Genomic DNA, 144,179 nt, shown 5'->3' with positions numbered 1-144,179 from the left:
GCTAGACAGCCATTTTAATGTCTTGCCATAGATTTTCAAGCCAATTTAATTCAAAACTGTAACTAGGCCACTTGGTAAGCAACTCCAGTGTATATGGTCTTGTGTTTTAGGTTATTGTCCTGCTGAAAGATTCATTAATCTCCCAGTGTCTGGTGGAAAGCAGACTGAACCAGGTTTTCCTCTAGGATTTTGCCTGTGCTTAATTCCATTCTCTTTCTTTTTAACCCTAAAAAAAACCTGTCCTTAACAATTACAAGCATACACATAATGTGATTCAGCCACCGCTATGCTTGAAAATATGGAGAGTGGTACTGAGTGTTGTATTGGATTTTCCCCAAACATAACACTTTGTATTCAGGACAAAAAGTTAATTGCAGCATTACTTTAGTGCCTTGTTGAAAAAGGATATATGTTTTGGAATATTTTTATTATGTACAGGCTTCTTTCTTTTAACTGTCAATTCGGTTAGTATTGTGGAGTAGCTACAATGTTCTTGATCCATCCTCAGTTTTCTCCGATCACAGTCATTAACCTGCTATGGCTAGGGGGCAGTATTTTCACGGCTGGATAAAAAACGTACCCGATTTAATCTGGTTACTACTCCTGCCCAGTAACTAGAATATGCATATACTTATTGGCTTTGGATAGAAAACACTCCAAAGTTTCTAAAACTGTTTGAATGGTGTCTGTGAGTATAACAGAACTCAAATGGCAGGTCAAAACCTGAGAGATTCCTTTACAGGAAGTGGCCTGTCTGACCATTTATTGTCTTTCTTTGACATCTCATTCAATTACAAAGGATCGCTGCGGTAACGTGACACTTCCCACGGCTCCAATAGGCTCTCAGAGCCCGGGAAAAACCTGAATGTCGTCATTTCAGCCCCAGGCTGAAACACATTATCGCCTTTCTCAAGTGGCCAATCAAGGGACTGTGGGCTTAGGCGCGTGCACTGGTCTCCCCCGTCTTTGTGTTTTTTCCTCTGTTTGCCGAAAAGGAGATTCCCGGTCGGAATATTATCGTTTTTTTACGAGATAAATTGCATAAAAATTGATTTTAAACAGCGGTTGACATGCTTCGAAGTACGGTAATGGAATATTTAGAATTTTTTTGTCACGAAATGCGCAATGCGCGCGACCCTGATTTACCATTTCGGATAGTTTCTGGAACGCACGAACAAAACGCCGCTATTCGGATATAACGATGGATTATTTTGGACCAAACCAACATTTGTTATTGAAGTAGCAGTCCTGGGAGTGCATTCTGACGAAGACAACAAAAGGTAATCAAACTTTTGTAATAGTAAATCTGATTTTGGTGAAGGCTAAACTTGCCGGGTGTCTAAATAGCTAGCCCTGTGATGCCGGGCTATGTACTTAGAATATTGCAAAATGTGCTTTCACCAAAAAGCTATTTTAAAATCGGACATATTGAGTGCATAGAGGAGTTCTGTATCTATAATTCTTAAAATAATTGTTATGCTTTTTGTGAACGTTTATCGTGAGTAATTTAGTAAATTGTTAGTAAATTCCCCGGAAGTTTGCTAGTTCTGAACGTCACATGCTAATGTAAAAAGCTGTTTTTTGATATAAATATGAACTTGATTGAACAAAACATGCATGTATTGTATAACATAATGTCCTAGGTGTGTCATCTGATGAAGATCATCAAAGGTTAGTGCTGCATTTAGCTGTCTTCTGGGTTTTTGTGACATTATATGCTAGCTTGAAAAATGGGTGTCTGATTATTTCTGGCTGGGTACTCTGCTGACATAATCTAATGTTTTGCTTTCGCTGTAAAGCCTTTTTGAAATCGGACAGTGTGGTTAGATAAAGGAGAGTATTGTCTTTAAAATGCTGTGAAATAGTCATATGTTTGAAAAATTGAAGTTTTTGTATTTTTGAGGAATTTGTCATTCGCGCCACGCCTATCATTGGATATTGGAGCAGGTGTTCCGCTAGCGGAACGTCTAGATGTAAGAGGTTAAACTCTGTAACTGTTTTAAAGTCACCATTGGCCTCATGCTGGAATCCCTCAGTGGTTTCCTTCCTCTCCGGCAACTGAGTTAGGAAGGACGCCTGTATCTTTGTAGTGACTGGGTGTATTGATACAACATCCAAAGTGTAATTAATAGCTCAAAGGGATATTCAATGTCTGTTTTTTGTACTTTTACCCAAATACTAATAGGTGCCCTTCTTTGCGAGGCATTGGAAAACTAGTGATCGAACCCGGATCTGCAGTGACTGCTGTGCCACTAGACCGCTAGTGGGAGGCCCTTAAACATTAATCTTTTAACTTGAATAAACAATGAGGAAGTAATGGTGAGCGAGCGTTGTGCCTGTTCTTTTTCAATGATTAGCACATTTTTGCACATCGGCTCATGTTTGTTGAGTGCCCTCTACTTCTTTCCAGACTAGAGGCTTGGACAGAAATCATTCAAAGTGTGTCACAGATAATGTCGTTGTGTTGAAGGGAGGACCAATACGCAGCGGGAATGTGGATACTCATCTTTTTAATAAAACACGAGTAAAGCATCCACAGGAAAAAAACAATACTCACGACAAGACCAGTGTGGCAGGCTAAACAAAAGCAGTGCTCACAAACAACTACCCACAACCACAAAGAAAAACACACACCTGTTTATAGGACTCCCAATCAGAGGCAACTAGAAACACCTGCCTCCAATTGAGAGTCCAGCACCCAACCTACACATAGAAAACCTACCTGGAACCTACACACAACACAAACCCTCTGCCACATCCTGACCAAAACTAATACAATTACTCCCTCTGCTGGTCAGGACGTGACAAAATGTTATTAAAACCCATTTAAAAAATATATATATATATATTTCACCTTTATTTATCCAGGTAAGCTAGTTGAAAACAAGTTCTCATTTACAACTGCGACCTGGCCAAGATAAAGCTGTCAAACGGTGGGTGTAGCTGGTGCATGGGAGTCAGGCGCAGGAGAGCAGAGATGAGTGGACAAAGCACTTTACTGAGGCAATTATTAGAACACATGCAACCGTGTCTCAAAAACAAATGCCCAAAGAACAAGTGAGGCAGCACAAAGTACAACAACCAAGTAGAAAGTACCGGCTGCCACAAAGTGCGGGTACAAAACAAAACCCGGCGCAAACCAGCCCGGAAGAGTGCCAACCTTGACAATAAACAATACCCCACACAGACATGGAGGGAGTAGAGGGCTAAATACACATAGTAATTATGAGGAGATGTAAACCAGGTGTGCAGGAAAACAAGACAAAACAAATGGAAAATGAAAGGTGGAGTGGCTAGAATACCGGTGACGTCAACCGCCGAACGCCGCCCGAACAAGGAGAGGGACCGACTTCGCGGAGTCGTGACAAAAGCAAAGCAGTGCGACAGAAACAACAACACAGAGTTACATGGAATAAACAAGCGTACAGTCAATAACACAATAGAAAAAAAAGAATTTGTATATACAGTGTGTGCAAATGGCATGAGGATGTATAGCAATAAATAGGCCATAGTAGCAAAGTAATTACAATTTAGCAGATTAACACTGGAGTGATAGATGAGCAGATGATGATTGGCAGATGATGGTGTGTAAGTAGTGATACTGGTGTGCAAAAGAGCAGCAAAGTAAATAAAAACAATATGGGGATGAGGTAGGTAGATTGGGTGGGCTATTTACAGATGGACTATGTACAGCTGCAGCGATCGGTTAGCTGCTCAGATAGCTGATGTTTAAAGTTAGTGAGGGAAATGTAAGTCTCCCATGGCATTAGCTTGGGCAGTGGGCACAGAGAACAAACTTCCATCCCCTGGCAGTGACCATGCAAGACTGTACATAGCCACTGGCTGGGTTAATGAGGTGTGCCATGCGTGTGGGCCTACAGTACATTTACTATTGAACGCACTAATACCAGGCGCAACCACACTCTCCGTTTCTGATAATGGTTCTTTAATTAATAGATTGTTAAAACTGTTCATTTATACCGTCAGCGTTTGGGAAGGGGGGTAAGTAGGGTGCGAAGTGTAGCAAAGGGATTGTAATCAGACACAACGCCTGACCAACAGTGTTTTACTACATGCTGTAATTACGGTTGTGAGTGTAAATTTTGCCATAACAAAAGGAACAACTCTTGGGGGGAAGATAAAATGTCTGTTACGGCCCAGGCCTGTTCTAATAGGCCATTAACCACCAGAGCACTCATCCAGTGCTCTGTGCTACCTACTGGCTCAAGGATACAAACATTGAGGATGTATTTCACTGTATTTAATGGATACATCATCTCCCGACTCAATATTATTTCCCTTCTATCTTGCCCTTCACATAAATGGTGAGACAGTATGGTATGGTTGTGGGACTTTTAACTTGTTTTCATTCAGTTCCTCACCCAGAGCTATATGACTTAGTGATTATGTAGTAGGTGCTAAACTTGTATGCGTTTCTGTTTTCTAAACCCACCCACACGGTCACTCTCCCACGTTTCCTCACCTTCAGTAGTGTAAGGCACCACCTAATTATATCTCTGTCCAATTAGACAGGTTATGTGTCTGACTACTTCTGAGTCTGCCATTCTGCCAGTCTGCTAATCCACCGTTGGGGACTGTCAGACCTGCCAATTTAACATGCATTATTGATTTACCCAGAAGTAAGAATACCCTCATTGAGAAATTAAATTGAAATTATGATCATCATCATCTACACCCCCCCCCCAATTCCCTCAGAGGTGGGAAGTCAAATGCTGCGACAACATCACTGGCCCAGCTCAATTTGGCCCACCAGCGGATCCAAATTTACAACCCCAATGTAATTAGCAAGTTTATCATTAGCATGACTGGCTCCTGGCTCCTGTTCAGTCTGTCTCTCGCTCCGCCGGTGGGTGGGGGCTTTGCAATTAGTAATTAGCTGACTGATTAATGCCTGGACTGGATACCCTCCCATGGGTAGGTAAACTGTGTAGTCCAAAAACTATAGAATTACACATGCAAACAGTGCAGGTACTAACAAGTATCACTGGGGAGAGCTCAACATTCTTTAGGTTGTTAATTTCGAAATAGAATGTCTACACTATGGTTGTTCAGAGTGTCAGAGTATTACAGCTGTGGAGTTAGGAAATGAACGATTTACTTAATCTTCTTCATCCGAGGTGGGAAATAAGGCTGCAACAATCTTCTACCAATCTGCCAGTCTGTTTTTGGCCACATCTTGCACTCCCATGAGAGACTCATCTTCTCTTGTCACGAATGTTAAATAGATTCAGAATATTTTTTTTGAATAAAATTACGTTTGAACTTACTCTGAGAAATGTATGTGGGGTTGGTCTTTCAGCTGGTCAAAATCTGAGACAAAATATACACAGGAAAGTATAATTTAACCTCTGTGTGTGGCAAACAAGATGTTTTTTCTCATGACCTAAGGCACATGCACGGAAGTATGTGCCTTAGGTCATGAGGCTAACCAAAGCCTGGCAGTGTGTTTACATGGTTTTAATGTGCCAGGTGATAGAAATGTCAATGGCTCTACCGGCACCCTAAAAGTTGGGTAAATAATACTTGTGGATATTGTCTCAAATTTCAAGCAGCTGAATGACCAACCCCACAGACAATCGGCAGAGTAAATTCAAACATAATTATATTCAACATTCGTGACAGTTAAGCTTTGCGTGGCTATGCCTACACAATGGAAGGCATCACTTCATTCGTGACTACATCCCCTCCAGCTCAGCCACCACTTTCTGTTAGGAAAGAAAGCATGCATGAAAAAGTGTTCAAGAAGTCAAAGAAGAAGTAAATGCAATTTGATTTGAGCATGGAAAGGGTATATTCAGCAGTTTTAGAACACTACACACTGACCTTGTATACGTGATGCTTTGTGTTTGTTTCTCTGTGTTATTTCATTAGTCCTGGCTTTTTCCATGGCAGCACAGCTCAACAATCCTGTCGACTTTGTCCCTTCAAATCAGCCTCATTAAATCCATCATAAATCTCAGCCAACTTTGTCCTTGACTGTGCTGTGCCATTGTGTGTGTGCCTGCACAGATGCCTTATATTCCTTGTATTCACAATACAAGTCATATTATGTCTATTTATTATGTCTTCAAGGTTAACATGAAGTTTATAAGGGCTCTGAATAAGAGCTCTGAATGAACAATGGTATCTGATGAGCATTAAACCTTTCCTTTGAAGTTCTTACAGGCACCAGGGGTACCTTGGCTAGAGTAAGTGCATGGTGAACACAGTCTTCCTTTGTATTTAATCAATAACTCCCTTTATTAGCTGAGCCCTGAGGGGATGGACTAAGGAAGATGAGTAGGAACAAATCCTCAGCATTTACAGTAAACACTCCTGGACTGGAGGGCAGGTATATTTTTTACATTTTAGTAATTTAGCAGACACTCTTATCCAGAGCGACTTACAATAGTGAATGCATACATTTCATACAATTTCATACATTTCTTTTTTTCTGTGCTGGCCCCCCGTGGGAATCGAACCCACAACCCTGGCATTGCAAACACCATGCTCTACCAACTGAGCTTACAGGGGAGGCGTGGTGTGGTGTAAACGCAAATGTTTTCATGGTTGAGTCAAAGAGTTGAGTGCTCTGGAATAGCAGCAGGCACCGCCGTTGTTTATGTGAAAGATTCCTTAGTAAAAACAAATATTAGATGACTATGAATGTTTCTCATGACGTTGTTTGTTTTTTATTACAATATTTTGTAGACAGATGTTAGTCTTTTATCGGCCTTATGGAAAGAAGGCAGCTTTTTCCTCAGTTCTCAGAGAGCAGTTGAGGATACAATTATTTGAGCATGTTCCAAAGGACTAACACATTCATATTAGGCTGCATTTAGAGATTCAGACAAATTCTGATATTTCTTCCACTAATTGGTCTTTTGACCAATCACATCAGATATTTTCTGAATGAAAAGACCCATTTGTGAAAAGAATATCAGAATTGTTTAAACTGAAGGGGTTAAACCAAGTCATCATCCCTTTTAAAGGGTTAATAAATTGTGTTATGAGAAACTGTAAGGTCTCCTCTCTAGGAGTCCTCTGTGTGTGTGTTAACACCTGTTTTGAGTGTTGTGCCCTTCAGACACTATCAGAAGGCGGAAACCGCCTACGCTCAGACTCCTCCTGTCCGGGCCCCACCTGGCTATCTAAGGTTCTGAGAATACGACTGGTTTTCTCAGAACACCAGGCTGCCGCAGGCCTGATGAAAACAGCCAACTGTCAGAAGATGCTTAGACTCGTTCACCTTGTTATGAACTTATACTTGTGATGAAAGGTCAAGTTTCAGTCAAACCCACTTCTGAGCTTTTAATTGCTGACAAGATGGTTTCTGCTGTCATGGGGAGGTTAGATTTATTAAAATGTTGTTGCCAGGGAAAGTCACGCAAGGAGGACTGGGGAGGCTATATGAGTTACAGGATGTCTTAGACATTTTTCAGAACCTGGGGAGAGCTATCATATACTGTACTCTGTACCAACTTCTGCCTACAATTGTATTACTAAAGGAGAATTTTAATACTTAAACAAAGAGTCTTCCTTTCCATTACTAATGTATGTTTGATAATTATATAGACCTGATCATCTGTTAAAGAAATTGACCAACAAAACGCAGCCTAACTGTTTGTAAAGTGGATGATTTTTGGACTTGCAATTGGAAGGGAATGCTGCCGATACGCTCTCCAACCAAGGTGCAGGATTTGAGAAGAAAATTAAGTGAAGAGGAAATTCAGCAACTTTTGCAGACAGTGGAAGTTGGTGCCAACACGTTTCGGTCATAGAAATATAATCCATGGATTCTATATGGTTTCGGCCCCTTCCTTAATAGGGGTTTACGGATTGGATAATGAAGGAGGTTTCAATATATTTCAAAATGCCCTCCAAGGGATCAGGAAGGTCTGACGAATGCCAGATCTTGCAACGCCTGGATAGGTATTTTAATTATTGATAGGTACTGGGTATTGTAACTTCAGTTATATGAGTGGATCTCCGCCCCATAGGGGGGCTTCGCTCCTATTGGTTTACCCTGCTGCTGGGGCCGCTTCATCTGAGAAAATGAATTATGCATGCAACTTCTGCCTATGAGAATACAGGTGCCCCTATATATTAACCCTTGTGTTGTCTTAAGGGTCAAAAATGACCCTCCACTATGATTAACAGCAGAGAAAACCCCCTAAATGACATTTTTTCAACTTGAAATTTGGTCACTTTTCCCCAAAATTAGTGACCCCAAAATTTGAAAAAGTGAAACATTGCCTTTGTTCATATTTCCATGAAAGCCGTACACCACCAGGGTACAAAGATTTTCTTAGGTTCATTTTTGACCCGGCAGTTATGAAATAATTTACATATGAGCTTCAATGCCATACAACACTCCTTCCGTGGCCTCCAACTGCTCTTAAACGCTAGTAAAACTAAATGCATGCTTTTCAACCGTTCGCTACCCGCACCCGCCCGCCCGACTAGCATCACTACTCTGGACGGTTCTGACTTAGAATATGTGGACAACTACAAATACCTAGATGTCTGGCTAGACTGTAAACTCTCCTTCCAGACTCATATTAGATGTCTCCAATCCAAAATTAAATCTAGAATCGGCTTTCTAATCCGCAACAAAGCCTCCTTCACTCACGCCGTCAAACATACCCTAGTAAAACTGACTGTCCTACCGATCCTTGACTTCGGCGATGTCATTTGGCTTCGGCGATGTCCTCTGACAAATCGATTGTATAATTTCGGTGTTCCTCAAGGTTCCGTTTTAGGACCACTATTGTTTTCACTATATATTTTACCTCTTGGGGATGTCATTCGAAAACATAATGTTACATTTCACTGCTATGCGGACGACACACAGCTGTACATTTCAATGAAACATGGTGAAGCCCCAAAATTGCCCTCGCTAGAAGCCTGTGTTTCAGACATAAAGAAGTGGATGGCTGCAAACTTTCTACTTTTAAACTCGGACAAAACAGAGATGCTTGTTCTAGGTCCCAAGAAACAAAGAGATCTTCTGTTGAATCTGACAATTAATCTGGATGGTTGTACAGTCGTCTCAAATAAAACTGTGAAGGACCTCGGCGTTACTCTGGACCCTGATCTCTCTTTTGAAGAACATATCAACACTGTTTCAAGGACAGCTTTTTTCCATCTACGTAACGTTGCAAAAATCAGAAACTTTCTGTCCAAAAATGACGCAGAAAAATTAATCCATGCTTTTGTTACTTCTAGGCTGGACTACTGCAATGCTCTACTTTCCGGCTACCCGGATAAAGCACTAAACAAACTTCAGTTAGTGCTAAATACGGCTGCTAGAATCCTGACTAGAACCAAAAAATTTGATCATATTACTCCAGTGCTAGCCTCTCTACACTGGCTTCCTGTTAAGGCAAGGGCTGATTTCAAGGTTTTACTGCTAACCTACAAAGCATTACATGGGCTTGCTCCTACCTATCTTTCCGATTTGGTCCTGCCGTACATACCTACACGTACGCTACGGTCACAAGACGCAGGCCTCCTAATTGTCCCTAGAATTTCTAAGCAAACGGCTGGAGGTAGGGCTTTCTCCTATAGAGCTCCATTTTTATGAAATGGTCTGCCTACCAATGTGAGAGACGCAGACTCAGTCTCAACCTTTAAGTCTTTACTGAAGACTTATCTCTTCAGTAGGTCCTATGATTAAGTATAGTCTGGCCCAGGAGTGTGAAGGTGAACGGAAAGGCTGGAGCAACGAACCGCCCTTGCTGTCTCTGCCTTGCCGGTTCCCCTCTTTCCACTGGGATTCTCTGCCTCTAACCCTTTTACAGGGGCTGAGTCACTGGCTTACTGGTGTTCTTCCATGCCGTCCATGGGAGGGGTGCGTCACTTGAGTGGGTTGAGTCACTGACGTGGTCTTCCTGTCTGGGTTGGCGCCCCCCCTTGGGTTGTGCCATGGCGGAGATCGTTGTGGGCTATACTCGGGCCTTGTCTTAGGATGGTAAGTTGGTGGTTGGAGACATCCCTCTAGTGGTGTGGGGGCTGTGCTTTGGCAAAGTGGGTGGGGTTATATCCTGCCTGTTTGGCCCTGTCCGGGGGTATCATCGGATGGGGCCACAGTGTCTTCTGATCCCTCCTGTCTCAGCCTCCAGTATTTATGCTGCAGTAGTTTATGTGTCGGGGGGCTAGGGTCAGTCTGTTACATCTGGAGTATTTCTCTTGTCTTATCCGGTGTCCTGTGTGAATTTAAATATGCTCTCTCTAATTCTCTCTTTCTCTCATTCTGTCTTTCTCTTGGAGAACCTGAGCCCTAGGACCATGCCTCAGGACTACCTGGTATGATGACTCCTTGCTGTCCCCAGTCCACCTGGCCGTGCTGCTGCTCCAGTTTCAACTGTTCTGCCTGCGGCTATGGAACCCTGACCTGTTCACCGGATGTGCTTGTTGCACCCTCGACAACTACTATGATTATTATTATTTGACCATGCTGGTCATTTATGAACATTTTAACATCTTGACCATGTTCTGTTATAATCTCCACCCTGCACAGCCAGAAGGGGACTGGCCACCCCTCATAGCCTGGTTCCTCTCTAGGTTTCTTCCTAGGTTTTTGGCCTTTCTAGGGAGTTTTTCCTAGGGAGTATTTCCTAGCCACCGTGCTTCTTTCACATGCATTGCTTGCTGTTTGGGGTTTTAGGCTGGGTTTCTGTACAGCACTTTGAGATATCAGCTGATGTACGAAGGGCTATATAAATAAATTTGATTTGATTTGATTTACAAAATAGCCTCTAACACTTTACTCGGCAAATTGGATGCAGTCTATCACAGTGCCATCCGTTTTGTCACCAAAGCCCCATATACCACCCACCACTGTGACCTGTATGCTCTAATCGGCTGGCCCTCGCTAAATATTCATCGCCAGACCCACTGGCTCCAGGTCATCTATAAGTCTTTGCTAGGTAAAGCTCTCTTATCTCCACTCACTGGTCACGATAACAACACCCACCCATAGCACGCGCTCCAGCAGATATATCTCACTGGTCATCCCCAAAGCACCACCTGCTTTGGCTGCCTTTCCTTCCAGTTCTCTGCTGCCAATGACTGGAACGAATTGCAAAAATTGCTGAAGCTAGAGACTTATATTTCCATCACTAACTTTAAACATCAGCTATCCAAGCAGCTAACTGATCGCTGCAGCTGTACATAGCCCATCTGTAAATAGCCCCTCCAATCTACCTACCTCATACCCATATTGTTTTTATTTACTTTTCTGCTCTTTTGCACACCATTATTTCTACTTGCACATCATCATCTGCAAATCTATTACTCCACTGTTAATTTGCTAAATTGTAATTACTTGCTACTATGGCCTATTTATTGCCTTACCTCCTCACACCATTTGCACACACTGTATATAGACTTTGTTTTTTATATTGTGTTATTGACTGTACGCTTGTTTATTCAATGTGCAACTCATGTTATTGTTTGTGTCGCACTGCTTTGCTTTATCTTGGCCAGGTCGCAGTTGTAAATGAGAACTTGTTCTCAACTAGCCTACCTGGTTAAATAAAGGTGAAATAAAAAATAAAAACATAAAAAAAAAATAGAAATTGAGATTATGTGTGCTACTGATTGAACTCAGCCAGCAGCACCTGAAGAGGAAGATCACCATGGTTGGCACAGTTGGAAAGAACAAGCCTGAGCTCCCCTCTGCACTCCTCGCAACAAGAGGAGAGGCCTTCTCATCAAAGTTTGCCTTCACCCCACCACCACTTTAGTTTCTTACCTCGCAATGAGGAACAAGAATGTGGTCCTCCTGAGCACACTACACAAAACGTCTGAGATCAGTGATAGTGAGGACAGGAAGCCAGCCATCATCCTGGACTATAACCACAACAAAGGAGGCGTGGACAACCTGGACAAGGTGATTGGAATTTACAGCTGCAGGAGGATGACTGCCCGCTGGCCGCTGGTCTTCTTCCATAACATCATTGATGTATCCTCATACAATGCCTTCGTGATATGGAACAAGATCAACCCTACCTAGATGGCTGATAAGCGGAACAAGAGGAGGGTGTTCCTGGAGCAGCTGGGAAAGGCACTTGTAACCCCAAACATTCAAAGAAGTGAGCACCTCCCCCGCACAGCAGCCTCTGCAGCGCTTGTTAAAGCTGTTCACGGGGCTGAATCTTGTCCTGATCCAGCTGAGGCTGCAGCTGGGGCAGGCAAATTCTGCCCCCCAAAGAAGGACTGTAAAACAAATACTATGTGCTGCACAGGTGAGAAATACATCTGCAAAGTCCATGCACACATACTTGCATACTGTCCTGCATGTGCTAAGAGTTGATTGATTTATGTCTTTCATGTTTTTGTTTTGTATCTATTATTTTATTCTTATTTATTGTTGTTGTTTATACACCTTGTGGGTGGGGGCAATGGTTAAAAAAATGGGAGAAGACTAGTATTTTGTAGTTGAATTCCTCATTGTACAGTATATAAGAATGTATCACTAAGTTGCCAAAAAAGTTCAAGACTGTTATTGTTTCCCTTCAATAAAATGCATTCAAAACTACTTTCTGCACAGTTCTGCTACTTTCTTATGCAATACAATCTCTTGCTAAAAAATTGTTGACACCTATTCAGTACCTTTATCAATAATAATGATAATAATAAACCTCTACTTTAGTAAAGTAAACAATTATGACAGGTGTGTTGTAATAAAAACGAGTGGTGTCCACTGATTAAATGCAATCTTTCTGCTTTGTGATGAGGGAAAACCCAAATCTTCACGAAGTTTGTGATGAATGACAGGTTGTTTCTTCATGCATAATAGATTTGGGGTTTAAAATTCAATTAAGCTGATTTATTTTAGGGGTTTAGTAAAGGCGGGTCATTTTTTATCCTTAGGACAAGGGGAGTATAAATAATGTTAAGACTACACAAGGGTTAAGATTACTTCCCTCAATCAGCCTCGCAACATGCTTCCATTCAGCCTGGCTCGCATTCGCGTTCCAATTCATCCCAAAGGTGTTCGATCAGCTTGAGGTCAGGGTTCTGTACAGGCCAGTCCAGTTCTTCCACACTGATCTTGACAAATTACTTCTGTATGGACCTCGCAAATCAAATCAAATTGCATTGGTCACAAACACATGGTTAGCAGATGTTATTGAGAGTGTAGCAAAATGCTTGTGCTTCTAGTTCCTACAGTGCAGAAATATCTAACATCCACAACTACTACCAAATACACACAAATCTATGTAAAGGAATGGAATAAGAATATACAGTTGAAGTCAGAAGTTTACATACACCTTAGCCAAATACATTTGAACTCAGTTTTTCACAATTCCTGTCATTTAATCCTAGTAAAAATTCCCTGTCTTAGGTCAGTTAGGATCACCACTTTATTTTAAGAAATAAAGTGAAATGTCAGAATAATAGTAGAGAGAATGATTTATTTCAGGTTTTATTTCTTTCATCACATTCCAAGTGGGTCAGAAGTTTACATACACTCAATTAGTATTTGGTTGCATCGCCTTTAAATTGTTTAACTTGGGTATAGCATTTCGTGTAGCCTTACACAAGCTTCCCACAATCAGTTGGGTGAATTTTGGCCCATTCCTCCTGACAGAGCTGGTTTAACTCAGTCAGGTTTGTAGGCGTCCTTGCTTTTTCAGTTCTGCCCACATATTTTCTATGGGATTGAGGTCAGGGCTTTGTGATGGCCACTCCAATACCTTGACTTTGGAAGTATGCTTGGGGTCATTGTCCATTTGGAAGACATATTTGTGACCAAGCTTTACTTTCTGACTGATGTCTTGAGATGTTGCTTCAATATTTCCACATAGTTTTCCATCCTCATGAAGCCATCTATTTTGTGAAGTGCACCAGTCCCTCCTGCAGCAAGCACCACGGTTGGGATGGTGTTCTTCGGCTTGCAAGCCTCCCCATTTTTCCTCCAAACATAACGATGGTCATTATGGCCAAACAGTTCAATTTTTGTTTCATCAGACCAGAGCACATTTCTCCAAAAAATACGATCTTTGTCCCCATGTGCAGTTGAAACCGTAGCCTGGCTTTTCTATGGCAGTTTTGGAGCAGTGGCTTCTTCCTTGCTGAGCGGCCTTTCAGGTTATGTCGATGTAGGACTCGTTTTACTGTGGATATAGATGCTTTTGTACCTGTTTCCTCCAGCAACTTTACAAGGTTCTATGCTGTTGTTCTGGGATTGATTTTCACTTTTCGCACCAAAGTATGTTCATTTCTATGAGACAGAACGCATCTCCTTCCTGAGCGGTATGATGGCTGCGTGGTCCCATGGTGCGTATACTTGCGTACTATTGTTTGTACAGATGAATGTGGTACCTTCAGGCATTTGAAAACTGCTCCCAAGGATGAACCAGACTTGTGGAGGTCTACAATTTTGTTTCTGAGGTCTTGGTTAATTTCTTTTGAATTTCCCATGATGTCAAGCAAAGAGGCACTGAGTTTGAAGGTAGGCCTTGAAATACATCCACAGGTACACCTCCAATTGACTCAGATTATGTCAATTAGAATCTTCTAAAGCCATGGCATCATTTTCTGGAATTTTCCGAAGCTGTTTAAAGGCACAGTCAACTTAGTGTATGTAAACCTCTGACCCACTGGACATGTGATACAGTGAATTATGAGTGAAATAATCTGTCTGTAAACAAATTACTTGTGTCATGCACAAAGTAGATGTCCTAACCGACTTGCCAAAACTATAGTTTGTTGACAAGAAATGTTATGGAGTGGTTGAAAAACGAGTTTTAATGAATCCAACCTAAGTGTATGTAAACTTCCTACTGCATACATATAATTATATGGATGAGCAATGGCAGAGCGGCATAGGCAAGATGCAATTGATGACATAAAATACAGTATATACAATACATATGAGATGAGTAATGCAAGATATGTAAATATTATTAAAGTGGCATTATTAAAGTGACTAGTGATCCATTTATTAAAGTAGCTAATGATTTCAAGTCTGTATGTAGGCAGCAGCCTCTCTGTGTTAGTGATGGCTGTTTAACAGTCTGATGGCCCTGAGATAGAGGTTGTTTTTCAGTCTCTCGGTCACAGCTTTGATGCACCTGTAGTGACCTTGCCTTCTGGTTGGTAACGGGGTGAACAGGCAGTGGCTCAGGTGGTTGTTGTTCTTGATGATCTTTTTGGCCTTCCTGTGACATTGGGTGCTATAAGTGTCCTGGAGGGCAGGTAGTTTGCAAGGGGGCATTGTCATGCTGAAACACAAAGTTGGAAGCACAGAATCATCTAGAATGCCATTGTATACTGTAACGTTAAGATTTCCCTTCACTGGAATTAAGGGGCCTAGCCCGAACCATGAAAAACAGCCCCAGACTATTATTCCTCCTCCACCAAACTTTACAGTTGGCACTATGCATTGGGGCAGGAAGAATTCTCCTGCCATTCACCAAACCCAGATTCGGACTGCCAGATGGTGAAGAGTGATTCATCACTCCAGAGAACGCATTTCCACTGCTCCAGACTCCAATGGCGGTGAGCTTTACACCACTCCAGCCGACATTTGGCATGGGTGATCTTAGACTTATGTTTGGCTGCTCAGCCTTGGAAACCCACTTCATGAAGCTCCCGACTAACAGTTCTTGTGCTGACATTGCTTCCAAAAGCAGTTTGGAACTGGGTAGTGAGTGTTGCAACCGAGGACAGATGATTTATATGCGCTACGTGCTTCAGCACTCAGCGGTCCTGTTCCCTGAGCTTGTGTAGCCTACGACTTCGCAGCTGAGCCGTTGTTGCTCCGAAATTTTTCCACTTCATAATAATAGCATTTACAGTTGACTTGGGCAGCTTCAGCAGGGCAGAAATTTGACAAACTGATTTGTTGGACAGTTGTATCTTAACACGGTGCCACATTGACAATGTATGTGTGCTCAAAAAACAAGCCATGAGGTCATATGAGTCAAATGAGGTCTATAGCATAACACAATCATCCAAACCGGAAAAATGTAGGCTACATTTGTCCTAGCGCTAACTGAGGAAAGATTGACGCAACACAAGCGGTCATATTTATATACCTCTCGGCTGACAAACTAAAATATGAATTAGTTAATAGCTATTACGATTTATAATGAATAAATCAAATTTCAATCAAATGTATTTATAAAGCCCTTTTACATCAGCTGATGTCATAAAGTGCTGTACAGAAACCCAGCCAAAAACCCCAAACAGCAAGCAATGCAGGTGTAGAAGCACGTTGGCTAGGAAAAACTCCATAGAAAGACCAGAACCTAGGATTTAACCTAGAGAGGAACCAGGCTATGAGGGGTGGCCAGTCCTCTTCTGGCTGTGCCGGGTGGAGATTATAACAGAACATGGCCAAGATGTTCAAATGTTCATAGATGACCAGCAGGGTCAAATAATAATAATCACAGTGGTGGTCAAGGGCGCGACAGGTCAGCACCTCATAGCCAATCCTTCAGAGTATCTCTAATGCTCCTGCTGCCTCTAGAGAGTTCAAAACAGCAGGTCTGGGACCGGTAGCACATCCGGTGAACAGGTCAGGGTTCCATAGCCGCAGGCAGAACAGTTGAAACTGGAGCAGCAGCACGGCCAGGTGGAATGGGGACTGCAAGGAGTCATCAGGCCAGGTAGTCCTGAGGCATGGTCCTAGGGCTCAGGTCCTCTGAGAGAGAGAAAGAAAGAAAGAGAGACAGAGAGAAAGAGAGAGCGCATACTTAAATTCAGACAGGACACCGGATAAGACAGAAGAAATACTCCAGATATAACAGACTGACCCTAGCCCCCCGACACATAAACTACTGCAGCATAAATACTGGAGGGGTCGGGAGACACCGTGGCCCCATCCGACGATACTCCTGGACAAGGCCAAACAGGCAGGATATAACCCCACCCACTTTACCAAAGCACAGCCCCCACACCAACCACCAACTTACCATCCTGAGACAAGGCTGAGTATAGACCACAAAGATCTCCACCACGGCACAACCCAAGGGGGGGTGCCAACCCGGACAGGAAGATCACGTCAGTGACTCAACCCACTCAAGTGACGCACCCCCCCAGGGACGGCATGGAAGAGCACCAGTAAGCTAGTGACTCAGCCACTGTAATAGGGTTAGAGGCAGAGAATCCCAGTGGAGAGAGGGGAACCGGCCCGGCAGAGACAGCAAGGGCAGTTCTTTGCTCCAGTGCATTTACGTTCACCTTCACACTCATGGGCCAGACTACACTCAATCATAGGACCTACTGAAGAGATGAGACTGAGTCTGCGTCTCTCACATGGATAGGCAGACCATTCCATAAAAATTAAGCCCTGTAGGAAAAAGCCCTGCCTCCAGCTGTTTGCTTAGAAATTCTACGGACAGTAAGGAGGCATGCATCTTGTGACTGTAGCGTACATGTAGGTATGTACGGCAGGACCAAATTGGAAAGATAGGTAGGAGCAAGCCCATGTAATGCTTTGTAGGTTAGCAGTTAAACCTTGAAATCAGCCCTTGCCTTAACAGGAAGCCAGTGTAGAGAGGCTAGCACTGGAGTAATATGATCAAATATTTTGGTTCTAGTCAGGATTCTAGCAGCCGTGTTTAGCACTAACTGGAGTTTATTTAATGCTTTATCCGGAGAGCATTGAAGTGGTGTAGCATAGAAGTAACAAAAGCATGGATTCAATTTTCTGCATTATTTTTGGACAGAAAGTTTCTGATTTTTGCAATGTTACGTAGATGGAAAAAAAGCTGTCCATGAAACAGTCTTGATATGTTCGTCAAAAGAGAGATCAGGGTCCAGAGTAACGCCGAGGTCCTTCACAGTTTTATTTGAGACGACTGTACAACCATCCAGATTAATTGTCAGACTCAACAGAAGATCTCTTTGTTTCTTGGGACCTAGAACAAGCATCTCCGTTTTGTCCGAGTTTAAAAGTAGAACATTTGCAGCCATCCACTTCCTTATATCTGAAACACAGGCTTCCAGGGAGGGCAATTTTGGGGCTTCACCATGTTTCATCAAAATGTACAGCGGTGTGTCATCCGCATAGCAGTGAAAGTTAACATTATGTTTCCCGAATGACATCACCAAGAGGTAAAATATATAGTGAAAACAATAGTGGTCCTAAAACGGAACCTTGAGGAACACTGACATTTACAGTTGATTTGTCAGAGGACAAACCATCCACAGAGATAGTCACATCATGGGTGAGCTCATCATTGATCGAAATAATTGAGTAAAACACTTTCTAGAAATCGAAAGTAATACGACGATTAGTTTCAGCGTGCTGCCATGCTTTTTTTCTCACAGAAACCAAAGATAAGAGAAGACAAGATGAGTTTGGTCTATTTATAGTATGCATTTTGAAGGGGTGTGTTGTCTACCATCGTTCACATCCCACCATTCACTTCCTGAAGTTCTCAAAAAAGGAGTGAACCCTTACTCACCTCATTTTGTTATAGCCCCTTTGGTCAGACAGTCGATTACATGAAACCCAGAATGCATTGTATGTCAACAAACATGGCTCCACACACATAGCTGGAATTAGCTTAGCTCATCCTAATCAGTACAACCTTCAAAACATAATTTTACATACATAATATGTTCCCATTACAATCTATGCAAGAATCGGAATGCATGATTTATCACCGTTAGTTTAAAATGTGAATAAATATATCAATAATTACCACACAACATTTTCTGATAGTGATTTATTGATATAAATGGTGCGTGCCGGCAGTCAATCACATAACCTCTCACTCCCACTCTGAGCCATTCAGTGTTGTTTATGTATGTAGCTAGTGAGCTAAGCTGTAGCATTAGCAATGTCTTTCAAAAAGGAGACAACTCACAAACGCGGAAATTCTGGATATTTTTTTAAATTCTGACAATGAGTCTGAGTATGAAAGTCAGGAATCAGATTCTGACAGTGACAGTGAGAAGCTGCCCCACCGCCATTGAGAACCCTCAATCTGAGGACCCCCTTGTCCACTGACAAAGTCCCAGTTCCATTTGAAGATGCTGGTGGTGATGGAGGCAGACCGACAATGGATGAAGTACAGGAGTTCTGTGGTAGCTGGAAGGCTGCCAGCCATTTTACCCCTCCTAGTCCTGCCATTTGCTTTGATGAGTCCCAGTCTGGAGTGCAACGCCCCTCCCCATTTCCATCTGAGGCAGAGTGCTTCAAGTTGTTTCTGACAGAGGAGCCGCTGGGAGACATAGTAGATACCAATCGCTATGCCTTGGAGCTACAGGAGAAGAGAGCCAGGAGTAGGGGGGACAACCACAATTAGTGAAATGTATACCTTCCTGGTGACAGTCCTCATTGGGATAGTAAAGAAGAACTCCCTAAAATAATACTGGAGCACAGATCCTATGTTTGCAAATCCCTTCTTTGCCACCCTCTTTTCCCAAGACCGCTTCCTAATTCTGCTGCGATGACTGCATTTCATCAACAATACTACTGCCATCCTAAATGACCCCTTATACAAAATAAGAAATGTCAACAGCTGGCAGTAAAGTGGTATGACAAACTAGACATCCATGTACTCTCCACTGCCCATACAGCAACCATGTCGGCCACAGGGAAGGTGGACCACCTGACGGGAGAGAGAAAAATCAAACCTGACTATAACCTCAAAATGGGGGCAGTGGATAAGGCGGACATGATAAACAACTTTGTGGAATGCACTCAGAAAACGACCAATTGGTACAAGAATGTATTTTTCCAGGGTAGCTTCAAATTACAACAAGCCAATACTTCTGATGCAATTAGCATTGTTTTACAGAGCTAATAGAAGAATGTAGCTAGCTACATAAGCACGATTGAATATAACACCATAAAGGTTATGAAATTAGTAACGTTATCTCGCGTGTCCGCGGTTATAAGAAATATACACAAATATATTATGCTCCATTCACAGTGAGCTACAGTAGAAATGGTATAACACGACATACAGAAACTATTATAACGTAATAAGGCACTTACTTTGATAGAAATGCAGATTGGATTTGAGCCTGGGTGTTTGTAGTGACGCCTGTAGCACTTAGACGCTGTGCCTTAGACAGCTGCGCCACTTGGGAGTCATAAGGCCAGGGTAGCTTCAAAATGCAATACATGCTAATACTTCTCTGACGCATTAGCATTGTTTTCCAGAGCTAATAGAAGAATGTAGCTAGCTACCTAAGCACGATTGAATATAACACCATAAAGGTTATGAAATGAGTAACGTTACCTCGCGTGTGCGCGGGTATCAGGAATATACACAAAAATATTATGCTACAGTAGAAACGACGTAACACGAAGTGCAGAAACTATTATAACGTAATAAGGCACTTACTTTGATAGAAACGCACACATTTCCAAAGTTATTATTGGTAACGAAAACAACAGACGGAAAATGTGAACACGTGTGTGCAGGACAGGAGATGAGCAAAAATCTGCAGACTTGAACTGCACAAACAATTGGGAAGTGTTTGGGCAATTTTGTCCGGGTCAGAAATGTCAAAAAAATGAATTGGTCTACAAAATTAAAAATGACTACTCCAATGTGAATGAATGAGGTGGAACACACCTCAATTCAAACTGTTCTTAGAAAATAAAAAACTTGTTAGAAACTAATTTGAAATTGACAAGTTGAAAACAGCCTATAAATAAAAACAGGCTGCGTGCCTTGGTTTGAGGGCAGCGCGGATTAAATGCACTGTTGCGTAACAATCACATTCTGGAATGGAGAGAACGTTCTAACATCACGTGCATAAAAAAACTCACAATGGGGCGACCCTTGGAGATATTCGGAACTCACGCATGAAAGGGCTAGTAGGAAGTCCACTATGTGTAGCTCACCCTGCACTATCAACTCAAAACATGAATAAAAAGGCTGTGTCTAATTTCCCAGAAAAGCAATAAAAACAATCAAGCATCCCAGAAAAGTGCTAAAGATGGCCCACATTAGTATATGTAGCCTAAGAAACAATGTTCATGAAATTAATAACTTGTTAGTAACAGATGACATTCATATCATCTCTGAAACTCACTTAGACAATATTGTACTTTTGATGATACAGTGGTTGCAATACATGGTTATAACATCTACAAAAAAAGACAGACATGCCAATGGTGGCAGTGTTACAGTCTATATTCAGATCTCAGTTAAATACTGTGGGAAGCTGCTATAGACCAAGTGCTAACTGTCGGTATCTGCATAACATATGTGAAATGCTTGATAATGTATGTGATATCAACAAAGAGGTATATTTTCTGGATGACCTTAATATTGACTGGCTTTCATCAAGCTGCCCACTCAAGAAAAACCTTCAAACTGTAACCAGCGCCTGCAACCTGGTTCAGGTTATCATTCAACCTAACAGGGTATTTACAAACAGCACAGAAATGACATCATCAACATGTAGTGATCACATCTTTACTAACGCTGCAGAAATCTGCTTTATAGCAGTATCCAAATCCATTGGATGTAGAGACAGTAATGAATACTATGGGAGACAGAGAGCTGGTTTGAGCGCAGGGCGCAGCAGGGGTTTATTGTAAAGGACCACAGGAGGAGGCAGGTAGCTGGGTCCAGGGGCAGGCAGAAGGTCATACACATGGGTTCCAAAAAGGCAACAGTACAGGCAGTGAAAAGGCTAGTAACGTCGTCCGGGGAGATCAGGCAATAGGTTGATAACAGGAAATCCGATAGGTTAAAGTACAGGCAAGGAATAGGTAAAAGGCATCATTAGTGAGGCAGGCAAAAACTATCATACACAGGCTAGTGTGCCACAAAACAAACAATACCTTGCAATGATGGGGTGCAAAGAACTGAACTAAATAGTGTGTGATAATGACATACAGGTGTGTGAACAGGTGATCAGAATTCAGGTGATTGGGATTTGGAGAGTGAGCTGCATTCAGGGGATCTATGTGTTTAAGAGTGTGGGCTGGAAAGTGAGCTGCGTTCAGGGGATCTACGTGTTTGAGAGTGTGAGTTGGAAGCAGACGTCACAGTGATCAGAATATAGTAGCCATATCTACGAAAACCGAAGTTACGAAGACTGGGCCTAATATAATGTATGAGGTAATACATTACGTTTTGTAGTTATTCCTACAGTATGTTGATGATGTGAAGAATATTTGCTGGTCTGTGGTGTGTACTGAGGAGCAACCAGACGTTGCACTTGACATATTTATGAAATTGTTTATTCCAGTTACTAATAAGCATGCATTAAGAAAATTACTGTAAAACTGTTAAATCCCTGTGGATTGAAGAGGAATTGAAAAATGTTATGGTTGAGAGGGATGAGGCAAAATAAATGGCAAATAAAGTCTAGCTGCACAATCGATTTGCAAACGTACAGTACCAGTCAAAAGTTTGGACAAACCTACTCATTCAAGGAGTTTTCTTAAATTTTTTTTACTGTTTTCTACATTGTAGAATAATAGTGAAGACATCAAAACCATGAAATAACACATATGGAATCATGCAGTAACCAAAAATGTGTTAAACAAATCAAAATATATTTTATTTTTGAGAATCTTAAAAGTAGCCACCCTTTGCCTTGTAGCCTAGTGGTTAGAACATTGGACCAGTAACCGAAAGGTTGCTATATCAAATCCCAAAGCTGACAAGGTAAAAAAATCTGTCATTGTGCCCCTGAATAAGGTAGTTATTAAACCACTGTTCCTAGGCTGTCAATGTAAACTAAAATTTGTTCTTAACTGTTAAATAAATGTTAAAAAAAAATGTATGACAGCTTTGCATCATCGTTTGAATTTCTTTCCTTCTTAATGCATTTGAGCCAATCAGTTGTGTTGTGACAAATAGGGGTGGTATACAGAAGATATACCTATTTGTTAAAAGATCAACACCATATTATGGCAACAACAGCTCAAATAAGCAAAGAGAAACGACAGTTCATCATTACTTTAAGATATGAACGTCAGTCAATCCAGAAGATTTCAAGAACTTTCTTAAAGTGCAGTCGCAAAAACCATTATGCGCAATGATGAAACGTGCTCTCATGAGGACAGCCACAGAAAAAGAATACCCAGTATTACCTCTGCTGCAGAGGATAAGTCCATTAGAGTTCTCAGCCTCATAAATTGCATCCCAAATAAATGCTTCACAGAGGTCAAGCAACAGACACATCTCAACATCAACTGTTCAGAGGAGACTGTGTGTTTCAGGACTTCATGGTCAAATTGCTGCAAAGAAACCACTACTAAAGGACACCAATAAGAAGAAGAGACTTGCTTTGGCCAAGAAACACAAGCAATGGACATGAGACGGGTGTAAATCTGAGTGATGAGTCCAAATTTTATATTTTTGGTTCCAACCATCGTGTCTTTGTGAGACGCACAGTAGGTGAACAGATGATCTCCGCATGTGTGGTTCCTACCGTGAAGCGTGGAGGTGTGATTGTGTGGGGGTGTTTTGCTGGTGACACTGTTGGTGATTTATTTACAATTCAAGGCACACTTAACCATTATGGCTACCACAGCATTCTGCAGCGATGTGCCATTCCATCTGGTTTGGGCTTAATGGGACTATAATTCATTTTTCAACAGGACAATGACCCAACACACCTCCAGGCTGTGTTGGGCTATTTGACCAAGAAGGAGAGTGATGGAGTGCTGCATCAGATGACCTGGCCTCCACAATCACCCGGCCTCAACCCAGTTAAGATGGTTTGGGATGAGTTGGACCGCAGAGTGAAGGAAAAACAGCCAACACGTGCTCAGCATATGTGGAGACTCCTTCAAGACTGTTGGAAAAGCATTCCAGGTGAAGCTGGTTGAAGGAATGCCAAGAGCGTGCATAGCTGTCATCAAGGCAAAGAGTGGTTACTTTGAAGACTCTCGAATATAAAATATTTTGATTTGTTTAACACTTTTTTGGTTACTACATGATTCCATGTGTTATTTCATAGTGTTGATGTCTTCACTATTATTGTACACTGTAGAAAATATGACAAATAAAGCAAAACCCTTGAATGAGTAGGTGTGTCCAAACTTTTGACTGGTAATGTACTGCAATTTGAGAAATCATGTGGCTAAATTGAATAAAAAGAAAAAGAAACTATACTATGAAACAAAGATAAAATATATAAAGAATTTGGGAAAAGAGGCAAAATCAGCTCCATCATTCATTGAACCATATTTAGGAATGACATGCCAGCAACAAACGCAGACACTACAAGTATTATTGACCAAATTATGAAAGACAAGCATTGTGATTCTGAATTCCGTAAAGAGAGTCTGGAAGAGGTGAAAAATGATTGTTGTTTATCAACAATGACAAGCCACCTGGGTCTGACAACTTGGATGGAAAATTACTGAGGATAATAGCAGACAATTTTGCCACTCCTATTTGCCATATCTTCAATCTAAGCCTACAAGAAATGATGTGCCCTCAGGCCTGGAGGGAAGCAAAAATCATTCCGGTTACCAAGAATAGTAAAGCCCCCTTTACTGGCTTAAATAGCCGACCAATCAGCCTGTTACCAACCCTTAGTAAACTTTTGGAGAAAATGTTTTTTTTGACCAGATACAATGCTATTTTACAGTAAACAAATTGATAACAGACTTTCAGCACGCTTATAGGGAAGGACGTTAAACAAGCACGGCACTAACACAAATGACTGATGATTGGCTGAGAGAAATTGATGATAAAAAGATTGTGGGAGCTGTTTTGTTAGACTTCAGTGCGGCTTTTGACATTATCGATCATAGTCTGCTACTGGAAAAACTTGTGTTATGGCTTTACACCCCCTGCTGTATTGTGGATAAAGAGATACCTGTCTAACAAAACACAGAGGGTGTTCTTTAATGGAAGCTTCTCCAACATAATCCAGATAGCTGTCCTGGGGAATGACTGATTCTATCTAGGCCCCTAACTTTTTTCAATCTTTACTAAAGACTACGGCTGTTACGGTGACCAGCGGTCACAAGTCATGGCCACAGTCAAATTCCACGTGACTGTTTAGTCACGGTAACTAGGCTTTTCCAAAACTGCACTCTGATGCTGTTAATGGTCATTAGTAGCCTACAGTACCAAACTTGTCATGATGTGGCCCTTTCTGGGTATAGATTTTGGCTTCCCCCTCTCTCTCTCAGTTTTTATTTTTTTATTTCACCTTTATTTAACCAGGTAGGCTAGTTGAGAACAAGTTCTCATTTACAACTGCGACCTGGCCAAGATAAAGCAAAGCAGTGTGACACAGACAACAACACAGAGTTACACATGGAGTAAACAATAAACAAGCCAATAACACAATAAACAAGTCAATGACACAGCAGAAAAAAGAAAGTCTATATACAGTGTGTGCAAAAAGCATAATTACAATTTAGCAGATCAACACTGAAGTGATAAATGAGCATATGATGATGTGCAAGTAGAAATACTGGTGTGCAAAAGAGCAGAAAAGTAAATAGAGTAAAAACAGTATGGGGATGAGGTAGGAAGATTGGGTGGGCAATTTACAGATGGACTATGTACAGCTGCAGTGATCGGTTACCTGCTGGAACGTGTACTACGGGTGGGTGTTGTTATCGTGACCAGTGAACTGAGATAAGGCGGAGCTTTACCTAGCATAGACTTATAGATGACCTGGAGCCAGTGGGTCTGGCGACGAATATGTAGCGAGGGCCAGCCGACTAGAGCATACAGGTCGCAGTGGTGGGTGGTATAAGGTGATTTGGTGACAAAACTGATGGCACTGTGATAGACTGCATCCAGTTTGCTGAGTAGAGAAATGGAAGCTATTTTGTAGATGACATCACCGAAGTCGAGGATCGGTAGGATAGTCGGTTTTACTAGGGTATGTTTGGCAGCGTGAGTGAAGGAGGCTTTGTTGCAAAATAGAAAGCCGATTCTAGATTTGATTTTGGATTGGAGATGTTTAATATGAGTCTGGAAGGAGAGTTTACAGTCTAACCAGACACCTGGGTATTTATAGTTGTCCACATATTCTAGGTCGGAACCGTCCAGGGTGGTGATGCTAGTCGGGTGGGCAGGTGCGGGCAGCGAATGGTTGAAAAGCATGCATTTGGTTTTTACTAGCATTTAAGAGCAGTTGGAGGCCACGGAAGGAGTGTTGTATGGCATTGAAGCTCGTTTGGAGGTTAGTTAGCACAGTGTCCAAGGAAGGGCCAGAAGTATACAGAATGGTGTCGTCTGCTTAGAGGTGGATCAGGGAATCGCCCGCAGCAAGAGCGAAATCATTGATATATACAGAGAAAAGAGTCGGCCCGAGAATTGAACCCTGTGGTACCCCCATAGAGACTGCCAGAGGTCCGGACAACATGCCCTCCGATTTGACACACTGAACTCTGTCTGCAAAGTAGTTGTTGAACCAGGCGAGGCAGTCATTAGAAAAACCAAGGCTATTGAGTCTGCCGATAAGAATACGGTGATTGACAGAGTCGGAAGCCTTGGCCAGGTCGATGACGACGGCTGCACAGTACTGTCTTTTATCGATGGCGGTTATGATATCGTTTAATACCTTGAGCGTGGCTGAGGTGCACCCGTGACCGGCTCGGAAACCGGATTGCACAGCGGAGAAGGTACGGTGGGATTCGAAATGGTCAGTGATCTGTTTATTAACTTGGCTTTCGAAGACTTTAGATAGGCAGGGCAGGATGGAAATAGGTCTGTAAAAGTTTGGGTCTAGAGTGTCACCCCCTTTGAAGAGGGGGATGACCGTGGCAGCTTTCAATCTTTAGAGATCTCGGACAAAACGAAAGAGAGGTTGAACAGGCTGGTAATAGGGGTTGCAACAATGGCGGCGGATAGTTTTAGAAAGAGAAGGTCCAGATTGTCTAGCCCAGCTGATTTGTACGGGTCCAGGTTTTGCAGCTCTTTCAGAACATCTGCTATCTGGATTTGGGTGAAGGAGAAGCTGGGGAGGCTTGGGCGAGTAGCTGCAGGGGGGCGGAGCTGTTGGCTGGGGTTGGAGTAGCCAGGAGGAAGGCATGGCCAGCCGTTGAGAAATGCTTATTGAAATTTTCGATTATCATGGATTTATCGGTGTTGACCGTGTTACCTAGCCTCAGTGCAGTGGGCAGCTGGGAGGAGGTGCTCTTGTCCTCCAATGGCCCATTACAGTGTCCCAAAACTTTTTGGAGTTAGAGCTAGAGGATGCAAATTTCTGCTTGAAAAAGCTAGCCTTTGCTTTCCTGACTGACTGCGTGTATTGGTTCCTGACTTCCCTGAACAGTTGCATATCGCGGGCACTTTTCGATGCCATTGCAGTCCACCACAGGATGTTTTTGTGCTGGTCAAGGGCAGTCAGGTCTGGAGTGAACCAAGGGCTATATCTGTTCTTAGTCCTGCATTTTTTGAACGGGGCATGCTTATTTAAGATGGTGAGGAAATTACTTTCAAAAAATGACCAGGCATCCTCGACTGACAGCCGCACTGACACTCTCTCCTACACCCAGGTTCTGTTATCTCAGGCCATATATTCCTGGCAGAGACTCACTCCCCCTGGTCATGCAGAGAGAAAGACACCGAGAGATCAAAGGATTTTACGTGGCCGAACTCCTAAATCCCCAAAATGGGACAATGAAACAAAATGTCCACTTGTGAGAAGGTGGGAATGGTCCGTGGACACTTAAGGGACGGGTATGACAAGTGTGTTTCATTTGGTGACCTCAGAGAGGACAGGAAACACACATAACTATATCTCTGAATGTGTACATTTCTCAATTGTGGGGTTTGCATCTAATTCTTGTATAAAATGAATGAGTAAAGATGAAACTATTTGTGAAATGATGTAATGTGATGATAAACTTATAACGTGAGAGAATTGTATTCCCTTTAAAGTTGAACTAAGTCGTTGGCCTGCCCCCGTGAGCACAGACATGATCAGGCGTCATAGAACCGCCTTTTCTACTGTTACGCATAAAACCCCCTCCTGAGGAAATCCTCATCAGACCATGCGTACCTCGTTGTAAACTGAGGTGGCACAGGTTTGAGTACCAAGACTAAGCAAACCCACAGTGTGAGCTGTCATTGCGAATAGTTATTGAATTCCTAACCATACCACGTTGAGCATTGGCTACACGGCTGGAAATGGTTGAACTCTGAGACTATCGATCCCTACAGAATAAGAGCAAATCTTAGATACTAATTACTAGTCTGCAACTAGAAATTATGTAAACCTGAGATGTGAAGACCGACAACCACTGAAACATCTATTCAATGAGAACATTTCTGAATGGTACTCTGAAGTAACCATTCTAACCACGAAAGACTGATTTTCAGGGAAACAGAAAGAGAGAGAGAGAGACTCGGATGAACTCTCCAGCAGACGGACTGACGATTCCAACAGAGATCACGAGAACACATGGGCGTAAATATATATTGATTGCAATTATTCCCGAATGAGTGAGCGTTCATGTGCAAAGGATTAGCATTTCAATTAATATAATTATCAACCGTGTATAGTGATCCGTTTGTCTTTCCCGCTCTCTCTCAGTCCACACCCACTTCCCTTTGTCCACCAAGCCATCATATCAGCTTAGCCCACTAGGTAATCTTCCCTATCATTTGTTAGTAACATATCTACTGTTTGTTTATGCATTTCTGTGATTATTTAGTTAGTTAGTAAATAAATGATTAAGCCAATTGGTCTATGGATGATTTATAGTAAAGGCTGGGTTTTTGCAGATAACCAACCAATTACGACGTTTGGAATGAGACTGACGTGAGGTAAAGAATAATTAATTAATAGAAGACTAATTTGTCAGATATTAACATTTCTGAAGAGTTATATTCGGGAGATTACAACTTTGTAATCTGAAGATTTTCCTTCGTGCCCCACTTCCTAGTTAATTACACTTATCTGATTATTTTAAGAGTTGAAAATAGACCAAATTATTAGGGTGAGGTACATGGGCTACTAACAGCTTACTGCACAACATAAGCTTAGTATTACTTTCTTAGCTACAGTATACATATCTCCCTGGCATATTATGCTGCAGCATTCAAGACATTTTTGCACTCACCTTGTTGTGCTGTGCTAACTTGAAGAGGAAGTTGGTGTGGCGGTCCTTTGTGGGCAAAATTTGTCATCAAAGTTTGTCATTCTCTGGATTTATGGTGCTTTCGAATCATGATGACGTCAGTAATTTTCAGGTCGTAGCTCTAGAAAGCGGCCCGAGTTCCCGATTTACAATTCCGAGTTGGATGAAAATTCTAAACGTATTTTACCAGTCGTTTTTCCAGAGTTCCCAGTTGTCTTGAACTCGCTAAAGTCAGATTTTGCAGTTCCAAGTTAGCAGTTGTTTTAAGCACGGCACAAATCATTCTTCATTAACAGCATGGCCAATGTTGAATGTTTATCTCAGACTTGGGACCACACAGCCACTCCACTGAATAGCAGGCTAATGATTGTTTTGCAATGCTTGCAGTTAGCCACTGATTACTTCCAAACCACAAATTGTTGAATTTGCGATTTCCAACTTGCTGTGTAATGTTTATGTCCAATGGCCAATGAGCACCGATACGTTTTATCTATAATTTCTCTTCATTATTTCTCTTCATATAACAAGGATTAAAAAGCATTTGCCAGTAGATTGTCGGAGTTGATGCATGATGATGACTGCGAGCTAAGATTTTGAAGATATGATGTTGACATGATCAGTCCAATCAAAGCTACTGTAGATATAATGTGATTTGACATCATTATATCTGTTGCCAATGACCTTGAGCCTTGTAATGTAACTCTATGTCAGCACCCAAGGCGCTTGAATTGTTGAGCTCTACCATTAGACTTTGCGATGACGTAGTGTCCCCATGAGTGATAGAACACTGAGCCGATCATGGCGCAACACTACATATTTTCTGCTGGCTTTTTGCGGCTTCATTAACTCAATGATATATATATATATATATATATATATATATATATATAGTGCTAAAAAAAATAAAGGGAACACTTAAACAACACATCCTAGATCTGAATGAAAGTAATAATCTTATTAAATACTTTTTTCTTTACATAGTTGAATGTGATGACAACAAAATCACACAAAAATAATCAATGGAAATCCAATTAATCAACCCATGGAGGTCTGGATTTGGAGTCACACTCAAAATTAAAGTGGAAAACCACACTACAGGCTGATCCAACTTTGATGTAATGTCCTTAAAACAAGTCAAAATGAGGCTCAGTAGTGTGTGTGGCCTCCATGTGCCTGTATGACCTCCCTACAACGCCTGGGCATGCTCCTGATGAGGTGGCAAATGGTCTCCTGAGGGATCTCCTCCCAGACCTGGACTAAAGCATCCGCCAACTCCTGGACAGTCTGTGGTGCAACGTGGCGTTGGTGGATGGAGCGAGACATGATGTCCCAGATGTGCTCAATTGGATTCAGGTCTGGGGAACGGGCGGGCCAGTCCATAGCATCAATGCCTTCCTCTTGCAGGAACTGCTGACACACTCCAGCCACATGAGGTCTAGCATTGTCTTGCATTAGGAGGAACCCAGGGCCAACCGCACCAGCATATGGTCTCACAAGGGGTCTGAGGATCTCATCTCGGTACCTAATGGCAGTCAGGCTACCTCTGGCGAGCACATGGAGGGCTGTGCGGCCCCCCAAAGAAATGCCACCCTACACCATGACTGACCCACCGCCAAACCGGTCATGCTGGAGGATGTTGCAGGCAGCAGAACGTTCTCCACTGCGTCTCCAGACTCTGTCACATCTGTCACGTGCTCAGTGTGAACCTGCTTTCATCTGTGAAGAGCACAGGGCGCCAGTGGCGAATTTGCCAATCTTGCTGTTCTCTGGCAAATGTCAAACGTCCTGCATGGTGTTGGGCTGTAAGCACAACCCCCACCTGTGGACGTTGGGCCCGCATACCACCCTAATGGAGTCTGTTTCTGACCGTTTGAGCAGACACATGCACATTTGTGGCCTGCTGGAGGTCATTTTGCAGGGCTCTGGCAGTGCTTCTCCTGCTCCTCCTTGCACAAAGGCAGAGGTAGCGGTACTGCTGCTGGGTTGTTGCCCTCCTACGGCCTCCTCCACGTCTCCTGATGTACTGGCCTGTCTCCTGGTAGCGCCTCCATGCTCTGGACACTACGCTGACAGACACAGCAAACCTTCTTGCCACAGCTCGCATTGATGTGCCATCCTGGATGAGCTGCACTACCTGAGCCACTTGTGAGGGTTGTAGACTCCGTCTCATGCTACCACTAGAGTGAAAGCACCGCCAGCATTCAAAAGTGACCAAAACATCAGCAGGGAAGCATAGGAAATGAGAAGTGGTCTGTGGTCCCCACCTGGAGAACCACTCCTTTATTGGGGGTGTCTTGCTAATTGCCTATAATTTCCTCCTGTTGTCTATTCCATTTGCACAACAGCATGTGAAATTTATTGTCAATCAGTGTTGCTTCCTAAGTGGAAAGTTTGATTTCACAGAAGTGTGATTGACTTGGAGTTACATTGTGTTGTTTAAGTGTTCCCTTTATTTTTTTGAGCAGTGTATACATATATATATATATATATTTACATTATTTGCAAACTGATATGTGACACGTATTAATGCCAAAATAATACGCAAAACAGGCAAATCCCCACCAAAAATGTGGAGCTCAAAATGACAGGTCGCCTATATCAGATACGTTTCTTCTTTCTTTGCATGGAAAGAATGTACCCTTTTATAAACACATTTCATGCAATTCTACTACATTATATTTATGAATCTTTTTTAATGATAGGACAAATGAAAGGGTAGCCTAGCCTACTCTGCTGACAGTGACAAAAAGATAAATAAAAACGACGTTGTCCATATAATAGGCATGAGAGAAGGGGAGATACAAATATAATATGAAGTACATTTAACCTGGAGGTGGAAATTATAATAAAAAAACTAACTTTTAAGTAACACTGAACTAGCAATGATAAATACTGAGTATGCGCAGTGTGCGCTCACAGGGGATATTTCCGATGCTCTCCACTGGTGTCAATAAGATGGGCTATACTGTTTTTTGCTCGATTAAGTTGATAACTCAAACACAGATTAGTCCTTTCATAGTCTTCTCTTTACAGCATTAACCATTTGCTTTCCAAACTATGTTTTCCCGCAATTGTATTTTGAAATATTTTGCGATATGCCTGGCTTGGCCTCTCTACTTTTCACAGACAGTCGAAGCTCAACAATAATTTGCCCAAATTGCACGCCCTGCCTTTCCTTCCGACTATAGGCAATGTGATTTACAACAATCCACAACTTATATAAAAAAAAGCTAAGTAGGCCTGTCCTCTGTGGCCAAATCATGCTTTTGTAGCCTATTATTTTATTTATTTCTGTATAGACAGGAGTAGGCTATTTAGGCCATTGACATGCGTTTTTCTGGATTTTTTTGTTGTTATTCTGTCTCTCACTATTCAAATAAACCTACCATTAAAATTATAGACTGATCATTTCTTTGTCAGTGGGCAAACGTACAAAATCAGCAGGGGATCAAATACTTTTTTCCCTCACTGTATACCAAAGAAGACTCAATGCTGTAATAGCTGCCAAAGGTGCTTTAACAAAGTACTGAGTAAAGGGTCTGAATACTTATGTAATTGTGTTATTTCAGTTTTTTATTTGTAATAAATTAGCATACATTTATAGAGACCTGTTTTTACTTTGTAATTATGGGGTATTGTGTGTAGATTGATGAGGAAAAAAACAACAGTGTAATACATTGTTGAATAAGGTTGTAAGGTAAAAAAGTGAAGGGGTCTGAATAATTCCATAAGGCACTGTATTTACCATTGGCCTTTTGTTTTTCAAATTGTGGTTTGGACTAGGCCTCTATGTGAAAGCGTGGCAATAACTTATTAACTTTTCTTTATTCACAGATCTATTTCTCTAATGATATGGCAGGCAGGCAGACTCTGATGACAGGCAGGCAGGCAGCACTCTCTTGAAAACGAACTGCTCAGCAAAGCAAAGGCTCTTTTGAGAGCTTCCAGATATATTTAAAAAGCATGTTTTCATTGTCTCTGTCCAGTGTGTATGTTTGTATATTAAGGGGGTGTTACTTTGGCAGATAATGTTATGCGTATTGCCCGTCAGTTTCATTATTATGCTATAAATGGTTATTTTATGGTTGTAAGTGATAAAATGAACTAGCATATATGTTATATTTTGCAATTCTGAGTGATTAATACCTCAGTAAGGATAAATACTTTATTCAGTGACCTTGGGTATAGAAACTTTTTTGATCTGATCAACACATTGTTTAAATAAATGTATAACAGCAATTGATAAATAATTCAAATAGATGGAAGCATAAGACCATGAATGAAATTTCAGAAGTTTAGTTTTCTCCCTTAATACACCACTCCCTCTTACCAGCAGCTAGCTTGCCGTCACAGGAAAACACCCACACACACTTCTTTCTGTGTCTTTCCACACTACTAACACAAGAGGAAGGACAAAACAAGTGTAACAGATTACTGTGACTGGTCAGCCGGCCGGTTCCTTTTACGGCCAGGTAACTTAGCTATCTGTCCGTCTGGCCGGACCTAGGTATCTGGCCAGCCGGACGGACTCAGCTGTCTGGCTGTCTAGGCGGACCTAATTATCTGGCTTGCCGGCCAGACCTAGCTATCTAGCCGGTCGGCCGGACTCAGCTATCTGGCCGGCCGAACGGACCTAGCTATCTGTTAACATGTTAAGAGCGTTGGAAATAAATATTACTTGCAATTAAAATAGAACATGATTTGAATATGTTTTAGTAATGCATGTTTGGCCTAGTGCACTAGACTATTTTGTATTTACCATCCGTTTGCCTCCAAATCAACCCTAACATTGTGCTGTTTGTTGTTTGTTCTGGCAGAAGTATGCCATGATTGCCATAGCCGTGCTGATCCTGCTTGCTGTTATTGCACTTATTGTTGGTTTGTGTCTGGGTCTAAAACTGCCCACAACCTCACGGCCTTAGGTAATTACTACTGCTCTACATAGACAAAGACTGTCTGTCATCGTCAAACACACACCCAGACAAATACTGTCATATCCTATAGCAGTTTGCATTTAACTCTCTAAATAAAGTCCCTTTAGCCAACTGAAGCAAAAAGCAAATACTGACAGGTTTCTCACTATGGGGTGAGAGGAGAACTTATTCATTCATTTATTTTATTTATTTATTTAACTTTTATTTAACTAGTCAAGTCAGTTAAGAACAAATTCTTATTTACAATGAAGGCCTACACTTAGGGAGACTGTCCACCCCTGGCCTGTGGGCTGTAGGTAGGGCCCTGGATTTTTCCTAGCCAGGAAAAAAAGTAATTTTTAAAATCATTTTTCATGTTCTTAATTCATGACTTTATGAAAGACCATACAGTATGGTTTTGGGCAATGGGCTGATTCAATTTCCCTTTTTTCTTTTTGTTTCCCACTCTTTTCCTAGTCCGTTCTTCTTTTTCACAGAAAACGCTTTATCTTGCTGTCGGTGTGGTTGTTGGTGTCATTGTTTAAGCCATTATTGTGGGGTTGACTGTCTCATAGTTATTGTTCAACCCCAGTCATCAAGTAATTGTCAGCATTGAGTAATTGTCTCTGGCCCCCTCCCAGTTAGGGGGGAGTGATGAGTCTCACAACTCAATCGCTGGTTGAAAACTGTTTTCTGCCACTCCCAAAAGATAGAATTTGTAGATAATTGGCCCTCTTTCTGGGACTCACCCACAAACAGGACCAAGCCTGGCCTGCTGAGGAGTGACGGACTCCATCCTAGCAGGAGAGGTACTCTCATCTGATATATGAACATAGACAGGGCTCTAACTCCTCTAGCTCCACAATGAGATAGGGTGCAGGCCAGGCAGCAGGTTGCCAGCTTACTGGAGTCTGCCACTAGCACAGTCAGTGTAGTCAGCTCAGCTATCTCCATTGAGACCGTGTCTCTCTTTTGACTAACCCGTCAAGCATATTTCAAGGACAGCTTTTTTCAATCTTCATAACATTGCAAAAATGATGCAGAAAAGCTAATCTATTCTTTTGTCACCTCTAGATTAGACTACTGCAATGCTCTACTCTCCAGCTATCCGGATAAAGCACTAAATAAGCTCAAGTTAGTGCTAAACACAGCTTCTAGAATCCTGACTAGAACCAACAAATTTGATCATATTATTCCAGTGCTAGCCTCTCTACACTGGCTTCCTGTAAAGACTAGGGCTGATATCAAGGTTTTACTGCTAACCTACAAAGCATTACATGGGCTTGCTCCTACCTATCTCTCTGATTTGGTCCTGCCGTACAGACCTACACATATGCTATGGTCACAAGACGCAGGCCTCCTTATTGTCCCTAGAATTTCTAAGCAAACAGCTGGAGGCAGGGCTTTCTCCTATAGAGCTCAATTTTTATGGAATGATCTGCCTATCCATGTGAGAGACTCGGTCTCGACCTTCAAGTCTTCACTGAAGACTCATCTCTTCAGTAGGTCCTATGATTGAGTGTAGTCTGGCCCAGGGGTGCGAAGGTGAACGGAAAGGCACTGGAGCGACGAACTGCCCTTGCTGTCTCTGCCTCTCTCCACTGGGATTCTCTGCTTCTGACCATATTACGGGGGCTGAGTCACTGGCTTACTAGTGCTCTTCCATGCCGTTACTAGGAAGAGTGTGTCTCTTGAGTGGGTTGAGTCACAGGTGTGATCTTCCTGTCCGGTTTTGCGCCCCCTCAGGCTCGTGCGGTGGAGGAGATCTTCCTGGGCTACACTCAGCCTTGTCTCAGGGTAGTAAGTTGGTGGTCTGTTGATATCCCTCTAGTAGTGTAGAGGCTGTGCTTTGGCAAAGTGGGTGGGGTTATATCCTGCCTGGTTGGCCCTGTCCGGGGGTATCGCCGGACGGGGCCACAGTGTCAGCCGAACCACCCCTGTCTCAGTCTTCAGTATCTATGCTGCAATAGTCTATATGCCAGGGGGCTTGGGTGAGTCTGTTATATCTGGTGTAATTCTCCTGTCTTATCTGGTGTCCTGTGTGAATTTAAGTATGCTCCCTCTAATTCTCTCTCTCCCTCCCCTCCCAGAGGACCTGAGCCCTAGGATCATGCCTCAGTACAACCTTGCCTTATGACTCCTGGCTGTCCCCAGTCCACCTTGTTGTGCTTCTGCTCCAGTTTCAAGTGGTCTGACTGCGTCTAGGGAATCCTGACCTGTTCACCGGATGTGCTACCTTGTCCCGGACCTGCTGTTTTCGACTCTCTCTCTCTCTACCGCACCTGCTGTCTCTAACTCTGAATGATCGGCTATGAAAAGAAAACTGACATTTTCTCTTGAGGTATTGACCTGTTGCATCCTCTACAACCACAGTGATTATTATCATCTATGAACGTTTGAACGTCTTGAAGAACAATCTGGCTTTAAATGGCCATTGTAATCTTCACCTGGCACAGCCAGAAGAAGACTGGCCACCCCTCAGAGCCTGGTTCCTCTATAGGTTTCTTCCTAGGTTATTGCCTTTCTAGGGAGTTTTTCCTAGCCACCGTGCTTCTACATCTGCATTGCTTGCCGTTTGGGGTTTTATCCTGGGTTTCTGTATAGAACTTTGTGACATCTGCTGATGTAAAAGGGCTTTATAAATACATTTGATTGATTGATTGCCCTCCCCCCACAATTAAAAAAAAAAATGTTTTAAATGCAATGTATGATCAACCTTGAAGGTTCTTCCAGCTGAAATATCTACCATGACCCACTACTGCCTTACTGGGTGAAGTGACTCATCTCTCATGGAGTGAGTGAACTCAGGACCTCTTTTAAGGTTTCCAATGAGGAGTTTCTGCTGTACATTTCATGGAGGAAGAAGATACCTCTGGGCACCTGCAGTATCAACCGGAGGGTTGTGCTGAAACTCTCCTAATTCACTCATAAACCTTTTCAAGCAGACATACAGTAGCCTCTATACAGAATGCACTTTTGACAGATACAGGTTCACACACACACACACACACACACACACACACACACACACACACACACACACACACACACACACACACACACACACACACACACACACACACACCTGTGATAATAAGCTTGACAATGAAATGACATTGCTGACTGCGTACTCGTGGAGTTGAGACAAACATCATGATAATATTGTACTACTGCATAAACCTCCTGTTTTTATTCTGTTTATAAAATACACAGAACACTAAGCTCACACTGGCAATTGAGCACAACGGGTTTAATTTAGCCAAGTATTGCAATTGGCTGAATTAATACAGGAGGGTTGAAAAGGTGACTGGACACGGATATTAGATTATGCCTTTGGACTGTGGTTTTGTTCAAGTGCCTTAACAGTGCAGTCTGTAACTCTCGAGATGAAATCACCTGTCTAAACTTGATCCATCTGATTGATGTCTCATGTACAGTGTCTCTTTAAATGTTCTGTTTCACTTCAAATGTTACTTTTTTAGGCCCAAAAAATATAGCAGAAATAAAGCATTGTATAAAAAAAGCTTTCTTGGAAGGTTCATGTGAATTCCTCTTTTCCATTTAAATCAAATATTTTAATTTGAACATGTTTAGAGCAGTGAGATTGCTACGGCTACTCATTCCTGTGTAACTGGAACAACTCCTTGTGCCTCTATGTTCAGCTCCTCTGACGCTTTTCAATTATCCATCCACGCTCCTGTCCTTCTACCCTATCTCCAACCCTGTCTGTCTGTCTGTCTGTCTGTCTGTCTGTCTGTCTGTCTGTCTGTCTGTCTGTCTGTCTGTCTGTCTGTCTGTCTGTCTGTCTGTCTGTCTGTCTGTCTGTCTGTCTGTCTGTCTGTCTGTCTGTCTGTCTGTCTGTCTGTCTGTCTGTCTGTCTGTCTGTCTGTCTGTCTGTCTGTCTGTCTGTCTGTCTGTCTGTCTAACAAGGCTATTAGCAGCTCCAGCCCAGCATCCGAACACACTAACAGGAGGAGTGAGGGTATTTATAATGTCACAGTCTTGACCAGGATAGATGGACACAGCCAGGACCTGCACTGCCAAGTCTAGTGACTGTGTTTATAGATCACAGCTCCTCGTCAGACCTGGCCTCCTTATCCTTGTAATTTTAAGGTAAGAACCTTTTTGGCATTCAATAGGAAATGTTATGTTAATGTTATGTTATGAACAATAGCTGAGGTGCCACTTGTTCCAGGGTGTTGTACTGTATGTTGTTACAGCCCATGTTTATAATGTTGTTAACAGTATGTAGAAGATGTCAGTAGGGATCATGGTGACTGTTGCCGCGTTCAAGACAGTTTGGACATTTCCGACTTCGAAACTTATTGTAGAAAGATGAGGTACGATTTTCCCACTTGGAAAGTATCAGAATCAACCAATATGAAGCTCTTCGCAAATAACTTACATACATTTTAACTCGGAGGTTCCAAGTTTCTCAGCTGCCTTGAACACGGTATAAATCCTTGACTATGACAGGAAGTACCATGGTGATGCGGCATGTAGTCAGTTTCTTCACTGACCGTTTGGTGTGTTTCCGAGATGTCTTTAAAATGAGTTTCCCACTTGGAAAGTATCAGAATCAACCAATAGGAAGCTTTTCACAAATAACGTAGGTACATATATAACAACTTATGTCCCTTCTAGAATCACAGTTTTTCTTTTCTTCTTTCTCTCCCCTGATCCCTCTTCTGCTCCTGCTGTATGTGTGCTATATGGCCACACAGCAAGCAGCTCCGGGTACAAGAATGCTAGGAGGAAAAGACAACACATTGTGCTGTGTTTCAAGGATGCAGATCTAATGAAGAGAATCTCCTGCATTAACACGTACCAACACACACAATAGAAACCATGGAAACTACTGAACCTGCTGCGCTATCTCTGGAGTCACGACACATTCACAAATGCATTCACACACCTTTGGTATTTGGCTGGATACAAGCAAGGATCTGCATACTACATGTTCTTACCTTTGTGTTTCTGTCATACAGCGGCCTTTATTACATGACTGAGGAGGACCAGGCCAACTGATATCAGAAGAATACACTGCCAAGGAATGTCGAGTCACGTGCAGCCGAAAAGAAGGGAGGAGAGAGTATATTGAAAAAGAGTTGATGGTTGCCACAGTCAGAGGTAAGACAATTTGAAAACGCATGGGAATCCCTCCTCGAAGATCATAATTGTACGTCTGAACTGTTAGAACATACCAACTGTACTGTACACGGTTGGAGAACAGTCATGTATGTGTGCACATTGCCTTTCAATTCTTATTACTTAAATGTAGAAAAATGCAGAATAAAAAATTCCATCAATCAGGGGTAGGTTTCATTATAATATTTTCTTTTTTGTCGAAATACTGCCCATAAGCTTGATCAGAGTGAAAATAACAACACAAGTGCTAATTCATGTTGTCCTGGTAACCACTGACTCATATCATGCTCAAGCATGAGATGAGACACAATGTTTTCTGGTTGAGTGCATGTTGCGCATTTGTGTAAGCCTGTGGTCACATGCAGTGGAGAGGTACAGAGGTAAACTGCTCTCTCATCTCCTCTCCTTTCTTCCTGACAGTGACTGTAGCTTTCGGGCTGGTGGATGAAGATTCACGACGTCACTGCTCTCAGCAAATTTGGGGCAGTTATGCTTGAGGTCATGGTGGGCTGTGAGGGGACAAGGGACGGGTTGTTGTGGGGACATTCATGCCTACAACAATACACCATGGTCGTGTTCAGCAGCCATGACATTGGAAATAATTTTCAACAGAATGAGGTACTACTCCATTTCCTGCCTTTTGAAAGGGACACCGTGCTCTGTTTCCCTTTCTCCCTGCAGCAAGACAGAAGCTCTCCAAGGTGAGTCATTAAGAAGCTGTGAGGTGTGTCCAAATTTGGTTTTGCGTGTGTGTAAGGCTTAAAGGGAAGGCCCTCTCCTTTGGCTTGGGGTAACAGGACAGTTCAGCTCAGCACAGCTCTAACCCTAACCCCAAAATATTGGTATTAGTTTAAAATAGGATTATACACTGCTCAAAAAAATTAAGGGAACACTTAAACAACACATCCTAGATCTGAATGAAAGAAATAATCTTATTAAATACTTTTTTCTTTACATAGTTGAATGTGCTGACAACAAAATCACACAAAAATAATCAATGGAAATCCAATTTATCAACCCATGGAGGTCTGGATTTGGAGTCATACTCAAAATTAAAGTGGAAAACCACACTACAGGCTGATCCAACTTTGATGTAATGTCCTTAAAACAAGTCAAAATGAGGCTCAGTAGTGTGTGTGGCCTCCACATGCCTGTATGACCTCCCTACAACGCCTGGGCATGCTCCTGATGAGGTGGCGGATGGTCTCCTGAGGGATCTCCTCCCAGACCTGGACTAAAGCATCCGCCAACTCCTGGACAGTCTGTGGTGCAACGTGGCGTTGGTGGATGGAGCGAGACATGATGTCCCAGATGTGCTCAATTGGATTCAGGTCTGGGGAACGGGCGGGCCAGTCCATAGCATCAATGCCTTCCTCTTGCAGGAACTGCTGACACACTCAAGCCACATGAGGTCTAGCATTGTCTTGCATTAGGAGGAACCCAGGGCCAACCGCACCAGCATATGGTCTCACAAGGGGTCTGAGGATCTCATCTCGGTATCTAATGGCAGTCAGGCTACCTCTGGCGAGCACATGGAGGACTGTGCGGCCCCCCAAAGAAATGCCACCCCACACCATGACAGACCCACCTCCAAACCGGTCATGCTGGAGGATGTTGCAGGCAGCAGAACGTTCTCCACGGCATCTCCAGACTCTGTCACGTCTGTCACGTGCTCAGTGTGAACCTGCTTTCATCTGTGAAGAGCACAGGGCGCCAGTGGCGAATTTGCCAATCTTGGTGTTCTCTGGCAAATGCCAAACGTCCTGCACGGTGTTGGGCTGTAAGCACAACCCCCACCTGTGGACGTCGGGCCCTCATACCACCCTCATGGAGTCTGTTTCTGACCGTTTGAGCAGACACATGCACATTTGTGGCCTGCTGGAGGTCATTTTGCAGGGCTCTGGCAGTGCTTCTCCTGCTCCTCCTTGCACAAAGGCGGAGGTAGCGGTCCTGCTGCTGGGTTGTTGCCCTCCTACGACCTCCTCCACGTCTCCTGATGTACTGGCCTGTCTCCTGGTAGCACCTCCATGCTCTGGACACTACGCTGACAGACACAGCAAACCTTCTTGCCACAGCTCGCATTGATGTGCCATCCTGGATGAGCTGCACTACCTGAGCCACTTGTGTGGGTTGTAGACTCCGTCTCATGCTACCACTAGAGTGAAAGCACCGCCAGCATTCAAAAGTGACCAAAACATCAGCAGGGAAGCATAGGAACTGAGAAGTGGTCTGTGGTCACCACCTGCTGAACCACTCCTTTATTGGGGGTGTCTTGTTTATTGTCTATAATTTCCACCTGTTGTCTATTCCATTTGCACAACAGCATGTGAAATCTATTGTCAATCAGTGTTGCTTCCTAAGTGGACAGTTGAATTTCACAGAAGTGTGATTGACTTGGAGTTACATTGTGTTGTTTAAGTGTTCCCTTAATTTTTTTGAGCAGTGTATTTCACATTGCTCAACTGTAATTCTATTCTGGGCTAAAGAGTCACATGATATAATGGCATTATTCAGTTAGAAAGTAGAACATGGAAATGTTCCAGGTCACTAATAGGGTGAATGTATAGATTGATGTTTGCTCTCTCACCAGGTACAATAGGTAAAACCTTGCTATAAGAAACCCTTATATTCTCCCATCTGAGCCTGGAGATACGATCATCCTCAAGATAAGAGCCATGTTAGGCTGATGGGTGACACGGTTGTCATAGGAAGGAGTGGACCAAAGTGCAGCATGTGTGTCATTCCACATTTTATTTACACTGTGAAACTATGCAATACATATAAAATAAACTGAATAACAAAAACAACATAACATACACGTACTCAAAAATCTCCCACAAACCAAGGTGGAAAAAAACCCTACTTAAGTATGATCTCAAATTAGAGACAACGAGGACCAGCTGCCTCTAATTGGATATCATCCCAAACAAAAACCCCAACATAGAAATACAAAACTAGAACCTGAACATAGAAATAGAAAACATAGAAAAAAACCGTCATGCCCTGATCTACTCTACCATAGAAAATAACATCTTTCTATGGTCAGGACGTGACTGTACCCCCCCCAAAGGTGCGGACTCCGAACGCACCGACAACAAAAGTACCCCCCCAAAAAAGGGAGGGTGCAAATGTCTATGGCGGCTCTGGTGCAGTAAGCAGAACCTTCTCATCCCGCAGATCCTCCAACAGAGGAGGCGGCTCCGGTTCAGGGCGTAACCCCCGCTCCACCCGCTGATCCCTCCGTTTTTGTGTCACCGGACTGTGGATCATCACCGGAGGTTCTGGACTGCCGACCGCCGCCGCCAGAGGTTCCGGACTGCGGGCCGTCGCCGGAGGTTCCGGACTGCGGGCCGTCGCCGGAGGTTCCGGACTGCGGGCCGTCGCCAGAGGTTCCGGATTTCGGGCCGTCGCCGGAGGGCCCGGACTGCGGGCCGTCGCAGGAGGGCCCAGACTGCGGGCCGTCGCCGGGGGGCCTGGACTGCGGGCCGTCGCAGGAGGGTCCGGACTGGGAACTGTCGTAGGAGGGTCCGGACTGGGAACTGTCGCATGAAGCTCTGGACTGGGAACTGTCACCGGAAGCTCTGGACTGGGAATGCGCACTGGAGGCCTGATGCATGGGGCACAGATGGCGCCAGACTAGTAACACGCACGTCAGGGCGAGTGCGGGGAGCAGGAACAGGACACCCCGGACTGGGCAGGTGCACTGGAGGCCTGATGCGTGGGGCTGGCACAGGTGGCGCCAGACTAGTAACACACACCTCAGGGCAAGTGCGAGGAGCAGGAACAGGACACCACGGACAAGGCAGGCGCACTGGAGGCCTGATGCGTGGGGCTGGCACAGATGGCGCCAGACTAGTAACACGCACCTCAGGGCGAGTGCGGGGAGCAGGAACAGGACACCCCGGACTGGGCAGGTGCACTGGAGGCCTGATGCGTGGGGCTGGCACAGGTGGCGCCAGACTGGTAATACGCACCTCAGGGCAAGTGCAAGGAACAGGCACAGGGCGTACCAGGCTGAATAGACTCAATTGAGGCCGGGTATGTGGGGCAGGCACAGGATATACTGGGCTGTGGAGGCGCACTGGAGATCTCGAGCGTAGAGCTGGCACAACCCGCCCTGGCTGGATGCTCAACCTAGCTCGACAAATGCGGGGCGCAGGCACAGATCGCACCGGCCTGTGAATGCACCCTGGCGATACAGTGCGCATCACCGCATAACATGGTGCTTGCTACATTACTCGCTCCCCTGGTAAGCACGGGGAGTTGGCTCAGGTCTCCAACTTGACTCTGCCAATCTCCCCGTTTGCCCCCTCAAAAAATATTTTTTGGGGGCTGCCTCTCGCACTTGCCTCGTGGCTGGTATAGTGCCCCGTAATATTGCCGCTCCGCTTTAGCTGCCGCAATTTCCTCCTTCAGCCTGACTCCAGGGTCCTTTCCCATCCAGAATTTCCTCCCAAGTCCATTCCTGTTTCTCCTGGGCACGCTTCTTGGTTCTTTGGTGGTGGGAGATTCTGTCACGGTTGTCGAAATGAGGAGCGGACCAAAGTGCAGCGTGTGTGTCGTTGCACATTTTATTTACACTGTGAAACTATGCAATACATAAATAAACTGAATGACAAAAACAACAAACCGTGACGCAGAGGTGAATCATTCACTGACTCAAAAACAATCTCCCACAAACCCAGGTGGAAAAAAACCCTATTTAAGTATGATCTCCAATTAGAGACAACGAGGACCAGCTGCCTCTAATTGGAGATCATCCCAAACAAAAACCCCAACATAGAAATACAAAACTAGAACCTGAACATAGAAATAGAAAACATAGAAGAAAAAAAACTGTCACGCCCTGACCTACTCTACCATAGAAAATAACATCTTTCTATGGTCAGGACGTGACAATGGGTCACAGCCAACTGTGTGTCACACAGACCCATGATGTGTGTGTGGGTGGGTGGATGGGTGTGTATGAATGAATGAGAGTAGCATTTCAACATTTCAATCAATCAAAGTTAGGACCCAGAATGAAAATTCCCAGAAATTGTGAGACCATGTTTCCATCTAGTGTTGACTTTGTGGTCGTGAAAAGTGCTGACTACAGTACATACAGTGCTGTAGCAGTTAAGGCAGACACATTTCATTTCTAATTTCAAACAGCTATTGTAAGGACCCATACCCCATGTCCAACTCTCTACAACAAGAAAAGGAACCATTATATTCAGATTAAGCCAAGGAGCATCTGAGTACTGATAAAAGATGATATCAAACCTTTGTGAAAGACTTCCATATCATGATGTATCCTGTGGTCTTTGTAGTCTAATCTGTATAATTAACCCCCTTAACCATGTCAATCATCATCCAGGGGTGTTTGTGATGACTAATGACGGTGAGTGATTTTTGATTTGATTTGAGTGGCTGGAAGGAGGACAGCAGCAGAGCGGAGGGATGGAGAGGGGTACTTAGTATTGGCTGATAAAAGCTGACCTGGGTCCAGCGGCTCCTCCTGTCATTGTAGTGCTGTGTACAATAATCTCCCTGCTCTCTCTCTCCCTAACACTAATTCTAACCTTAACCCTAAACACCCTAGAAATAGCATTTGCCCTTGTGGGGACTAACAAAATGTCCCCCAGTAGGTCAGAATTTTGTTCTTTTACTATTCTTGTGGGGACTTCTGGTAACTGTAAGGTCTGCACCTGTTTTATTCGGCGCACGTGACAAGTAAACTTTGATTTGATTTGAATTGATACTCTGTCAGTCAGTCTGTGGGGAAAGCCAGAGAGCTCTTGATGTGTGGCAGCAGCACTGTTAAACTATTGACAGCAGGTCATTGAATTTAAACCTGATCTAGGGATGAAGCTGTATTGTGTTTTGTATTATGAGTACAGTGTATATGTGTGTGAGCATGAGTCTGTGTTTTTGATTATACAGAGTCTATATTTGTGAATGTGTGTGTTTACAGCATACTGACTGTGTGTGTCTTTGTGATATACAATGTGTGTGCCAGACTGCCAGGACATCATGTGAGGTCACAGGTCAAGTGACATTGAGGGGCTACTGAGACAGTCTCAGGCAGAGCTGCTGTGGATCCAGAGACAGCTTTCAATTATCGCTTCCAGGAACTCCCATCACCTGCAGGCCAAAGGGAAGGTAAGGCTTAGCCCATGTGAGCTCACCTGTGGCCTTCTTCTGACTTTGCCTTGACCTTTTATGTTACCTTTTAAACATAACCCAAATGTTATGCATATCCTTGTTAAATGTGCTGTTTATATGTTGCACTGTAAGTCAGTTGTCGATATGTCCAGGAGAGGACAGCATATCTCACTGAAAGCACCAATGCCCCAATGGTAAAAAGCAATGTCTGGATTCACCAATCAGAGGAAGAAACAGGGTGAAATCCATGATGACGTGTTATTAGCATCTTCAGTGGGTGTGGTTAAAAGGTCTTGTCAAATGACACCTTGCCTCCTCAGACTCATTTGCCTGTCCAATCCCAACTAGAGCCTTACAGGGTTTTGCATTGTGCCTGAAAACCAACTGGTTTATAAAGAACCGTATCTAAGGACTGAGAGAGAGGGAGGGGGTGTGTACTCTCAGAGCAGCGGGCGTTGCTAGGCAACAGAGTGGAGGGGAGAGGTTTTTTCTCTCCCTCTCTCCAGCCCTGTAAAATAGAGAGCTGCTTATGACTAACCAATACCTGCTGCTGTGATATTGTAATTTCCCTAAAAACACCACTCTGCTTTTAGAGGTATGATCTGGGATTGGGGAGGGCTGAGATGGCACTGTTGCTTATTGGTGACTCAAGGTGAAGGTGAGTTTTGATTGGTCTGTCCTGGTTATTTTTGGTTTTTCCATTGGCCCATGTCCTCCAGTACTTTAAGGTAAGGGTCTTTTAGGAGTCCAAGTAGAGCCAGGAAGCACACATCTCACTATACCAAACCTAGGATGAGGACAGGTGACATAGCAGTTAAAAAATAAATGCATGAAGGAATAGAAAGAAAAGAGAGAGGGACGTATGTCAGTGTTTGAATGGGGGAAGAAAGGAATGATGAATCATGGCTAAGAGGATGGAAAAAGGAGCAGAGTTAAGTGATCCAGGGCAGGAATACATCGACCCAGTATACTCAGATCATGCCTTTCTCTATTCTAAAAAGAGAGAGGAGAGCGAGAGAGATGGAGACAGCGAGACATGGGTGTGAGGGCTGCTCAGGGACGACTGCAGGGAGGAGATGCGTGAAGAGGAAACGTTCATCCATGATGCAATCATTTACATATCAATGAGCTGAGATTTACACAGGCCAATGATATGAATGCTGACAACCTTCAGTGGGTTTGTGTGTGAATTTTTATGAGTGGGATGAAGAGGAGGGATGCGGACTGCACAGAGCATGCGCGTGCATCTGTGAGAGACAGGGAAGGGAGATAGAGAGAAAGGCTGAGAGGTAGGGGAGGGAGGGAGTTTGTCGTGATAGAGAACCTGCGAGCACTACTAAGGAGGAGAGAGCGCGAGAGAGAGCGGGAACACAAGCGAGTAACTGAGAGATGGTGTGTGTGTGTGAAAGAGAGCCTTAGTGCGTCTGACTCTCGGAGCTGTAGACTGGACCAACCATTAAGCCTTTGGAACGCTCACGGCGCACATACACGTAGGCACACGCCACTGCCGCGTCACCCCTGCCGGCCGGTGATGAGAGGGAGGATTCAGTCGTTTTGAGACAAAGGGGGAACTGCCTTTGAGGTAGGGAGCTTTTTTACCCTATGCACCACTAGTGTTGTGCCACTGTCTCAGTGGGAATTGTTACTGCCATAACCTTCTGTAAAATATAGCATACACATTTCTGCAAAAGCATGTGCACATACATGCATGTGTAACGCTCTCACCACAGACTCGGATAGATCAGTATTGGAATAATGGTGAAAAGAACATCTCAGTAAATAAACTTGTATGGTATTGGCTCGGTTTACACTAAACACACACACACTCAGAAACTACAGTAGATGTTAGCCATGACACTCCTCTTCAATCCACTGAAGAGGAATATATCATGACTAACCAGGTGTGTGTGTGTGTGTGTGTGTGTGTGTGTGTGTGTGTGTGTGTGTGTGTGTGTGTGTGTGTGTGTGTGTGTGTGTGTGTGTGTGTGTGTGTGTGTGTGTGTGTGTGTGTGTGTGTGTGTGTGTGTGTGTGTTTGCTTGCACACTTACATGCATGTTTGTGATTTGTGCCCATGGACTTGGTTGCGTGGGCGATGCTGCTGTGTTGCAGAGAGAGAGAAGTGTCTGTCTGCTGTGTGCTCCTCCTCAGCTCTACTCTGCTCTGCTGCTTTGAGAGAGACTGCTATGGCTGTGACTGCAGCTCTGAAACACTCTGGGTTAGGCTGGGCCAGACTGAGTAGCTACATTAGGCAGGACCATGGCTAGATGGAGCTGGGAAGGCCTGTGGAGAGCTTGGCTACATGGGTCTACAGTCTATACGACACCATGCAGGCTTTTGTGCTTCTGTATAGGGCTAAATGGGGCTAGGCATGGCAAGGCAGTGCTGTGTGCGATTTGGCAGGGCCATATACCACTTGGCCCCGACTGGCTAGTGCCAGCAGGGCCTGGCACGGCTGTGGAGGGAGGGGAGAGGATAGGCTGGGTGAGGCTACCTCATGACTAGGGAGGTAGGCTGGGTAGGTAATTGCAGGGTTGAATATACCTGAGAAGATATGACCAGGACCAGGCTAAATTTTCTTATAGTGGATGACTAAGAGGGATTCTCTGTGTGTGGGTGGTTTTATGTGATGAGCTGGTATTACATTCAAAATCAAGCTGCCTTTTACAATGACACGTGTAGGGTGACAACTGGCCTTGACCAGGAGCCCCATAGGACGGTGCACAATTGGCCCAGCGCCATCTGTGGTAGGGGAGGGTTTGGCAGGTGGGGCTTTCCTTGGCTCATCGTGCTCTAGAGACTCCTTGTGACAGGGCCAGGAACCTGTAAGCTAACTCCGATCGTCTATTGAAAGGTTTTTCCTCCGACACGTTGGTGCGACTGACATCCAGTTTAGAGAGCAGTGTGATAAGAAGTATGTGGCCAGGTGGGTCATGTTTCAGAGAATACATGACTCGACCTTCGCCTCTCCTGAGCCTATTGAGGAATTACAGAGATGAGCCAAGGGACCAAATTCAGGGAGAAAACGGGGTAAAAAAAAATAGGCTTGTGGCCATACCACCCTGAACACACCTGTTCAGGGTCGGGCCTGGTTGGTACTGGGACAGGACACCGCCTGAGAATACCAGGTTCCGTAAGCAAAAAATACATATAAAAAAAGAGAAAGGGTGACATGATGAAACAAATGGAGAGAGAGAGCACCCCACAGGCTGTGTTGGTATAGTAGTGTCTCAAGGCCACAGCGGGTGGTAAAGGTGGTGTTACTGAGGTTGACATTTGGCACATTGGATGTTGCAGCTAACAGACCTCAGGCTTTTTCCTACTCTCACTCTATTCCAGTCCATCTGCAATGAGGAAGGCTTTCACTGGGTTTCACTTTATCACAACCATCACGGGCTGTGTCCCAAATGGCACCCTATTACCTATATAGTGCACTACTTGGGTTCGGGTCAAAAGTAGTGCACTATATAGGAAATAGTGTGTCCCCCCTCCCACAGATGATCCAGCAGGTGAAGAAGCCGGATGTGGCGGTCCTGGGCTGGTGTGGTTACACGTGCTCTGCTGTTGTGATGACTGTTGGACATACTTCTCTAAAACGATGTTAGAGGCGGCTTATGGAATAGAAATGAACTTTCAATTCTCTGGCAACATCTCTGGTGGACATTCCTGCATTCAGCATGCCAATTGCACGTTCCCTCAAAACTTGAGACATCTGTGGTATTGTGTTGTGTGACAATATTGCACGTAATGATCATGCTGTTTAATCAGCTTGTTGATATGCCACACCTGTCAGGTGGATGGATTATCTTGGCAAAGGAGAAATGCTCACTAACAGGGATGTAATCAAATTCGTAAACAAAATCTGAGAGAAATAAGCTTTTGGGATAGAACAACAAGGACTGTATCTAATAATGACCTAATAACCACATATTACATAGTAACACTACATGAATGACTAGCATGTCAATAGCACAGTAAGTATAACAGCAAGGACTGTATATTATTGCTGTTGTGTTTCTTTGCAATAGCCTACTATCTGTATATTATATTTTTGCAAAGAAACAGACAACAGCAAGGACTGTATTTAAATATTTAGGAAATAGGAAGTAGTAAAGAGTGACTAATCATCGCACACAATATCAGTAGTAACATAATAATAACAGGAATGAAAACTTACATAGAATACTATTACTCTAGCACATACTGCAATGATAACAACAGCGACAACAACTTACTTTGTTTTCACATCCCATGCACATATAGTATGTCCATCCACGCTCTGACACTGGAGAAAACACAGTTCAGGCCCAGCTAATACTTTACACTTGAGAGAGCATGCAATGGACCCGACTGGCCAGTGCTGGGTTAGCTTGGAGCATCTGACCTATCACAGGATGCATCAATGTATTGGCAGAGTGTGGAGTGCATCGGGACTGTTTGATTGGCTGAAACCACGAGCTGGAGGTGATCGATATCTGTCACATGAGTGGGAGAGTTAGATAAGGCTGCGCCAGCCAAACGTAAACAGCACACACGCTGGAAATTAGTCCCACAGCGCCCTCGGCAGGGGGATTCTGTAACAGTTCTTGAAGCCGGTTTCTTACAGCCCGACTGGCTGGTTTTCTGATTGGGTGTACAATTGGCTGGCTGGTTTTATTCCTCTAGGACTGAATCCTCTAGGTAGAATGTTGTCCTGATTGTAAATTTTTTTACATTTTTGTGTTTTACCCCCTTCTTCTCCTCAATTTCGATCTTGTCTCATCGCTGCAATGCCCAAACGGGCTCGGGAGGCGAAGGTGGAGTCATGCGTCCTCCAAAACATGACCCGCCTAACCACGCTTCTTAACACCCGCCCGCTTAACCCAGAAGCCAGCCACACCAATGTGTCGGAGGAAGCACCATTCAACTGACGACTGAGGTCAGCCTGCAGGCGCCCGGGTCTGTTGTGACGCCTCTAGCATTGCGATGCAGTGCCTTAGACCGCTGCGCCACTCAGGAGGCCCCCTGTTTGTCTTTTTGTAGATAAATGTGATGGTTTGTTGGCTGGTTGGATGTCTGATTCTCTGGTCTTAAACCTCTTAAGGATCCGCTCCTTTTTTCAATTTTCTCCTAAAATGACATACCCAAATGACATACCCTAACTGCCTGTAGCTCAGGCCCTGAAGCAAGGATATGCATATTCTTGGCACCATTTGAAAGGAAACACTTGGACGTTTATGGAGTTGTGAAAGGATTGTAGCAGAATATGGCACAATAGATCTGGTAAAAGATAATATAAAGAAAAAACCAACCGTTCTTTTGGATTTTTTTGTACCATCATCTTTGTAACGCAAGGGAAAGGCCATAATGTATTATTCCAGCCCAGGTGCAATTTTCAATTTCGATCAGTGTATGTGTAAAGTTTTAGACTGATCCAATGAACCGTTGCATTTCTGTTCAAAATGTTGTATCAAAACTGCCCAAATGTGCCTAATTTGTTTATTAATAACTTTTCATGTTGAAAATTGTGCACTCTCCTCAATCAATAGCATGGCATTCTTGCACTGTAATAGCTACTGTACATTGGACAGTGCAGTTAGATTAACAAGAATTTAAGCTTTCTGCAAATATCCGATATGTCTATGTCCTGGGAAATGTTCTTGTTACTTACAACCTCATGCTAATCGCGTTAGTCTACGTTAGCACAACGCAACCGTCCCATGGAAGGGACACCGATCCCGAAGAAGTAATGTTGAATTACATGTCTCACCTACAGTATCTATCTGTCCATCTGTCTCTTTTCCTGCTATATGAGCTGGTTGGTTGTCTGGTTGGATATCTGTCTGTCTGGTTGACTGATCCACAGGCTGGCAGGTTTGTCTGGCTCGCTTCCTGCCTGGTTGGTGGCATGGCTGCTTGTGGCTGATTCTCTGGCTGTTGGTCTGTCTGTCGGGGGGGCTGCTGTGTGTGTGTGCCAGCTGGATGGTTGACAGACAGTCTTCCAATGGTAAGTGAAAGTGATTTGCACAGCGGTGTGTGTGTGTATGTCAGGATTAGGAAATCCTCCCCTGGAAGGTTCAGTTTAATACCCCAAACAAATTCATAGTTCAGGAGTAAAATAATAGTAATAGCATAGATAAAACAAACACTTATGTTCTTGGCTTTTGGTGTTATTGTGGCGTGTAGTTTAAAGACCCTCCAATCAGAGGTCACTCAAGGGCCAAAGCCATTTTGTCTGAAAAGCTTTTAGAGAGACTGTAAATTGATGTTCTGACAAGCTTGTCATTCAGAAACATTTTCCTCATTATACACTATGATAATGAAACATTTCAGAGAGAAAGCTGTATCACAGAAGAGTGGGAGCTAGACAGAACAGGAAGCGGGAGAGGGAGACAGAACATGAAGAGGGAGAGGGAGACAGAACAGGGAGAGGGAGACAGTACAGGAAGAGGGAGACAGTACATTGAGTTCAGGCATCCTTTTAAAGCAATTTTAAAGCACTACAGGTTGCTTTTGTCTAGGTGGATATGTTGCTTTTTATATCTCTAGATATTGGAGTGCCTGGGCGGGGTAAGTGCCTCGCTTAGGCGCTCAACAGGACCACTACACCCCACTAGGGAATTCAAACGGTAGCTTCCCAACCTCCAGCCCTATATCATTCCCCCATAATGCTTTGTGAGACGCCTGGACGTCACATCGGCTCGTCGGCCAGCCATCTCTCGTTCTGTTTCCTTCCACAGAGCTGTGTGTAGTGTGAGCAGGTCTGAGAAGTGTATCTGTGTTTTCTCATCAACTCCCATTAACACACACACACACACACACACACACACACACACACACACACACACCACACACACACACACACACACACACACACACACCTCCCTGAGGGGATGGAGTGTTTAGAGGGAGTCATGAGGAGACGTGTCCACTGGAGGGTGGCTAATTTCAGCAGGCAGGGACAGAGGCAGCATCAGTGTTCCCTTGAGTCAGCTGTCACTTCAGACTGGCCTAACTCTGCCCTGGATCCCTAGCTCCATGCAGTCGCAGCCACAGTCACAGCCCCATCCCATCTTTACTGTATGAGAGGCCCTGGGGAGGAGGCTATGCCTGGACACACGTCATTATGTGAGACTGGCAGTTATGACATTGTGTTTCCTATGTCCTCCTGTACTGTCGTCTTAGAAAAGTCGTTTGCTCTGTATCCCTGGTAGATGCAAAAAAAAAAACTTTCATTTGGGGTATTGAAAACATATACAATACCGTTCAAAAGTTTGGGGTCACTTAGACATTTCATAGTACATTACAGTGTCTAGTTTGAGAAACAGATGCCGGAGTCGCCTCTTCACTGTTGACGTTGAGACTGGTGTTTTGTGTGTACTATTTAATGAAGCTGCCAGTTGAGGACTTGTGAGGCATCTGTTTCTCAAACTAGACACTCCAATGTACTTGTCCTCTTGCTCAGTTGTGCACCAGGGCCTCCCACTCCTCTTTCTATTCTGGTTAGAGCCAGTTTGCGCTGTTCTGTGAAGGGAGTAGTACACAGTGTTGTACCAGATCTTCAGTTTCTTGGCAATTTCTCGCATGGAATAACCTTCATTTCTCAGAACAAGAATCGACTGACGAGTGTCAGAAGAAAGTTATTTGTTTCTGGCCATTTTGAGCGTGCAATCGAATCCACAAATGCTGATGCTCCAGATACCCAACTAGTCTAAAGAAGGCCAGTTTTATTGCTTCTTTAATCAGAGCAACAGTTTTCAGCTTTGCTAACTAAATCGCATTAGGGTTTTCTAATGATCAATTAGTCTTTTAAAATGCTAAACTTGAATTAACTAACACAATGTGCCATTGGAACACAGGAGTGATGGTTGCTGATAATGGGCCTATGTAGATATTCCATTCCATACAACATTAACAATGTCTACACTGTATTTCTGATCAATTTGATGCTATTTTAACAGACAAAAAAATGGCTTTTTCTTTCAAAAGCAAGGACATTTCTAAGTGACCCCAAACTTTTGAACTGTACTGTATTTTCCTGTTTTCACCCCTTCATCTCCTTCAAATAATAATGGATTGCATTTATATCTTCCTTGGTTTAAGGGATGGCACCTTTTGCAGTGCCCCTGGGCAGTGGGGTCTCCTTAGACCAGATGGAGGAGTTTGTCACTGTGTCCTACTAGTGGCCCTCTAAATCTAGAACACACAAAATGCCATCTTTTCTCCGGAGTTCAGCATATTGCACCATATCTGCTTTTGATCAGTTAGGTTTCCCGATAACCAGCGGTTTGGCCCTTCAAGCCATTGGTTAAGTCCTAATCATATTTTATCATACTCTTTCCTGCATTTATCTTGATCACAATCTATGTCCTCAGAGAATGTATATTGTATAGATTAGCGAGTGTATGTCTTGTTCCTTTATGGCATATAGGTCTTTATGGCAAGCTCTCATGCATAGCAGATGTGTGGGTCTGGTGAGCTGTGGCACTTTGGATTGTGCAGTCAGGAGAGTGTGTGGAGGTGAAGTGAAGAGCAAAGAAAAAGTAAGGAAAGGAAAACGGGGGAAGGGGTGGAAGTCCTCTGGGGCTCCTCCTGGTCCAGGGAGGGAAGGTGCTGGAGCCGTTGTCCTGGCAACAGGCCCACTAGCAAGATAGGGACAGATTCGTAAAGGGAAACTGACAGACCATAATGGCTTCTTGCTGTTGCAAGCCTCACTTGTTCCAAATCAATTTCACCCAATGGAGATGTAAGACGGAGATGGCAGAGATGTGCAGAGCACCTTACTGTACACACGCTAATGGCTTGTCATTGGCCAACACGCATATGCCTAAAGCCTGGAACATGCTTCCTGGCATCCATGTGACTTGCTGGTCAGCTGTTATGTCCATCCAGTATCTTAACGCTCTTATGGTAATGACCACTCCACTGACATGCTCTCCATATTCACAAATCAACTCATGGAACAATTATGAAATATGTAAATGTAGTATAAATAATTTACAGGGAAAACTATTATGCTAGCAGAGTGAATAGTGTTTGTGTGTGTGTGTGTGTATGCGCATAAACCTGTTATTACATCCACATTGTTGTGTAATGGTTACACAACAGTTCATTTCATAACTCCATGGTCCTTGTGCAGGAGGAATTCTTGCTCATTCCAGCTTTGTGAAATAGAATGGACATGCCACATGAGCCACCAGAGGCTGGGTTGCCAGAGTGGGACTGTGTTATAGTGACGGGTTTTCTAGATTGGGGATGCTGGAATATATATTTTCATTCATTCCATTCAGCCACAAGAGCATTAGTGAGGTCGGGCACTCATGTTTGGCGATTAGGCCTGGCTCGCAATTGGTGTTACAATTCATCCCAAAGGTGTTCGATGGGGTTGAGGTCAGGGCTCTGTGCAGCCCAGTCAAGTTCTTCCACACCGATCTCGACAAAGCATTTCTGTATGGATCTTGCTTTGTGCACTGGGGCATTGTCATGCTGAAACAGGAAAGGGCCTTCCCCAAACTTAAGATTTCCCTTCACTGGAACTAAGGGGCCTAGCCCAAACCATGAAAAACAGCCCCAGACCATTATTCCTCATCCACCAAACTTTACAGTTGGCACCATCCATTGGGGCTGGTAGCATTCTCCTGGCATCCGCCTAACCCAGATTCGTCCATCGGACGGCCAGATGGTGAAAGGTGATTCATCACTCCAGAAAACGCATTTCCACTGCCCCAGAGTCCAATGGTGGCGAGCTATGCACCACTCCAGCTGACGCTTGGGATTGCGCATGGTAATCTTAGGCTTGTGTGCAGCTGCTCGGCCATGGAAACCCATTTCATTAAGCTCCCGATGAACAGTTCTTGTGCTGACGTTGCTTCCAGAGGCAGTTTGGAACTCGATATTGAGGTGAGGACAGACGATTTTTACACGCCAAGAGCTTCAGATCTCGCCGGTCCCGTTCTGTGAGCTTGTGGGGCCTACTACTTCACGACTGAGCCGTTGTTGCTCCTAGACATTTACACTTCACAATAAGATTTGACCAACTGACTTGTTGGAACGGTGGCATCCAATGACGGTGCCATGTTGAAAGTCACTGAACTCTTTAGTAAGGCCATTCTACTGACAATGTTTGTCTATGGAGATTGCATGGATGTGTGCTTGATTTATACACCTGTTAGCAACGGGTGTGGCTGAAATAGCCAAATCCACAAATTTGAAGGGGTGTCCACATACTTTTGTATATATACAAACACTCAGTGTACAAACATTAAGAACACCTTCCTAATATTGGGTTGCACCCCCCTTTTTTTGTCCTCGGAACGGCTTCAATTCGTCGGGTCGTGGACTCTACAATGCTTCAAAGCGTTCCACAGGGATGCTGGCCCATGTTGACTCCCACAGTTGTGTCAAGTTGGCTGGATGTCCTTTGGGGAGTGGACAATTCTTGATACACACAGGAAACTGTTGAGCGTGAAAAACCCAGCAGCGGTGCACTTCTTGACACAAACCGGTGTGCCTGGCACCTGCTACTATACCCTGTTCAAAGGCACTTAAATATTTTTGGAAAAAGAAGTGTCCTTAAGGTTTTGTACACTCAGTGTATGTAATTGTGAATAATGGTGTGTGAGAAAGTTAGACGCACAAATATCATACCCCCAAGATATGCTAACCTCTCATCATTATAATAACGGAAGGTTAGCATGTTATTGGGGGGGGGTGATATTTATGCCTCTAACTTTCTCACTCACCATTATTCAATATTCATTCAGGATTATCCGTAAGCATGGTAGCATCCACATTAATGTCGAAGTGTTTAGAAACATTCTATTCTTATTTACAATGAGAGTGACTCTAAAATGACACAATACATTATTTACCATTCATTTCTATTCAGCACAAACTAATCTGAAACACAACCAAACAGCAAATGCATACAATAAGTTTGCAGAGTCACAAGCTTGATGTAATTATTGCATGCCAAGAATATGGGACCAAATACTAAACGTTTAACTACTTTAATACACATATAAGTGAATTTGTCCCAATACTTTAGGTCCCCTAAAATGTAGGGACTATGTACAAAAAGTGCAGTAATTTCTAAACTGTTCATTAGATATAGATGAAAATACTCTCAAATTAAAGCTGACAGTCTGCACTTTAACCTCATAGTCATTGTATCTTTTCAAATACAAAGTGTTGGAGTACAGAGTACTGTCCCAATACTTTTGGAGCTCACTGTAGTTCAGTATTTTAATTATTTATTTTATACAGTCATTATTGCTCTTCTTTATCAAAGGTGGCAATGTCGGACCACACTGTATATGGATTGAATTTATATAGCAACTTTTTACCTGTCACGGGTGTCATAGAGTTTAGACCAAGACGCAGCGGGAAAATGTATACTCATCTTCTTTTATTAAGGAGATGTTTATCTTTCAAAGGGTGTAAAATAGTTGTTGTTCCCCCTAGCCCCAACAGGTTAAAGGACAAAGAATGAAAAAGCAAAACAAAGACGTATACAAAAAACACGACGACAAAGAACAGGCCGGTAAGGCACAAAGCTATATACAGCAACAATCTCCCACAAAATCCCATGACAAAAACACTCCTAAATATAGGACCTTCAATCAGAGGCAACGATAGACAGCTGCCTCCAATTGAAGGCCCCAATCCCCATTACAAAACATAGAAATACAAACACCTAGAAAGAACATAGAAAAACTAACATAGAACAATAACCAAAACCCTGGACTAATAAATCAAATACCCCTCTACCTAAATACATAGACAAACACACCCTGAACCACATAAAACAAATACCCCCTGCCACGTCCTGACCAAACTATAATAACAAATAACCCCTATTACTGGTCAGGACGTGACACTACCTACTAACAGACTCAAAGTACTTTACATAGTAAGGGGCAAACTCACCTCATCCACCAATATGTGGCACTCACTTGGGTGATGCACAGCGACCATTTTGTGCCAGAACGCTCACCACACATCAGCTAACACAGTAGAGAGGTAAGGCGTGATATACAGTATATCTGTCTGTCTGTCTGTCTGTCTGTCTGTCTGTCTGTCTGTCTGTCTGTCTGTCTGTCTGTCTGTCTGTCTGTCTGTCTGTCTGTCTGTCTGTCTGTCTGTCTGTCTGTCTGTCTGTCTGTCTGTCTGTCTGTCTGTCTGTCGCGACGGACAGGGCATAGCAGGAAGAGACCCTGCATGAGGAATGACCTGTGTGTCTTTAAGGAGGGTCTCACTCCCGCTAGAAGGCTACAGCTGTCTCCCAGACACAGTCCCCATGCCAACCCCTCTTCTGTGCGAGCCCCGGCACAGCCCCCTCAATGATGGTCCTCATGATGATAATAATAATATGGATGCTTACTGGAAAAACTGCAAATTAATAATAAAGTCTTATAACAGTGTAGTGCCAGGGTCATAATTAGTGTCAATAATGTGTGTTATTCATATGCATAAAGACATAATCACTGGTTTAACATATCCCAATAAAAAACCTTATATTGCAATTCTATTGAATCCAATCGCCCCCAGGAAATTAACATTGTTTTGGTGAATGCTTCCTAAAGTGATTTCGGTAGGGTCTGCATTGGCTGAGGTCTCCATCCTCCCTAATTGAATTTGACCCAGACAGAGCAGAGCTCTTTTAGCTCTCTCTCTCTCTCTCTCTCTCTCTCTCTCTCGCTCTCTCTCTCTCTCTCTCTCAGGCTGCCTTCATAACGCCATTATCCTCTCCAGGAGACTGCTAAAAGCACAGCACCATTTTCATAGAGGAAAAAATGTATAGGACCAACACGATTCCTCTATTCCACAATGAGATATACAGTAGCTGTATCGTGACAGAAAGGAACAGAAAAGGGGGTAACCCATGAATTATTGGGATATTTAAGCAATGGATTGAGTGCCTCCGAAGGCCCACCACTCTTCTACCAAGTCCTATGCAGTCTGGGTGTAGCCAGCCTGGGCACTGAGTTCAGCTAGATGCATGGTTTGTGTTGGCATTAATCAAAGCGGACTTGATCCAGATCTGAACGGGCTGAGCCAGCCCATAATCAAATCAGAGGCAGAGCAGAGAGCTCATTGCTGACACATAGGCTAAGTAATTGAAAGGTCAGTTGAAATATATAACCACCTACTTACTGTACCGACCTACTTGTGTGTGTTTGTGTGTGTGTGAATGTTTGTGTGTGCGTGCGTGCACATGTGCGTGTTCCTGTAATTAATACTATTTTGAAATAATTGATTTATATCTGATAAAAATGTTGTCCCGATTCACCTGCACCTGTCCAATAGCTTTCCCGGGTTTCCACTGTAAAGCCTGTCTTTTCCATATAAGTGTTTTATCTTCCATTTGTAAAATGGTTTAACCAACATATTGAAGTAGTTTCTAGGCTTTTTGAATGAAGACAGCTTTTAATAATGTAACTGATTTGGACAAGATCGTTTAGTGTTCCTCCAAAACTTTGGGGATGGAAAAATGCTTTCAGTGCAAACTTAAAATACTAAAACCAGATATATAGTATGTACAAAAAGTATGTAGATATTTGACCGATATTTGACCGATAGATTTTAAATTAATATAACCTTTGGGAACTAACAATCACCAAAATAAAGCCAGGGAGAGTAGAACATTCCCAAAACAATGAATTTAGCAGTAATTATGTTATTATTATGTTTGAGCAAAAGAACAGTATTAGCCATGGCAAAATGCAAAGAATTATAGGAAATTAGCTTTCAAACTGAAACGTGCTCTTAACTACATGGCAAAATGTGTAGAATAGCAGGAAATTAGCTTTAAAACTGCTCAAATGTATTTCTGCTACATAGAGAAATGTGCCGGGAATTGGCTTAAAAATGCTAACATTTCTCTACACCACTAAGATAGGGGCATCTACATTGTTCTCTAAAGTTTAGCCACGCCGACGGGCCAACCGCACACATCGCCACACCCCCTGCCATGCCCACCACCTAAGCCCTTTTTGATCCAGAAAAAAACCTGGCTTTTTAGCAAAGAAGTGGTAAATATCCCTAGCTTGATAAAGCAGAGAAAATTGAGGGTTGGGGGGGGGTCGTTATGCTTTTCAGTGTATTACTTATGATAGTCAAATAATCCTTCTCTGTTGAGGTTTAAATAAATCAAAAGACAATGCACGTGCTGAGAGTTGTTTATCATTATGAAGCAAAATGATCTGGAAAACTGTAGATCTTTCATTTCCAAACGGATATACTGTAATTTTCTTATTGTGGAGTCTTGTTGTTATTGAGAAGTGAAAGGGTAAAATACTGTAGGCCTATGCAACACTGTATATATTACTCAGTGTCTAAGTCAATGAGAGCGAAATAACATTCTCAAAACAAGAAGTCACAGATTTTGCCCAGTAGCAATGCAAGGGTGACTAGTCAGTATACCCACATGGATGATGACGTCCATAGAAGGTTCAAAGGCCACAGCTAGCCAAATGAAGGGGCTATCCGAATTTAGAAAGCCTTTACTACTGCTTGTCCAAATAGCTGTGTTACACGGCCCACAAATCAACACAACTTAGGAAGTGTTGAGCTATTAATGACTGAAATGACCCCTCGAAGTGAGAGAGCTAGAAAAGCAGACCCATTTCAGTAATACCACCTGTTCTTTCAGTCAAATTCAGTAATACAAATGTCTTGTCTATTTTCTATAGAATCTCAGCTATATGAATCTTATAAGCCAGATCTAAAGCAAGGAGCAATATGTGCAAAATAAAATATGACACCATTGAAATGTAGGGCCTTCCTGGATTATTTCAAATCTGACTAACCAGATTAAGTCGTTTTGGACCCAACAGCACTGGGCACACACGCACACTGATTAAGGCATAGAATTATGAGAAGAAGAAGGTGTGTGTGTGTGTGTGTGTGTGTGTGTGTGTGTGTGTGTGTGTGTGTGTGTGTGTGTTTTTGCTCCAATTCAATTTGTGTTAAAACTGAGAAGATTACTAATTCAATTTGCCATCAGCAAGCATCAAAAAGCACAGCAAATTACTCAACTGATCCAGTATGTTTTAGGTTCGGGGTGCATCATAGCCATTGGTTCTTATATCATACTCTCTTATGACTTCATATTCTTTCTTATTTTCTTCCTCTCATTCCATCGTTCTCCTCCTTTGCCCCTCAGGATCTGGCTCAATGTTCAGGTGTGTGTTATCAGCATTTTTCACATTTCAAAAAAAGTAGTTTGTCTTGCGCACACACACACACACACACACACACACACACACACACACACACACACACACACAGTGTATGCAGAGGAACGTAATCTGCATACACACAGACCCCAGCGTCAGAGCCCTGACAGACAGAGAACTGCAGTATGTGTCTACAATCAAACAGCCCATTCTGCAGTCACCGACAGCATACACTTTTAGCATTCTAGCAGTTAGCATTGTGTGCTTGCTTGCTTGTGTGTGTGACAGAGAGAGCAGCATCAATTAGCCCCACCCCATACACTATTCTGCTCCACAGGGAGCGGAGGAGGGGAGGAGGGGATCGGAGGAGGGGTCTATCCACCCTCAGACAAACCCCTCAGCAACTATCTCCAGCTTTCAGACAGTCAGTCAGGTAGTGAGGCAGTCAGTCAGGCAGCCCACTGGAAGCCCAGCCCCAGCAGACTGGCAAGCAGGGCAGCTTCCTCCTCGTAGGACTACTCCCGATGTTGCAGTACAGCCCTCTGGAACTCTACTGCTGCTGGTAGGAGATTAATTCAGCAAATAGGATTCTGGAGCTAGTTGCACAACCAGAGAAGCTGAGAGAGAGAGGAGGCAGAGAGAGAAAGACAGACAGAGAGAAGAGAGAGGAAGGCAGAGAGATAGAAAGACAGGAGAAAAAGGGGGACAGAGAGTCAGGGGGTGGAGGAATGAGAGAGGAGGAAGAAGGGTGGAGAGACGTAGGCCCAGGCACCGCTGCTATTGCAGCCACCTGACATTTAGCCACCCAAGACAATAGGAAGGAAGGAACACTGGCAACATCTCAGTCACATTGCTACAATGCTACTGTAGCTAGCCAGCAGACACGGTAAATACTGCTCCTTATCACCACTTGGCCTCCCCCAACAACTGCATAGTATCTATCTTTCTCTCTCTTCTCATCTTCTCATCTCCTTCCCTCCCTCTCTCTATCCTCTGGGTGTCTGCCTGTGTTTGGTGCATGTGTGTGTGGCTATGCCTGTATGGCAGCCATGTGTGTAGGCTGCATGGTTTGTGGTTTTAATGTGGCGCATGCAGCTCTGTGGCTGGCTGAGGGAAGCTTCTCCCGTGTACTGTGCCGGAGGAGAGCTGGGAGATGGAGTGCAATCGTACATTAGAGACGCTGGGCACTCCAGCATTGTCAGCTCTGCCTCACTGTACGCTGCCACCTGTTTCTCATAGCTGTGTATGGTCTGTGTGGTCATTTAGGCCTGATGTCACCTACACTCAATTCAGTTCAATTCAAGGGGCTTTGTTGGCATGGGAAACATATGTTAATGTGAAACATTGCCAAAGCAAGTGAGGTAGATAAGCAAGGAGGGGAGCAGAGGAGGGGAGATTGGGTGGGGGGAAATGCAAATGAGAAAGTACTATAGAGACAATGGTGTCTTTTCCTGATTTTGGAGGTTGGTTGTGTGACATGAACCTCTCCCTTTTCCTGGCTGATGGGTTGGAGATGATGGGAATCTCCTCAGCAGAAATGTGCTCTTTGATCCTAGTACTGTGTCATAGATTTAGCTACAGGGTGTAGATTCCGCTTCTACAACATAGACTGATTGAATTCCTTGTAGAGGAAGAAGAAATCTGTGCAGCCCTGTGTAAGTCTATTTTTGGTGATAGGGAGGAGGCTTTTTGGAAATAGCCTAGCTCCACTTACTACATCATAGCTGCATTGATATGGGTCTCGACTACTGCTCTCTTCTCATGGTGAAGTTAGGTTCTAGAAACAAAGCTGAAACTAAATCACTTAGATCCACTGATTTTTATACTCTAGTTACAATTATATTGATAAAGAATGCGTGTGCAACTGTGTGTGTCTTCAGGCCTGAGTGTACCCTGTACATATATATGCCTATGTGTGGTTTGTGTGGGTGTGTGAAAGGGAGCAAGGGAAGACGAGAGTGTAGATGGGAAAGGAGGGAGGGAGGGGTATACAGCCTAAACTCCCACTCTGCAGTATTTCGACAGGCATGCTTCTCTGTCTGTCTGTCTGTCTGTCTGTCTGTCTGTCTGTCTGTCTGTCTGTCTGTCTGTCTGTCTGTCTGTCTGTCTGTCTGTCTGTCTTTCTCTCTTTCTAATTCTGTGGGTGTGAAACCTCAAACAGTAGAAGAAGCTGCAGCAGTGACAGGAGTGGCTCATGGGCACCCCTCGCCTCCTCTTCCTCATTATGTGCTTACTCCCTCTCTTCCTACTCCCTCTATTCTCTGCGCAGACTGGCAGCCAGTACCAGCTGAGCTCAGCCGGATGCCAGGGGATGAGAGGGGAGACAGGAGGGATGGAGGGAGAGAGGAGTGGGGAGGGGGTACCAAACTTCTATTTTGAATCCCCTGTCTGGCTGATTTACCTCCTCTTGCCTTGAGATTAGCGATGGAATAAGACAGCCTTAACTAATCTCAATGTTCCTGAGGACATAGAGCCAGGGGAAGGCTCAGAGTAGTCACATACATGCGCACAAAACATGCATGTTTGCATTCACTTACATGTGCAAACACATACACATACAGAGTCACATACATACACGTACACACACAGATTCACATACATACACACACACACACACACACACACACACACACACACACACACACACTGAATCCCATCCATGATGCATTTGCGTGTCAGCGGAGCATGTACATGTGTTTTTGTGTGCGCACACATGCAGTGTGTGGCCACAGTACAGTACAGTGTGTAAGTGAGGTGTAAGTGTAACAGTGTAGATTCCGTCCCTCTCTTCGCCCCAACCCGGGCTCGAACCAGGGACCCTTGCACACATCAACAACTGACACCCCACGAAGCATCGTTACCCATCGCGCCACAAAAGCCACGGCCCTTGCAACGCAAGGGGCAACCCTACTTCAAGTCTCAGAGCGGGTGACGTCACCGATTGAAACACTATTAGCGCGCACCACCGCTAACTAACTAGCCATTTCACATCGGTTACACTCACCCCCCTTTGACCTCCTCCTTTTCCGCAGCAACCAACAATCCGGGTCAACAGCATCAATGTAACAGTGTAGGTTCCGTCCCTCTCTTCACCCCAACCCGGGCTCGAACCAGGGACCCTTGCACGCATCAACAACTGACACCCACCGAAGCATCGTTACCCATCGCGCCACAAGATCCATGGCCCTAGCAACGCAAGGGGCAACCCTACTTCAAGTCTCAGAGCGGGTGACGTCACCGATTGAAACGCTATTAGCGCGCACCACCGCTAACTAACTAGCCATTTCACATCGGTTACATAAGCACAAGAAAACATCTCGTCTCTTCCCTCAGACCCTGTAGTGTGTATCTGTATCAGTGTTTGCAGGTGGGTCAGACCAGGTGACTCAATGTTCCCATGTAGACTGTGCGTCTTTGATGGATTCATTTGCTAATTTAATTCTGCCTGCCTGTTTGAATAACAGATTAAGTAAGGAGCCTTTGCTTACACTACTGTTCTGCTGGTTTAGAATACACATCTGACCTCCTGGGATTTGATAACGCTGACAGTGTAATATGGTGCAAATGAGGTTAGTATTTTACCTGGAATAGAGGGTTTCTATAGCAACCCCACAGACCCCCTCCCCCACCTCACATATGTGTGTGAGCATGTGTGTGTGCCGCATTGACTGGTCGCAAACGCACCATAAGCGTTAGTGTCATTAAGCCAGTGGGGCTGAAGAGAGTGGGGAGAGTTTCAGCCCCATGCATGGTAGTAGTACTACAGGTATTGAGCAGTTGCATTTTATAGTAGAAAGCTACAGTAGCTTCTTAGTCTAGGTTTGTTTGTAGTTTTTTGATCATTTGTAGTCTTTTGGTTGCTTTGACTTGAGCCTGGGCTTTTTATTTGATGTTTTACCTGCTGTCTTTTCAGTATCTACCCATCCCCCCCTCTCTTCCCCTCATCCATCCTCTCACTCACTCTTATCTCCCATGAATCATTAGTCAGTGGAGGACTGAGCCACAGCAGGACTAAAGCCTGAGGCTGAGGAGAGCAGGCCATGTGGACAGCAGGGAGACTGTTTATGGTCCTGTTCAAACACAGCCAACATGACAGCCACTTCTACATAGGGCTGATCCAGTCACATGTGCCACCAAGCCAGGCTCTCTAGAGGAGGATGGTCCACAAGCCCAACTGACTGTACTGTAGAGTCAAACATATAGGCCTACAGGACCTAGTGGGATCCTCTTTTATGTGCATTACAGTACCATCACCATGGAAACAGTGGGCTAAGCAACGTGGCAGGGATGAAGGTTGAGGCTGTGCCGTTCAGTGTATTTCTAGCATGCATTTTAACTGTGCAATTGGGTCACCTTGAATTATTTAGCTGTTCTTCAGTCATATGTTTTGCTAGAGATTTGGATATTGTGTCACGTCCTGACCATAGTAAGTGGTTATTTTCTATGGTAGAGTAGGTCAGGGCGTGACAGGGGGTGTTTGTCTATGTTTTGTATTTCTATGTTCAGTTTCTAATTTTGTATTTCTAAGTTGGTTTTGTTTGGTATGATCTCCAATTAGAGGCAGCTGGTCGTCGTTGTCTCTAATTGTTTTTGTGGGTGATTATTTGTGAGTAGTGTTTGTTTCTCCTCTGCGTCACGGTTTGTTATTTTGTAGATTTCAGTTATTTGATGTATTGCATAGTTTTCACGGATTAAATAAATATGTGGAACGAAACACGCGCTGCACTTTGGTCCGATCCTTTCAACAGCCGTGACATATTGTGTGTTGTGTTGTGGGGGAGTCCTAGTCAGACATGTGTAAGTCCCTGCCATGGGGATTCTTAGTCACCTTAAAGCTCTTATCCACCTAAGTGATATAAAAACCTTGGGAGGGATTTATTTGTATTTTTTCCTTTTGATATTCTCCAGTGTGACGAATAGGAACAATAGGTCCCAGTGATGTCAAATGTGATATGTCATCTGTTTGACTGGAAGCTCTTTTAGTCACGTCATCTGATGCGTGCTCTGCTCTCCCCTGACCCCTCTTTGCCAGAGTGGAACAGCCCACTTCCCTCACAGCCCCGGGGCCCGTTTGTTCTCGAGGGGCCAACGCATTTCACCCTGGCCCCAGCTGGATCCCTTCCATTATACACACAAAAATACACACACAACACAACCTAGGGAGGTTATGCACGGGAGAGGAGGATGTGGAGGAGGTGTATTATACAGTGGAGAAGTTAATTCTTCTTGACTAGGGCTGGCCTTTCTCTTGGCAGTGCTCTGCCCTGTCTCCTTAGTGAAAGCCTGGCTGAGACTCGTCCTGCTTTGTGGAGGCAGGTGATGGGGGTCTTTCCCTGTGCCTTCCACAAGCAGCCAGCTCAGGAGTAACAACCTTAGACGCAAGGTTTGTTCCTTAGACTGTCTGGTTGAGAGGCTGGCAATCTGCAGAAATATATAGATACACCGCACACAGTACCATCCCAATCCCCAAACTATGTTGCTTACATGTGTCCGATCCTCTCACCGCCTCATATATATATATATAGAGGCTAGGAGGAGTTGTTCATTTCTAATTGGGCGTAAAACAAAACTAACACCACAAACCTCTCTGAGAATGTGTCCCCTAAAAGCAGTCTCTCTGGCCACCCCTTTTACATGTTGTTTCTCCGCTCATACATCTCCAGTAAAATATATTAACAATTCAGGAGCTGGGCATGATCACTTTACCCCGTCAAACCAGCCTCCTCCATTTGGACAGGACAAGGACAAACTCTAAAGTCTGGCCTGTGTTATGTTGGTGATTTAGAGGCTCATGCTGATTTTGTCATTTGGTCAAATAGCAAAGATGACAATGATGCGTAGCATGTATTTTTTTATAGCAAAGGTCCATTAATACATTTTTTTTCTTCTCTCGCACACCTCACACAGTGCAGGAGCGAGATGAATACATAGTACACACCCTAGACATGTCAGAGGCAAAAGACTGCTGTAGCATAGAGGTTGTGTCCCACCTGACACCCATTCCCTTTATACTGTGTTACTTTTGACCAGGGCCCATGGTCAAAAGTAGTGAACTATGTAGGGAATAAGATGCCATTCAGGATGTATCGATAGAGATTTCATGGCTGATGTTGGTTGAGATAGAAGTTGCCCTTCACCACAAGACTGGGTCATATTGTTTGTCTTATTGTTTAAATAGGTTAAGACTACGGTTGTAGAGACTGTTCCTGGACCAGAGCTTAGGGGCAGCCCCTCCCTAAAGCTGCTGGTTATGCACTGAGCCAGCTGTGTCCTGGCAGCAGAGTCCTTTTTTCAACCTGGCATTGTTTTAGAGATGCCCCACAGGCCTGCAACCACCCACATACACACACACTTACAAACACAGAGTTCATACACTCATGGCACGCAGTCATGCATGCTCGCAAGCACACACAAACACACAAAAACTGTATTAGCCCCACTCACTTGTGTTTCATGAATGAGCTACCTGTAGAGCACAAACAGAGAGAGGTGCGAGGAACATTGTTAAATAGAATCAGCTGAAAGCCCTATCATAGTACGACTGAAGGCACATGGCCTCCATCTCTGTTGCTGGGAGCTGGCTGGGAGTGACTCTTCCAGACCTCAGATGGTGCTGAAGAGACAGCTGATCTTTACATTTAGGTTATGGGCCATGTCATGTTCCCTTTGCCCTTTCGCTGTCCTACATCACCTACACCACACTGGACTAGCACAAAGTGGTAGTGTGGCTGGAGGGAATGGGGGTCAGAGTTACAAAAGATGGGCTATGTTCCAACATCCACCCTAGCGTATGACTTAAAGTGCATGCCCAATACATTGCTTCATTGTAAGTTGTGTGCTAGACTGGTGTTGACATTTAATCTAAACTGAACGTATTGACACGTTTAACATGCTTCAGAAAATACTGCAAGGCTCTCTATAAGGATATCTTCTACATTTGTTTTACATGGTGTCAGGTTGGTGGGTGTAGCTGGTGTATAAAGTCAGGCGTAGGAGAGCAGAGATGAGTGAAAATAACGCACTTTACTCGACAGCACAAAGTAAACAATTTACAAAGTGTAAAAAGAACGGTTGCCACAAAGCATGGGGGATAAACAGCACCCGGTACAAACCAGCCGGAACATACCGACCTGAACAAATAACAATCACACACAAAGACATGGGGGAAACAGAGGGTTAAATACATGACCAGTAACTGAGAAATGAAAACCAGGTGTGTGGGAAAACGAGACAAAACAAATGGAAAATGACAAATGGATCGGCGATGGCTAGATGACCGGTGACGTCGACCGCCGAACACCACCCGAACAAGGAGAGGCATCAACTTCGGCCAAAGTCATGACACATGGACTCTGATGCCCCTGATGATATAATGTTGTGCTATGGTATAGCTCCACCACTGCAGCGGTGTATCTCAGTGTGACCTGCCTGCCAGTAATCCCATCAGATACAGTATAGAGACACCTTAATAGAGGCATCCAGTCTCTCCCTACTGTTCCCAGGAACAAAGCTGCTCCCACATGACGTCTCATTAACGTAGGATATCCCCCGGACGTTAAAGGGACCAGCGGGAAGCCACGGGCTCGAGATAAATTGATTTAGTCTGAAGAAACACACACACAGACACTCCTTAGTGCATGTCTAAGACATTTAGGAAAATAGCTGAATACATTTACACTGCACCCTCACCAAGACATCGCTACTGACGAAATAAGATGGGATTGGTAGACTGGCATTTATAGGCCTAGGAGATATTCAGTATGCTTTGTTTTTGTCATTGTATGGAATGATTGGATGCCTAGTCATTGTCTTTAATATCAGGTAACATTAGCATGGCACAGGAATGATGCCATGTCAGAAGACTGAACTTATCCATACATTGTTCTGACAGGTGCACAGCATCACACACCAAGCATAGGATGATGACATCATCACTGCAGCTGCCAAAGCACTGATGTTACCCTGAGAGGCTGAAGGGATTATGATACTCTGCATTCTGTGGCTGCAGGCAAGGGGAAACGCTGTCATAGCAACCACCTGGTGAAAAGAACACAAAAACAAGGAAAGAGAGAGCGAGAGATGAGAGAGAGAGAGAGAGAGAGACAGTGCTGAGGACATGTATAGATGTGCTTCTCTACTTGTGATTTACACATTGACTAAGGACTTCAAAGAGAGACTGGTTATACTTTATTTGGATAGTCCCATATACAGTCAGGTACAGAACAATTGCTTAGATAAAGTTTAAAAAAAAATATTATCCAAAAGATAGTGGTCAAAATTATTTGATCTAAATCTGAAATGTCATAGACTACAAATTGCAAGAACAGATAACTCAGGAGTAAAATTTTAACATAATGTGTAATTTAGACTATTAAACACAAAAACTATGTTTCAAGTGAGAATTAGGCAGGTCTGATGCTGAAAAAGAACGGAAATCTTGCCTACTTTACCCATATTTTCTGTTCTTTTTGCAAAGAAAAGTATAGGGTAGTTCCGGTAGTTAGCTACACCGCTACATGGCAACATACTCGTCACCAAACCCACTGGCTCCAGGTCATCTACAAGACCCTGCTAGGTAAAGTCCCCCCTTATCTCAGCTCACTGGTCACCATAGCAGCACCAACCTGTAGCACGTGCTCCAGCAGGTATATCTCTCTGGTCACCCCCAAAGCCAATTCCTCCTTTGGCCGTTTCTCCTTCCAGTTCTCTGCTGCCAATGACTGGAACGAACTACAAAAATCTCTGAAACTCGAAACACTTATCTCCCTCACTAACTTTAAGCACCAGCTGTCAGAGCAGCTCACAGATCACTGCACCTGTACATAGCCCTTCTATAATTTAGCCCATACAACTACCCCTTCCCCTACTGTATTTATTTATTTATTTATTTTGCTCCTTTGCACCCCATTACTTCTATTTCTACTTTGCACTTTCTTCCACTACAAATCTACCATTCCAGTGTTTGACTTGCTATATTGTATTTACTTTGCCACCATGGCCTTTTTTGCCTTTACCTCCCTTATCTCACCTCATTTGCTCACATTGTATATAGACTTATTTTTCTACTATTTTATTGACTTTGCCTAAGTTTGTTTTACTCCATGTGTAACTCTGTGTTGTTTTATGTGTCGAACTGCTTTGCTTTATCTTGGCCAGGTCGCAATTGTAAATGAGAACTTGTTCTCAATTTGCCTACCTGGTTAAATAAAGGTGAAATAAATAAATAAATAAATCACTGGTGCTTGGGGTTTTTGTCTTGCTGGAAGATCTGACTTGGGGCCAAGCTTCAGCCTCCTGGCAGAGGCAACCAGGTTATTGCCTAAAATGTCTTTGTACTGGATACATTTCACGATGCCGTTAACCTTAATTAACAAAGTCCCCAGGAAAGTGGAAGCAAAATAGCCCCAGAACATCAAAGATCCACAACCATATTTGACAGTTGGTATGGGGTCCTTTTCTGCATAGTGCATTCAGTGCATTCTGAAAATATTCAGACCCATTGACTTTTTCCACATTTTGTTACGTTACAGCCATATTCTAAAATGCATTAAATAATTCTTTCCCTCATCAATCTACACACAATGCCCCATAATGACAAAGCAAAAACTTTACAAATTTTAGCAAAATGTATTAAATATGAAAAACAGAAATATCACATTTACAAAAGTATTCAGACCCTTTAGTCAGTACTTTGATGAAGCACCTTTGGCAGCAATTACAGCCTCAAGTCCTCTTGGGCATGACGCTACAAGATTGACACACCTGTATTTGGGGAGTTTTTCCCATTCTTCTCTGCAGATCCTATCAAGCTCTGTCAGGTTGGATGGGGAGCGTCGCTGTACAGCTATTTTCAGGTCTCTCCAGAGATGTTCGATCGGGTTCAAGTCCGGGCTCTGACTGGGCCACTGAAGGACATTCAGAGACGTGTCCTGAAGCCACTCATGCGTTGTCTTAGCTGTGTGCTTAGGGTCGTTGTCCTTCACCCCAGTCTGAGGTCCTGACCGCTCTGGAGCAGGTTTTCATCAAGGATCTCTCTGTACTTTGCTCTGTTCATGTTTCCTTTAATTCTGACTAGTCTCCCATTCCCTGCCACTGAAAAACATCCCCACAGTATGATGCTGTCACCACCATGCTTCACCGTAGGGATGGTGCCGGGTTTCCTCCAGACGTGACGCTTGAAGGTTCTCCCATCTCCACAGAGGACCTCTGGAGCTCTGTCAGAGTGACCATCAGGTTCTTGGTCACCTCCCTGACCAAGGCCCTTCTCCCCTGCATGCTCAGTTTGGCCAGCGGCCAGCTATAGGAAGAATGGTTCTAAACTTCTTCCATTTAAGAATGATGGAGGCCACTGTGTTCTTGGGGAACTTCAACGCTGCAGACATTTTTTGACACCCTTCCCCAGATCTGTGCCTCGACACAATCCTGTCTCGGAGCTCTACGGATAATTCCTTCTGTCTCATGGCTTGGTTTTTGCTCTGACATGCCTTTCCAAATCATGTCCAATCAATTCAATTTACCACAGGTGGACTCCGATCAAGTTGTAGAAACATCTTAACCTCTATGGGCTAGGTGGGACGCTTGCGTCCCACCTACGTAACAGCCACTGCCAGCCTGTGGCGCGATTTTCAAAACCTTAAAAATCCTATTACTTCAATTTCTCAAACATATGACTATTTTACAGCCATTTAAAGACAAGACTCTCGTTAATCTAACCACACTGTCCGATTTCAAAAAGGCTTTACAACGAAAGCAAAACATTAGATTATGTCAGCAGAGTACCAAGCCAGAAATAATCAGACACCCATTTTTCAAGCCAGCATATAATGTCACCAAAACCCAGAAGACAGCTAAATGCAGCACTCACCTTTGATGATCTTCATCAGATGACAACCCTAGGACATTATGTTATACAATACATGCATGTTTTGTTCAATCAAGTTCATATTTATATCAAAAACCAGCTTTTTACATTAGCATGTGACGTTCAGAACTAGCATACCCCCCGCAAACTTCCGGGAATTCGCTAACATTTTACTAAATTACTCACGATAAACGTTCACAAAAAGCATAACAATTATTTTAAGAATTATAGATACAGACCTCCTCTATGCACTCGATATGTCCGATTTTAAAATAGCTTTTTGGTGAAAGCACATTTTGCAATATTCTAAGTACATAGCCCAGGCATCACGGGCTCGCTATTTAGACACCCGGCAAGTTTAGCACTCACCATAATCATATTTACTATTATAAAAGTTTGATTACCTTTTGTTGTCTTCGTCAGAATGCACACCCAGGACTGCTACTTCAATAACAAATGTTGGTTTGGTCCAAAATAATCCATCGTTATATCCGAATAGCGGCGTTTTGTTCGTGCGTTCCAGACACTATCCGAAATAGTAAAGAAGTGTCGCGCGCATGGCGCAATTCGTGACAATAAAATTCTAAATATTCCATTACCGTACTTCGAACATTACCGTACATGTCAACCGCTGTTTAAAATCCATTTTTACGACATTTTTCTCGTAGAAAAGCGATAATATTCCGACAGGGAATCTCCTTTTCGGCAAACAGAGGAAAAAATCCCAAAGGCGGGGCGGTCGGGGTCACGCGCATAAGCCCAGTGTCCCTTGATCGGCCACTTGAGAAAGGCGATAATGTGTTTCAGCCTGGGGCTGGAATGACGACATTCTGTTTTTTCCCGGGCTCTGAGCGCCTATGGACGACGTGGGAAGTGTCACGTTAGAGCAGAGATCCTTAGTAAATGATAGAGATGGAAAAGAAGTTCAAGAAATGGTCAGACAGGCCACTTCCTGTAAAGGAATCTCTCAGGTTTTGACCTGCCATTTGAGTTCTGTTATACTCACAGACACCATTCAAACAGTTTTAGAAAATTTAGGGTGTTTTCTATCCATATGTAATAAGTATATGCATATTCTAGTTACTGGGTAGGAGTGGTAACCAGATTAAATCGGGTATGTTTTTTATCCAGCCGTGTCAATACTGCCCCCTAGCCCTAACAGGTTTTAAGGATGATCAATGGAAACAGGATGCAACTGCGCTCAATATCGAGTCTCATAGCAAAGGTTCTGAATACTTATGTAAGTAAGGTATTTCAGTTTTTAATTTTTAATACATTTGCTAAAATGTCTAAACCTGTTTTATCTTTGTCATTGTGGGATATTGTGTAACTCTGCCAAGCCTACAAGCAAAGATGAAATGGTGAAGGCCATTAAGATGTTTTGGCTTTAGAAACTGACGATACAACAACGCAGCAAATGCATTGATCATCTCAGCAAGATTTTACCCGTGGTTGTGGTGCTGGGTGTAAGTGCAACTAAAATGTAGCTGAGATGTACAGTAGGTGAAATAAACATCTACATTTTGAACGTATTTTTTTCATTATTTTATTAATGAAAGCATAAAGATGTTGATGAAGAAATACTGTATGCTTTATCCAACATTTTGCGGTCGCATGAGTTTTGGAGTTAGACATTTAAAACTTTAGGGTTCAAATACAGTGGGGCAAAAAAGTATTTAGTCAGCCACCAATTGTGCAAGTTCTCCCACTTAAAAAGATGAGAGAGGCCTGTAATTTTCATCATAGGTACACTTCAACTATGACAGACAAAATGAGAAAAAAAATCCAGAAAATCACATTGTAGGATTTTTAATGAAATTATTTACACGTTTTCACAAACTGCAAACATCTTACAAGGTAAGCTTCGATGTGGTCTGTGTTTGAGCTATAGCTACACTGGGTGGTATGAAATTAATCTTTACGTTGGTAGGAACAAATATTGCCTATTGCCACTGTTATCTGATGATATATGACTTAATGGCAACATCGAATGTCCACCGACTATATCTTTGCGCATCAAAAATATGATGTTGCCTGCTTACGCGCTGTAGGCATCCATTACACAGGGGATTGGCTACTATAGTCTTGTAGACAATGGGATAAGCTTTCCAGGGATATGCAGTTGATCTGGGTGGGACAAAGCATGGCCTAGAATCTTATATGTGTAATGCGAACGATTGCTACATGGCTCAGAGACTTGGAAACGTCCTGTGACCACACCTGACAGCACTTACTAAAACATCTTCCCATGTCTAGTTGTTAGGTCTATCAATCCTATATAATTTTTTCTGATATTGTTCACATGTTGTGGAATCCATCTGATGTGTTTCCAGCTCTAATCATCAATAATTAACTTATAGCTTGTCAATGAAAGATGAAAACAGTTATTTTGTGTGTTCTTGATCTTGGGCATATTGAACTATGTAACTCCTATCTCTCTTCTGATCATTTCCTCACAATCTCCCAGATGTCTTCTTTCCAAATATACCACGTTTTTGCATGTCCGAAACATGCAATTACACATGAATAGCAGTTACTTTTGGGTATGTTGGTTTAGGTTGGAAATCTACATTTTGCCATTATATTTATGAGGTTAATGGAGGTATGAAGAGTCTATTTTCCTCCTAATAGCCCATCATTGAAACATTATTTGCAGAGTTCGAAACCTGCTACATTTGTGATGAACAAGTGTTTGAAAACATGTTTTCAAAATGCCTCCAGCTGTCCATCACTACTGTAAATAAAAACACGGCATCTGCAGTGGTACAAATATATTATTGAATTCAAAAAAGAAAGCTACATTTGCCTCGGGATCCATCCCAGTTGGTATTCTGTGTCCACTCATGGTATCTCTCTTCGGTTACACATCCTTGGAATAGTAGAACAGTTTTGACTTACATTTGGTCAAGAATGCACAAATATCCCTGCAAATGAAAACAGTCTGATCTCCACTAAAGCATACCGAACTGAGAAATAAGTTTAGTTTTTATACTAACAAGTGGTTGCCATGGTGAATAATCCAATAATAATTGTTATGACACATAAAAGGAAACATCAAAGACTTTACTGGAATCTCTAAATTAACATAGTGGCAGATCAATAAAATGATATAAATTAATATCTAAGGGGCTTTTATACAATTATTAAGCAGGGTTAATAATACATGTATATGTTTTTAGGGTTTGATGTATTTTTGGTTAGGGCAAGTCTGGTCTGTGATATTGAGTTAGAAACCTTAGAGAGAAAAATATATACAGTACCTATTCTTAATTGATGGCATGGTTCCTTTTCAGCCAAATGTTGAATAGATATGCAGACAAATTAATTGATGCATGGAGGAAAAGAGGGATAATAGCCTACTGTATGTAGTCATTAAAACAATTAGGCTAAATAAATGTATATTCTTTTGTTGGGTAACCAATCGGCTCTCGGAACTCGTTAAGAGGCGGCTACTATATGAAAATACTGGCAGATCAATAAAATGTCCTTGTAGATCTAATTAAATCTAGAGGATTTGAGAATTCTAAATTAATATCTAAGGGGCTTTTACACAATTATAATGCAGGGTTAATAATAAATTAATATAGTTGCAGGGGTTGATGCATTTTTTGTTAGGGAAAATCTGGTCTGTGATACTGAGTTAGAAATGTAAAACCTGCGTGTACTTAGATTTACATTGTGGTAATTTAATAGAATTTTTTTAGGAATAATAGCCTACCGTCTGTAGTCATAAAAACATTTAGGCTAAATAAATTGATATTATTTTGTTGTGTAACGGATCGGCTCTTGGAACTCATTAAAAGGCGGCTTCTATCTTCAATATGATCATCATTCAGAAGGTTAAACCCATAGATTTTTAGGCCTGCAGTAAATTTAACCCTTGTGTTGTCTTAAGGGTCAAAAATTACCTGCCACTATGTTTAACAGCAAAGAAAACCTCCTAAATTATATTTTTTCGACTTGAAATTTGGACTTTTCCTAGAGTGACCCCAACATTAGAAAAAGTTAAACATCGCCTTTGTTCATATTTCCATGAAAGCTGTACACTACCAGGGTACAAAGATTGTCTTAGGGTCATTTTTGACCCTGCAGATATAAAATTATTTACACACCACAAAAACCACAAAGACACACACACACACACACACACACACACACACACACACACACACACACACACACACACACACACACACACAATGAGACATTTAGATTATGTGTGCTACTGATTGAACTCAGACAAAACTAAAACTTTCTTGTGCATGTGCAGCATCTCCCCTCCACTACCCCACATATGACTCAACTTCACAGACAAAATAAACAGCATTTCAGACAAAATAAACCAAATTTCAGACAAAATAAACATTTCTTGAAAGCATTGTTTACAAATGCGGAATGCAGTCAGAGGCTATAAAGGTGCTGCAGATGACAGTCCCCCCAGTTCTCTCTTTGCTGAAGCTATGAGTGCACGTTTCAGTGCCCAACAGGTCGTAGATCAGATTTTTTTCAGATGTCCAGGAGGAACAAGAGAACAGTGATTTAGAAGAGGAGGAGGTATCTGAAGAAGAAGATGGGAAAGAATACAACCCAGAGCATGATGCATCATCTTCAGATGAAGAAGAAATCGCCAAATCTGAAAGAGAGACATTTTTGTCAAAGAACAGTAAAATAATATACAGTGCCTTGCAAAGTATTCATCCCCCTTCGCATTTTTCCTATTTGGTTGCATCACCACCTGTAATTTAAATTGATTTTTATTTCAATTTCATGTAATGGACATAAATAGTCCAAATTGGTGAAGTGAAATGAAAAATATTACTTGTTTAAAAAAAATTCAAAACAGGAAAGTGGTGCATGCATATGTATTCACCCCCTTTGATATGAAGCCCCTAAATAAGATCTGGTGAAACCAATTACCTTCAGAAGTCACACAATTACGTAAATAAAGTCCACCTGTGTGCAATCTAAGTGTCACATGATCTCAGTATATATACACCTGTTCTGAAAGTCCCCAGAGTCTGCAACACCACTAAGCAAGGTGCACCACCAAGCAAGCGGCACCATGAAGACCAAGGAGCTCTCCAAACAGGTCACGGACAAAGTTGTGGAGAAGTACAGATCAGGGTTGGGTTATAAAAAATATCCGAAACTTTGAACATCCCAAGGAGCACCATTAAATCCATTATAAAAAATTGAAAGAATATGCCACTACAACAAACCTGCCAAGAGAGGGCCGCCCACCAAAACTCACGGATCAGGCAAGGAGGGCATTAATCAGAGAGGCAACAAAGAGGCCAAAGATAACCCTGAAGGAGCTGCAAAGCTCCACAGCGGAGATTGGAGTATCTGTCTATAGGACCACTTTAAGCTGTACACTCCACAGAGCTGGGCTTTACGGAAGAGTGGCCAGAAAAAGCTATTGCTTAAAGAAAAAGAAACAAACACTTTTGGTGTTCGCCAAATGACACGTGGGAGACTCCCCAAACATATGGAAGAAGGTACTCTGCTCAGATGAGACTCAAATTTAGCTTTTTGGCCATCAAGGAAAATGCTATGTCTGGCGCAAACCCAACACCTCTCATCACCCCGAGGACACCATCCCCACAGTGAAGCATGGTGGTGGCAGCATCAGGGACTGGGAAACTGTTCAGAATGGAAGGAATGATGGATTGTGCTAAGTACAGGGAAATTCTTGAGGGAAGCCTGTTTCAGTCTTCCAGAGAATTGAGACTGGGACGGAGGTTCAACTTCCAGCAGGACAATGACTGTAAGCATACTGCTGAAGCAACACTTGAGTGGTTTAAGGGGAAACATTTAAATGTCTTGGAATGGCCTAGTCAAAAGCCCAGACCTCAATCCAATTAAGAATCTGTGGTATGACTTAAAGTTTGCTGTACACCAGCAGGAACCCATCCAACTTGAAGGAGTTGGAGCAGTTTTGCCTTGAAGAATGGGCAAAAATCCCAGTGGATAGATGTGCTAAGCTTATAGAGACAAACCCCAAGAGACTTGCAGCTGTAATTTCTGCAAAAGGTGGTGTCATGACGTTGGCCTCTTTGGGTACAGGAAGGACAGTTGACCCCGTCCCCTTCGTACCATCACCCAACCTACCTTCCCCCCAACCCAGGGTTGTAAAAAACCCTCTGAGGAGAATCTCCTACCCCATGTTTCATAGAGAGACAAAGGAAATTCTTCTAACTCATAGAATTGAAGAATCCAGCTACGAACTCATCCGCTTGGTACAATTTTGTGATACTCAGAAGAGACAATATAGCCATATTACCATAAAACTGTTTATATAATAGACTCAGTTTAAGACTTGCCTCATATGGGTGTATGGAATGTATTGATAAGGATAAAGCTTTTGTAAGACATTGAGATGCTATGTACTGATGTAATGTGATAGAATTGTATTTCTGTAACCAAATCTAACTCAGTCATAGGCACGCCCCAGGGACATATACAGGACCAGGCGTCATTTGACCAGCCTGTTCGATGGGCACTATAAAACACTCCCTGATTTACATTTCTCCAGACCAGGCCTACACTCCGTTGGCACATAGGTTCTACCTTCCAATTCCTCTACTGAAAGTGAACCATACCACGTGGTTAACTTTTAGACTATTGATACCGACAGAATAAGAACAAGTCTTTGATATTAATTATTAGTCTGCAGCTAAGTAAATTATATCATCGAACGCGAAGACCAACGAAACCACCATTCTATGACGACATTAATGAATGTCGCTCTGAAAGATTCATTCTAACCGAGAGAGAGAGAGAGAGAGAACGCGGACAAAACTCCCCAACAGAACTACTCTCCAACAAGAATCAGAACGACACACTGAGCGTAAATATATATATTGATTGCAATTGTTCCCGAATGAGTGAGCCTTCAATTGTCAATTGTTAATGAACTCTGTGTAAACTTCTCAGCTGACCATTTATGACCCATTGTTCAACAGGCCGACCAGGCTGTTTAGCCCACAAGGGCACATTCCGATACCAATCCTTTGTTGACGATAATTACTGTTTGTATGTTTTTCTGTTAATTACTTAGTGTAGTAAATAAATGATTTTAAGACAATTGATGTATGGATGATTTTAGTAAAGACTGGGTTCGTGCAGATACAACAATTTACGACGTTTTGGAATGAGACTGGACTAGAGGTAAATACACCATTTAAACTTAGAAGATAATCGACCTATACTATAATAGAATAGAATATTATAGTAAAGGAAAGTTATATTAGGAAAATTATAGCTTTGTAATCTGAATATTCTCCTTGGTGCCCCGACCTCCTAGTTAATTACAATTAAACGATTAATCAGTTTAATCGCGTGATAATAATTACAGGGAGCTAATTGATAAACATATCTTCAGTTTAATGGTACCCCCAAAGACACGACAGTGGCTATACAAAGTAATGTCTTTGGGGGGATGAATAGTTATGCATGCTAAAATTTTCTGTTTTTTTGTCTTATTTCTTGTTTGTTTCACATTAAAACATATTTTGCATCTTCAAAGAGGTAGGCATGTTGTGTGAATCAAATGATACAACCCCCCCATGAATCCATTTTAATTCCAGGTTGTAAGGCAACAAAATAGGACAAATGCCAAGAGGGGTGAATACTTTCAAGCCACTGTACATAAATACAGTTGAAGTCGGAAGTGTACATACACCTTAGACAAAAACATTTAAACTCAGTTTTTCACAATTCCTGACATTTAATCCTAGTAAAAATTCCCTGTCTTAGGTCAGTTAGGATCACCACTTTATTTTTAAGAATATGAAATGCCAGAATAATAGTAGAGAGAATGATTTATTTCAGGTTTTATTTCTTTCATCACATTCCCAGTGGGTCAGAAGTTTACATACACTCAATTAGTATTTGGTAGCATTGCCTTTAAATTGTTTAACTTGGGTCAAACGTTTCGGGTAGCCTTCCACAAGCTTCCCACAATAAGTTGGGTGAATTTTGGCCCATTCCTCCTGTCAGAGCTGGTATAACTGAATCAAGTTTGTAGGCCTCCTTGCTCGCACATGCTTTTTCAGTTCTGCCCACACATTTTCTATAGGGTTGAGGTCAGGGCTTTGTGATGGCCACTCCAATACCTTGACTTTGTTGTCCTTAAGCCATTTTGCCACAACTTTGGAAGTCTGCTTGGGGTCATTGTCCATTTGCAACCAAGCTTTAACTTCCTGACTGATGTCTTGGGATGTTGCTTCAATATATCCCCATCCTTTTTCTACCTCATGATGCCATCTATTTTGTGAAGTGCACCAGTCCCTCCTGCAGCAAAAGCACCCCCACAACATGATGCTGCCACCCCCGTGCTCCACGGTTGGGATGGTGTTCTTCGGCTTGCAATCCTCCCCATTTTTCCTCCAAACATAACGATGGTCATTATGGCCAAGCAGTTCTATTTTTGTTTCATCAGACCAGAGGACATTTCTCCAAAAAGTACGATCTTTGTCCCCATGTGCAGTTGCAAACCTATATATGGCGGTTTTGGAGCAGTGGCTTCTTCCTTACTGAGCGGCCTTTCAGGTTATGTTGATATAGGACTCGTTTTACTGTGGATATACAGTGGGCCAAAAAAGTATTTAGTCAGCCACCAATTGTGCAAGTTCTCCCACTTAAAAAGATGAGAGAGGCCTGTAATTTTCATCATAGGTACACGTCAACTATGACAGACAAAATGAGAAAAAAATCCAGAAAATCACATTGTAGGATTTTTTATGAATTTATTTGCAAATTATGGTGGAAAATAAGTATTTGGTCACCTACAAACAAGTAAGATTTCTGGCTCTCACAGACCTGTAACTTCTTCTTTAAGAGGCTCCTCTGTCCTCCACTCGTTACCTGTATTAATGGCACCTGTTTGAACTTGTTATCAGTATAAAAGACACCTGTCAACAACCTCAAACAGTCACACTCCAAACTCCACTATGGCCAAGACCAAAGAGCTGTCAAAGGACACCAGAAACAAAATTGTAGACCTGCACCAGGCTGGGAAGACTGAATCTGCAATAGGTAAGCAGCTTGGTTTGAAGAAATCAACTGTGGGAGCAATTATTAGGAAATGGAAGACATACAAGACCACTGATAATCTCCCTCGATCTGGGGCTCCACGCAATTCTCTCACCCCGTGGGGTCAAAATGATCACAAGAACGGTGAGTAAAAATCCCAGAACCACACGGGGACCTAGTGAATGACCTGCAGAGAGCTGGGACCAAAGTAACAAAGCCTACTATCAGTAACACACTACGCCACCAGGGACTCAAATCCTGCAGTGCCAGACGTGTCCCCCTGCTTAAGCCAGTACATGTCCAGGCCCATCGGAAGTTTGCTAGAGAGCATTTGGATGATCCAGAAGAGGATTGGGAGAATGTCATATGGTCAGATGAAACCAAAATATAACTTTTTGGTAAAAACTCAACTCGTCGTGTTTGGAGAACAAAGAATGCTGAGTTGCATCCAAAGAACACCATACCTACTGTGAAGCATGGGGGTGGAAACATCATGCTTTGGGGCTGTTTTTCTGCAAAGGGACCAGGACGACTGATCCGTGTAAAGGAAAGAATGAATGGGGCCATGTATCGTGAGATTTTGAGTGAAAACCTCCTTCCATCAGCAAGGGCATTGAAGATGAAACGTGGCTGGGTCTTTCAGCATGACAATGATCCCAAACACACCGCCCGGGCAATGAAGGAGTGGCTTCGTAAGAAGCATTTCAAGGTCCTGGAGTGGCCTAGCCAGTCTCCAGATCTCAACCCCATAGAAAATCTTTGGAGGGAGTTGAAAGTCCGTGTTGCCCAGCAACAGCCCCAAAACATCACTGCTCTAGAGGAGATCTGCATGGAGGAATGGGCCGAAATACCAGCAACAGTGTGTGAAAACCTTGTGAAGACTTATAGAAAATGTTTGACCTGTGTCATTGCCAACAAAGGGTATATAACAAAGTATTGAGATAAACTTTTGTTCTTGACCAAATACTTATTTTCCACCATAATTTGCTAATAAATTCATTAAAAATCCTACAATGTGATTTTCTGGATTTTTTTTCCTCATTTTGTCTGTAATAGTTGAAGTGTACCTATGATGAAAATTACAGGCTTCTCTCATCTTTTTAAGTGGGAGAACTTGCACAATTGGTGGCTGACTAAATACTTTTTTGCCCCTCTGTAGATACTTTTGCACCTGTTTCCTCCAGCATCTTCACAAGGTCCTTTGCTGTTCTGGGATTGATTTTCACTTTTCGCACCAAAGTACTGTCACGTCCTGACCATAGTAAGTGGTTATTTTCTATGGTAGAGTAGGTCAGGGCGTGACAGGGGGTGTTTGTCTATGTTTTGTATTTCTATGTTCAGTTTCTAGTTTTGTATTTCTATGTTGGTTTTGTTTGGTATGATCTCCAATTAGAGGCAGCTGGTCGTCGTTGTCTCTAATTGGAGGTCATATTTAAGTTGATGTTTGTCCCACCTGTTTTTGTGGGTGATTATATTTTGAGTAGTGTCACCCACCAAAAAAGGATCAAGCAGCATGTTAAGGAGTATCTGGAGGAATGGACTTCGGAGGAGATTTTGGATGGTAAAGGACCCTGGAGGCAGGCTGGGGAGTATCGTCGCCCGAGGGAGGAAATCGAAGCAGCAAAAAGGGAGCGACGATACTACGAGGCTCTATATGCACCGAGAGGCAAGGCTGAGAGGCAGCCCCAAAAAAATGTTTTGGGGGGGGGCACACGGGGAGTTTGGCGATGTCAGGGGGGAGACCTGATCTAACTTCCCGTGCTTATTGGAGAGAGCTGTGGAGGGAACCGGAGGCAGTCAAGGAGTCAAGCATGGAGCTCGACGCAAGATTCCGGAGAGAGGTACTGGCATCGAGAGCACTGAGGAGCGGGCGTGCTGAGGAGAGAGTGGATGAACCAGCAATGGGTTATGGTGTGATGCGCACTATATCGCCCATACGCACTCACAGCCCGGTGCGGTCGGTGCAAGCTCCTCACCGGTGTTGGGCGAAGATGGTCATTCAGCCAGGAAGGAGTAGGCCTGCTCAGCATGCCTGGTCTCCAGTTCGCCTCCATAGTCCGGTACGTCCTGAGCCTCCTTCCCACACTTGCCCTGAGGTGCGTGTTACCAGTCTGGCGCCACCTAGGCCAGTCCTAGGCATCAGACCTCCAGTGCGCATGCCCAGTCCGGAGTGTCCTGTTCCTGCTCCCTGCACTCGTCCTGAGGTGGGGGTTACTAGTCTGGCACCACCCATGCCAATACCACGCATCAGGATTCCAGTGCACATTCCCAGTCCAGAGCTTCCGGCAACAGTTCCCCGTCCAGAGCTTCTGGCGACAGTTCCCCGTCCAGAGCTTCTGGCGACAGTTCCCCGTCCAGAGCTTCTGGCGACAGTTCCCCGTCCAGAGCTTCTGGCGACAGTTCCCCGTCCAGAGCTTCCGGCAACAGTTCCCAGTCCAGAGCTTCCGGCGATGTTTTTCAGTCCGGAACCTACTGAGACAGCCTACAGTCCGGAACCTTCTGAGACAGCCGTACAGTCCGGAACCTTCTGAGACGCCTACAGCGGAACCTTCTGAGACGGCCTACAGTCCGGAACCTACTGAGACGGCCTACATTTTACATGACATTTTAGTCATTTAGCAGACACTCTTATCCAGAGCGACTTACAGTAGTGAATGCATAGATACATTTTTTTCTGTACTGGTCCCCCGTGGGAATCGAACCCACAACCCTGCCGTTGCAAACACCATGCTCTACCAACTGAGCCACACGGGACCACAGTCCTACAGTCCGGAACCTACTGAGACGGCCTACAGTCCGGAACCTACTGAGACGGCCTACAGTCCGGAACCTAATGAGACGGCCTACAGTCCGGAACATACTGAGACGGCCTACAGTCCGGAACCTATTGAGAAGGATCTTAGCCCGGAACCTCCAGCGACGCTCCCTAGTCCAGAGCCTCCAGCGACGCCTCCCAGTCCGGAGCCTCCAGCGACGCTCCCTAGTCCGGAGCCTCCAGCGACGCCTCCCAGTCCGGAGCCTCCAGCGACGCTCCCCAGTCCGGAGCCTCCAGCGACGCCTCCCAGTCCGGAGCCTCCAGCGACGCCTCCCAGTCCGGAGCCTCCAGCGACGCCTCCCCAGTCCAGAGCCTTCAGCAGCGCTCCCGAGTCCGGAGCCTTCAGCAGCGGACCGCAGCCCGGAGCCTTCAGCGGCGGTCTGCAGCCCAGAACCTTCAGCGGCGGCCTGCAGCCCAGAGCCTCCAGTGGCGGCCTACAGCCCAGAACCTCTAGCAATGATCTACAGTCCGGTTCTTTCGACGATGATCCACGGTCAGGTAGTAAAGAAGCAGAGGGATCAGTGGGTGGAGTGGGGGTTACGCCCCGAACCCGAGCCGCTGGATAAGAAGGTTCTGGGTACTGCATATGAGCCGCCATAGACATTAGTCGCCCACCCTACTCTCCCTTTGTGTTTTGTTGTTGGGGGGTTTGTTGTGTGGGGGGGGTTGTTGTTGGGGGGGGTTATTTTTATTTTTTTAGGTGCGGTCGGATTCTGCACCTTTGGGGGGGTATGGTCACGTCCTGACCATAGTAAGTGGTTATTTTCTATGGTAGAGTAGGTCAGGGCATGACAGGGGGTGTTTGTCTATGTTTTGTATTTCTATGTTCAGTTTCTAGTTTTGTATTTCTATGTTGGTTTTGTTTGGTATGATCTCCAATTAGAGGCAGCTGGTCTTCGTTGTCTCTAATTGGAGATGATATTTAAGTTGATGTTTGTTCCACCTGTTTTTGTGGGTGATTATATTTTGAGTAGTGTGTTTTCTCCTCTGCGTCACGGTTTGTTGTTTTTGTTAGTTCAAGTATTTAATGTATTGCATTACGTTTCACAAATAAATAAAGATGTGGAACTACAAACACGCAGAATTTTGGTCCGATCCTTCAAACAGCCGTGACAAGTACATTCATCTCTAGGAGACAGAACGCGTCTCCTTCCTGAGCGGTATGACGGCTGCGTGGTCCCATAGTGTTTATACTTGTGTACTATTGTTTGTACAGATGAACGTGGTACCTTCAGGCATTTGGAAATTGCTCCCAAGGATGAACCAGACTTGTGGAGGTCTACAATTTTTTTCTGAGGTCTTGGCTGATTTCTTTTGATTTTCCCATGATGTCAAGCAAAGAGGCACTGAGTTTGAAGGTAGGCCTTGAAATACATCCACAGGTACACCTCCAATTGACTCAAATAATGTCAATTAGCATATCAGAAGCTTCTAAAGCCATTACATAATTTTCTGGAATTTTCCAAGCTGTTTAAAGGCATAGTCAACTTACTGTATGTAAACATTTGACCCACTGGAATTGTGATACAGTGAAATAATCTGTCTAAACAATTGTTGGAAAAATTACTTGTGTCATGCACAAAGTAGATGTCCTAACCGACTTGCCAAAACTATAGTTTGATCAATTTGTGGAGTGGTTGAAAAACGAGTTTTAATAATCTTAGGGATAGGCGTCCCGCTAATGGGACACCAGCCGACAACATCCATTGAAATTCAAATAAATAATCGTAACATTAAACATTCATGAACATACAAGTATCTTATATCATTTAAAAGCTTAAATTCTTGTTAATCTAACTGCGTTGTCTGGTTTACAATAGGCTTTACGGCGAAAGCATAACATGCGATTGTTTGAGGACGGCGCCCCAAATCAACATGTTTTTCAACCAGCACAGGCTTCATAAAATCACAAATAGCGATTAAATAAATCACTTACTTTTGAAGATCTTCCTCTGTTTGCAATCCTAATGGTCCCAGCTACAACATGAATGGTTGTTTTGTTAGATAAAATCCTTATATCCCATATTTATATATATTTATATCCCAAAAAGTCAGTTTAGTTGGCGCCATCGATTTCAGTAATCCACTCGTTCAACATGCAGACAAAGGAGTCCAAAAAGCTACCTCTAAACTTCCTCCAAACAAGTCAAACGATGTTTCTATTTAATCCTCAGGTACTCTAAAATGTACATAAACTATAATATTTCAGACGGAAAGTAGTACGTTCAATAGGAAAGCTAAATTAGTTAGCGAGCGCCCTCTCTCTCACTCTATGAAAGACTGATATTGTTCCGGTGCTCTCCTAACCAAAACTCAACATTTTTCAAAAAACAAGCCGGAAACCTTTAATAAAGACTGTTGACATCTAGTGGAAACCATCGGAATTGCAATCTGGGAGACGGAATTACATAACAACAATAGGTTTCCATTATAAGAGCCTGGGACCTAAAAAAAAAATTGTTTGGTTTTTCTTCGGATTTTCACCTGCCATATCAAATCTGTTATAGTCTCAGACATTAGTGTAACAGTTTTAGAAACTTCAAAGTGTTTTCTATCCAATGCTACCACTTATATGCATATCTTGGCTTCTGGTCCTGAGTAACAGGCAGTTTACTTTGGGCACGTCAGTCAGGCAGAAATTCAGGAAACTAGACCCTATCCCAAACAAGATTTATTTTAATGACTCCAACCTAAGTGTATGTAAACTTCCGACTTCAACTGTATATATATTTCTATCACTCTCCCCTCCCTCCCTCTCTTCTCTAGTCTCTCCCCCCTAAATTCTGTCTGTGTGTGACAAACAGTGGTGTTGACACAGAGGCCGTGTTCAGTCCTCTCAGGGCTGAGGCACAAAGTGGATCTGTCACCTGAAGTGCGCTAACATCAGGATTAGCTACGTAGGAGAGGTATCTCCACAGCCAGTGTGTGGTACAGTACAGTAGATTACAATGTAGGGAGAGAGGAAGGGATGGGGAGAATGTGTTACACAATCAGATTATAAATGCACCCCTCATACACACCGCTCTAAGCCGGCACCTTAACATCTACAAAAACACTCCAGCGCGCGCACACACACGCTTACGCACTCACAGTGGCAGTCTATTGTTTATTTGATGATAGGGGAGCCTGCTGAGGCTTTACCCTCCCCACAAACCCTCCATCCACCCTGGGTCAAGAGCTGGCATCCACCCTCACGGCACTCTCTGTCTCTTCGTCTCTCTCTCACACTCTCAGTCTCTCTCTCTCTCTCTGTCTTCCTCTCTCACTGTCTCTCTCTCCTCTCTCTCGCTGTATCTCTGTTCAGGACTTAAGCCTGTTACATAATTGTATTAAAGCATGAGTCACTTCACACCTCTTTCACTGTGTGAGATTTGGCATTATCCTCCCCAGATCTGGCAGAGGGAAGACCGCCTCTCAACTCCTTTTTGACAAATGGCACCCCATTCCCAATGTAGTGCACTAATTTTGACCAGGGCCATAGAGTCATTTGGGATGCACACATTGAGCAGAGTTGATCATCAACATGAGGTTGACTACTCTATCATATGCTGATTAATCTCCTGGATCATTGGAGAACTCAAGGCGGCACTGTTAATGGTGTTGGCCTCACTAAATAGAGGGTGGCAACGTGCAGCTGTGTATTCTGCCTTCTAGATCAGTGGTTCTCAATCCTGGTCCCGGGGACACATTTTACTTTTTGCCCTAGCTCTACACACCTGATTCAAACCATCAAAGCCTGCTTTTTTGTCAGCGGTGTAGTGCTAGGGCTAAAATAATAATGTGCACCCCCTTGGGTCTCCAGGATTGAGAACCACTGATGTATATAAGGGGGGGGTTTGTGTGCTGGTGAACCACTTCGGCCCACACAAGGTACGACAACCTGAGACGAATGTCTCTCTGTTGTATAACTACATATTTGCAGGTGGAGTTACTGTACAACGTGCATTGTAGCTCATTGCAGCCTATTGCTGTCCTGTACACACTATTACAATGCACCAATATCACCATTCAATGAATGTACTGTCACATTGAGACTAATTATCTATTCCCCCCCTCTTTCTGTCTATCTATCTGTCTCTCTCTCTCTTTCTCTCTCTCTGTGTCTCTGTGTCTCTCTCCTGCATCTATTCTGCCCCCATCCTCTCCATCCCTCCACAGAAGACTCAGCCTTTGGATGCGTTGCAGGAGAAAGATCGCCTGATCCTTGAGTTGTCCAGCAACAACCTGAAGGCATCCAAATATGACCAGGTAGGTAAAAGACTCAGTCTGCATCCCAAATAGCACCCTATTCCCTACACAGTGTACTACTGTGTAGAGAATAGGGTACCATTTGGGACCTAGCATCAACCTCATCATATAGCTCAGCCCAGTACTGTGCTTATATCACTTGATCAATGGGCAGATATCATATTGGCCTGTCATGGCCCCAGGGGTGTCTCTCACAGAGGAGGCTCTACATTACACTAACTGATGGAATCTGTGATCCATCTCTGATAGATCGATAGCTACTGAAAGCCCCTTGCACAATTTCACTCTGTCTCCATAAGGAGATGATGCTTGTTGTGGTTAAGTGGAATTGTATACATTAGATGAGGAGTGTATTGTGTATCATGGATGCTGGGACATTTGTTAGCTGTAACAGAATGTGCTGGACAGTGATAACAGACAGGCTACCATATGGACGTTGTAGAGTTTTGGAGTTGAAGTGCATTCCCGATGGAGGTGGAGAGGCCATGCTCATAGCACATAGGCCAGTCATAATGTCAATGCCCACACTAAAGGCTTTACTATTCTCTAAACACTGTTATCTGGGAAACAAAACCAACACACCAGAATGGCACAAACATCACAGCATCACTTCCCAGCCTCTGTGTGTAAATCTATCTCATCCCTATCCCTATCCAGCAGGCCCCACAGACACAGACGGACGCGCGCACACATAAACACACACACAGACTGGGAGTGTGAGTGAGCGACCGTCTGCAGCAGGGGGGCGGCTACCGCTAATGGTGTCACTTTCCCGGGGCCAGCTTTGACACGTGTCCAGAGAACAGAACAGCTCGGCACTTTGCTCCATCCTAATCCCCTATCCGGCTCCTCACGCATGCCGCCCGCATGCCATGGCCAACAGAAAGGAGCCATCTGTCAGCCTTTGAAATGAAAGAGGGGAGGGGGGGGGCAGAGTAGTGCGGTGCCCAGGTACCTGAGCCTGGGTTTGACGCTACTACCTGAGAGGACATGGTTAGCGTTAGCATCAGAGGCAGTGATCAAAGGAAGAGTTAGCGTAGCGCCGGGCTCTAGCCGAGGTGCTTGCCTCTCACTTTCTGGGTGTGAATGAGATTGTGGAGACTCAGTAAATAACATGGGAGAGAGAAAGGCGCCTCTGTCTACCCCTCGCATCAGAGGGACGATTTCTCAAAGCAGATGACGTAAGATCGATGGGAGATGCGAGCAGAGCGGCCTTCCAATATCAGAGGCGGGGGGGGGCATATAGACAAGAGGAGAGGGGGGAGTGAATGAGTGCTGAGAGGAATGTGCCAGGGCTGTCTGGTTGATGGGAGGGAAGGCGAGGGACTCGTTGCTGTGGGTGATTTAAGCCAATCAGTCTGGTGTTTGTCGTTATCATTTTCTCTTCATGGTCGATCCCCTCATGATCCCCAGATGAACAGTAACTGACCCCTGTGTAGAGAAAGGATTTTATCACATCTAGGTGCAGTTGTCAGAATACTGGAATTATGTGGAGATATATAATAGATTAAATTTCATATCAGAACAGAGGATCTTGTCACAATCTTTACCCACAACCCAAAATTATCATGGATTATTTCAGTTGAGGGTATGGCTGAAATAATTTGTTTCAGCAAACAAGTACAACATTGTGAATAACTGGTGCGGTACGATTTCATGGGGTCCCCAAGTTACCTTGAACGAGCTGATCTAATTATATTAATTAATTAGAGACTTAAGCGGTTGGAAGGTGAACCTTCGCCCCAGTCTGAGTTCCTGAGCACTCTGGAGCAAGTTTTCATCAAAGATCTCTCTGTACTTTGCTCCGTTCATCTTTGCCTCTCCTAGTCCCTGCCGCTAAAAAACATCCCCACAGCATGATTCTGCCACCACCATGCTTTTGCCATGTTTCCTCCAGACGTGACTATTGGCATTCAGGCCAAACAGTTCAATCTTGCTTTCATCAGACAAGACAATCTTGTTTCTCATGGTCTGAGAGTCTTTAGGCAAACTCCAAGCGGGCTGTCATTTGCCTTTTACTAAGGATTGGCTTCTGTCTGGCCACTCTACCATAAATGCCTGATTGGTGGAGAGCTGCAGAGATGGTTGTCCTTCTGGAAGGTTCTCCCATCTCCACAGAGGAACTCTAGAGCTCTATCAGAATGACTATCAGGTTATTGGTCACCTCCCTGACCAAGGCCCTTCTCCCTCAATTGCTGAGTTTGGCTTGGTGGCCAGCCTTAGGAAGAGTCTTGGTGGTTCCCAACTTCTTCCATTTTTTTTAACTAGGCAAGTCAGTTAAGAACAAATTCTTATTTTCAATGAAGGCCTAGGAACAGTGGGTTAACTGTCTTGTTCAGGGGCAGAACGACAAATGTTTACCTTGTCAGCTCTGGGATTTGATCTTGCAACCTTTCAGTTACAAGTCCAACGCTCTAACCACTAGGCTACCTGCCGCCCCAAGCATTAAGAAATTAAGAATGATGGAGGCCACTGTGGCCAATTCTGCTGAAATGTTTTGGTACCCTTCCCCAGATCTGTGCCTCGACCTTATACAGACAGGTGTGTGCCTTTCCAAATAATGTCCAATCAATTGAATTTACCACAAGTGGACTCCAATTAAGTTGTAGAAACATCTCAAGGATGAACAATGGAAACAGAATGCATCTGAGCTCAATTTCAAGTCTCATAGCAAAGGGTCTGAATACCTACTATGTAAGTAAGATATTTCTGTTTTTTATTTTTAATACATTTGCAAACATTTCTAAAAACATGTTTTATCTTTGTCATTATGGGGTATTGTGCGTAGATTGCTGAGGAGTTTCTTTTATTCAATCAATTTGTAATGTAACAAGATGTGGAAAAAGTCAAGGGGTCTGAATACTTTCTGAAGGCAATGTAAATTAAAAAGGACAGGTAAATTGATGGAAGAACAAAATGTTTCTCTTCTCACTCACTCCATATATACTTCATGGCCAAAAGTATGTGGACACCTGCTAGTCGAACATCTCATTCCAACATCATGGTCATTAATATGTAGTTGGTCACACGTTTGCTGCTATAACAGTCTCCACTCTTCTGGGAAGGCATTCCACTAGATGGAACATTGCTGCGGGGCTTGATTCCATTCAGCCACAAGAGCATTAGTGAGGTCAGGCACTGATGTTGGGCGATTAGGCCTGGTTCGCAGTCCGTGTTACACTTCATCCCAAAGGTGTTCAATGGGGTTGAGGTCAGGGCTCTGTGCAAGCCTGTCAAGTTCTTCCACATCGATCTCGACAAACCATTTCTGTATGGACCTCGCATTGTGCACAGGGGCATTGTCGTGCTGAAACAGGAAAGGAACTTGACTGGCCTGCACAGAGCCCTCAAGAGCCACAAAGTTGGAAGCACAGAATCATCTAAATCAAATTTTATTTGTCACAAACACATGGTTAGCAGATGTTAATGCGAGTGTAGCAAAATGTTTGTTCTTCTAGTTCGAAAGTGCAGCAATATCTAACATGTTAATGACATTTAGCATGTTATTGTATGCTGTAGTGTTGATATTTCCCTTCACTGGATCTAAGAAGCCTTTACCCCGAACCATGAAAAACAGCTCCAGACCATTATTTCTCCTCCACCAAACTTTACAGTTGGCACTAAGCATTAGGGCTGGTAGCGTTATCCTGGCATCCGCCAAACCCAGATATGTCCGTCGGACTGCCAACTGGTGAAGTGTGATTCATCACTCCAAAGAACGCGTTTCCACTGCTCCAGAGTCCTATGGCAACGAGATTTACACCCCTCCAGCCGACTCTTGGCATTGCACATGGTGATCTTGGGCTTGTGTGCGGCTGCGTGGCCATGCAAACCCATTTCATGAAGCTCTCGACGAACAGTTCCTGTGCTGACGTTGCTTCCAGAAGCAGTTTGGAACTCGGTAGTGAGTGTTTTTACGAGCCGTTGTTGCTCCTAGACATTTCAGCATCACAATAACAGCACTTATAGTTGACCGGGGCAGAAATTTTATGAACTGACTTGTTGGAAAGGTGGCATTCTATGACAGTGCCAAGTTGATAGTCACTGAGCGCTTCAGTACGGGCCATTCTACTGCCAATGTTTTCCTATGGAGATTTCATGGCTGTGTGCTCAATTTTAAATAGCTGAATCCACTAATTTGATGGGGTGTCCACATACTTTTGGCCTTGTAGTGTATATTTCTTCACCCTGACTCACTCTTCCCCTAACTTGATTTCTGTCTTTATTTTATTTTTCTCTAGGTAAGGTCAGACTATGAGCAGCTCAGACACACCTACAGTGCTGTGAGTTAGGAGAGAGACAGCCCAACAGGAGAGGAAACGGCTCCAAGGCAAACTGGAGAACCTCGAGCAGGTCCTCAAGGTGAGAATTCATCCGTCCGTCCATCCATCCATCAGTCCTAGCTCTCCTACATTCACTGCTACTGTTTTTTCAACTCAACAGTAAGCTCTGTCAGCCAATCATGAGATATGGATGAAACTTCAGAGACAGGGTTCTATAAGACCTTTGCAATCTGATTGGGTTAGGTTAAGGTAAGGCTAGATCACTAGATCAATATTTTCTGAAAACCCGATTGGACAATTGCATATATCTACAAAGTCTATCCTATGAGTTATAGAATACATCTTACTTCCCAATAAAAGTGTGTGAGTTTTGTCATTTGTTTTGCAGGAAACGCTTTTTCATTAGACTCTTGTATGCCAATAGCAATCAGCAGCAGTCTCATAGCAGTGTGAAATATGCTCTCATTACAAATCACTGCTTCCCTCCATTCAATATTGATTGTCTGTTTGTAAGGAGTGGCTATATTTGAGAGAGAAATGTACCCATCTGAGGAAATTGACTCCTGCTCCTAAAAAATAAAAGAAGTGCATGTTACTTTCTCATTGCCTATTGATTTGTACGGATGTGGAGATTGCATGTTGGAGAATATTATGGAGAGAGATGAGGATGGAGAAAGCAGAGAAAGACTGAAAAGGGAGAAGGAAAAAATATAAGTGAGAGATTTCCTGAAGTGGAGCACTCTCCTTCGTTTCCAGTGTGCTCAATTTTTCAGGGATAATAGTTGGTACTTTTTCACCATTGCATAACCATGTTACCAAGATTGTGCTATACCTCAGCAATTTCAGAGAGAGATATTCACTGACATAATATTGCCATAAAGTTGGCTAATCTGAATAAGTGGAGTCTTAAACTGAGAAGTTGCATCTTTGTTGCTGTGGATGAGGATGATGATGATGACGATAACGATACCGATGACGACGATTATAAGAATCAGTTAGCTGTAGGCTAGCGTCTGATCACTGTGTATGAGAGCCAGAGGTCTATCGGGCCAGTCCATTTTGGAGCTTTGAATGACCACAACCACATCTGACAGAGTGAGCCAAGTGACAGTCCCTCAGTCACTGGAGTCTCCTGCGTCTCCAGTAGAGCTTAAGACTCCTTTGTGATTATGCAAAGCAGTGCCAGCTCAGGACACCTCTGAGCATCTCTGGAGCTTTCCTTCTCCCAGAGAGAAAAAGATGAATGTCAAGAGTTTATAAGCTGCTTTATGTTTTTAAGCTCCAAGAAACATCTTATGTCCCTAACTCCAAGTCCTACCGGTGGCAGCTGCTCTTAACTCTGGAGATACAGTCATAATAACTCATTTGGGAGTGGGTGACTATACACTGAGTGTACAAAACGTTAGGAACATTTTCCTAATATTGAGTTGCACCACCTTTTGCCCTCAGAATATGCTCAATTCATCTGGGCATGGACTCTACAAGTTGTCGAAAGTATTCCACAGGGATGCTGGCCCATGTTGACTCCAATGCTTCCCACAGTTGTTTCAAGTTGGCTGGATGTCTTTTGGGTGGTGGTGGAGCATTCTTGATACACACAGGAATCTGTTGAGCGTGAAAAACCCAGCAGCGTTGCAGTTCTTGACAAACTCAAACTGATGCGCCTGATGCAGGTGTTCCTAATATTTTGTACACTAAGTGTATGTGATTGATCATAAGAATCAGTGAGTCGGACTAGATATGGCGTCAACAGAGGTAGACAAACTTCATACCATTTGAATGGAAAATGACAGCATTCTTGTTTCTTTTGCCTTTGACTTTTTATGTATTAATCTGGTATTATGGGTGCTGTAAAAGTGTTTGGACTGTGTTGTAACCATTCAAGGCATAGTTACCACACTATGACCATGTATTGACCATGTTGTGACCTGGTCTCCCCAGCATATGAACATGTGTTGACTGCGTTGTTTGTGACCTGGTCTCCCCAGCATATGAACATGTGTTGACTGCGTTGTTTGTGACCTGGTCTCCCCAGCATATGAACATGTATTGACTGCGTTGTTTGTGACCTGGTCTCCCCAGCATATGAACATGTATTGACTGCGTTGTTTGTGACCTGGTCTCCCCAGCATATGAACATGTATTGACTGCGTTGTTTGTGACCTGGTCTCCCCAGCATATGAACATGTATTGACTGCGTTGTTTGTGACCTGGTCTCCCCAGCATATGAACATGTATTGACTGCGTTGTTTGTGACCTGGTCTCCCCAGCATATGAACATGTATTGACTGCGTTGTTTGTGACCTGGTCTCCGCAGCATATGAACATGTATTGACTGCGTTGTTTGTGACCTGGTCTCCGCAGCATATGAACATGTATTGACTGCGTTGTTTGTGACCTGGTCTCCCCAGCATATGCGAGAGGCTGCTGAGAGGAGGCAGCAGTTGGATGAAGAGCATGAGCAGGCCCTGGCTGCCCTCACCACCAAGCAGCAGAAGATCCACCTTCTGCATAAGGTAAGCCCATAACACCCCACCTCGCCTCCGCCCTAGACTCCAACCATCACCACAGTGGTCACTAAAGACAATGCATCATGATAACAGTGGTCAAGTATGTGTGCATTGATTAGAGAGACTGGTATTGTGCAACTATTATGCAATGTTCCCCCAAACACTGTAACTCATGACTCATGAAAAACAACAACATTCTACCATAGTGAGGGTTCTGCGTGTGTCTGCTCTAGCACTAACAGTTCCTCTTGAGTTGTTGTTCAACTCAGACTGTGGATATGAAATATGATGGGAATGTAAAAGGGGCCATATAATCAGTAGTCTCCTGTGATTGTGTGTCTGTCTGCATTGGCAGCAGTCATCTGAGCTCCTAGAGAGCTGTGTGAATCCCTGTGTGTTCTGTTTAGAGAGGAGCCATGACAGACACATAGCAATTAGAGCAGACCACAAGCACAGCACAGATCAGACTCCCCAGAGACACTGCCTAAAGTTAACCAAGCACGTCACTTTAGGGAGACGGGAATGAGTGTGTGATTGTGTGTGTGTGTGTGTTATTGAGAGTTGAATGAGGATGTTTGCTTTTGAGTATTGGTGTGTGTTTGTCAGTGTGCACGCCTATCTGCGTTTCAATCGGTGTGCTTGTATGCATCTGCCTCAGCGTGCTCCTTTGAGGCCTCGTCCTTTGTCTGTTTTGTCCTTTACCTAATTTATTGCGCTGCGATTCCATTTAATTAGCAATCGCACAGATTATATATCACTGGAGTAGAACAGCATTTCGTCCTTCAGATATCAAAGCCAATCTAGATGAAACAGCTTGATATTATGAGGCTTTTCTGATGCACCTTAGTTGCAGGTTTTTAAATTGGAAGTCATAGCACCCATTCCGTTTCGCCTAGTCTCCCCTGTCCTCAGATACCCCACAGCTGTGAGGCATTCATTGCCTTTGTACTGTAGTCCGTAAACTTGTCTCTTTAAGACTATTTCTCCTGCTCATGCTGTGCAGAGCTGACACCACTGAGGGTTCTGCATGTGTCTGCTCTTGCACTGACAGTTCCTCTTGAGTTGTTGTTCAGCTCAGACTGTCTCTTCTATGTGTGCAGTGTACCAAGAGCTGTGCCAAGTGTATGCTTGATGTATTACTGACAGAGAGAGAATGTGCAGTGCTCACTGTGTCACCTGCAGGTCCTATATAACTGTGTTTGTGTTCTCCAGGCTCAGGTTGAAGCTGAGAGAGAGCATGAGGGAGCGGTCCACCTGTTAGAGGTAAGTGGACATGGAGGTCCGGTGGCCAATGTGAGGATGGCTTCCGTGGCTGTTTTCAAAATGTTTGTGTATGCAAGACACATTGATGCATAAGAAAAATACCTTGTTTTAAATCCACCAAATCTGTATTGCCTTTCATTAAGAGCTAGAGTTTTGAGGTAAACCTGGTTAATCCCAGGTGATACTCTATACTGTATTTGTATTGCTTTTGGAGGCTTTTGTTGAGTGGGGAGCTAAGCACTGATGAGCCTGGAATACCCAGAGAGTTGGGTCCGCAAAACCTCAACCTGCCCATAACTCTCTCTTTTACGACTCAGTTAGACCGCTGAACTCTGCCGTTGCTCAGGCTAAGTTCAGAAGCTCTTATCCCAGCCACGGCACTAATGGCTCTCGAGAAACCTCTTTTACAGAAAAATCAACAGGAGTTCAGGGGGAAACCATCCAGATGATGAAATATCTACAGTGCAGAGGAGCTGCATTAGGACTGGCACTGTGCACAGAGAACTCCAACAGCATGTTCAGTTAACCCAGAGATGAGATGGCTCTAAGATGAACTAGGCATAATGTTCATTTCCCTCATTTCTGGTTTTCAGCACTGTCGTGGTTATGATTTGGGGTGTTTTCTTTTGGAATATTAATTGTACATGATATTCCCCATAGGGGACTCGTCGTACCTACTTGTTTTGTAATGGTTCTCTTTTCTAATTTATTGACATGATTTTGCACGGATTACTGTATTACATATACATTGATTGCATACGGTGTAACAGTTTGATTTGGGTGTTTGTTTTCTTTCATCTTTATTCAATGTCATTGTGTGTTTCTATATGTTTCTTCTGTGTCTGAACAGAACCATTTGGACAGAATGCAGATAATTATGTTTCTCACCCTGAAACATCTAGTTACCCAGTGTTCATCATCTCCATGGTCACTTCCTTCCTATAGCCTTTAAAAAGTCTCAGTGAATCACTTGGGCTCTAATTCACATCAGTGCATATGTTATGGTAATTAGGCAATCATACATATGCTAATATTGAACTAGATTGAATTATATCAGTTGAACAGAGCCTGTGTTGGTACTGGATCACACTATAGATCCTCTTCTGCCTCTGTACTGTAGTCCAGAATTGTGTCCCAAATGGCACCCTATTCCCTATATAGTGCACTACTTATGACCAGGACCTTTAGGGCTCTGGTCAATGGTAGTGCACTGTATGGTAGTAGTGCACTATATAGGGAATAGGGTGCCATTTGGTACACCTCCCAGATGTTCTGTAACATCAAAATACACTTGATTTCCTTGTTTCCATTTGAAAACGATGGCTGTTCATTCATCCTCAGTTATTGTATCTCAGCCCATCTTGCAGCCCAGTGTTCTGACTCTGAAACATCTAGTTTTATTGCTGGGTAAAACCAACTTTCCCCTTGGCTAGGACCCTGGCTTGTCTTATCTCTTACCCAGCAAGCCATGGGGTTTGAGCCTTCTAGCTTTCAGAGAAAACCCAACGGTTGTTAACTCAAGGCTCTAATCATCGTCTCGGAGCTGCTTAGATAATGTCTTTAATGTAAATACTTTTATAAGCCTCTTAACTCTTCACAGTCCTTGGCTTTGGTTATCAAAGTGTATCAGCGTTGCACAGCCTCTTCTTCCATATACTGTACATTGATTACTTGGCAGGCAGTGTTTTTGATATGAAATGGCTCTTTTGGGATCCCGTGCCGTAATTGGTTTGGCTTGATATCTGCAGCACCAGAAAAGGATTTAAGCCATTGATAAGTTGAACTCATAGTCATGTAGAGGTATTACGTACATGTTATTAACATAAAACATGCATTGCTTTGTAATAGATCCCTTGTGGCTCAGTTGGTAGAGCATGGCGCTTGCAACGCCAGGGTTGTGGGTTTGATTCCTACGGGGGACCAGTATGAAAATGTATGTAAGTTGCTCTGGATAAGAGCGTCTGATAAATGACTAAAATATGAATGTAATACAGTGTATCCCCTTCTAAAGATTTGCTACATAAGAACACAGAAACCTTCCTTCCATTGATTGATTCTGTCTCTCTCTCTCTCTCCTCCCCTCTATGTCAAATCCTTGTCCATGGAAGGCCAAGGTTCGCGACCTGGAGCAGAAATGCAGGTCACAGACTAAACAGTTTGGCCAGTTGTCCAAGAGCCTGGAAGATTTCAGTCTGGAGGCAGATACTGTGGACATCTTCAGCACTGAGCCTTTCTCCAAACAAAAAATTCCCCTTTCCCTGGAAAATAAACTCTCCCAAATCCTCAACGGACTGGCAGTGCAGGCAGGGAAAGGTGAGAGCTCCCAACCCTGCCCTCTGTAAGAGCATTGTGCAGTCAGAAGACATACATATGAAGCAGAAAAGAGCCTAGCCTTAGAGAGTCATAGTACATGCATCATATCTGGCATTTGTTTCAAACTGTGTATCTCATCCATCAAAACCAGTGGACGGTTCTGAAAGTCTATGTATACAATCTTGTTTGTGCTCCAGATGAGGCTCTGTCAGTCATTATGCGTGGGTAATTAATTTATTCAAAATGGAACAAGACAGTAATTTAATCTAGTTATCACAACAGTGACCTTTACTAGAAGCCGGCTGGAGTGAGGTTGGGAGAGTGGCAGATAGAGAAGGTAAATTGGCAGCTAAACTGTCTGGTGTGAGTCAGAGTAAGGTCCTGCTTCTCTCTTCAGCCCATCTCAACGGTAGGCTACAAGGAAGATTTGGACCACTGTGGAAATGGGCGAAATGCTGCTATATTCATGATCAATAACACAGCTCATTGATCAGAGGGTTGATATATGACATCTGCTAATGAGAGCCAACACATTAGTATTCTAACCCCACATACTGTAACCTGCCAGCTAATACATACAGCAGAATCAGCAATGCAGATACCATAGATTAGAAGGCTCTGAGATATTGCTCTAGATATCCTCTACTGTCACTTTACTGCAGTGAAAATGCTACTGTATGGTTGTAACTGGTGGTGTGATGAAACAAATCCAACCACCAATAATTTTAATTCCATCTTTTTGTTTAAAATGTGAAATTACCTAGGTTTGGTGTTGTGTAGGGGGTGTGTTGACGAGAACTCTGTGATGGCTGTGTCCTGGTCCCTGTCATCTGTGTCTTTCAAGAGTGTTAAGCATCAGGGAAATGCATTGCAGATGCATCAGGCAGAAAGAGCACAGCCAGGTCCTGGCCATATACTGTAGAGTGTTTGCTGTGTACTCCCCTGAACAGGAAATCAATAGCTGTACCATGAATGAAAGCAGAAGGAATGACAGATGCTCTTTACTTGGTGTGGAAATCAATGTTTCCCAGGCAATGAGAGCTCGGCAAACACTCCACTGATATCGAAGTTCCTCCGCTCACTGCAGATCGGAGACAGAGACAGGCCAGAGCTGCTATCTGTCAATCCCACCACCGTGACAACGAGCTGCCCCAGCAGCCCACAACGGGCGACCCTCTCAGAGGTGGGTACCGCCCCTCTTCTCTTCCCATTCAGAGACAGTCTCAAGGCAAAAGCATGAGGGTGCTTTATCTCTGCTCTTACCAAGAGATGGGCTATTCTTGGAACAGCTGTATAATAGCACATGACAGCAGTCAACTGAGCTATAGCTGTATAACCTATGGGTTTAACACCGGACAGAAACATGACTCTCCAGTGACAACTGTCAGAGAAGTAGAACTAGAGAGTATAAGGGTGGAAGTATTTAGATGCAACTCTATGATTGCTCCTCTGCCCCTGTGTTCCTGCAGATGGAGGATGAGGTCAGCCCTGCGCCCCGGTCCAAGCCTCGCTACACTGGCACGGTCCGTCTCTGCACCGCCCGCTACAGGTGGGACTGTTCAGTTTGTCACACAACACCTGGGACAGCTGGATCAGATAGGACTCTGGTCCAGGGCGTTATGTCAGTGTGAGCAAGCCGCATGTTACACCCTGGACCAGAGTTAGATTAACAAGTACATCAACCTGCAGATCGGAAGCACTCTTTTCACCATAAAAATCTTGCAGTATATCTTGTGGTCAGGAGCACATCAATATGTTGAACTCCCCCTCCTCTCTCTTGTTGTGTAGTTACAACCCTTACGATGGGCCAAACGAGCACCCAGAGGCAGAGCTCCCCCTGGTGGCTGGGAAGTACCTATACGTGTACGGCACCATGGACGACGACGGTTTCTACCAAGGTGAGAGTGAATCCAGGGCTACTACTTTGACTTTGCTGCTAACTTCTTTATTGAGGAAAAATGTACTTACTCCAACTGTGATATATGTTTGTCTCACCTAGCTATCTTAAGATGAATGCACTGACTAAGTCGCTCTGGATAAGAGCATCTGCTAAATGGCTAAAATGTAAATGTACTACTACACACATTCCACACACACACTTCACCATTGGCATCAGTATCAACAGGGCCCGCGTCACATCTAATCTCATAAGACTTATGAAGGCTTTTTCATCCATGGCTACGCTAATCCTCCTAGCATCCCTGGCCCAGACTTCAGCCTGCATCAGCAGCTCTGGTGAGTCATCACTTGCAGCCATGGGCGGTGGTGTTGGTGGTGGTGGGTGATAATGCCTAGATTTAGCCTAGCTACTGCCTGCCTGGCTGGCTGCATGGAGGAGGAAGTGGTTTGTATTTACCACAGGGATACTGGTGCTCAGAACAAGCTGTTGTCAAGATGTAGCCTGAGCCATGTAGCTCGACGGCTAATCCAGCAAGGCTCTGATTAATCACAGACATATCCCTCTGCAGAAGGAGAGCTAGGGCCTCCCAGCCTCACTACTGTACTGACTGGAATGATGAGATAGAGAGGGAGAGGACAGTCAGGATCTCTGTCACGTCCTGACCAGTAAAAGGGGTTGTTTGTTATTGTAGTTTGGTCAGGGCATGGCAGGGGGTGTTTGTTTAGTGTGTTTCGGGGTTTTTGGGCAATGTTCTATGTTAGTATATTTCTATGGCTGTGTCTATTTAGTCTATTTCTATGTTCAGAGTTTTGGTTTGGCCTTCAATTAGAAGCAACTGTTCTTCGTTGCTTCTAATTGGAGGTCATATTTAAGTAGGGGTTTTTGTCACTGTGTTTGTGGGTAGTTGTTTCCTGTTCCGTGTATAGCGTTTAGCCTTACAGGACTGTCGTCGTCGTCGTCGTCGTCGTCGTCGTCGTCGTCGTCGTCGTTGTTTATTTTGTATAAGTATTTTGTTTGTGTTTTTTCCTTCTAATAAAGAAGATGAGTATACACGTTCCCGCTGCGTTTTGGTCCACTCAATAAGATGAACGTTACAATCTCTTTGAAAAGCAAGTACAGTACTGATGAGAGAAAGAGGTTGGTGGTCACTAAGTCACTATAGTGAATTGGGTGCCATTTCAGACACACCCTTAGTTCCATCCACTGTGCAGGAATAGGTTTTTAACCCACCGTACATCTTGGAGAAAGTGATGATGGCATCATAGCCCTATCCTTCCTTCTCTGTCAGATCCGAGAGAACAGTCCCTACCTTGAGGATGAGCACCACAGGGTCATGTTGTCCTGGGAAAATAGTGCTCAAAACACGAGAGTCACAAGGGCTCTCGTTATTATTTTCCTTTCTCTTTTTACACTGATGAGATGGTCTATTTTTTAGCTAACATTTGCAGCAGGCATCATTAAAGGCTTGAGCATGCCATAGATTCCCCCTGAGACGGCCGTGTGTGAATGGTATCTATCATCAGGCTACTGTGTGTCAGAACAGAACAGGGTTCCTGGAAGGTGTTACTGTGTCTGACTGAATAATCGCTCGAATTAAATCTTCACAGCCAAAAAATCCTGGGTGATACTACATGTTACTCCCAACAGAAATATCCATATTCTGCTCAACTCTTTTGATCCATTCTTTACATACCAGATTTCCATATAAATATTAATTCCTTTATACATTCTAAAGGTCCTTTTTCATGGAATTGTTTGGAATAACGTGTTTGGGGACAAGATTTGTAGAGGAATTTGCAGAAGAGAGATGGTTGTGGGTTTATATTTTGTTGATAATAAGCATCTCTCTCTCTCTGTCTGTCTCTGTGTGCTCCAGGTGAGCTGCTGGACGGCCAGCGAGGGCTGGTCCCGTCCAACTTTGTGGAGTTTGTCCAAGACAAGGAGAAACCATCCATCCAACTAGGGGACGGAGAGGAGGACCTGGGCTCTCTGGACCATATCACCCTTGGCCTGATGGGGGTGGATGGAGGGGCCCCTCAGGATGGGCTACTGGGTTCCAGCAACCCCCTGGGCCCCTGCAGCAACGGCACAGGGCCCCTGGACCCTGAGGATCTGGTCGATGACATTGTGCCTTACCCCCGGAGGATCACCCTGATCAAGCAGTTGGCCCGTAGCGTCATTGTGGCCTGGGAGCCCCCCATGGTGCCCCTGGGATGGGGAAAAATCAGCTGCTACAACGTGCTGGTGGATGGCGAGGTGCGTGCCAGCATACCCTACGGCGACAGGACCAAGTCGTTGTTGGAGAAGCTGGATCTGGACACGTATACGCACCGCGTGTCCGTGCAGAGTGTGACAGACAGGGGCCTGTCGGATGCGCTGCGCTGCACCCTGATGGTGGGAGCCAACGTGGTGGTGGCGCCGTATGGACTGCGTGTGGACGACATCCTGCGCGACTCAGCCGAGCTCTCATGGTTGCCCAGCAACAGTAACTATGGGCACACAGTGTTCCTGGACGGGGCGGAGCATGCAGTGGTGAAGCCGGGGAGGTACAGGCTGCGCTTTGTTAACCTCAAGGCCATGACGGTATACAAGGTGAGGGTGGTGGCCCGGCCACACCAGGTGCCATGGCAACTGCTCATGGAACAGAGGGAGAAGAAGGAGGCTGCTGTGGAGTTCTGTACACAAGCTGCTGGTGAGGCCGGTTTGATCTTTTCTTAAGTCTAAGTGTTTTATGTACATATATTTGTTCATATGTCATCTATGTTTTCTAGAAAGTTTGGATAAACGTCCATAGATATATAGATGACTCACGTCCTTACGTGTGCTATGTATGTCTGTTATGTTTTGTCCAGGTCCAGGACCATATTCCAGATCAGGTCAGAATGAAGACCAGTTGGGTTATGGTGGTTATGGGAAAAGTAGGAAGTAGCTTTTGATTGGCATGTGCAACTGACACATCGAATGGAAACAAGCTAACAGCACTTAAAAACCTAGGAAACAACTATGAGTAACTTCCTCAGCTTTTCCCTCCCCTTTGGCTCAATGCTAATATACCTCATAGATTAAAGTTATGTCCCAAATGGCACCATATTCCTTATATAGCGCACTATGTGGGATGCAACCTAAATCTGCTTAAGTAACTCTCTCCCACTCTATACTTCACTGAAATGACCACATCAGGATCTGTTTGCATTTCCCTCTGCCTGAGCTGTGACATCACTGTGATGTCCTGCATGGTGTACCTAGTGAACCAGGAAAGAACAGGCTGTACTCATTCAACCCACACTGACGCCTTTCACACACAAGAGACACACAGACACACGGACACACAGACAGACAAACATAGACAGACTATACGGAACACACACACACACACACACACACACACACACACACACACACACACACACACACACACCTCCCTTTGTTCCTTTCAGCCTTCTACTTTCACTTTTTCATCATACAATACATTGCTAGAACATTCCAAATTGCTTTTAAATACTATATTGATAAATACATATCTGTTTGAGTGTGATTAGACTGATTACAAAGCTAAAGAGTTGGATGTTAATCAGATAAGATGTTTAGGATGCATTTAGGATTCACACTTAAAATAATCCCCCCAAAATTGCCTGGATATTACATAACATTTACATCGTGATTCCTTAGGTCTATGCAACCAACATTGGAAAAGGGAAAGGGGATTTGTGTATCACGTAATTTCACAACAAAAAAGAGATAGGATGAAACAAGTAACAGCATGAATGCTCTACTCATGAATGCTCCACTCACCTCCACTCCCTCACCGTTTGTGTGTGTAAAACCTATGTAGATAGTATCTCATGTGTCATCCCCCCTCCAGGCCCCCCATTACCACCTCAGGAGGTGCAGGTGCAGTGTGGCCAGGCACCAGGGGTCCTGCAGGTGCGCTGGAAGCCCCCTATCCTCTCATCCAGTGGAACCTCCAATGGAGCCTGCGTCATCGGATACGCAGTCTGCACTAAAGGACAAAAGGTGAGTCAGTAACTGTGTGCCAAAGGACAGAAGGTGAGTAAGGGTATACCCCAAGTGACAGCGAAGTATGTGAGAGTGAGTGAAATACCGAGTGTTAGAGTATGTGATATGTGTGTGTAATTGTGTCATTACATCACTGCTGGCTTTAGTGCTCAGCAGTGCTACCTAGACTGCTCTCACTGTCAGTGCTAGTATTCTCTGTATACAAGGGCCTGTGAAAACCCTAGAAAGCACTCTCACTCTCTCTGCTGGTGAACATTAAATATGGACATCCTCCCTTTGTAGAGTTGCACAGGGTCTGTATTAGGCAAACTGTCTATACTAGTGGACGTTGCTCTGAATTTAAGAGCAAATCAGTTGAAAAGCAGTTGAAAGGAATGCAACAATGAACTGAATGTCAACTGTGTCCAACCCGAGGTGTGTGTTGTTTCCTGTCAGATAGCAGAGGTGTTGTACCCTCTGGCTGACTATGTGACAGTGGAGCTGAACAGGATCCAGTGTCTGGAGGCCAGGGAGGTCATCGTCAGGACGTTATCAGCACAGGGAGAGTCCCAGGACTCCCACGTTGCCCCCATTCCAAACAACCTACTGTTGCCGCCTCCTCACCCTGCCCCTGTGCCCCCTCAGCAACCACACGCAGTGCCCCCTCTACCTCACTCCCACGCCCCCCACCCCACCTCCAGTCACCTCACCTCCACCACCCCCAACTACCCCTGCCTCACCTCCAGCCTCCCTCACCCCTGCCTCACAGACAACCCTTCCCTAACCACAGTCCTCAAACCCAGCCACACCTCCAACCCCTGCCCCCTCATCTTGTTCCCCAGCCTCACCGACAGCCTCAACCCGCTCACCCTGGTGGTCCTCCACAGCCCTTGCACCTCCAGTCTCATCCTCCCCATACAATTTCCCAGCACCGCCTACCCCTGCTGCCCCACCCACCCCCCAGCTCCACCAGAGACCAGTAAGTGCCAGAGACCTGGAAGCCAAAGAGCAGGTGGTCCAGCATGGGGGCGTCCCAAGCCAGCCCTGGGACCCTACCCACTCCCCCCTCCGCCCAGCCTCCTCCTGCCCCCATGTACGGGCACACCCTGGAGGCGCCCCTTTCTGCCAACCACCGCTCGCCCTCTCCCCAAAGGATCCTGCCACAGCCCAGGGGCACCCCCATCCCAGACCAAATGGCCAAAGCCATCGCCCGCGAGGCAGCACAGAGGGTGGCTGCAGAGAGTGGCAGAGTGAGTCATTCATACATAAAGCCAATCAATGTTGCCCTGGTTAAAGCTCTAGTCTGATAATTTGTTTGTTGAAGTTACATATATCTGCCTATGGATTGTGTTAGATGGAGAGGAGAGTCGTCTACAATGAGCAGGGCCAGGCCTTCCACCAACAGAACTCAGACGAGGAAGAGGAGGATGAGGAAGGGTATGGTCACGGCCGCAGGAGACAGGGGGCCTCAGTAGATGAATTCCTCAGAGGGTCCGAGCTGGGCAGGCCGGTAAAGACAGAATTTAATAGGGTACATATTCACATCCAATGGTTTTGTCCAGGTGCTGGATATCCTAGTATGATTTCACACGTGTGGGGTGTGTTTGTTTTTTTTTTTTTTGTGTGTGTGTGTGTGTGTGTGTGTGTGTGTGTGTGTGTGTGTGTGTGTGTGTGTGTGTGTGTGTGTGTGTGTGTGTCAGGCCCACTACAGCCACAGTGAGGAGTACCACAGTGATAGCAGCCGCGGCTCTGACCTTTCTGACATCATGGAAGAGGATGAGGAGGAGCTCTACTCTGAAATGCAGCTGGAGGAGGGACGACGACGCAACTCCCATAATGCACTCAAGGTAGGAATACCACTCGTGTAGTCTCTCATCAAAGCTTAACATTGAAATATTAAAATCGAGTAAACTGATTTGGTTCTGATTACCACTTGTACAATGGAAAAAATCAAGTACGCAAACCACTTTATCGCAGTTGGATGATATGGCCCCTGTGTCCAGCAATGTGTCTACAGTAGAATACTTCCTCTGTCTTGTTTGATTGGTTGACCTTTTATTTGAAGCAATAGTCATTGGAAGTAATTTTGCTAGTTGTGGGGAGATTTAGATATTTTTATGTGTGATCTTTTTAAGACTGGGAACACCCCCTCTGGGGGTCGGCTGGATCGGGAGACGGGGAGAAGAATGCCTCGGGACGGCCCGCAGCCCCAGAGACACCCTCTTATGGTGCCCTCCATTGGTCAGTCGGGTCACATTAGCCCAGAGAGGAGTCTGGGAGTTGTATTGTTTTTGTGCATTGATGTTCTCTGTACCCTAGTAGATGTTCTGCTTCCTGTTTTAATCGTCCATGAGCTTCGCTGTGTACAGATCACCTCTGTGTCTTTGAACCATGCTCATGCCTTCACAGTACTGACAGCTTACTTACAGTCAATGTACAGTATTATCAGTTACTAGAACGTTCCCTGGCTGCTACGGTGACAAGGTACACAGACACATATTTCACCATAACAAATGTAGCTGAATATTTCAGTTATTAAGAACTGCTTTTGAGCTCTCTGTTTATGGCCAGCGATATGTTAGGATTATCAAAGGTTATGCCAGGAAGAGACCTCCGAACCAACCAACCAATGAGTAGCATGCGCACTTTATTAACCACCACCGTCTGATTGGTGTTTCCTGTAGAGATAACCACAGAGAGTAACAGTGATGGGAACCTCTCCCCCGTCACGGAAGATGTTTACTATGGCAGTGTAGCACGGCACAGGACGTGGTCGTCCAGCCGACACCCCACAGGCGCCAAGCCTTCCTATAATGGTACGTGCTGTGGTTTATCCCTCGCTCCTTCACCAAAGCACAGCCAAAAGCCACCAGCCCTAGTTGAGAGGAGAGTAGTGATGCCAACGACTGCCTTAATATGTCTCAGAACACCTAGCATGATCCACTGCACTGCACCAATATGGAAGCTTGCTGAGCCACACTGGGCCCAAGATGGCCGCCCACTGTTGCGGATTGGAATGACTGCTGCTCAAATTATGCTTCTCCCCTCCCTCCCTTGCACTGAACTCCATCAGATGCCTGCTAAACCCTTCCCCCTCTCAATTTAACCCCACTCACCACACCTTTACTGGGGTTACTATGCATGACTGATTGGAAGGAGTCAGGGTTTTTTAAGAATTATATAGCATCGCTGTCCTTGCTGAGAACTCAATGACTGTTATAGAAAGTTCTACTAAAATGTTCCTATTACATCTTACATATAAATACATATTTATCAGTTTGTTTGGGTTTTCATATGTTCACTATGCTGATGGTCTGATCTTATTTTATCGTTTCTAAGCAAGGAGTCAACTAAAGGACAGACAGAGTTTTCTTTGGCCCACTGTACTTTAGTGGAGCCTAATACAATAGTCAGATCAGTACCACTACGTCAGGGTTCAGCAGTATGCATGTTTAACTCTGTGTGTGTGTGTGTGTGTGTGTGTGTGTGTGTGTGTGTGTGTGTGTGTGTGTGTGTGTGTGTGTGTGTGTGTGTGTGTGTCAACCATGTTCGTGTAACCCATCATGTCTGGTTTGCTCTCCAATCTCTATCCATCTGTAACCTGGCCATAAGTTCATATGTGGTGTCAAATTGATGTACATTACATTATTACATTATTTACTCTTGTCTCTGTGCTGATACTGGGACCAATTGATGGATTGACCACAGAATTCTGCTTGCACGGTACAAAATTAAGTGTTGGTTTGATGAGCAAGCTCAATCCATTATATACAGTAGTACTGCACAGTCACCTACATGGTTTGGCTCTCTCACTTGTAAATCACTTGTAAACAACACACCTGTTTATATATGCCTCCTCCCTTCTTTCCGTCCATGCATAATAGCATGCGCAACATGACTCACAACTACACACTAGTGTTACTGAGTGGCCAAATTCAGTCAAAAAAATTGTTTCTCTCATGCTATATACATAATGCCATAGACTGTGACCCATTACAACTGTAGTGGATCCTAGTGGACCTATAGTTGAAGTCGGAAGTTTACATACACCTTAGCCAAATACATTTAAACAGTTTTTCACAATTCCTGACATTTAATCCTAGTAAAGATTATAGTCTTAGGTCAGTTAGGATCACCACTTTATTTTAAGAATGTGAAATGTCAGAATAATAGTAGAGAGAATTATTTTTTTCAGCTTTTATTTATTTCATCACATTCCCAGTGGGTCAGAAGTTTACATACACTCAATTAGTATTTGGTAGCATTGCCTTTAAATTGTTTCACTTGGGTCAAACATTGCGGGTAGCCTTCCACAAGCTTCTCACAATAAGTTGGGTGAATTGTGGCCCATTCCTCCTGACAGAGCTGGTGTAACTGAGTCAGGTTTGTAGGCCTTCTTGCTCGCACAAGCTTTATCAGTTCTACCCACAAATGTTCTATAGACTTGAGGTCAGGGCTTTGTGATGGCCACTCCAATACCTTGACTTTGTTGTCCTTAAGCCATTTTGCCACAACTTTGGAAGTATGCTTGGGGTCATTGCCCATTTGAAAGACCCATTTGCAACCAAGCTTTAACTTCCTGACTGATGTCTTGAGATGTTGCTTCAATATATCCACATCATTTTCCTACCTCATGATGCCATCTATTTTGTGAAGAGCACAACATGATGTCGCCAACCCCGTGCTTCAAGGTTGGGATGGTAGTCTTCGGCTTGCAAGCATCCCCCTTTTTCCTCCAAACATAAAGATGGTCATTATGGCCAAACAGTTCTATTTTTGTTTCATCAGACCAGAGGACATTTCTCCAAAAAGTACGATCTTTGTCCCCATGTGCAGTTGCAAACCGCAATCTGGATTTTTTATGGCGGTTTTGGAGCAGTGGCTTCTTTCTTGCTGAGCAGCCTTTCAGGTTATGTCGATATAGAACTCGTTATACTGTGGATATAGACACTTTTGTGCCTGTTTCCTCCAGCATCTTCACAAGGTCCTTTGCTGTTGTTCTGGGATTGATTTGCACTTTTCGCACCAAAGTACATTCATCTCTTGGAGACAGAACGCGTCTCCTTCCTGAGCGGTATGATGGCTGCGTGGTCCCATAGTGTTTATACTTGTGTACTATTGTTTGTACTGATGAACGTGGTACCTTCAGGCATTTGGAAATTGCTCCCAAGGATGAACCAGACTTGTGGAGGTCTACCATTTTTTTCTGAGGTCTTGGTGATTTCTTTTGATTTTTCCATGACGTCAAGCAAGGAGGCACTGAGTTTGAAGGTAGGTCTTGAAATACATCTACAGGTGCACCTCCAATTGACTCAAATTATGTCAATTAGTCCATCAGAAGCTTCTAAAGCCATGACATCATTTTCTAGAATTTCCCAAGTTGTTTAAAGGCACAGTCAACTTAGTGTATGTAAACTTCTGACCCACTGGAATTCTGATACAGTTAGTTATAAGTGAAATAATCTGTCTGTTAACAATTGTTGGAAAAATTACTTGAGTCATGCACAAAGTAGATGTCCTAACCGACCTTCTAAAACTATAGTTTGTTAACAAGAAATTTGTGGAGTGGTTGAAAAACAAGTTTTAATGACTACAACCTAAGTGTATGTAATCTTCCGACTTCAACTGTATATTGAGATGCAGGTGGATGTGATCTCTTTCTCGCCCGTGTTTAAGAGGGATACAGGGACAGGGAACGCCGCTCCCCTCCTAACTACGATGAGTCAGAACCTGAAGAATCATTCCGGATCTTTGTGGCTCTGTTTGACTACGACCCCCTGTCCATGTCTCCCAACCCGGACGCAGCAGATGAGGAACTGCCCTTTAAAGAGGGCCAGATCATCAGGGTGGGTGTCACACACAGGGCTAGGCCATACGAGGAGATATATTGTGCTTGTGTTTTAAAACAATGAGGTACAATATGAAACATCATTGAAAATAGACTTTTCCTTCTGCCATTTGTTTCGTTTTGCTTCCAATCACTCTTGTTCCATTTTTCTCTCTCTCCCTCCCCTCTCACTCTCCCTTGCTTTCTCTCTCTCGCTCGCTCACTCTCGCTCTCTCTTTCCAGGTATATGGTGATAAGGACACTGATGGTTTCTACCGAGGGGAGATCAGGGGAGGCAGGATGGGGCTCCTGCCCTGCAACATGGTGTCAGAGATCAGGGCTGAGGATGAGGAGACCATGGACCAGCTCATCAAGCAGGGCTTCCTCCCACTCAACACACCAGTGGATAAAGTTGGAATAGGTAACCACAGAACTATAAGGAGTAGAACTGTAACGTTCGTAAAGAGAAGTCGACCAAGGTGCAGCGTGGAATATGTTCATCTTGTGATTTATTTACTCAGAACACGATAAAAGTAATGAACAAAGAAAATACGACCGTCACGTTCTGTAGGCACACAAAGCAATACAAAAATAAGATCCCACAAACACAGGTGGAAAAAGGCTGCCTAAGTATGGTTCCTAATCAGAGACAACGATAGACAGCTGCCTCTGGTTAGGAACCATAATCGGCCCAACACAAAGAAATACAAAACATAGAATGCCCACCCCACACCCTGACCTAACCACATAGAGAAACAAACCCTCTCTCTCGGGTCAGGGCGTGACAAGAACAGACATCCTCATTCAAGTCAATGATTCCATAACGGGTGGACTGGTAGCCATTTTGACTGTACCCATTTCATATTTTTCTAGGTAACATACTGGGCAGGGCACACGAATCTCTCTATGACACCACATATACATCTGTCACTATATCACCTCCTGTCCTGGCGTGTCCTCTTGTTTCCTCTCACAGGGCAGGACAGACGAGGCCTCTGCCAGCACCAGGCCACCAGGAGGATGGTGGCCCTCTATGATTATGACCCCAGAGAGAGCTCCCCCAACGTGGACGTGGAGGTATTGACACACACACACACACACACACACACACACACACACACACACACACACACACACTGTACATACACACACACTGTACATACATGTAACCAGATAGACAGACATTGTAAGGGTATTAATGACATCTCTGTTTCCTGATAGGCTGAGTTGACTTTCTGTGCTGGTGACATACTCGCTGTATTTGGAGAGATTGATGAAGACGGGTTCTACTATGTGAGTATGCCTCTTTTCTGGGTTCCGTGATGTTACTAGTAGCATTATTATTATTATTATATAGGGCAATTCAAAGGTTGTAAAAGTCAGATGTTTTAGTTATGCATTTTTAAGAAATACCATTGGCTCAACAGCCTGCTCATACACATAGTATGTCCTTTTGCACAGGAGAGGGCTCTTTCCCTCAGGTTTGACCATCAGAGTTCAATGGGTCTAGCCATGGTTCTCATCCCCACTGCACACTCCTCTCCTCTCTCTGCAGGGTGAAATCAATGGCCACCGTGGCCTCGTCCCCTCCAACTTTCTGGAAGAAGTGCCTGACGATGTGGAGGTGTACCTGACGGACACTCCATCCCGCTACGCCCAGGATGAACATGCCAACCGGGCCGAGGCTAAAAGGGTACATCGCCGCTCTCAGCGCTAGTCCCTCTGTCCATCCATCCTCCGTCTCTCTTGATTTACGCCTCGCTTCCTCCACTTGCCGTCTGTGTTCTGTGTGTGTGTGTGTTGTCCGTGTGTGACAGTGACAGTGGTGACTATACAAACCTTAGCCCCGGCCGGCGAAAGGGACAAACGCAGTCAAACCTTTCTGAGAGTTAGAAAGGAAGAAGCAAAGCCTGATGTGGACAGAGAGATTGAACACTTGAACTGTGCCCGTACGGGGTGGGTGATATTCACAGACCAGTGACATAAGGGAGTGCAGATTTGAAATAGGCTAAAGTCATTCCTACACAGGAATATAGAAGGATCATTAGGTAACCTCTTTGCACCGAAACACCAAACCCAACTCTGGATCTTGTGTCTATTAATAAGTGCTTTAGGAACACCTCTGAAACTTTCCTGATTTCTACCAGTTGTACCCAAATGGACAGAAAGGATTTGAGTAAACTGTAGGGTTGGTAATATAGCAAAGCATGCCTTTTTCAAAAACAAACTCGATACCTTTTATATAATAGTAGACTTTGGCCCAACTGCTGTATTTCCTGGGAGAGGCTTTGTTTCTTTTTGTATACTGCACACACTTCAAAAAAATATATATATTTTTCAGGCCTGATGAAAGTTGATAGATATGCCATGTTTAATCTAACCAGAAGAAATAACAGCCACAGTGATACATCCATACTGTAATGGTACAATGGAACAATAAAAGCAGCAATAATTTTCATTTGCGACCTGTGTTCATGTGCGTATTCTTGTTGTTTTTCTTTTCTGTTCTCATAGTCGTGTGTGGGTTGTACTGAAAATGAAACGTCACCACATCTGATTTACGTTTTTTCCTCACCTGCTTGGCAAATACAAACAGAAGAAGATTGTTCATTTCACGTCATAAATGGCTCTGTCTGCCTTGTACAGTATGTGAGCAACTAGAGATACCAGACTGACAGATCTAATGCTGGGTATTGTGATTACACTTATGTTAAATGGTTCATTTGTAGCCAGTAAACATTCTTCTTACACAGTCATAAGTTTATAGCAACATGGTTATTCATGCGTGCACATTAAAGTTTTATATACTAATCCACGTAATTAGGAAAGTGTTTCCCCTTACTTTTTAGTGTAACCAGAATGCTAATTTTCAGCATAAATTAGAAAAATTGTTACAAATACATTTTTTGTAACAATTTATTGGAGTGATTTAATGCCTGCAAAGTAGTGGACTACTAATTATCTGTGAGATAGTGCTCTATTTTGCTAACTTAAAAGTTCCCTATATCTGTAGTTGTTGAAAAACCATTACTAATGAGAGCTGCAAATCCCCATTTGATTCAACAATTATTCCTCTTTATCTTTGAGAGACCATTTTAAAGGTCCTAGATTAACTGTATGATAGCATACCATACTTTGATCGGTTGCCAGTCCAGTACATTAGGCAAGAGGGATGGTATCTACAGTTGTGTCCCTGAGTGTTGTATATTACTGTTGGTGTCCCTCATGATCGATGGACCTATCAGAATCTGTGGTGTTGCGATGTCGTGCTCTATGTTTGATGGCTTCCTCCTCAGTGTTTGTATGTGTGAAACCTCAGCAGCCCCACCAATGTCTTCAGTCCCCATCAACAGAAGGAGAGGGAGGTATTAAGGAATGATTTCAATAATAGCCCAAAAGGCAATACCTCATCCTTATTCTGAACCACTTTTATAAACATTATGGGCTTGTTTCCCGGACACTAGTCCTGAACTAAAAACCTATTCCAATGGCAAATTTTTATTGAGCAAGCATTTGAGGCTAAATCTTTGTCCGGGAAACCAGCCCTATTTGAAAGATAAACGTTACATAGGTATTTGACACACATTTAGTGGAAAACCTACAGTAAGTATAATGGTCTGCATTGACACTGTTCTCTTTTTCCTAGGACTTTATACAGAGTTATGTTTTCATACTTGTCTATATTGACAGCTAATGCTGAGAAGTCTCAAGGTCAGCACACATAACATCAAATTCAAATATTGTTGGAAATTGAATTAGACTGTAGAAATATTTGGCATACCCAACCCTTCACTCTATTTAACACAACGTATTTTAAAGTCCCATTGGATATATAGCTTTACTGTAGATGGATAGGGCTACTCAGGTGACAGTGGGGTGATAAAGTGTTGAGGGACACAATGCTGACTGTAGACTGTGTGTACTATTGTAGCCCTACCTCAGACAGAGAAAGGGTAGGCCACAGTGGACTACTGATTTCTTTGTAATGCACTGCCCCTACCCCCACCACCCTCCATGGCATCTCTCTTCAGGTAACTACGGATACCACAGAGAGCACGACCCCGCCTGTCCGAGCAGCATCCCCCATGGTGCGTCCCGTGTGTCCCCCAGGCACCATGCGGCCCATCAGCCCCACCAGGGGCCCCAGGGACCTCCGAGACAACAAAAAGAAAAAAGGACTGCTCTCCAAGGGGAAGAAACTGCTCAAGAGACTCTCTCCGGTTAAATAAACTGTTCCCAGCTGAGCCCAGAACAGATACTGGGCCCAGTACTGCACATCACATACAGCACATGCAATCAAATCAGCTGATCGTACGCACACAACTACAATTGCAACATATGTGTGTATGTATTACAGGACAATATATGTGAGCCTAATCTAATATTTTCAGTGATACATGTTCTAATGATTAATACACATACTTACATGTACTTCGTGCCAAATTCAATGAGACCTTTGCTCACACATACTGTATAACTGTGATGTATTTGAGGTAGAGGGAAAAAAGGAGTACAAACTAGGATTTTCATGACATGGATTTTAATTTCCACTGTTATCTTTAATCAAATGGAGATCAGGACGATGCTGCTAAACCATTTGTGTGCATTTGTTTCAAGCAGGGTAACAACAGAGTAGTCTATTCTTTTTTGTTACAAATCTAACATTTCCAGATGGTTTCCATAGCAATTGTGCAATTATAAGGTCTCTAACAGACATGACGTGGCAAAAAACATCAATGTTGTGACAGTGAGATGTTGATACTAGGAGAGAGACCATACTCCTGGAACACTGGAGCAACAACTCAACTATTGATGGCATTCTGTCAGTAATGCTGGCTGCTAATACAGAGGCTTTATTCAGTGCAATATATCACAGACAGGATGGTGACAAAGGGTTGAATCACTCACAGAACCTAGAAGTCTATAGGGTAGTTGGACACAGGGCATTACAGACAGGAGAAGGAGCTGCATTGGATAATACATTTGAACCATCTCAGTGGCCTTTATGAAAGCAATTCTAGCATGACTTTCCTCATTTTCTATGGTTGAACAAGGTTGTTTTTAGACTTACACAAGTCTTTGCCAAGAACCCCTAGTGCATCTCTGCAGCTTTGTTTGATATTGCTGTCCAACTGTCATGAAACGCCTAGTTAAAGACAACCTTCTGTGTTTGCCTTCCAATTGCACAAAGGTGTGTTTTGTCTGATGAATCGAAAATAAGTCGTTCTCGGTGTGTATGGATGTGTTGAGGGTGTAGGCTATGTGTGTGAGTTTGTGTGCTCAGTGTGCATTCATGTCTGTGCATCCTTTTTTAAAAGAGGACAAGTAGTTGAGTCATGTGATCTTAGTGGTGTGCTGCTAACTAATATTCAGTTCTGTTGTCTGTCGAAGAGGGCCATTTTCTCCACTCAGCCATTTCAGTAAAGATGTCTAGGTGTGCTCAAGATTCTGCACCGTTTACTTGTTTACACTCTTATAGACCTCGTGACAACCTATTTTTTGAAGTCAAGGGAAAGGGAGGGATGACCTACATACTGTACCTACAACCTCTAAACCAGTAGTCATATGGCTTATGAGATAAATGAGTGCTAGGATGCATCCAGCTGATCCATTGATTGGAGAGGCTGTCATAGCCTTTAGACAAACATTGTCCTGTATTTTGACACCTTTCAGAACCCTATATTAACCCATTTTCATAAACCATGATCCTATTCTGTAATAGTTTAACATCACTTCCGTTGCTGTACAGCCACAGTTTGATGGACATAATCATAATGGACAATATGTCAATCCATGACTCAAAATGACAGTGTTTTATTCTGACAGGGTCCTCTAATTCCCATCAGCTAAGATATCTGAGTCAAGCGTAGTACCCTGCTGTATAATGATTACAGGGTTCTTTTATGTTTATTAAAAAAGAGAGAAAATCAAATGATGGATTGCCAAAAAGGAATGTACGAAATGTTCAGCGGGCAATATAGTACACATTTTATTATTTGTCCAACATTATGCATTATGTTATGCATCCATTTGTCAAAAGATGTTAGTCATAATACCAAATCCTTTATTTGTAAATGGGTGTAGTGTCTATACTGTTGCTCTTTTGTACTTTCCTCCATTTATAGATCATTTCTAAATGTTTATACTTGATTTTCAGACTGCCTTTTTTAGTGTATTGAGATTTATTCTTACTGTAAACAGTGCAAGCATTCTCCATGGTGTCCTCAAGATAAGATGTTTAAGTCTGCGGTTATGTGCTTGCTCTGTGAATCAAAGATACAAAACAAATATATAAATCATTATTTATGGTGTGTGTGTGCATGTGCAAAAAAAATACATTTTTTAATCAAAAATAAATTTGATATTTTGTAGAATATTGTGTTTGGATTACTTTGGTGTATATTTACATTTTAGTCATTTAGCAGACGCTCTTATACAGAGCGATTTACAGTTAGTGCATTCATCTTAAGATAGCCTTCCCTGTAGCTCAGTTGGTAGAGCATGGTGTTTGCAACGCCAGGGTTGTGGGTTTGATTCCCACGGGGGGCCAGCACAGGAAAAAAAAATGTATGAAATTGTATGAAATGTATGCATTCACTACTGTAAGTTGCTCTGGATAAGAGTGTCTGCTAAATGACTAAAATGTAAATGATAGCCAGGTGGGACAACCACATATCTCAGTCAATAAAGTAGCTATCAGCAAAGTTAGTGCTAGTAATGGGGAAAATGTAATGTGCGAGTGTTAGTTTAAAGAGGTAGGGTTTAAGATGTTTTCGGAAGATGGGCAGGGACTCTGCTGTCCTAGCTCCAGGGGGAAGCTGGTTCCACCACTGGGGTGCCAGGACAAAGAGGCATTTTGACTGGGCTGAGAGGAAGCTGCCCTCCAGCAGGGTTGGGAGGGCCAAGAGACCAGAGGTGGCAGAACGGAGTACTCGAGGTTGGGGTATAAGGTTTGAGTATAGCCTGAAGGTAGGGAGGGGCAGTTCCTCTGGCTGCTCCATAGGCAAGTACCATGGTCTTGTAGTGGATCTGAGCTTTGACTGGAAGCCAGTGGAGTGTGTGGAGGAGTGGGGTGACATGGGAGAAGTTGGGAAGATTGAACACCAAGTGGAGAAAGAGCAGCTCTGTCTTGTCGAGGTTGAGCTTGAGGTGGAGAGCCAACATCCAAGCACAGATATCTGCCAGGCACACAGAAATGCGTGTCGCCACCTGGGTGTCAGAAGGGGGCAAGGAGAAAAGTAATTGAGTGTCATCCGCATAGCAATGACAGGAGAGACCATGTGAGGATATGACAGAGCTGAGTGACTTGGTGTATAGTGAGAAGAGGAGAGGGTCTAGAACTGAACCCTGGGGGACACCAGTAGTTACAGTATATGGTGCAGATACAGATCCTGCCCACATCACTTAGTAGGAGTGTCCTGCCAGGTAGGATGCAATCCAAGAGTGTGCAGAGCCTGAGACACCCAGCCCTGAGAGGGTAGAGAGGAGGATCTGATGGTTCACGTGTCAAAAGCGGCGGATAGATCAAGGAGGATGAGAACAGAAGAGAGAGAGTCAGCTATGACAGTGCGGAGAGCCTCCGTGACACAGAGGAGAGCAGTCTCAGTTGAGTGACCCATCTTGAAGCCTGACTGGTTAGGGTCAAGACGATCGTTCTGAGAGAGAATGCGAGAGAGTTGCTCAGAGACAGCACATTTAAGTACACTGCTCAAAAAAATAAAGGGAACACTTAAACAACACAATGTAACTCCAAGTCAATCACACTTCTGTGAAATCAAACTGTCCACTTAGGAAGCAACACTGATTGACAATTAATTTCACATGCTGTTGTGCAAATGGAATAGACAACAGGTGGAAATTATAGGCAATTAGCAAGACACCCCCAATAAAGGAGTGGTTCTGCAGGTGGGGACCACAGACCACTTCTCAGTTCCTATGCTTCCTGGCTGATGTTTTGGTCACTTTTGAATGCTGGCGGTGCTTTCACTCTAGTGGCAGCATGAGACGGAGTCTACAACCCACACAAGTGGCTCAGGTAGTGCAGCTCATCCAGGATGGCACATCAATGCGAGCTGTGGCAAGAAGGTTTGCTGTGTCTGTCAGCGTAGTGTCCAGAGCATGGAGGCGCTACCAGGAGACAGGCCAGTACATCAGGAGACGTGGAGGAGGCCGTAGGAGGGCAACAACCCAGCAGCAGGACCGCTACCTCCGCCTTTGTGCAAGGAGGAGCAGGAGAAGCACTGCCAGAGCCCTGCAAAATGACCTCCAGCAGGCCACAAATGTGCATGTGTCTGCTCAAATGGTCAGAAACAGACTCCATGAGGGTGGTATGAGGGCCCGATGTCCACAGGTGGGGGTTGTGCTTACAGCCCATCACTGTGCAGGACGTTTGGCATTTGCCAGAGAACACCAAGATTGGCAAATTCGCCACTGGCGCCCTGTGCTCTTCACAGATGAAAGCATGTTCACACTGAGCACATGTGACAGACGTGACAGAGTCTGGAGACGCCGTGGAGAACGTTCTGCTGCCTGCAACATCCTCCAGCATGACCGGTTTGGCGGTGGGTCAGTCATGGTGTGGGGTGGCATTTCTTTGGGGGCCGCACAGCCCTCCATGTGCTCGTCAGAGGTAGCCTGACTGCCATTAGGTACCGAGATGAGATCCTCAGACCCCTTGTGAGACCATATGCTGGTGCGGTTGGCCCTGGGTTCCTCCTAATGCAAGACAATGCTAGACCTCATGTGGCTGGAGTGTGTCAGCAGTTCCTGCAAGAGGAAGGCATTGATGCTATGGACTGGCCCGCCCGTTCCCCAGACCTGAATCCAATTGAGCACATCTGGGACATCATGTCTCGCTCCATCCACCAACGCCACGTTGCACCACAGACTGTCCAGGAGTTGGCGGATGCTTTAGTCCAGGTCTGGGAGGAGATCCCTCAGGAGACCATCCGCCACTTCATGAGGAGCATGCCCAGGCATTGTAGGGAGGTCATACAGGCACGTGGAGGCCACACACACTACTGAGCCTCATTTTGACTTGTTTTAAGGACATTACATCAAAGTTGGATCAGCCTGTAGTGTGGTTTTCCACTTTAATTTTGAGTGTGACTCCAAATCCAGACCTCCATGGGTTGATAAATTGGATTTCCATTGATTATTTTTGTGTGATTTTGTTGTCAGCACATTCAACTATGTAAAGAAAAAAGTATTTAATAAGATTATTTCTTTCATTCAGATCTAGGATGTGTTATTTTAGTGTTCCCTTTATTTTTTGAGCAGTATATTTTGGAATGAAAAGAAAGAAGAGATACCGGTTTCTAGTTTTTGACATCAGAGGGTTTGAGTGTTGGTTTCTTGAGGAGGGGAGAAACTTTGGCCATATTAAAGTCAGAAGCGACGCAGCCAGTGGTCAGGGATGAGTTGATAAGGGAAGTGAGGAATGGGAGAAGGTCTCCAGAGATGGTCTGGAAAAGGGAGGAGGGGATGGGGTCGAGCGGGCAGCTTGTCGGGCAGCCAGACCTCACTAGTAACAGGATTTTATCTGAAGAGAGAGGGGAGAAAGAGGTCAAGGCGTAGGGTACTTCTGTGTGAGTGGGACCAGTGGACTTTTTAGGCATGTTCGTGATTTCCCTTTTATATCTCAATGACCTGACTAATAAATGATTTCTAAGCCATATTGCATGAACTAAAACTACTACTAATAATAACATAACTGAATATGGATTTTGCAGCATAGCCTTGCTACCACAGATGAAAGGGTCTCCTTCAATCCGTGCTATTACACTTTATATCCTCTGGATGGCAGCAGTGATCTTTACTTCACCATTTGCAGACCTTATCAAACGTGAAAAAGGACCATTTAAATTTGATAACAACAATAACAAACACTCACGTGTTAGGAGAACGTAGAAATGGCAATTCTGCGTGCTTTTGCAGACTTGAAGGCAGAGGGTTTGTTTCAATAGTGTCATTACAGGTTTGCAAAGTGTGCCTAGTTAGACAGAGCTTTCTCACAACTTAAACTTGACAGCATCTGTAGCTTCTCCTGTTGTAGGTAACTAACTAGCTAGCTAGCTAGCTATGGCTATTGGCCGCGGACAACTTTTCCGCAGTTTCAGAGAGGGTTTGTTGAAGAATGCCCCGCCAACAGAGGGTCGAGGACCGACAGGCAAAGAGAATAGCAGACTCTGCGAGAAAATGACAGGATTTTCCCCGGGCACTCAAAGGTATGAGTTGTGGGATGTCATCAACTCCTGTTGCATAGTGTGCACTGAGCACCAATAAGCTGGTTTGTAGCTGACTAACTTCAGCTAGCCACTGACTTTTGTTGACTGCACAATTGTGTTGCATCTCTGTCTTTCTCTATGCTCGACTACAAGTGTGGAACCACAAACACTGCCACAAAAGAAGAAGAGGAAAAAGAAGGCGGCAAAGGCTACTGTACCCTGTCAGCCAGTTGTACCACTGCCAAGGGTACCTACAAAGTCTATTGGACATGCTGGCAAGCCAGCTGAGTGCACTCCGAATCACATAGAGAGGTAAAAGTGGGTTGCTGTGGAACCCACTTGACACTGATAAAAGGGTTGCATATGTTATTGGTTCTATGTCCTGCAATCTGATTACTCGATTGTGTTTGCACTAGATGGGAAAGATCAAGCATTCCAATAAACGTTTTAATCATGTCTAATTGGTGTTTTATTAGGATGCCACCGGAGATCCTTCTGAAGATCCTGTCGTACCTGGATGCCCTCTCTCTCTTCTCCATCGGCTTCATCAACAAGCGATTCTATGAGATGGCCCACAGCAAGTAAGGAGTGAAGTACTGGTCACATTGTAGGCTATTCTTCCTCCCTCAGTAGCATACAGAGGCTCCAATGCTACTGTAATATTGTCAAAACCTACTCACTGGGCCAGAGTCAATTCAATTGTCCGCAACTATATTTACATAGTTACTTTAATGCATTTTGTTCTCCTCTCCTCTGGTTTTACATGATCATTTTTGACCCACAGTATTTTCTTGCAGTGGAATGTGGCACAAGATGTATTCTGCAGAGTATGGACACAGTATGAAGTGGAGGCCCAAGCGTTTGGACGAGGTTCAGTGCAATTCATATTTCATAACACTCCTTTTTACTTATCACACCAGGGACATTTTTTATGAGCGTTATGTGCTTGCATGCACAGTACTTTTTGTATTATTATTATTATTATTATTATTATTATTATTGGTGTTTTCCTCCACCAGGTGCTGGATAAGCTGAGTACGGTGGTGGTCCAGGAGAGACCAGAGGGCTACTGGAGAAGACTGTACTTCAGGACCATGGCTGGCTTCAATGAGACCAAGTGGAGGAAGGAGTTGAAAGACATCAACCCTTTCACAGGCTTGCCCAGTCAGACTGAAAGAATCCTCAGGTTAGACAGTTTCTGCAGTTAGTGCTAAAGTTGTACTGCCTCTGTTGTTCAGGCCCATGTATAAAACATACCATTTATAAAGTGCACACATACAGAGGCTCCAATGCTACTGTAATATTGTCAAAACCTACTCACTGGGCCAGAGTCAATTAAATTGTCCGCAACTATATTTACATAGTTACTTTAATGCATTTTGTTCTCCTCTCCCCTGCCTCAGGAGCCAGCGTGTGACCTGGGAGATCACAGTGTCTGACAAGTGGGGGTTGGAGGGGACGTTTGAGCAGAGCCGTGCCTACTTCTCTGACTCGTCCGTGACGGTGTGCTGGAGCAGCGGCCGCTGGCCCTCCTTCCACCAGCTCTCTACCTTACAGCTAGATGGTGTCAAAAGACAAGCTCTCAGCTCCCCTAACATCAATAAGTGAGTGCCTCTCTTTCTCTCTTGTCTCTTCTTGCCTCTGAGTGAAATGCCTGCTCCCCTCTTCTCCCCTCAGGCCTGGCTGGCGGTCTCTGATGGCTAAGTTTGACAGGGACACCATCTCTAAGAGTGGCCAGGTCATCGGTAGAGACCAACTAGTCACCCTGGTACTCTTTTCGCCTAGCATCGTCATTGGCGTCTGGAGGGTATGTCATCTAAATCACATCATTAGAAAATTGATGGGCTAACCCACAGTGTGCTGATGAGTTAGTTTGTTTCCTGATAAAAATGGTTTAATGTTTGGGATTTCCCTGTGTCAATCCACAGGGCCGGTGGTCCATTGCCTTTGTGATGGCCAGCTTCCACTACCACAGGCTGGTGGAGAGGAGTCTCTTGGGCACCTCGATGTGGTATGCAGCGCCCCTGACTCCGGAACGGGCTAGGGTTGAACAAATTGGTTTGACTGGATTCTGTTTTTTATACACTGCTCAAAAGAATTAAGAGAACACTAAAATAACACATCCTAGATCTGAATGAATGAAATAATCTTATACTTTTTCTATACATAGTTGAATGTGCTGACAACAAAATCACACAAAAATAATCAATGGAAATCCAATTTATCAACCCATGGAGGTCTGGATTTGGAGTCAAACACAAAATTAAAGTGGAAAACCACACTACAGGCTGATCCAACTTTGATGTAATGTCCTTAAAACAAGTCAAAATGAGGCTCAGTAGTGTGTGTGGCCTCCACGTGCCTCTATGACCTCCCTACAATGCCTGGGCATGCTCCTGATGAGGTGGCGGATGGTCTCCTGAGGGATCTCCTCCCAGACCTGGACTAAAGCATCTGCCAACTCCTGGACAGTCTGTGGTGCAACGTGGCGTTGGTGGATGGAGCGAGACATGATGTCCCAGATGTGCTCAATTTATTCAGGTCTGGGGAACGGGTGGGCCAGTCCATAGCATCAATGCCTTCCTCTTGCAGGAACTGCTGACACACTCCAGCCACATGAGGTCTAGCATTGTCTTGCATTAGGAGGAACCCAGGGCCAACCGCACCAGCATATGGTCTCACAAGGGGTCTGAGGATCTCATCTCGGTACCTAATGGCAGTCAGGCTACCTCTGGCGAGCACATGGAGGGCTGTGTGGCCCCCCAAAGAAATGCCACCCCACACCATGACTGACCCACCGCCAAACCGGTCATGCTGGAGGATGTTGCAGGCAGCAGAACGTTCTCCACGGCGTCTCCAGACTGTCACGTCTGTCACGTGCTCAGTGTGAACCTGCTTTCATCTGTGAAGAGCACAGGGCGCCAGTGGCGAATTTGCCAATCTTTGTGTTCTCTGGCAAATGCCAAACGTCCTGCACGGTGTTGGGCTGTAAGCACAACCCCACCTGTGGACATCGGGCCCTCATACCACCCTCATGGAGTCTGTTTCTGACCGTTTGAGCAGACACATGCACATTTGTGACCTGCTGGATGTCATTTTGCAGGGCTCTGGCAGTGCTCCTCCTGCTCCTCCTTGCCCAAAGGTGGAGGTAGCGGTCCTGCTGCTGGGTTGTTGCCCTCCTATGGCCTCCTCCACGTCTCCTGATGTACTGGCCTGTCTCCTGGTATCGCCTCCATGCTCTGGACACTACACTGACAGACACAGCAAACCTTCTTGCCGCAACTCGCACAACTCGCATTGATGTGTAATTTCCACCTGTTGTCTATTCCATTTGCACAACAGCATGTGAAATTGATTGTCAATCAGTGTTGCTTCCTAAGTGGACAGTTTGATTTCACAGAAGTGTGATTGACTTGGAGTTACATTGTGTTGTTTAAGTGTTCCCTTTATTTTTTTGAGCAGTATATTTCAGCAGAAAAGGATGTTGCATGCATGTTCAATTAAATAACTAAATCATTCAGTCATTCATTCTCTCTCTTCTCTCTCTCTCTCTCTCTCTCTCTCTCTCTCTCTCATTCCCAGCCCCTATTCCATACCAGAGAACAAGCCTCCTTTCGACGACGCAGACCCTGACTCCGGCCTCCATGGCTACACGCTCCGCATTATACTACACAACACTGTGACCCAGATCATGGCCGGCCACTTCTCTCAACTCTACTGTAGCAAAAGTAATGAAACCAGTACCCAGGAGGTTTCTCTTTCAGAACCACGTTGGGCCGCTGTACGATACCGCAGTCTGTAGTTGACTTTGGTTGTGTGTTGTGGTTGTCCAGGTCAGGTCCATGGTGGTTTCATCCAGCTGAATGTCATCAACAGGGGAAGCCTGTCCCAGCACACCCCTCTCTCTGGCAGGATCAGCCTGCCCTGGAAGTGTGAGGCTCTAGAGGGCACCGTGGAGGTACTGTAGGGGAACACTGACTCCGACTGGTTTAGGTTACACTTTACTGGAACCACCAGCGCTACATGATGGGGTCATTGTAATAACAGAACAGCTGACATATAGACTTTGGCGCTCCCTCTCTCTCTGTCTATTTATCTCTATTTCTCTCTCTCGCTAGCTTTCCATTCAATTGGCAACAGATTTTCATGCGAATATTGTAAAATCTGCATAAAGAAAATATGTGCATTTTCCCAGCAGTGGGGTTTCCACCAAACTGACTTGTGGATAAAAATGAGTGTGATGACATAGTGCAGACAAGTTTTTTGTCAATGTGCCTACTCTGGTCTTGGCATGTGCGCTCTAGTCAACAGCTCACAGATACAGTATGTGTAGGCCCAAGATTACCCACCATGTCGAACGAACAAATTATCTGTCTGCATTTATAAAATTGTTTCGAAACTTTATGTTTCCATCACAGCTGTTTTTTGTCTTTGCATTGTCGGAAAGGGCCCGTAAGTAAGCGTTTCACTGTTAGGCTACACCTGTTATTTGGAAGCATGTGACGAATAAAAATGGATTTGATTTGAAAACATGTCTGTCTGTCTGTGTGTGTGTGTGTGTGTGTGTGTGTGTGTGTGTGTGTGTGTGTGTGTGTGTGTGTGTGTGTGTGTGTGTGTGTGTGTGTGTGTGTGTGTGTGTGTGTGTGTGTGTGTAGAACTGCTGCATGATGAGCCTGACCCTGATGGATGAGTACCAGAACCCCTTCTGGTGTGTCAGCACACCCGTGTCTATGGCGCTGAACAATAAGGAGCCCTCCAATGACTACGAGGGTCAGCACTTCCTGATCAAGTACCAGGATGCAGAAGGCAAGGTAAACCAACCCCACATGACTCACACGTCAGAGGATAGATTACCTTTGAGCAGAGCTGTGCCTACTTGTTTTTTGTTGGGTTAGTTTATTTGACAAGGACCATGTCAGTGGAAACATTGTATCTGTACTGTATATATTTACATGTTACATTATCACCCATAACTTTTAATGTAAGTAAATGATCACATATGGGGAGCAGCAACTAGTGAGTGGACATCTGATTTTTTTTCTTTACAATAACAGTAATGTATGAGTTCTTTATTATTGTAGGTGAGGATGGACCTTGTGTGGCTGGAAGAGCAGAGACAGTACTTCCTGATCAATCTGGTAGTCTTCATCACCACGGCCAAAGTCAACAAGCACTTTGGGAGAGCCTACTGACGCTGCATGTAGAGGTGGCGCTGTACTACAAGCCTCTATCCTAAGGCCTTCATAATGATGACAAAGTGGTGACATAAACAGTCATGACAGCTGACAACTGTTTATGACACCTGTTATGTTGTTATTATGCGGTATAATGTAGGCCTTATGATAGAAGCTTGAAGTAAAGTGTTGAGCCTGTATACACTATGTCAATTGATGATGTAGTTTAGTTGTGTTTTGTTCTGAGTAAGTTTGAAGTAGTTCAAGTTTGAGGGTTTGCCCCGGCAAGTTTTCATTATTTCTGTATATTTATATAGTTTTATGCATTGTTTTGTGAATCATTAGTACACATTGGTAAAATGTAATCCTACTTTTTTGAAGTATGTCTCGCCATATTATAAAGAGCATACCACGTGTGAAATGTGTTAACAGAGTTGAACTATTTTGGTTTTGTAAGCTTTCTGTTACAGATGGACTATCTGATTCTAGATAAATATTCTGATTTATATATTTCAGTGTTATTTTTTACTCCGCCATAGTGCATTCTTTAAAAGCTAAGTGAAACTGGAGGGATCAGCCTGTGTTCTACTGTATTACACTTTACATTCTCAGGATGGCAGCAGTGATCTTTATCCCCAATAGCACTATTTTCAGTCCCAGCAAAACACAAGTGCTCCCTCACAGCCCTGGCCATGATTGCTTTTTTTTTTCTAAGCCAAGTGAAGACTTATTGTGTATACTGCCTCACTGTTCGAACCTAATCAGGACAACTGCTGATGCCAACTGTCTAAGCATCAATATTATTATTTCTACATAGTGACTCCAAATGGCAAAAACATTTCCAAGCCTTCATTTATACAAATATTGTTCAATACAGTAGCTAGTTACAGTAAAGAGTTATTGATTGAGTGGAAAGAACTGCTGCGATTCACTGCTTTGGTTCATTGAGCCAATGCTTCAGTACATTTGGCACAGGGGCCCTGTGTATGTTCTGAACCAGAAGACGAAAAAGTGAGAGAGTGGAGATTACACTCATACATCACAGCATCCTGGTCCCACCCCGCCGCCTTCTCCAGATCCTGAGTGAGCTGTAACGCTCCCTAGGGCCCTGGGGCCATCGGATGTTTAAAATTCTCAACGACTGACCTCTCCATCCAAGCATCCATCTTCGGGTGGCCTTTTCAGATAATTATATTTCACAGGTCCTAATAGTGCTGACCCCTCAACAGACAGCAGAGATCACTACAAACGATAAAGATTATACAGATCGGGTAGATGTGTTTAAATCCCTCAGTTATTTTGACTGCTTACTTTTGTCTTGAGAATGTGTTCCTGTTTAAAGAAGCTTTACCAACATAGTCAGTCGCCAGTTTATTAGGTATACCCATCTGGTACCCGGTCAGACTCCCCTTTGCCTTCAGAACACATTGAATTCTTCAGGGCATTTAAACGTTGCTCAATTGGTATCGAGGGACCTAACATGTGCCAGGACAACTTTCCCCACACCATTACACCCCTGCCACCACCCTGTAACATAGACACCAGGCAGGTTTGGGCCATGGACTCATGCTGCTTACGCCAAATCCTGACTCTGCCATCAGCTTGACGCAATAGAAACTGGGATTCATCGGACCAGACAATGTTTTTCCACTCCAATTTTGGTGACAGTTAATGTACCTAATTAACCTGCTCCTGAGTATATACCGTGTGTTTGCGTTTGTGTGTGTTCGTATGTGTGTTAGAGTCCTGAGTTTATGTCATTACAAGTGATGCTATAAAAAGCACATATCCCTAAGTCAGCGCAGGTGGGAAATAGTCAAATAAAAAGTGAGATCACATAGAAGACCAATACCATTTACCATTTCAACCTTGCAGGATGTAGCAAGAGTCAGGACTGTGGCCTCCCCTTCATTAGTCTGTGAGAGCAGATACCGGTTGGAGGACACGTACTCTAGCGGTTCAGAGTGTTGGGCCAGTACCCAAAAGGTTGCTGGTTCGAATCCCCGAGCTGACTAGGTAAAAAATAACTTGATGTGCCCTTGAGCAATGCACATAAACCTAATTGCTCCTGTAAGTTGCTCTGGATAAGAGCGTCAGCTAAATGACAACAACAAAAAAATCCACTTGGCCTGTAACTCATCCCAGTCTCTTGCGGAGTGATGTGTATGGTGGCCATGCTCTGAGAGCCACTTTCATTTGTCATCCTGTGACACTGAGAGAAGGAAGCTCAGCCTGGCCCCAGCCATTCATCTTTGTCTGTGCTGTTCACAGTGGGCTAGCCACGGGGCAATGCCTCCCATCACTGCGGCTCTGAAGAGCTCCCAGAGCTACCTCACAAACTCTCTGGACCATATTCTTGAGCTGCCTATAAGGACTGACTGCTGGACTGAACCTGCATTATTGTCAGTCAGTCCATATAGGCAGCTCAAGAGTATGGTCCAGATTTCTCTAGAGGTTGCCTGGAGGCCATGATAACAACAACGTACAGGGCTTCAGAAATTATATAATGGTTCTTACTGTCTTAACAACTTGTATGAGCTAATGATAAGTCATGAGATTTCCTATAGCCTACATCACTGTACCGGGTATATTTGATTTACACTAATTCTCTCAACTCAGATTTGATGGATACAATGAAGTCAATGAACAGCATTCTCACATAGGTGTTCCTTTTGTCCAGGTGAGAAAGGCCAGTGTGGAGTGCGATTGAGATTGTGTCATCTCTGGATCTGTTGGGGTGGTATGCGAATTGGAGTGGGTCTAGGGTGTCCAGGATGTTGCTGTTGATGTGAGCCATGACCAGCCTTTCAAAGCACTTCATGGCTATCGACGTGAGTGCCACGGGGCAGTAATCATTTAGGCAGGTTACCTTTGCTTCCTTGGGCACAGGGACTATGGTGGTCTGCTTGAAACGTAGGTATTACAAATTCGGTCAGGGAGAGGTTGAAAATGTCAGTGAAGACACTTGACAGCTGGTCCGCGCATGCTTTGAGTACACGTCCTGGTAATCCGTCTGGCCCAGCGGCTTTGTGAATGTTGACCTGTTTAAAGGTTTTGTTCACATTGGCTACCAAGAGCGTTATCACACAGTCATGCAGAACAGCTGGTGCTCTCGTGCATGCTTCAGTGTTGCTTGTCTCGAAGCGAGCATAAAAGGCATTTAGCTCATCTGGTAGGCTCGCGTCACTAGTGTCATGACGTGGCCTTTTCTGGATATAGATCGTGGCATCCCCCTCTCTCTCTCCTACACCCAGGTTCTGTTATCTCAGGTCGTAAATTCCTGGAGGAGACTCTCTCCCCCTGGCCATGCAGAAAGAGACACAGAGACAATAAAGGATTTCACATGACAAACTCCTAAATCCCCAAAATGGGGATTTGATACAAAAGGTCCACTTGTGGGAATGGTCCATGGACAATGTACTTTGGTGTGAATAGTGCAAATCAATCCCAGAACAACAGCAAAGGACCTTGTGAAGATGCTGGAGGGAATTTGTGGCAAAATGGCTTAAGGACAACAAAGTCAAGGTATTGGAGTGGCCATCACAAAGCCCTGACCTCAATCGCATAGAAAATTTGTGGGCAGAACTGAAAAAGCGTGTGTGAGCAAGGAGGCCTACACACCTGACTCAATTACATCAGCTCTGTCAGGACAAATAGGCCAAAATTCACCCAACTTATTGTGGGAAGCTTGTGGAAGGCTACCTGAAACGTTTGACCCAAGTTAAACAATTTAAAGGCAATGCTACCAAATACTAATTGAGTGTATGTAAACTTCTGACCCACTGGGAATGTGATGAAAGAAATAAAATCGGAAATAAATCATTCTCTCTACTATTATTCTGACATTTCACATTCTTAAAATAAAGTGGTGATCCTAACTGACTTAATACAGGGAATTTTTACAATGACTAAATTACAGGAATTGTGAAAAACTGAGTTTAAATGTATTTGGCTAAAGTATGTAAACTTCCGACTTCAACTGTAACTATATCTCTGAATATGTAGATTTCTCAATTATGAAGTTTGCATCTAATTCTTGTATAAAATGAATGAGTAAAGATGAAACCATTTGTGAAATGATGTAAGGTGATGTTAAACCTTTATTGAAAGAGAATTGTATTCCCTTTAACGTTTAACCAAGTCATTAGCCCGCCCCCGTGAGCACAGACATGATCAGGCGTCATGGAACAGCCCTTTTCTACTGTTACGAATGAAACCCCCTCCTGAGGAAATCCTCTTCAGACCACGCGTACCTCGGTCAGCTGAGGGGGCAAAGGTTTGAGTTTAGACTAAGCAAACCCACAGCGTGAGCCGTGATTGCGAATAGTTATTGAATTCCTAACCATACCACGTGGAGCATTGGCAACACAGCTGGAAATGGTTAAACTCTGAGACTATCGATCCCTACAGAATAAGAGGAAATCTTAGATACTAATTACTAGTCTGCAGCTAGAAATTATGTCAACCTGGGATGCGAAGACCGACAACCGCCGAAACATCTATTCTATGAGAACATTTCTGAATGGTACTCTGAATTATCCATTTTAAACACGAAAGACTTGATCTTCAGGGAAACAGAGAGAGAGAGAGACTCGGAAGAACTCTCCAACAGAAGGACTGATGATTCTGAGATCACGACGACACACTGCGCGTAAATATATATTGATTGCAATTATTCCCGAACGAGTGAGCGTTCATGTGCAAAGGGTTAGCATTTCAATGGATATAATTATCAACAGTGTAGTGACTCCTGTTCTTTCCCGCCTTTTCAGTCCACACCCACTTCCCTTTGTCCACCAAGCCGTCATATCTTTGTCCACTAGGTAACCTCCCTATTATTTCCTTGTAACCATATCTACTGTTTGTATGTTTATGCATTTCTGTGATTATTTAGTTAGTTAGTAAATAAATGATTAAGACAATTGGTGTATGGATGATTCATAGTAAAGGCTGGGTTCGTGCAGATAACCAACAACTTACGACGTTTGGAATGAGACTAACGTGACGTAAAGTATAATTTATTAATTAGAAGACTAATTGATTAAAAATATCTTTAGAGTTATATTAGGAAAATTATAACTTTGTAATCTGAAGATTTTCCTTTGTGCCCTGACTTCCTAGTTAATTACATTTACATGATGAGTTTAATCACATAATAATAATTACAGAGAATTGATTTGATAAAATAACAGTCTTCACTTTAATGATGCCAAAGACACGACACTGGGCAGCTCGCGTCTGGGTTTCCCTTTGTCATCCGTAATAGTTTTCAAGCCCTGCCACATCCAACAAGCGTCAGAGCCGGTGTAGTAGGATTTAATGTTAATCCGGTATTGACGATTTGCTTGTTTGATGGTTCGTCTGAGGACATAGCGGGATTTCTTATAAGCGTCCGGATTAGTCTCCCACTCCTTGAAAGCGGCAGCTCTAGCCTTTAGCTCAATGCGGATGTTGCCTGTAATCCATGGCTTCTGGTTGGGATATGTACGTACAGTCACTCTGGGGACGACGTCATCGATGCACTTATTGATGAAGCCGATGACTGAGGTGGTGTATTCCTCAATGCCATTGGATGAATCCCTGAACATATTCCAGTCTGTGCTAGCCACTTTGGGATAGGCGTACCGCTAGCGCCTGGCCTCGACAACATCTGGTGAAATTGCAGAGCGCGAATTCAAAATACAAAATTCGTAATATTAAACATTCATGAAAATACAAGTGTCTTACATCGTTTAAAAGCTTAACTTCTTGTTAATCCAGCCGCTTTGTCAGATTTCAAAAAGGCTTTACGGCAAAAGCACACCATGCGATTATCTGAGGACAGCGCCCCGCACACAAAAGCATTACTTTTCTTTTCCAACCAACCAGAGGTGTCACGAAAGTCAGAAATAGCGATAAAATAAATCACTTACCTTTGAAGATCTTCATTTGGTTGCAATCACAAGGGTCCCAGCTACATAACAAATGGTCCTTTTGTTCAATAAAGTCCTTTATATCCCAAAAAGGTCAGTTTAGTTGGCACGCTTGACTCAGTAATCCACCAGTTTCCCTTGTTCAAAATGCATACAAATGAATCCCGAAAGTTACCAATAAACTTCGTCCAAACAAGTCAAACAACGTTTCTAATCAATCCTCAGGTACCCTAATATGTAAATAAACTATAAAATTTAAGACGGAGAATAGTATGTTCATTACTGGAGATAAATAACGAAGTGTGCGCCCTCACCGGAGCGCGCTACAAACACTACAGCCAAAATGGGAGCCACTTACAAATTCTAACTCATTTTTCAAAAGACAAGCCTGAAACTCTTTCTAAAGACTGTTGACATCTACTGGAAGCCCTAGGAACTGCAATCTGGGAGATATTCCCATAGACAGCCATTATAATTAGTGGTGAGCCCAACAACAAAAAATTCCCGTATGGATTCTCCTCAGGTTTTCACCTACTATATCAGTTCTGTTATACTCACAGACATTGTTTTAACAGGTTTGGAAACTTTGGAGTGTGTTCTATCCAATACTACCAATTATATGCACATCCTAGCTTCTGGGCCTGAGAAACAGGTAGTTTACTTTGGGCACCTCATTCATCCAAACTTCCGAATACTGCCCCCTAGCCCGAAGAATCAAAACAGTCCTTTTGCCTTCAAGTTTACTATTTTTCAAAAACTGAATCAATGGCATTATTTAGGATGCTTAAGATAGAAGCGTATACTATATCAAACAAATCATTTGAACAACAGTGCAGAAAGAACAATTTTCAAATGAGTGTGCCTTCAAAGGGATATGACCTCATACCTTCACATCCCTGAATGTTCCATAATGCCCTCCTCTTGCTGCTATGCTACCGGTCAGATGAAAGTTTTATACAAAATCCTAACTATATTTTAAGTACAGTGCCAAGTAGCGGTCAATGTTTGAAAAAGCATGTGATCAAAAGAAGCTTCGGACGTCATTGTTGACGTACTTCTGATTAAGTGAAATACGCAACGGCACACTGCTTTGAAGTTAGCTGCCTAGCGATTTTGACGCATGCCTTGGAGCTCCGGTATCAACATCACTACTGTCTGCCTGCTTTATATAGCAAGCCACAGCCAGTTGACTCACTGTCTGTAGTACTGAACCTTTTTCGTGAATGGGTGGTATACCTAATAAACTAGCCACTCAGTGTATATCCTAAGGCCTTTCTTTGAGAGTTATACCCTAACACCTGGTTTACAAGCCACATTAGGCCTGTAAGTCAGATAATGTTGGTGTTTAAAGAAATGTGTAATTCCTATTGGAATCCAGACAGAGGTAGGATATCCCAAAATATAATTTTTTTAATCACCTACAACCTTAATTTAAAAGGACTGCCAGAATAGGAATGATAGATGATTGAGAATACCTAAACCATGTAAACTGGAACAACTATCTCTGTTATGGGTGCAATAAATCCAACTACTAACACATTCAATTAGTTGAGAAAAATTGATGTTATTTATCTTTGTTTAGCATCAGTGCAATCAAACACAGATATTGAAACAATCAATTCTAAAAATCAACCTGCTATAGAGCATTCTGGGAAATATGATAATGATGGGTGTGGTTGTGAGGGTTCTACTCTACATAGAGTAAAGATGACACAATCACACTTACCTCTATTCACCAGCACTGGCCGGGGTTCTTTTTGTCACGTCCTGACCAGTAAAGGGGGTTATTTGTTATTGTAGTTTGGTCAGAGCGTGGCAGGGGGTGTTTGTTTTATGTGTTTCGGGGTTTTTGGTTTATGTTCTATGTTAGTATATGTATATGTTTGTTCTAGTGTGTCTATTTCTATGTTTAAGTTTCTTGGGTTGACCTTCAATTGGAGGCAGCTGTTCCTCGAAGCTTCTAATTGAAGGTCCTATTTAGTAGGGGTGTTTTTCCATGGGTTTTGTGGGTAGTTGTTTCCATGTATTGTCAGTGTACATTACAGGACTGTTTTTGTTGTTTGTTTAGTATAAGTATAAGTGTTTTTGTTTTTGTTTTCTTCAATAAAAGAAGATGAGCATACATATACCGCTGCGTTTTGGTCCACTCACCGCTGCGTTTTGGTCCACTCACCACTCACCACTCACTCGCTTATGACACTTTTACACCACTGAGTGTTAATTTACCTATTTTTTACACTGAAAGTTACACTGAAAAATCAACACTAGGTAACACAGTTTGCTGGGTACAAATATTCTCATATAGGTACAGTTTAAAACATTCTCACATCAATCTTTTTAAAATGTTAAATGATTAAGTTTAAACACTGAGGTAAACACGAATGGTCAAGGCACTATTTTAAAAAATGAGAAAAAAATACATCTTATTCAGATTCAGAACGGTTCTCTTTAGAATGTCCTTTGCCTTCCAAACAATCATCAAAGAACACTTTCTTCCAAAAACGGTTCTTAGAATGAAAAAGGTTCTAGGTAGAACCCTTTGCCCTACAAAGAACCCTCATCTTCCAAAAAGGGGTCTTCGGGTGAAAATGGTTCTTGGTAGAACCCTATCTATCCATCTGCTAAGAACCCTTTTGGAAACCTTTTTTCTAAGAGTGTATACGCAATGCCCACTGAAAAGGTGGGTATACGGCGTCTACCTTTATATAGCCCCCACTACACCACTGTCAAATGGCTACAAAAACAAGTACAAAATAACAATAGATTAAAAATAGCATAGTTATTACGTCAAATAAAATATATAGACATGTAGGCCTACAAAGTATTTATTGGTCTTTTGTGAATTGTAGCCTATATACTAGTAGCGCAACATATTCCAAATGGGACAGCCTTTAATAAATCGTGGATGGAGAAATCATTAGATCCCATTGACCTCTCGTGCGTTTAATTTCCTCGCAGCCCTTTCCCCCACGGCGATTACGCACGAGAGTCGTTAATCTGACGAAATATGGGCACAGCGCTCAGCCTGATTTTTACTCATTCTATATGCAGGCCAGGACAGGATATAACATATCCGCAGTCTACTCAGTGAAGTTTGCTATTAGTTGAGTTCACAATAAACGGTGAATGTAAAAGAATACCACAACTTGGACCTTTGTTCTACAATTTGGCGATCCACAAGCGAAAGTCAATTTTACGCAGAAAAAATAGACGGAGGCAAGGTGTAGAAAGTAGCGTAATGTGGATACCCAAACTGGTGGACCTAAACAACACTTCAGTTATTACTTGGAACAGGAATCTACCGTTGCATCTGTTATTAACATAGAGTTATATATTTTCATTACAGCTCTTTACTTTGTTGGGGACTGAAAAAATGTAAATTACCATAGATGTGTGTCAATTGAGAGCAGAACCAAGAGAGCTGTTCTCTTGGTACGTTGTTAGAGCGCTCCTGTAGATAATCAGGACTGTCCAACTTGCCAAGATGCTATATTTGCCTCTCTTTTGGATGTTGCCAATTGTCCCAGTATTAGTTTTCAAACTTCTAACAGGTAAGGATCCACTTTGCTGTGATAGATGGTGATAATGAAATGGTTTGAGGTCAATACTTTTTTCATTTTGTCCATTGTAACTTATTTTGATTCTCCCAATTGATCAACAGATAAAAAATACAGCTTGACAGTTGGAAACACATTTAAAGGAATAGCTTATTTTATTACAGTAGGCCCATACATTGATGTAGACTAGAGGCATTCATTTATTGAATACATGGCCTTTCCTATTTACATACTACATAAAAAAATATATCTAAACAAAAAAAAACATGCTTTTCACCTTGTGATGATCCGAAAAGAGCATGCATGATATAATGAGTTAATGCTTTAAGATTCCATAGGCCTATGTTTGCTCGAAAGTATTCTGGCATGACTACTGTTTATTCATTCATTCATATTTTCCCATGCATTACAGAGTTAAAGAGTCTAGTAAACTTGTAATCTTTAGTTTTCATGAGCGTTATACATTTGAGATCTCCCTAAAAATATGACAACTACTGTATACCCTCTGTGATATTTGTACTAATGAAAATCACCTGAGGAATGATGGGTCAACAGAAACCTCTCAGGTAACATCAGGTAATAGATTAATGTTGTGCATACAGATGTAGGATCTTCATTTGATCCCCCTGTTGCAGGACAACTTTCCTGCAATGCAGGAAATGGAAGACTTTTAGTGTATTTGTTGTTTAAAAAGGCTTCAGAAGTTTGTAATTTCCACTGTGAAATTTCCGACTTGATTTTCCCTTACGAAAAATGTACCAACCCTACAAAAAATGTCCATTAATTATAATTCACATAATAATGAACATTTCCTGTTGCTGTAGGATTCTTTTCCTGCTGTAGCAAACTGGTTCAAATTAAGATCCTACACTAAAACCTTAGCATTTACATTTACATTTGAGTAATTTAGCAGATTGTAATCAGTGTACTTGAACCCCCTTGTGTGGACAGTACCACTCTTTCACCAAGCAGTCCAGCAAATATGGGGTGGTGCAAGTACAGTCACATGTGGTGGGGGCAGTTGCAGGCATGATTTGTTCATTAGACGTGTGTGTTTTGGGGGCAGTTTGGCCAGATGATGTGATGCAAGCGTGGAAATCATCATCAGAGAAAGAGGCTGGATGTCAGGAAACAGCCACTGTGTTTGTTTGGAGATAACCTGTCCTGCATTATAGAAGATGAGGCCAAGCTGTCTGTCTTCTGTTGATAACCATTTCAGACTGCTGTTTGGTGTGTGTCTGTGTCTGAGTGACTGTGCCTTCTCATCCATCTACTTGTGCAGGTGTAGCCTGTAGAGAGATTAGAAAGTCAAGAAGCATTAATATTTGCTTTGTGCACAATTTCACATTTTGACCCTCCACAAACCCGCTTTATCCTTGGAAATGAATATGTGATTTTATTTGACCCTCTCTGTGAGAGAAAGGTCACATAGGTTGAGCCATGAAGGGCAGCACTACCCTTCCATTTCCCCAATACTAATTGGCTAGCAATTGCTTACTCCCTTCTAACGAAATGCTAATGGTTTGTCATTAATATTCTGCATGGCTGATCAGTGCGATCAGTGGTACATGAGGGTGTTTGGCCTCCCTGTGGAACTGTATCATTATGTTCTTGTTGTCTAAAGCCATCTCATTGAGAACAGAACAACACGTTCAGGTGTTTGAGGCTTGACTTGCGGAACGCCTTTTGACAAATTACTTCAAAGATGCACGGCATGTCCAGATCAACCTTCAATTTCCGCCGTTGCACATTAACGATGGCGGCCGTGTAGGCTTAGGAAGAGGAAGCTGGTGGGTCTGTCAGCGAAAGAAAGGTTAAGTGTCTGCCAGCTGCTGCTGCATACCAGAGTTCTGACACATTGTTTCTTGTATGGACAGACAGTCATCCAACAGAGCCTCACAGTGCTGGTCGCTCGTTTTCTCAGATACATGAAGAGATAGCTACAGTATCTTCTGGCATTGCAGAGGTGGGAGGGTTTCTATTGAGATAAACACTGAGTATACAAAACATTAGGAATACCTTCCTAATATTGCCTTCTTTTGCCCTCAGAACAGCCTCATTTTATTGGGGCATGGATTCTATAAAGTGTCAAAAGCATTCCACACGTCATGTCCTGACCAGTAAAAGGGGTTATTTGTCATTGTAGTTTGGTCAGGGCGTGGCAGGGGGTGTTTGTTTTGTGTGTTTTGGTGTTTTTGGTTTGGGTTCTATGTTTTCTATTTCTATGTTTAAATCTAGTTTTCTATTTCTATGTTGGGTTTTTGGTAGGACCTCCAATTAGAGACAGCCGGTTGTCGTTGTCTCTAATTGGAGGCCATATTTAGTTGAGGTTTGTTTCACTTGTGTTTTGTGGGTGGTTATTTTCTGTATAGTCACACCTTATGGGACTGTTTCGTTGTTTGTTTCTTTTGTTTAAGTGTTATTTCTAATAAATTAAGAAGATCAGCACTTTACCCGCTGCGCCTTGGTCCAATCCTTACGACGCCTGTGACACCACAAGGATGCTGGCCAATGTTGACTACAATGCTTCCCACAGTTTTGTCAAGTTGGCTGGATGTCCTTTGGGTGGTGGATCATTCTTTATGCACACAGGAAACTTTTGAGTGTGAAAAACCCATCACCGTTGCAGTTCTTGACACAAACCTGTGCACTTGGCACCTTCTACCATACCGTGTTCAAAAGCACTTAAATATTTTGTCTTGCCCATTCAGCCTCTGAATGGCATTCACACACAATATAATTGAACAGAACAGAATAGAATAGAATAGAATAAAACATTATTGTCCATCCAGGATGGCCACCTTACATTAAAAGGATCACATACATTCTCACATCACACACATTTAAACCAGTCCATCATACTGCATACAGTAAAAACATAGAGGACATTGATACATTCACTCACAACTGACCGCTGCCCCAACTACACTGGATAGATAAAATTGACCAATACAATTTTTTTAAACATAAAATAATTTATCTTTCGTCTATCTGTGTTTTCATAATTTTCATAAAGAGTATGACATTGTTGCCGCACGTAGCATTGAATGCAAGGGAAGCCAGAGAGCATTTGGCCTCCCCCCCCAAAAAACATGAATAAAATAATAGCCAATCAGGGTTGAGCTAAGCTGAGTGAACTCAACTGTGAATGCTCCTGGCGCACCAAAAAAAAAGTATCAAGGGAAGCCAGTTTGGATTTGGCTTCACTCCTATCACAGATAAATAAGTAATTGATAGAAACAACTTGAATTGTTGCATCTTGTTATGTTGTTGTCCTCTGGTGGCTAGCTAGCTAAAATTGTCCCTTTCCTAAATTAGCCATGGATGGAGATATGGATTTGGACTTGTGGTTTTACTTAATTCTCCGTACTGGCCAATGGACTGAGAGGATGGAAGTTCAATATGTAACTATATGTAGTAGGCTAATATTAAATAGCTAACGTTGCCCATGAAAGGAAGTTAGGCTAGCGAGCAAGCATTTTAGCCAGGTAGCATAGGACAACAAAAAATTAAAGCATGTACTGTATGACAGAGTCATAGACCATTTCGCCCGTAACACTCACTTCTGTCATCATGAAGTGCTTTGAAAGACTAGTCAAGGATCATATTACCTCCACTCTACCTGATACCCTAGACCCACTCCAATTTGCTTACCGCCCCAATAGGTCCACAGACGACGCAATCGCCATCACACCGCACACTACCCTATCCCATCTGGAGAAGAGGAATACCTATGTAAGAATGCCGTTCATTGACTACAGCTCAGCATTTAACACCATAGTACCCTCCAAACTCGTTATTAAGCTCGAGACCCTAGTCTCGACCCCGCCCCTGTGCAACTGGGTCCTGGACTTTCTGACGGGCCGCCCCAAGTGGTGAGGGTAGGAAGCATCTCCAACCCGCTGATCCTCAACACTGCGGCCCCACAAGGGTGCGTTCTCAGCCCTCTCCTGTACTCCCTGTTCACCCATGACTGCGTGGCCGTGCACCCCTCCAACTCAATCATCAAGTTTGCAGACAACACTACAATGGTAGGCTTGATTACCAACAATGACGAGATGGCCTACAGGGTGGAGGTGAGAGCCCTCGGAGTGTGATGTCAGGAAAATAACCTCTCACTCAACGTCAACATATCAAAGGAGATGATCGTGGACAGTAGTGGAGAAGGTGGAAAGCTTTACATTCCTCGGCGTACACATCATGGACAAACTGAAATGGTCCACCCACACAGACAGCGCTTGACTTCAACCTCAGGAGGCTGAAAAAATGTGGCTTGTCACCTAAAACACTCACAAACTTTTACAGATGCACAATAGAGAGTATCCTGTCGGGCTGTATCACCGCCTGGTACGGATTTGGGGATGCGGTCACAAATTTGTTCACATTCGTCTTTAAAATCGACAGTGTCAAATCTTCCATAACAGCAGTTAAGGTCGTTTACAGTCAGAAATTGTATTGTTCTTTCTTTTACTCTCTCTTCCCATCATTGCATTAAGCCCTTCCCAAGCTTGTCTTAGATTGCCTGTACACAATCCATGTCTCAATTGTCTTAACAAAAGTCCTTCTTTAACCTGTTTTCTCCCCTTCACCTACACTGATTGATGTGGATTTGACATCAATTAGGGATCATAGCATTCACCTGGCCAGTCTATGTCATGGAAAGAGAAAGTGTTCCTAATGTTTTGTACACTCAGTGTATAATAAGGCTGTGTATCCCATGGGCTTTCATATTGTATGTGTATTATTGAAAGCAGGATATGTATTGTGTACATCCACAGCGTTTAAGGATGTTAAACTCCTGCTGGAGCATGTATTTGTCACAACATTGTCCAACAGGTTAGATGTTATACAGTTGTTGCATGTTATGTATTTTAACAACTGTTGCCATTCTCTTCTTCAACAGCATGTATTTTGTAATTACCGTGTAATGTAGTTACCCTGTAGTTTTCTGAAGACCACTGTGCAATGTAGGGCTATCTCAGGTACAATAGCCTATATATTACATCAGGATTCAACATATACGGACCAATGAAGTTGTGGCAGAAAAATACTTCCTAGATAAATGTGTTTCATACTTTGCCTAGTTATTGTAGCGCTCTGCTGTTAAGCTGCAAACCTGTTCTTGTTGATGTTTACAATGAAAGGGATTGTGCTGGATTTGCTGGATTTGTATTTTCCGCATGCACCGAACTCAACGGGTGTAGACTTTACTCTGAAATGCTCGTTTACGAGCCCTTCCCAACAATGCAGATTTTAATAAAATAAAATACACATAAATTAAGCTATATACAGGGAGTACCAGTACAATGTGCAGAGGTTCAAGGTATTTTAGGTAAATATGTATATGAAGGCAGGGTAAAGTGACTAGGCATCAGGATAGGTAATAATATGAGTAAATAAGAACAGAGTAGCAGCAGCAAATGATGAGTGTAAAAGTGTGTGAGTGTGTGTGGACTGTGTATGTATGTGTGTATGTGTTGTGTCGGTCTGCGTGTGTGTATTATGTGTGGCTGTGTCATGATGGACTGTATAGTGAGGCAGGAGGGCAGTGAATATTGGCTTTCAGCAAACCTTCCCTGAAAAGTTTGGTAATCTCTTCTAGAATTCCGCTGAATTCACTGAATTAACACAGGTCACTGTGCATTAGAATGGCTTCTTATATCCACCATTATTCAACTTTTAAACCAAATGTTCAGAAAATTCATTCTATAATAATGCTACTATATACTTTGAACAGACATACATTTGCTATGTGCTTTCTTTTTGCTCTATGCAAACAGCTGTATTTCATATCTCACCCTCTAGGTGTGCACTGCCAGGAACTGTCCAAGGACACCAAGAACCAAGGTCCCTTCCCTGTCTACCCCTCAGTTGGCTACCAGATCCTCAACGCAGACCACCTGCTGTTGAGGGAGAACAGCCAGGAGCTTCTGGGGAACTCCAGCCTGCAAGCCCAGAGGCAGGCCTTCCTCATTACCAACCCCAGGGCGGGCCTCCTGCAGCCGGCCGTCAATGTCACCTTCGGCTTCCTGTCTGTGGAGAGACCCATCGGCCCAGAGCTGCTCCTTGGCCGTCGCAGGATCCTCCCTGTCATCCTGGCCCGCCAGGTCCTCTCCTCTGCCCCAATTATCAGGATCCTCTTTCACATGCCCAGTATGGCCAGTGGAAGTGACGCTGGAGGGGCAGGGCTGGGGAGGGGTGGAGGTGGGTAGTGGTGGGAGGAAGGGAATGGAGGAGGGGGCCCACTGTGTGACGGTGTACGCCTTCTGTGAGACGCAGGAGGTGCGGGGGGCATGCCTGCTGTCCCCAGGGGGGTTCTGTGTTGCCCAGTTGAAGCCCGACCCGGCCTGGTTCAGCCCCGCCAGCTGCTCCTCCAGCTCCGACAGCAGGGATAGACAGGGAGAGGTGCAGGGGATTCCCGTGGAGATCTACTTCCAGAGCCGACGGGACTGGACAGGCCAGTGTGTACCACAGGACAGCCTGCAGCATGTGGGGGGGGGGGCGGCCCAGTGGGGTCTGGTATACCCATGAGGAGGGTAGGGAGTGTCAACATCCTAAAGGCACCACCTGGAAACCCTACGTTCCTGCGTCTGAGGTTAGGGGAGCCGTGGTGGTCCAGACCTCCTCCAAACCACTGAGGACCACCGACATGGCCACCTTCTATGTGTTCCTGTCCAGTGTATCTGCTGTGGAGAGCTTCACTCTTAGGTAAGAGTAGGGCTGCACGATATGGGAAAAAAATAGAATTGTGATTTTTTTTATCAAATATTGCAGTTGTGATTTGACTTGCGATTTAGATCAAAACATATGGTTGGACAGTTGAAATAATAGAAATAGAATGATTTATATTAAAACGCTAAAAGTTAAAGCAGCATCGTTCTTATTTGGAACAATCTGTTGACTGCAATTGATCGAACTGAACAGCATGCAAACTTATAGTCGATCTAACAGTGAGAGGTAACTGCAGGGTTTGAGTGATGGGACGGGGCTTGGTATGTGTGGGATGCAGCCACAAGAGGAGAAAAAACGGAGTAAACTATAAAACTGACATTACACGCAGCGTTTTAAAACATTGCGTGCGATATGAGATTGTCAAAATATAGCATGCTAAATGAATCTCTTGCGATTTGGATATTGCACATGTCAATATTGCAATTTCTATGTGAATTCAATTAATTGTACAGCCCTAGGTAAGATCACTGCTTGGATATACTGTCTGTCTGTGTGCCTCTCTCAGTCCATAGCTAGAATATCCAGGTCACAATCAGATAGTCTGATACATTAGCTGTGAAGTTTGCACATAATGGTGTTGATATGACCTTACTTTGTCTATATATTGTATTGTAAAGTTTTGTGTTGTCTAAACGTGCTGAACATATTCTGCATGCACTGATACACTCTAACTCACTAATGGATCCGTTCTACATCCTATTTGCTTAATGTAAGTTTAGGTTTATATGTTGTGGTCATACTAATGCATCATTACTTTTATCACTAAGTCTTACTGTGCCTTCTGTTACCTTGACGCATGCTACCATAATGTGCTGGCCCTTGGCTCAGAACATAAATTCATAAATAATAGAAAATTAAGAAATAGGATTTATGTGTGGATAATGAAAACATTTTCAGAAAACATAGCAAATGTTAACCTCTTTTCCTGTTAAAAAGATGTTTAGTGTATATGAGGACAAAATAATATTGTGAGTAGTCAGAAATTAGAGACAGAATGGTTTTTATTTCCATTTTAGGCCTTGTGTAAAAAGTCTATCACCATGATGTATAAGAGGGGCTCTTCTCAAAGGATAAGTTCCATGCATTTAAATTGTAACTTAAGGCCACTTGAATGGCGCCAGGGCGTGTCACCAAGGCCGTGATGTGGGACGGTTGAACGCTGGTGTGGCTGGAAGTCGTCTTGCTGTTCCACTCCCTACACAGATTACAGACTTGTCGTGTGCCAGTCCCAGTCTACTTCACTCCCGACTGGAAGAAGTTCAGAAGGCAGTCTTCCATAGACAAGGAAATAATTGGGAAATGGATTCGGCAGCCTTCATATCTTAACATCCCATTAACGTTTGAACAGGGATCTCTGGATATTTTAGTTCATAAATAATGCATACATTTAATGGAGCAAGAAAACAAATAACTAACAACTGCCTGACTCCTTATGGTGAAAATTAACTTATTACGCAGGCAGCTTTATCGCTCCAAAACACACAATTCAGTCTGTTTTGCAAAGACTCTACTCGCTGCCTTGAATGCACATCACAGAGCAGAATAAAATTGCTTTTATTGGAATGTTTTAGATCAGTATACCTTAAAGTAATTTTAATCGGCGGAAGTTTGCATTTTCCACTCGTTTTGTTTGAAGAAAAAGCTGAAAAGCTTCCGGTACATTGATATCCCAAAGCGTAGGGGACAAAGTAAGACACCCATTTTCTCAGATAACATAGAAGATAGAATGACATGGTGAAGTCAGCACGTTCCTAATGCGGAGGACGAGCTCCTAGCAAAAAAACTGCCCAGTCTGACCATGTTTCGCCTAGTTATAAAAAAAAAAGTGGTTTTGAGCAATGTAAGTAAAAAAAAGGACCTAGAAGTTTTTTTCGGTTGTAGTTGTGTTTAGTTGTTTAAGGTTCCGAATGTATGTCATTTTATTAACCCTTCTAGGGCCGGTTTCGCAGACACAGATGAAGCTTAATCCTAGACCAAATTGCACTTTTAAACTGGACTAACTGAAATGCCATTTCTCAGACATGGTTTAAAATTGTCTCAGACTTGCCCTAGTCTACATTTAAAAAATCTGATTTCCAGAAGGACGTTTAGAGTTCATCTAGATCTAAGTGAAGGCTTAAATTAAACCTGGCCTAGAGGCAGGTTTAACTTCCGATTAATGGATGTTGGCCCCAATGTTGACCTTGGCAAAGGAGGAAAATGGATTACCTGGACTAAAATCTATTTCTGTGACCATTTCCATATGTACAAAGAAAATGCAGCTGGCATAATAATTCTTGAGCCAAAGCTTTATCTGAGTCTCGTAGGGTAAAGCCCATCCCTCCTTCCTTGCAAGTACTGATCACCTTGAGGTTTTTGGCATCTGAAACCTTCCATTATGAAACAGGAGACTTGTGTGGTGTAAGTGAACCGCCTATATGCAGAATAGTCCACAAAGTCTGCAATGCTATATGTGAACTGAAAGACAATTATACCAAGTTCCCAGATGCTGCTGACTGAGCCAACTACAAGGTAGAGTTCTGTGAATATGGGAACTTCCCTGGAGTCATTGGCGTTATAGATGGATGTCATATTCCTATCAAGTTTCCCTCTACAGCAGATGCTGAGGAGTACAGGAATCGTAAAAACTGGTTCTCAATAAATGTAAAAAGTGTGTCCAGTTCTCCAACATTGTTGCATGTTGGAAAGGTGCAACTCATGACTCAAGGATTTAGCAGAACTCCTCTTTGTATGCTCAGCTTGAAGGTGGACAACATAATGGAATCTTACTTGGTGACAGTGGGTATGCACAGACCAAGTTCTTGTTCAGTCCCTATCTTCATGCAATAGGACCTGAGCAACAATGGTACAACCAAGCTCATATCCGCACCAGAGGTATATTGGAGCACATGTTTGGTGTATGGAAGAGTAATTTCCAGTGTCTCAGAAGCACATTACGCTTTTAACCAAGATGATGCTGCATTGTAATAATTGCAACAGCAGTGCTTCACAATTACCTCAAACAGCATGCTGCCTAGATCCTTGCATTGAAGATGAGGATGACCCAGATGTTCCAATGGTTGATGCAGACAATGACAGAAATGGACTAGCCTGCAGAGATGCTTTTGCTATGCAGCACTTCTCACAACAAAGATAGTTCAAGTGATTGAAGCAAACA

General features: G+C 43.6%; 2 protein-coding genes and 1 long non-coding RNA gene across 4 annotated transcripts; 2 read left to right on the top strand and 1 right to left on the bottom strand.

Moving 5' to 3' along the window:
- Positions 1–18,675: 18,675 nt before the first annotated feature.
- Positions 18,676–20,654, bottom strand: LOC106567165 (uncharacterized). 2 transcript variants are annotated; one of them, XR_001320008.2, is made up of 2 exons: positions 19,970–20,654; positions 18,676–19,580 (listed from the first exon to the last, which is right to left on the bottom strand). It is a non-coding gene; the product is annotated as an uncharacterized lncRNA (long non-coding RNA). The 2 variants fall into 2 exon arrangements; XR_001320007.2 differs by having other exon boundaries at positions 18,676–19,229.
- A 25,718-nt stretch (positions 20,655–46,372) lies between these two features.
- LOC106566370 (RIMS-binding protein 2) lies at positions 46,373–115,792 on the top strand. The gene is made up of 24 exons (XM_045725007.1): positions 46,373–46,795; positions 87,240–87,329; positions 91,571–91,691; positions 94,024–94,128; positions 95,335–95,385; positions 97,494–97,698; positions 98,730–98,881; positions 99,168–99,247; positions 99,487–99,596; positions 101,475–102,290; positions 102,451–102,474; positions 103,461–103,612; positions 104,051–104,573; positions 104,633–104,844; positions 104,949–105,104; positions 105,295–105,441; positions 105,730–105,835; positions 106,279–106,695; positions 109,271–109,440; positions 109,665–109,842; positions 110,398–110,498; positions 110,643–110,714; positions 110,977–111,114; positions 113,453–115,792. Exons 4-24 carry the CDS (start codon positions 94,027–94,029, stop codon positions 113,648–113,650), a joined length of 4,110 nt encoding a protein of 1,369 aa, XP_045580963.1. The 5' UTR covers positions 46,373–46,795; positions 87,240–87,329; positions 91,571–91,691; positions 94,024–94,026; the 3' UTR covers positions 113,651–115,792.
- A 3,464-nt stretch (positions 115,793–119,256) lies between these two features.
- On the top strand, positions 119,257–125,612 carry LOC106567169 (F-box only protein 15). The gene is made up of 12 exons (XM_014136172.2): positions 119,257–119,647; positions 119,801–119,959; positions 120,124–120,228; positions 120,445–120,517; positions 120,667–120,833; positions 121,051–121,251; positions 121,325–121,454; positions 121,576–121,658; positions 123,230–123,375; positions 123,481–123,605; positions 124,303–124,458; positions 124,729–125,612. Exons 1-12 carry the CDS (start codon positions 119,502–119,504, stop codon positions 124,837–124,839), a joined length of 1,602 nt encoding a protein of 533 aa, XP_013991647.1. The 5' UTR covers positions 119,257–119,501; the 3' UTR covers positions 124,840–125,612.
- The last annotated feature ends 18,567 nt before the right edge of the window (positions 125,613–144,179 follow it).

The sequence above is a fragment of the Salmo salar genome, chromosome ssa09 (assembly GCF_905237065.1).
Source record: "Salmo salar chromosome ssa09, Ssal_v3.1, whole genome shotgun sequence".
Lineage (NCBI taxonomy): Eukaryota > Metazoa > Chordata > Actinopteri > Salmoniformes > Salmonidae > Salmo > Salmo salar.
Note: the sequence above shows the minus strand (reverse complement) of the source record. Positions and strands in the feature narration are given on the sequence as shown.

Excerpts from the sequence above, each read along its gene's own strand:
- LOC106567169 (XM_014136172.2), top strand. The coding sequence starts at position 119,502 with ATGGCTATTGGCCGCGGACAACTTTTCCGCAGTTTCAGAGAGGGTTTG. Across the intron at positions 119,648-119,800 it reads TTTTCCCCGGGCACTCAAAG|TGTGGAACCACAAACACTGC; the intron begins GTATGAGTTGTG and ends CTCGACTACAAG. Across the intron at positions 121,252-121,324 it reads AGCTCCCCTAACATCAATAA|GCCTGGCTGGCGGTCTCTGA; the intron begins GTGAGTGCCTCT and ends TTCTCCCCTCAG.
- LOC106566370 (XM_045725007.1), top strand. The coding sequence starts at position 94,027 with ATGCGAGAGGCTGCTGAGAGGAGGCAGCAGTTGGATGAAGAGCATGAG. Across the intron at positions 105,105-105,294 it reads GGTCCGAGCTGGGCAGGCCG|GCCCACTACAGCCACAGTGA; the intron begins GTAAAGACAGAA and ends TGTGTGTGTCAG. Across the intron at positions 110,499-110,642 it reads CCCCCAACGTGGACGTGGAG|GCTGAGTTGACTTTCTGTGC; the intron begins GTATTGACACAC and ends GTTTCCTGATAG.